The 115,671-nt window shown below is 42.2% G+C and overlaps 4 protein-coding genes across 10 annotated transcripts; 2 read left to right on the top strand and 2 right to left on the bottom strand.

Moving 5' to 3' along the window:
* Positions 1-2,489: 2,489 nt before the first annotated feature.
* On the bottom strand, positions 2,490-25,990 carry kcnj5 (potassium inwardly rectifying channel subfamily J member 5). The gene is made up of 4 exons (XM_044032901.1): positions 25,823-25,990; positions 17,454-17,536; positions 13,477-14,350; positions 2,490-3,911 (listed from the first exon to the last, which is right to left on the bottom strand). The coding sequence occupies exons 2-4, from the start codon at positions 17,514-17,516 to the stop codon at positions 3,523-3,525; spliced, it is 1,326 nt and encodes a 441-aa protein (XP_043888836.1). The 5' UTR covers positions 17,517-17,536; positions 25,823-25,990; the 3' UTR covers positions 2,490-3,522.
* Positions 25,991-35,439: 9,449 nt separating this feature from the next.
* kcnj1a.1 (potassium inwardly rectifying channel subfamily J member 1a, tandem duplicate 1) lies at positions 35,440-39,738 on the top strand. The gene is made up of 2 exons (XM_044031778.1): positions 35,440-35,596; positions 37,881-39,738. Exon 2 carries the CDS (start codon positions 37,899-37,901, stop codon positions 39,018-39,020), a length of 1,122 nt encoding a protein of 373 aa, XP_043887713.1. The 5' UTR covers positions 35,440-35,596; positions 37,881-37,898; the 3' UTR covers positions 39,021-39,738.
* Positions 39,739-40,623: 885 nt separating this feature from the next.
* fli1 (Fli-1 proto-oncogene, ETS transcription factor) lies at positions 40,624-71,202 on the bottom strand. 4 transcript variants are annotated; one of them, XM_044031774.1, is made up of 10 exons: positions 71,016-71,202; positions 69,329-69,433; positions 60,604-60,815; positions 60,221-60,375; positions 59,085-59,288; positions 51,740-51,808; positions 44,931-44,990; positions 44,580-44,639; positions 43,972-44,019; positions 40,624-43,864 (listed from the first exon to the last, which is right to left on the bottom strand). In XM_044031774.1, the coding sequence occupies exons 2-10, from the start codon at positions 69,392-69,394 to the stop codon at positions 43,335-43,337; spliced, it is 1,404 nt and encodes a 467-aa protein (XP_043887709.1). In that variant the 5' UTR covers positions 69,395-69,433; positions 71,016-71,202; the 3' UTR covers positions 40,624-43,334. The 4 variants fall into 4 exon arrangements, with proteins under 4 accessions (XP_043887709.1, XP_043887710.1, XP_043887711.1 ...); XM_044031775.1 differs by having other exon boundaries at positions 69,356-69,433; positions 71,016-71,201; XM_044031776.1 differs by lacking the exons at positions 69,329-69,433; positions 71,016-71,202 and adding an exon at positions 64,852-65,546.
* An 11,712-nt stretch (positions 71,203-82,914) lies between these two features.
* Positions 82,915-115,372, top strand: ets1 (v-ets avian erythroblastosis virus E26 oncogene homolog 1). 4 transcript variants are annotated; one of them, XM_044032081.1, is made up of 10 exons: positions 82,915-83,149; positions 84,572-84,673; positions 87,551-87,698; positions 106,899-107,018; positions 107,718-107,918; positions 108,164-108,241; positions 108,611-108,808; positions 110,040-110,300; positions 114,311-114,429; positions 114,722-115,372. In XM_044032081.1, the coding sequence occupies exons 2-10, from the start codon at positions 84,605-84,607 to the stop codon at positions 114,935-114,937; spliced, it is 1,410 nt and encodes a 469-aa protein (XP_043888016.1). In that variant the 5' UTR covers positions 82,915-83,149; positions 84,572-84,604; the 3' UTR covers positions 114,938-115,372. The 4 variants fall into 4 exon arrangements, with proteins under 4 accessions (XP_043888016.1, XP_043888015.1, XP_043888017.1 ...); XM_044032080.1 differs by having other exon boundaries at positions 83,027-83,149; positions 108,563-108,808; XM_044032082.1 differs by lacking the exons at positions 82,915-83,149; positions 84,572-84,673; positions 87,551-87,698 and adding an exon at positions 95,490-95,961 and having other exon boundaries at positions 108,563-108,808.
* Positions 115,373-115,671: the final 299 nt, after the last annotated feature.

Raw genomic sequence — 115,671 nt, 5'->3', positions numbered from 1 at the left:
CAAACATGCAAATCATTGTAAACCCTAGAGAGGGAGAAGCCACAAGAAAACAAACAAATCATACAAACACCAGCTTCTGTCACACAAGAATCCCCTTAACTTGTTTTCTCACACAAACATGTATCATAAGCTGAGTCAAGGATCATACCCTTAAGATAGAAATTGCTTCATTCCACTGCTCTTGATGGGTAAAAGAAAAGGAAAGAAAGCCATGCAATCTTGTGTTAAAACTCCAGTTGTTCACTTTTCCCTGCATGATTGTGTCACATTCATGTGGGAGTTGTAGCCTGGGTTCAGTCAGCTTGGTTGAGCAGAATCAAGCGAGTCAAAGATGGATGGAGCAAGATTATGGACTGTACCTCCAGACTCAAATTCATTTTCTTAGTCCGAATGTTTTATTCTGACTACACGGTTGTTAATGGCCTATGTGCTTCCTTTGTCATCATGAGCATGCATTATTTAAAGGAGAAAGGAAGAGTATTAGTAAGCTGTGGAGAGAGAGAGAAAGAACAAAAGCTAGTTAGTCTGTTGCTATGGAGCCATTCATTAGATTTAGCTATTTCATTTGTCTTTGTTCTCTTCCTTTCATACTTTTGTTTTCTATTGTATAAAGGGCACATCTACCTTGGCAAAAGCCTAAATAATGTTGTGTTTATGTTGTGTGTGTCATCGTTTGTACGTGTGCACCACTGGCTCAGGGTTGTGATGACGGATCGAGTTTCTACACCCCTTTCCTGTCTCTCATACACGCACATGCACCTGCCCTGGTACCTTTTTTTTTTTTCAATGCACCATTCAATGGATGCATGATATTCACCGTCGTACATTATTCAGATTTAAATCAGGGACTGTCAGCTTGCTGACGATCTACCTTCTGAATTTAATAGCTCGGACAAGAATAGCCTTGACAGCACAGCAGCACACCGCTGTGATTAAGTGTGTTTCTGTGACACGCTGGACACCAAATGTGACACTGCGTTTTGTTTTATGACTGGTTGTAGCTCGTCTCTAGCTGCTGCATAAATGTGATTACCTCAGTAACTTCTGCAGGGTCTTCACTGTCACTAGTTAATAGCTGTGGCCAACCTTCTTAATTAGTTTCCCAGCTGTTTTCAGCGATTGTGTCTTCCTGGGGTTGAATGTGGTGATTGCACACAAAGCTGACTCAGGGCTGGCGTTTAACTCCTGAAGACAATCATGTCACCCCGTGTGAAACCATCGGTTATTTTCCTTTTATAACAGGCTTGGAAAAATACTGTCAGAGTTTAGTGTTCAGCACAGTACGTGTTTGGCGAGCTGCTGAGATCAATCGAGATTTTGCTGCTGTGTAATTCAAAATTGGACACGGAGAGGGGGCGACAACGTTCTTGATGTTAGCCTTCATATAATATGTGTTTCTCTAGTAAGCATTAAGCAGTTTTTGCCCCAAGCTTCAGTGCAAAAAAACAAAAGAAATAGCCTGTGTGCAGATAATTACAGGTTGGTCAGGTCTTCTTTTCCTGAATTTCAGGTAGATGGTGTGTAAACAATGTATTTACCAAAAGCCAATAAACGATAAACCTGTCATTTTGTCACACCGCTGCTGATGGAGATCAGCATCACACATGCTGTATCAGGCGATTTCCAGTGCATAATGGCACTGTCTTGTACACTCCCGTATACATTCACTCGCGCATACACATGTTACCGAACAAGATCGTGTTGTTGTTTTGGCCATGTTATGTTTATTCCCATGAGAACACACAGAAAACAGATGACATTCCAGCAATGAAAGATGATCTCTACTGACAAACAAATTATTTAGCAAAGGGGATATAAGATGCTCTAATGTGACAGTGAAAAATAAATACACTGATAATAATAATAATAAGAAAACATAAATAAAATAAATAAAAACATAGCATTTGGGAGCAGGGTTTTTTGAAGTACGCAGAATATCCATTTTCTTTTCATAAATGGTAACTGGATATTAATACATTATCTGGTAATATATTGTAGAAATTTCATAATTTGCATGCCTAAAAAATACCCTGTATTTCTTAATGTATTAAACTTACTTGGTAATGGGGAGGGCACAAGGGGTGATTCATGCATGCAAGCTCCGACTCTGTGTGTCTGTTTCCCAAAAAAAAGTCCTACAACTGGCCTTCACAGGACAAGTGTCATCTTTCAAAACCGTAGTTTCAAGAGCCGTAAACTATGTTAGGCAAACGACCCGGGGAGGCTTGTGGAAAAAGTGGTCAAAGTGCAGATTGAACTGAGTGTGGGTGGAAAAGAAGATTTCAAGTCATTAGGTGAAGGTTACCGCAGGTGTTCGGGTCAGCCAGGTACATCATTCATGACAGAGATCCTGCTCCCATCATCGCTGCTGTTGTGCAGCCTCAAAAGCCTCATGTCTTTTTGAATATTTTAAATAAAAAAAAGAAAACAAACACAAAAGCATACATGGAGCATTTTGTTTTGCTTGTGTCTGAAATATTCATGTATGGTGTAAAAAAAAGTACATTTCAAATAGCAGAGCATAAATATTTCATATAAATATTTGCACCTACATTTGAACATCACTTGTAATTAGGGCTGACATGCATCAGCCAGTAGCAGGTGGGTGGTTGGGTCAGTGTGGGGGTAATCTCAAGGGAAATTGTGCTTTACCAGGAAAAAGAAAATTAATGTTTTAGTTCCCACAGCAGGGAGGGAAATTAAATAATTCACCAACCATGATGTTTTCATGTAGTTAGTCAGTAGCATAGTACTTACCAGCATGTAACTCTTTTGTGTTAATTTCAAACCCTGAAAATTGGTATAAAATGAGGTACTTGCTGGTTCCTTTTGGGTCAAGGCTCTCAGACACAGAATGACAGTTTTTACAATGGTACAACCATGGACACAGAAAAGGAAATTGGATTGCGGTTGCTTGTACAAGTTGCCTTTTATAGAACAGCTCCTTACATCTTCTCTTGCATATGTGAACTAGAGGCCTTAATGTTTCCTCCTATAGGCGAGTTGGGTTTCAGACTCAACACTGACAAAGAAAGGAAATCATGATCTCCCACAATTCTTTTGACATGATCAAAAACAAGATCCCATTAGCACGCAGAAGCTGCCGTCAGACACAGTAGTTAAGTTACGAGACCAATACTTTGTTTAAATGAAGGTGAATAAACACGCTCTAAATCCAGAATATTGGAGTATCCATAATAAGCCCATGGTACTCTGTCATGGCTACCAGTTTTAGCTCAGGTTTAAGTAATACAACTTGAGCTGTTACAGCAGTAAGTGGTCATTATGATTATAAAAAGACAACCTGAACCACTGTCCTTAAAGTGTAGATATAGATATTGTACGTGTGCGTCTGTATGTGTACATCACTACAAAACCAATCTATACTATAGATTGACCCTCTAGTATCAGAATATTGCATGATTCGGGGACTGGAGATGGATGTCTGCTGACCATTGACTAAATTAAGCATTACACTGTCCTGTCATCTTGTCCAGTCTTTCCTCTCACTGAAGTGGCCAATCAGCCGGACAATCCATCAGCAAGGGGTGGCTCATCCCGAGCTGCAGCTAAGCCATTGGTCTCTCCTCTGTCTGCCCCTGAATTTCTCTCCTCGTCCTTGTCCTCATCCTGGCTCAGTGGGTCCTGGTTGGACAGGCAGTCCAGAGGGTCAAAAGTATGAATTTTAGGCTCGGGGCTGAGGAGCGAAAGCTGAGGCAGCAATGGCTCCACCCGAAGCTTCGCAGCCAGCTCCTTAGCGCTGCAGGTGGGAGTGTTGGTCTCGTAGACATCGTGGAAGTTGTTGTAGTCTACCTCGTAGAAGCCCTTCTCCAATGAGAGAACCGGTGTGAAGCGGTAGCCCCAAAGCACCTCCGTGTCCAGGTAGGAACTCCGTGCCTGGCATGTCATTCCTGTCACATGCATGGATAGGCACAAAACAAAACAAGCAAAATCAATGCGTCACGCACATGCACAAGGAAAGAAAAGAGGCAAACAGAGTGGGCAAGTAAACACACACACACACACACAGATGGAAAGAGATGGAGGGAGAAAGAGAGACAGCACCAGTCAATTATTCATGGCTGTACAGGAACTACACACAGAAAGGCTAATAACTATTCCTGCTAAACCTTCATCATGCTTTTATAATCACGGTGATTGGTAACACCACTTATCGGAACAGAGATATCTTTAATATGTTTTTGCTAATTAGCAAGTTGAAGATAAAATAGCATTGATATTTGCAAAATGTGCTACAGATGTTAAAACACAGTTTTACGATACTCTACATTACACTATTTTCATTACTAGTCAGTGAAAACATGGAGGTGACTCTTATTAGTTATTGCAGGAAAATCGGCACAACTAATAACGTCGCTGGTAAATTGTCTCTGTACACACACACACACAAGATCAGACACACTTTAAAAAATGTTAGCTGTGCAAAAACACAATCAAGTCTCCACTGTAAAAACAAACACTATTAAGAAGTATAGTAGCGAATGGGAATTACAAAACACACAATTATTCTAAAAATGAGGTGGTTCATTGTTACTGAGCTGCATGCTACGAGTCTTGGGTTGAGTGGAAACAAGAGGTGCTTCTCATTAGTGGTTAAGCTACAGGCACCATTGTTCTCTCTTGGGGGACACAGCTTTAGCATAAGTAATATAAATAAATGTTACAGATGCTAGGTAATGCGAAAACAAATCCGTGCATGAATTGTGAGGCAAGTTGGCGAATAATCCTACACACAAAACAAGCATCTAATTTACTCTCACACCTCGCACTGGAAACTTGAAGAGATAAGCTTCTTAAGGAGATGTGTCACTATTACTTTCTCTCTCTCTCACTGCAGTCTGACTTCATTATAGAATCTGTGGAATTTATCCTCCCACTGAGCCGGTAACATATGACAGGCACCGATCAAGCCTACAGATGTGGAATTTAGTGAGGCCTACCCAACAACCTGCTCAGCCAGTTGCAGGGTTACACAAGGCACTGTATCTAAATAGACATAGATTTCTAATTTCATGTTGAGCCTCACGTCTTTCTTCAGCTTTCCCTCTGAATACGAGTGGCCTAGTTTCCACATTTAACTATGTTTATTTCTGTGACTGTATAAAAAAAAATCAAAGACAATGACCCTCGCAGTGACACATGTTTCTACACTGTTTTGACAAAGAGTTTGATGTGTTGGTTTTATTATATTCCAGCGAAATACTTTGCAGCCCGATTTGCTGTTTTATCACTTTTTGGTACATATCAAGTTGCTTTTGACTTGAAATGTCTGGATGTTTGTGTAGAAATGGGCAGTCTGTTATTGCATGGTAAATATACTTTTATACGATTTGATCGAAATGTGACAGAATCAATTCCCAAATATGAAAAGGATTTCACACTTATCAGAATTGGACATTGACTACTACACAACGCAAACTTAAAATGTACCCAGAAATACTCGTATGCTCTCATATTCAAATACTTGTCTTCCGCACACTACTGATATCTAGGCTATAATTACGTTTATCATGATACTTTCTAATTATCAATTAATATATGTAGGACAGGACTCCAGTATATGTAACTGCATGTGAAACAAAGGGACAATATGTGCGAGAGGGAGAATGTTATGTGCATAAGAGTAATATATGTGAACGTGTGGTACAGCCATATGGTCACATTAGCAATAGAATTACAATATCTGTCTTCATTTATTGTCAGACCTCAGGACGAGCACCTGCCACAGTCCCTCCTGTGTTCTGAAAGGCTGTGGAAATTGTACTCGCTAGGTATTTACTTGCCTGCAAAAGCTTTTGTTCTGTTTTTCAATACTTTACTAAACAGTATTGATATTGGCCCATAATTTGAAGTTTTCCGCTCTCGCTCGTCTTGCTTTAAAGAACAACTAGTTTTGTCAGCCATTCATTGCATTTGTGCTGCAGACTTCTTTGTTAAAGAAAAACAAGGACAAGCAATGTTGTATTTTTCTTTTCTTTCAAAGGTGGCCCACAATTTACACCCTGTGCAATTCTACAAGTTGCAAACTATTATTAATTTTTTTGTATATAAAACAGCTTATTTTAAGTAGTCAACGCAAGCGCTACAGTAACTGTCAGTCAGAAAGCATCATTAGTTCTCATTCACACACCACTAATTTATCATGCACATGGAAGAGTATAATCTTTTTTAATCACTGCTGGCTCCATGTGATTATGATGTTATTGCAAAGTATGAATGTGCATGTTTAAAGTTATAATGGCAACCTTGTTATTGTGTAAACCGAGCTCTCACGCGGTTTATTGTCATACCATATATAGTATAGCGTGTGCAGTGCGTGTGACATTATCATGTTACGTGTGAAACCAGAGAAATCTAATCTGCCATGGGGCTTTTCCTAAGTTTATGGTCAACAGTTTATCTCGTCTCATCTGCAGGTGTAATTAAAATGTTGAAATTGCAAATGTTCTTCTTAGGTGAGTCACTGTCAGGTTACGGGAAGTGTGCATGCTGCCTTACTAGCACAACAGAAGGAAATGTGTCATCACTGTTATTAGACACCTGCACATTAACAATTTTGACGAGCCAGAATATTCAAATGTCATTGCGGGCGTAACTACGGCAAATACATGCTGCTGCTGCTGCTTTCATGTTGTGCACCCTGAGAGCTTATGACCTTTAGCCCACATGCATCTGACTAATTCATGCAAAGGGAAATTTTTGTCGTCACTTACTAATCTCTTCTCTGCTGTTTGATATACAGTGTTGCAGATCATAGCAGGGTTAATGTCTGTGTTAATATCTGTGTTTGCAATAATGTGTAATTATAGGTCTACACAGCAACGATTACAACTAAAACTGAACGGTTCTCCAAAAGCACATACACACGCTAAAAATAGAAATTCAAACCTAAAGATCAATCTGCCACAAGCAGGCAAAGCAGAGGCAGAAGAGTCACAGCATGGAGCAATGTTCCCCCCCGTGAAGGCCTGCAAGAATCGTGGGGAGGCAGAAAACATGGGATTCTATGAAGACCTTTGTTTGATGCATGTAAGCTAGTATATGCTTGAAGTTTGACTGATCCTAAAGAAAGTCAAACATGGGCATACGTTAGACGGTGTGTGCTGTGATGTCGTGTCTCGAGAATAGAGATAAGACGTGTAAAATGTGTGCCACCTCTCTTACTGCCTGTCACTCAGGTGATACGGTGATGTATAGCTGCGGGGAAAAGTACCAATGTATGTCAACCTCCAGAAATAATGGGGGTTGAGCAGTGGAAATGCTGAGGAGAGAAGAAATGCCAAGATTTCAGATGACTACTTATTTGTTTGCTGCTGCCACTCCAGAGGCAAACTTGTGCCACTTGTGGAGCACAGACAGTGAGCTCCACAAGGTTGTGAGCCTGCCGTAAAACAATCTTAAAAAAAGCGTGAGATATCTGGCCTACAAGATGGATTTTGAGTCAGATGGAATACAGAGTGTAGTATAATGTGTTTCACTGAAACACCTGATATTCCATCGCTGACTTTAACACTGTCCAGGCCGACCGACAAGGATTGCAGCTGGAGTGGTAAGAGAAGCGGCAGTGGACTTGTCTCTACTTTCTGCGGAGGCTGTAGTCCTTTAACCTTTCCACAAAAATCCTCAGCATGTTTGATGAGTCTGAGATGGCCAGTACTATCCTGTTTGCTATTGCATGCTGGGGCAGCAGGCTGAGAGCACTGGATACCAACGGACTTAATAAACTGACCTGAAAGACGGGTGATATTGTAAGGGTATAGAACTGGCAACAGTGTCAGACAGGAAAATTCTTCCCACTCTCTCAATAGCTTGCTTGTCCGACACAGAAGCACAGACTCATTCCACCACGTTACACCACAGAGCGCCACAAGAAATCATTCCTGCCATTTGCCATCAAACTGTCGAAGTGTCTAACACTCTGAGCCAATGGACTGGAATTGGACTCATTTCTATGAGCCTGACACTCTTCATTAATTGCACATCAACAAAATACCTACAATAATCCATGCGATATATATATAATGTGCAATACCTCTCTGCTCTTATACTATGGACAATTATGCTCTTATGTAATAGCACCAGGGATGCAAGTATTCTAATTCTGACACAAGCCCCTAAATAATAAAATCTAATGTTTGTCTGTTTGTTATCTTTGAATCTTGTTTCACTGTATTGTGCATCGTGTGCACCGCTGATGGAAAGCCACATCGACTTGTGATACTCGGTGGCTTCTGTGTAATTTCACAATACAAATCCTTTTAAATCTACCACTTTTCCCTAAACAAAACACAAGCTGATTGATTGCAGTTGGAAAATGCCCATCACGGTCTGTGCATGAAACGGAGGTGATTTCTGACAGGTTGTACAAGGAGGTCAAGTATCGCTGCCAGAATGCCACCATGCTGATGTGCATCAGTGTTGGAATAACGCGAAAGGAGGCCAGCGTGTGTACTTCTCAAACTATTGTTGACTGGCAGACATTGGACTGGAAAACAACGATACAGTGTAAAAATAATATCTTTAGATAGAAACCAGGTTTTCTCCCACAGCAGCAATTTTGTGAGTCCCTCAAGGATGCTGCAAGTCAAAACAATGACAAACAGATGAAGCGATGTTGTCACAGGTTTTGCAAGCTGTACAATGATAGAGCTCCATAGCATTCTACAAAACTCCTTGGTAACACCTCTATCTTATCACCCAATCACATGGCAGCAACTCAGTCAATGCTGAAGTTAAAACAGAGAATCCAAATACGGAAGAATGGTGATTTTATGTGACTTAAAATGTGGCACAACCATCTCTACTGTTTACAGAGAGTGGTCTGAAAAAGCAGCAGCAAAAATCCATTGTTGATGCCAGAGGTCAGAGGAGAATGGCCAGACTGCTTCGAATCAAATAACCACACATTACAATCAAGGTATGCAGAAGACTTTGAACCTTGAACCTTGAACCTTGAACCTTGAAGCAGAAGCCCTCACTGGGTGCCCCTGACCCTTTTTTAGGGTGTCATACCTTATGAAGTGGTTATATAAATATAATAGATTATCCAATTTTCAAAGATATCCAGTGTTGATCCATGGGTGGTTATGTGATGTGTGTCCTGATTTGCAGAGAATATTTTGGGTTGTGTGTTTGGGGAGATGGAAAACAAAATATAACGCTAATAATTTACAGAATCATTGAGTTGGCACTCTTGACATCAGCATTCATAAAAAGCGAGGTGTTGCTCATGGACAGCTTTACAGATTTCTGCAGCTCTGAGTGCCCATTAAATGGACACACACTCATTTTATGTCCATTAATGGTTTCAGTGTTGAAACACAAGGGCTAATCTACTGCACTGTCCATGGTGCTGAATTTGTAAACGTTCACACTCCATGTTAACTTGTTTTCCTGTTTTTTTGCCATTTCATTAACTATCCTTCTCGTCATGCTTTTGGATTTCTCTCTGCCAATAAATGTGACGCAGGCATATGTTATAGCTTGTTCTCTGTATTATTAGTCATTATTCTCTCCTGACAGATTTGTTTTGGATCGATAACATTATATTAAGTGCACACGACAAATGCTTCATTCTATACTACAGTGTATACACTGAATTGCTGGCTTGTGTGGTAACATTATTTAAAAACCAACATATTAAGTGATAACGGGGAGAAAGTGAAGTCAAATTTAAATGGATACATGGATAATGTATAAATAAGCTATAGTTAAGTCATCATATTAGCAGTGTAGCAGGTTAAATTAGATGTGGGTTGTAGATAAAATCATACTCATTGTTGGTTCATAATATGGTGCGTGGGTCAAATCTTGGACCTGCACAATATCTGTTAGCATTTTAGAATACGCAATAGCTCACTTAATCTCTTGAATAGCTGTGAAGACTACGACAAGGCCCAGTAACCAGTGCCATAGCAACCATGGTTGTACCACTCTAGACTCTACACTCATAGAAAATATGATTGACCAAACTTTGGCAGAGTTCAGGGTCACGAGGAACACTTACTCTACTTATAGTAGAGAGGATAACACGGAATATTCAACTTTGACATATGTGAGATGATTTGGTGCTATCATTTTCTCACAGGTAGATGCTGTGATCCCATTAAGGAATAACCTCATTTGGACAAATAATAAGAGCACTTGTCAGTGCTGTATGTATTTATATGCTCTGCAACAAAGCCTGAAATTGGAACTACATTGTTTTACTTTGTTGTTTCACTTTGTTGTTTCTTCCTAGTGTGTCATCCCTTGAGTTACCTTTTGTCGATTGTAAATGTCTACCATGCCCTGACATGTTTCACCTGTGTTTGGTTATCCCCAGTGTGATAGGCTTAGTTCAGATTAAACTAAGCTCAGCTTAATACATGTCACATGATGTATCACCTTTTCCATAAATAAGGGGAAACTAGAGGCATAGCTCAATACAGCCAACACACGTGACTTTTCTCTAAATGCTTTCCTTGCTGATATGTAGAGGTTCCAAACACCTTGGCCAGATAGTGATAAGCCATACTTATAAATAAACAATTTACCTGGAAAGCATAAATAAAGGAATTCACCCCTGGTTAAACATCAACAATATTTAAGGAAAATGCTTTCAGGACTCTGAGAAATGGTATATTGCTTATTTTATAAATTAAAGATGAGAACTAACCCAGACTGCAGCTGGTATAAACCAGTGTTGTTTTTGGCAGCCATTCTAGATTTAGTTAGTTTTAGTCTTTTGGACTAAAACGCTTATAAGTTTTAGTCTATATGTGATAGTTTTAGTCACGTTTTAGTCATTTCTGTATGTGATAGTTTTAGTCACGTTTCAGTCATTTCTATATGTGCTTGTTTTAGTGACGTTTTAGTCATTTCTATATGTGATAGTTTTAGTCACGTTTTAGTAATTTCTATATGTGATAGTTTTAGTCACATATAGAGCCGACTCTAGATCGGCTCGGAAGGGCTTGGGGCGAAGGTGGTTTACAGCGAACCCCCACCCGGACCTCGCCGCTTCTCGGGGCCGTGGACATGTGCACTCGCTGAGTCATCGTTGACGAAAACAACACTGGTATAAACTTGTTATTTCCAGAGCTAGTACAAGAATGAAAACAAGGATCGTTGTTGGCAACACTAACATATATGACTGGGCTTGGCACCGGTAACCGTAAACAGTGTCGTAATCACTTTTTGTTTAGAGCTAAATATTGTGCTTAACTTTATGGTTTAGGGCCAAAAACGATCACTTCAGGTTTTGTGATTGTATATGTAGAATAAAAAGTATACAGGACACATCGACGGAGGCATATTTCATTATTTAGTACAATAGCTGTGATGGCAAAAAAAGTAAAAGTTTACTCGCTGTCCACAAATAAAATCTGTCCAGTAAATGCCTTAATCAATTTTGAAATGTTGGAAATGGGATTGTTACTAAGATACAAGTTATTATTGCTTTTTTGTAATGGCATTTGATCACTGGGAACAAAAGTACCCATGTGTAAAGTGATGCTTATTGTTTAGTTTCTCATTCCCAAAGCACTCATTAAATTATAAACCTGTGCTTGATATGAGACACCTGGACTTATGTTGTATTATTAGAATCATGACAAAAACAAAGGAGCAAATCTGCATGAGACCTAAGGAATGACCAGACTATCAATTGATGCCTAACCCCACTGACAGAGCAGATTCATCACTTAAAACACAGCACGTGGAGTTGCTTAGTCGGCTCTGAATGTCCTTACAGCCTCATTTATTTGTCATTTCATCAATTTGTAAATTTTTATAGCCAAACTGCACTGATTAGTCGAGGCATGCTGCGTTTAACAGCTCATGCATCGCCACGCACTTGACATTTTTATCCCTGCGATAATTCTGTTACTTGATTATAAACACTTAAATAACCACTCATTACAACCAAGGTGTGCAGAGAGTGTGAATGCACAACACACAGTCCTGACAAATTATTTGAACGCCAATTACCCATAAACTATATGAGCAAAGCTCACATCCTCCAGTCTGTTTGTGAAGTCACAATAGGGTTAACAGGGGACACACGGATACTGGGAGGGCTAGTTTTGATGATCGTATTGGTGCGTTGCCTAGCATTCAAGGACAGTGACGACATAAACCCTGCCTGATGCCATGGTCCCTGTCGGTGAAGCAAAATGTGATTTAATGTCAGAGTGAAGAAAGCAGCAGCATGAGCAGGAAGCATGATGACATGACCACTGGTGCTTTGGTGGGGAAAGAAACTAAAAAGAAATAGAGCAGAAATATTCAGATACTTGCAACACCATGCCTGGCTGCATTGAATAGCTTGGCAGTTGTGTGCCTTTTTTAAAAAAACAAAAAAAACAACAGTTATGTACTTCTACACGCTCATCATCAGCCAGTCTCACTCACTGATGCAGAGTACAATGATATTCAAAGTAACATGTATAATGCATTGTATTAGTATTAGTATTATAATTAGTCCTTGAACAGCTAATCCCTGAACAATAAACCGTGCATTCATTGTGCTTATAAACAATAAACGATTCAGCCAATGCCCCACAGAAAAACATGTGAGATCATCAAATTAACAGCTTGTCATGGGCCATGCCGTGAAGATGCCTGTATTCATCAAGGTAAAGGGGTGAATAATAAAGATAATTGCATGCTTATGACTTAGAGATGCAGATGCTACAAGTTTCCTTTTGCTGCCTTGACTGGCTGCAGGGAAATAAGAGCTTTGTGGAACTTTACTGTACCATGTCTGCCTCTTAAATGTAACCAGCCTGGAGCACTTTTAAGAACTGCTTGTCTTTTACCCAAAACACAGACCCGCACTGTGGGTGTTTACGCTTCATTCATTTTGAAATAAACACTATCAAGACATAACCATGAAGTAGTAACAGGGGAAATGCGGGGTCTTTTGAGCACAAGGAAACATTTATTATGATCGGCTTTCAATTGTTTGCCTTGCTTTAATTGTTGCTTAAAAACTAATTTGCAAATGACTTCATGCAGGTCAGAGACGACGGCAAAAAGAACGCTTTCCATCTTTCTTCAGAACGCAACGTCGAGTGAATTATCAAACTTATATAATCCTCATTAAATTCTCCACTAACTTTAATCCGAAATGCATTACTATTATTCATGTCTCACTTTAAGAGTCGATTATCTGTTAATGTTAGTCTCTCCGTCTTTCCATCCATTACTATATTATCTTTTACAACCTGAAGCTCGCGCAGACACTCACTTGTGCTCTTCCTCTTTTAAGCAGTGCAACTTTCCATGCGAGCCACTTCTGCCTTTCCATCCATTTAACCATCCTCCCATTCCACCCACTCAACTCACTTCCAGCAATCATCCATCTATCTCTGTCTCTTGCTATCTATCTGTCATCCGTGCATCTTTCCATTCAAACTGTCTTTGTGTTTATCCATCTCCATCTTCCACCCCTTACTACCCCCACTTCCATACCTGTGGCCTCCACCATTCCCTCAAGGATAACCACGATCTCAAACTCCTCCTTCTCCATTTGAGTGAATGACATCTCCCAGAAGGGGCTCTTCTCATTGATCTCGTGAGAGATGATTAGTGGCGACACCAGGAACAGCCGGTCGTCTCCCGTGTCAAAGCCGATGTTGATGTCAGTCTGGTTGAGTGGGATGAACTCCCCCTCCTTGGTCTGCTGTGACCGGATCAGCTTTGCTCGGATTGATGCCTCCACGATGTGAGAGTTCCTTAGGTCGCCCACCCGAAACATCAGGCACATCTTGTTGTCTCGCACTGCGATAACAGCCTTGTGTGAAAACATGAGGGTCTCTGCGCGATTCTTTGGCTGTGAAATTTTCACAAACATGCAGCCCACCATCATGGCATTCACAATAGAACCCAAGATAGCCTGCACCAAAAGCAGTATGATACCCTCAGGGCATTTTTCTGTGATCACACGGTAACCATACCCAATGGTGGTCTCAGTTTCAATGGAGAAGAGGAAGGCTGAGACAAAACTGTTAAGGTTCTCCACACATGGAGTCCAGCCCTTCTCGTCAGCATGCAACAAATCGCCACGGATGAGTGCTATCAGCCACCAAAGGAAGCCAAAGAAAAGCCAGTTGACAACATAGACCAAAGTGAAGATGAAGAAACTTAGACGCCAGCGTAGATCCACTAGCGTAGTAAACAAGTCACTGAAGTAACGGTAGGTCTCTTGTACATTTCCGTGGTGGACATTGCACTTGCCGTCCTTCTGCACATATCGCTGCCGTGGCTTCTTCGCCGGGTCAGAAATCAAGTGGGTTCTCTCTGTCGTGATTGGAGCATCCCGCAAGTGTTTAGGAAGCTTCTTCACCTAAATGGAACAGGAGAGATTCAGAAGGAAGGAAGCAAAGTGAGGAGAAGGATTATGGTCAATCAAAAACACAAAGCTGAGAAAACAGTGGCGGTTTTGAATGGTGGGTGTACTTTATATTGGCCTAATTGATTTGTGTGTGTATATAGATATAAATATATATATGTATCTATATACACGTGAAAACTGAAACTGAAGGACATGACACAGGGACACACAGGTCTTTGTCAATGCTGGCCCAGCTCCAGCTGGACAATCTGGCTCCACAGCTGTGCCCTGCCTCTCTCTGTCCCCTGTGCTCCCTTCCTCACACCCTATGGGACACTGACAGGCCTGGATTGGAACACATCTCCCATCTTTCCCCAATAAACCCTTTTGCCATCCTTATAAGGAATGCCATATGCCTGGGCACGTGAGCTAAAACACACGAAAACATGTAGGGACTTAATTGGCCATTTTCTTTGACCATCTTCTTGGACGTACTCAAACATCCATACATAACAAACAGATACAAACAGGAAAAAAGGTTAAGGACACTTTTAAAATTGACCATTGACACATGGACATTTTTCAAACTGAGACTACGTCCATCCAAGTGGTGTTTTCTAACACAATGATATTTCTCTGTCACATGTCTGTAGCCAAAATAAAACATCGTAAAATGTTTATCATCAGACTAATCATTTACACCGGACATACGTGTGCTGATGTAAACAGGAGGCTGTTGTTTGCACACTTCTGTCAGATCATTGTGGACCAAAGGTGTATACAGATTTGAATCCTTGCATTTTAAAACAAAGCAAAAAAAAAACAAAAAAAAACGAGCTGATAATTAAAATGCTTTGTCATGACAGAGAAAGGCCCTTGTTCCTCGCTTCTGTTTCTAATCAGACACCTGTGACCCAGCCCTCTGTAGAGTTGTGACAAACTGGGTGAGAGAAAGCCATTTGTCCCTCTCATTGTTAGCCACATTGCATATATAGTAACCATGCCTGTTGCAACACAGTGTCCCTTGTTGGTTCATGTATTGCGATACGATAAAACAGAGTTAGTGTTTAATCTGTAGTTTCGCGTTATTACAATTTCACTTTACACACTGGGGCAAAAGGAGGAAATGCCGGAATACTACTTCTAGTTATACCCTTGGTAACATCAGTGTGTACGATTTAGGTAAAAGTATTTAAATTACATGAAATAATGTTATAATAACGATGTTGGAGCGTCAACAAACTAAACACTTGGAAGGTCAGGGTATTTGCAACCTGCAATTTCACCAATAGATAATGCTAAATATGACATACTGTCCTGTTAACATGTGCATAAACATTCAGAATGGTAGGCTATGTAATGAGTGTTGGATCATATTCCAAGGGTGGTGTGGATATGAGGGACAATAATGTTGGCTTCTGCTAATGAAGAGGTTTATTTAAACAGTGGATTTTGACCGTCGTGTTAATTTGCTTTTGTTTTCTATGAGTTCGTGCACATGTTCTTGCACACGTAACATGAGACCACTTGTACAAATGTTATTGACCCAGAAACTTCCATCCTTTTGTGCTTACACCAAGTTCTCCTCTGTGCTATCACAAAGACAATCTGTGTCAGTTTAGCAATATCCTTGCTGTGCCTTCGTTTGGAGAGCCCGGGTAATAAAATCTGTCAGACAGATTTAGTAAGGGGTTTCACTCAGACGCTGGGTGCCCTTTCACTGCTGACCTGTGTACATACACATACACTTAAGGATATTGATTTGAAGGGGTCCCTGTTTAAGGCACATTATGACAGAGGAATTAAAAGACGGTGCATGTTGACCTGCATTGCAACACGTGGGCTTGATGACAATGCACTCACTAAATGTCACTGGGCTCCCTTATTACCAACTCTATTTGGGGTATTGGATCAAATATACAGACAAGATCATTTAATGTGAAGGTGGCTGTTTTAAAATGGTTCTTTATCAGGACGACACTGCTTGTAGACAGCCAAAATAGGCTCGTTCATTTCCACACTTCCAGCTGAGGTTAATTGAGTGATAGATGAAGCTGTCACAACCAGTGCCATCCAATCTTTGGCCTTTGTAGTCGATACAGTCCCTGGGGACGGTGGTCATAAACAAATTCATTAGATCTCTCTGCGTGGCAGTGGTAAGTGGTAGGTGTTGTCCCTTATTGAGCCTCTCTGTCCATGCTTGGTTTCACCGCAAATCCCAATCAGCAGGATTATCAGATGACTAGCGCAACTCCACCATTCATTATTGGGCAGGAGAAAGGCGCTTGTGCTTTGTCGGAAGCTTAATCTATAATCTGCACCACTGATTTCATCTGTGAAGAACTGTATATCTGCAGAATATCTCGGCCTTTTTAACATTCTTTAAAGCCATCCGTCTGGTTTTCCTTTATCACTAACATAAAGACACGTTGTCCTTATGATTCATTCCTATGTCGTGGTTTTATCCTTATCTTTCTCATGTTTTTAACCCCCACCCCCAGTCTATCATATCTCATGTCTCCCACCCACCACTTTTTTTCCCCCGCGTTTGTTCCGTTCAACAACTTGGGCATGTAGTGTAACTGACTGGACGCCTCGTGTGGGACAGATTTGCTCTGCACAGAAAGAGGCTGTCATACTCGACCTGTTCATTTATTCACTTAATAAATTATTTGTTTGCATGGTTTCATTTCGGACTGGTGCGATGTGAAGCCACTTAACTGGATGGGGTGGGGTGGGGTGGGGGAAGGGAGGTGAGCGAAAAACAAGCAGGTTGGACAAGACAACATGATTCGATGACGGTAACAACATCAGCGGTAATACCATACCAATAGACACCGATTACAACAGCAAGAACATTAACATTCACAACCACATGTGTGCATCTGCGTGTAGTTGGGAATTAGAGTGGGGGATTACGTGAATGTGTGGTTGGCTCTCAGCAGCAGGCCTGTCAGGACCCAGACGCACAGAGCGTCCAGCAGTCCCTCAAGCCAGGTGAGACCTGAGGCCACCAATCCCAGGGACAGTGCATGACACATGTTTCCCACCATTTTTTTTATATCCATTTTGGAAAAACAGGAGTTGGTGTCTAGGCATAGGCTGTGCAGGTTACCTGTGCGGGCGTGACTCCTATCTCCATGTTGTGGTCCATGAGGACTCGAGAATCTCCTGCCATTCTCAGCTGAAGCTCAACACCTACGGGAACAAAACAAATACATTAGTGTCTTACGTAACACATGCTTTATATGAATAATTATAAATATCTTGTTGCCATTTGCATTGTCAGAAAGAGCTTGAATTCGCTGATCAGCAACTTTCAATTCAACTAGTACATCAAAAGGTCAAAGGTCAAAGATCCAGTCCCCAGTGACTATTGCAAACAATCTACATCCATTAGGCCTTTCAACCTTTCAACCCTCAGCAATCCAAATTGCACATCCACTTTGTGAAGCACACACATTGTGTCAACGCTAACAATGTTTTGTTGATATGCAGTGCAGCCCCCTCCGGCGCAATATTTTCTACTTGTCATTTTAATTGTTACAATTTGTCAATATGTCAATATTTGCTGTAGTGTAATTAGAGCCTAAAGAAACACACAAAGGCAGTGTGAACTGAAAGGTCAGATGTTCAACACAGTGAGATGTTTGCACTTATACAGATATATACATATTGAAGGAGCTATTTATACGGCAACCTTTGTTTTTACTCGGAAATCTGTGTCCTGCTCTCTTACAATGATATTAGCAGATGTATCTTCACAGTGTGTAGCTCAGTATCACAACATGTATCATTCTGGTGATAACAACAGTGATCGCGATGATGTGGAATAACAACAAAAATTGTGTGCTTGCTCCAAACAGTAGCCACACAGTGGGATGATAAGGGTGCTGCATTGTCGCAGCTGGAATACTAAAGTTAGACATTTGCTGTTATCGTCACATGGCAGATGACCAAGTGTCCCGTACTGTTTTCTATTTTGCTTGTACAATGAGGAATTGGGCTCAGGTGCAGCAATTTGCACTGCATCATTTTTCTCAAAGAGGAGGCTTATTATTGGCATAATCTCCAGGTGCTCCAGCTATGTGTGACCTCAGGCAGACAATGCATGCTTGCACAGTTATTGTATTGACGCACAAATGTTTGCACACAAACATTGTGCGCTCTTACATCATGCAGGGGCATCTTGAAAAAAAAAAAGAATTCCGGCGTCAATCCAGTTGCCCCTTTTGATTTGAACTGAATCGAAGCGTAATAGAACACGCAGACGATGAAATAAAATGAAATGTCTTTGTGGTTGTTTTGGATGCACAGCTCTAGGTGATGCGCCACTAGTGCACAATGTATGATGTCATTTCTCTGCTCTGCTGAGATGGATTTTTCAAAACAGGTAAACTGTTGTGATGTGTCCAAAGAGACAGGAAAGGGAGAAAAAAAAAGAACTCCATCAAAGCCTCCTGAATGATGTGGGAATAACAGCCACTGCTGTAGTTATGAAGGGGAGTGGGGTATGGAGGCGAGTGTGTGGCAAACCTCTGATAAAGCCCTAATTTTAGCAGCAATCTTACGACACCTTTGGAGCTCCACAAGAGGCAATTGACTTACAGAGCCTCTGGGTTTTGTTTGACAATAACCTACTCTTAATTTAGTAAAAAAATATATATATAAATGAATACAAAGAAAAACCTTTGCTGTTGGTTTAGGGCCTTAACAACATCTGCAATTTCCTTGTCATCTGTCTTTGATGTTACTCTGTTTGATCGCTGACAAGCAAGAGGAGGGAGAGCAAAAGCAAGCGCAGGGAAGTGAGAAGAACACGTCACAAATCAGATCCACACAGGAATGCGGTGTTGACATTGATGGTCCAAAGCAAAGGGCACAGTGACGTGACAGGCATCTGAGCGGGGAAAAGACAGACAGACAGCAGAGATGTAGCACACACACACACACACACACACACACACACACACAGCACCAGCTTCTGGGAAAACCTCACAGAATACATTACAGGGGTTGCTTTTTGAATCATTTTAGGTTCTCTCATGAATTATACATGACTCCCCGGAGATCAGTGAACTTCAGACCTGTGTATATTTTCAGTGAGGCTGTGATTGCACCGTCAGTTTCCAGCAGCAGGCTCAACGAGCCCAAATGAGAGGTGTTTGAACATGGATAACAGCCGGGGTGATTTATCTTAGTGCTTTAAGAGGGTAACAAGCATTTATCTTGTTAATGGGAGAGTGACTGGCTCCTTTGGCTGGATTGTGTTTGTGTCCTGATAACAAGAGCACTCATATGATGTCCTTAAGGCCAAGACAAACATAGCAAATCCAGGGAACTTGCTTCCTAAGGGATACCTATAGTACGTATATTTCCCTTTGTCTTGACCGTGCACGCTTCAAAAAATAATCTGTACAACGCACAACAAAATTTGGCTTGTTCCTTTTAAACCTGTGGCAAAATCTATAATTTTCCAACAGGGCATGTAATGCATTGACTAGCGCTGCGATTTAATTTTGTACAATTATACGACCACAACTTCAGAAACGCGTGTGGTCAGTGGATAAAAGCCAAGAGTTGGATTCTATCAATTCTAATCAGTGCCCCAATAAGACCTCGCAACAGCCTGAATTATAATTCTCACTTGATCAACGTTAACTGTTTAATTATTTTTCTTTTTCTTTATTTCCCATTATACAGATGTAACCAATTTAGCCTCTGTTCAGAAACACTGTTTCCTGCTTGAAATTGCACAGAATTTGTAAAGTTTTATTAATACGACCAATGCTGCTCGCTACCCTCAAGTACAAACACTGTGGTTCCAATGATTAACTGTTGAAAAATATGACCCCACCACCAAAAAAAACAAAAACAAAAACAACATGTTGTGTTTTCTGTCTTCCTGAGTCTTCCTCTTCTCCTCTTCTCCGGGTTGTAACCCTGCTGCTGAGCATGACCGGCTTACAAATGGCAGTATGATGTTGCACACTCAGCACTGCATCTCGAGTTTACAGTACAGATTTGACTACTATTGGGCACCCGTCCATGGATTTTGAAGTCATAGCCTGTGATTTTCTGTTGGTTCATCAAATACAATGCTTACACTGAGTGCACAGGGGAAAATAGAAAAGAAAGAAGAAAAAAAGACGGAGGGATTGAAAAGAAAGAAGGACCACACTGCAGCGGTTTTGCACTTTTTAAAAGCAAAGAAACAGCAACTCTTTTCACTGAATCACTGCATCAGATTGGCATCTACACTGGAGTCAATCCAGCTTATCTGCTGTCTCTGACTGTGGGCCATGGTGGCACTGCAACTTTCTACTTCCTTTATCCTTTTCCCTCATTCACTCCACCCCTTGAGTGAAAGCAACGAGTCATGGTTGCAGGACCGGTCATAATTATGTCCGGGGCTAAGACTGGCCCGTGAAATAACATGGCCTCATCCCTATCTCTGCTCACTTATGACACTTTGAGGTTGGGTGGGTCAAATGACTTAAAATGGCCCCAGCTAGTTTGGCTCCAGGCAAAAGGAACACACTCTCACACACACACACCCGGGACCAATCAATTGCATACACACACACACACACACACACACACAAAGTTTCTACCATCCCCATTATGCCCGATAGTGAGCTGAGTGTATCCTGTTGTGTCCTTCTCATGGCTGACCTTCTCTGGAGTGACATTGCTGCATCGAGACGTTTGACTCACACGCGAGAAACAATTTCCTTAATGACACACACACACACACACAGCAGTCTCTCTGTCCTGGTTTCAATCTCCCTCTTACAGTAGCCTACACTTTTGTGGGGCACATGCTCTGCTACGAAAAAAATGTGACAACCAAGATTTCAAATGTTGAAGTGAGCGTGGATGGGATTCAAATCCCAACACCTATTGGAGCCAAATAACACCCTCTTCAACCCTGCTGGCCTGAAGAGTGATGAAGAGAGATGAGAGATGTCGGTGGGTGGACATGTTCCCCGACACTATTTTGTCCTTTTATCAGGTGTGGGTCTCTCATTGCTGTGATTTATGGCTTTAGATCTGATTCCTTATATGCCACTGCGATCTGTATTTGAAGCAAAAATAATAAACTGGAATAATGATGAGGAAAGAGTGATGTGAGAGAGAGTAATCTTCGTATTTGTTTATAAATCAAATCCATTGATTCGTACCGAACAATGCATGATGTTCTTTATTCATATGCCTCATCTCACTGTAAAGGACGGGGGGGGAACAGGGAGGATAGGAGGCCATTAGCGGGGTGGGGCTGGGCTGCAGAGCCCGGCAGCACATGCAGAATGCTGGAGGGGCCAAAGGTCAAACGATCTTGATTGAAATTCCTGCCATGCTTCACTGTGTCCCTGTACTTGTCCCTTTGAGGAGCCTCCTTCTCGATAGTCAGCACGTCCCCAGTCATGTAATGAGACGGTGACCCTGCAGTTGCGTGTGCAAAATCCTCAGATCCGCTTGTTTAAACCCACTGTGCTGACGGCACAGTGCACGGTGCAAATTAATCTGAGTTGTTTAAATGTGAAGCGCGTTGGTGCTGAACCCCCCACCCCCCCAGCAATTACTTAAAAAAAAAACCTAACAATTAAATAAAATATATAAGAAAAACATCCACGCTGTCACTCAGGCCTTATTAACACACAGTGTTAGTTGCTATGTGGGTTAATGAGCTGCACATATACAGGGACGTGCTTCCCCTGGGTGATGAATGCTGACGCTTCATAAATGGTTATGTAAAAGCCTCCAGATGTGGATTAGACCTGAATGTGTAATACAGGACAACTAGGGACTGTGATTACTAAGTCCTTGTCCTGTATATCATACACAGAATGAAACAATATCCAACTGTACGTGTATGAGGTGGGCTATTTACAAGAATTTACATGATAAGATTGCAGGAGCTGTGTAACACAATCGGCATGAACTCCTGTGTGATTTGGTTTAACTGGCCCGACCTGAATGCTGATGAGCTGGACACAAGACGGTGTAACACATCTCTGTCATTGTCTCTCAGGCTTAACAAAGGAGTTCTCATGAATGGAATGAGGCATCCGCCTTCATTAAACTAACCATATAAAGGCTGGTGTAGCCACAACGTCTGAGCCAGGAATGAGATACTGCAAACCTTTCGCTTTCTTCTACATAACCTGTTGGCGACAGATGAGCCAGGACTTGCCTGGGAATGTGCATTTTCACACGTGTAGGTATAATCTGTGACGGATCACACTCAGCAGTCTGGCATTTCTGTCATGTAAATGTTATTAATTCCAGAACTACCACTTGGTCAGTATAAAAACTATTAGAAATGAGCTCAGTGACAGATGTTAGGTAATACTTTTCACAGCTGCATGGCGTACATTTTGCGATTAGCCTATTTTTGTGCTGGTCCACTAGTAGGGCCTCAACTAAATATTTGATTTCTCTGTCAATCTCGATGAATGGTGGATTAAAATCTCAATTTCCTTTGAAATATGAAGGCAACGAAAACCTAATATACTGGAGCTGAAAAGTCTTTTTAATTATAAAAAAAAATACTCAAAAATGTTAATTGAGCATCAAAGTAGTCGACAGTTCAGTTATTAATGGATAAATAATAAGTGCTGCCTGTGTATGCTCCCTGTAACACAACACTTTTCAGTCAAGATGGTGGCACGCTCTTGTTCAGGTCGAAAGAGACGATGGTTACTGTGTAAACTTGCTTGAGATGACTGTGTGTGAGGAAGACAACTCCCTGAAATACTACAGGGGGAATATAAGAGATGAAGTATGCGTGCGTACAGTGCGAGAGTGACCTGGACTCTTATTTACAGTAACAGAACTACAGACATGTTTACTCATGCGGATATGTGAAGCGGCTCTCCACAAAACGCACAAAGAAAGACCTTTAGGGTTATATATATGTGTTGAGAATTTTACACACATGTCATGAACGTGTGCGCATGTGTGTGTGTGTGCTGATTTAATAGAATTAGGATTTGGCTCAGATTAAGAAAAGGTATTTGCGTGTGATCGTTACAGTGAGGCATAGGGCTGAGGGAGGGTAATCAATATGATACATCTCTACAATTATAGAGAGACATTATAGTGTATGTGAGTGTGTGTGTGTGTGTGTGTGTGTATGAAGGGACCATGTACAATAAAAAACCCATAAATTGTGCCATTTGATGCATTGCACCAGATATATCCTGGGGCTAATTTTCATCTGTGGTCCCCTGACAAGTCACAATTAAAACTAGGCAAATTGCACATGCACACGCGTCAAACAACAGACACACACTCAGTGGTGAGTAGGTTCACCTTTTTGTCCATTCATCATTCATGTTGACTTACTGTAGGTGACGCGGACGAAAAGGAGATCCATGCAACTCTCGAGCACGCAGAGGGGGGCAATTTATGTTTCATGTTGGCGCTGTAGGCTGCAGCAGCAGCTCAGCGTGCTGTATTAACTTTTATGAATTGTGGATAAATACATGCAGCAAGAAGTGTGTGGGCCACGTAGCATTAATCTGGCAATCGTTAGAGGCAGATTTATAGCGACGTTTTCTTTAGGGGTTGACAAGATTGTGTGTATGCATTCATTTTTCTAAAAGTAAAGTGTACAAACTAGAGCTCAAGAAGTATAAATACATGGTAACTAGTTCTGTTGCATAAATAAAGCATTTGCATAAAGGTCTGTGAACCGCCACATGACAAAACATTGCATTTTTATGCCGCTCTCTGACATGCACACATTTTCCTGGCTACTAAATATGAGGAGAAAAAAAAACACACACATCATGCCTGGCTAAGCTTTTGACACAAATGTGCCGCTGTGGTATTAGAGAATGTGGATCTGCTGAAGAGCAGAGCTTTCCCCACATCCCCTTGAGACACAAAGTCTTGACTAAATAAACAGATCCAATTAATTATTCACTGTGTGTCTTCTCTTTGGAGAGTCTTCTAAGATTCTGCTGCGCATTACATCAACCCTCTGCCCTCTTTTGTCCTCTCGTTAGGGAGATCAGGGCATGGATAATAACTGAGCAGGAGAGGCTCCAGGTACACACACAGCACTGAGTTGCAGCTACAATGACAGCAGTGATAATAAGGTCAAAAGGCCATCCATCAAAAACCATTACATCTCAGTAGCCCACACTCCCACATACACTCTTTAAATAGTCCATATTTCAACCAGCTGTGAGCCAGGTCACAGTACAGTGGAATAAAGTAGGCTGAAGTATGGCAAATAGGTAGGTTCTGTATAAAAGACATGCAATTACTAATTGTTAGAGTCAGAGTCCTTGTGCTACGAAGGATTTGGGCTGGTAATGTCATATTTTAGTGCTACATAGATGGCTTTATTTGTCCATGATGCGACAAACTAACGATGGAGTCCGCACACTATCTGGACACTTGACATTCCTCCGATGGTGAGGATACGAAGAAGGTCAGGGTAAAGTGTGCTCTGTCAATGCGGGCGCTTACGCCCCTGCATTGTCATCAAAGTTTTACAGTGACAACTCTGAACTGGTGCCATACAGCCGGGGAGAAAATAGAGGTGTACATCAGATGTTGGCTAATCTTCAGTCCAGAGAGTGTTTTCCAGGGAATCAATGTGAACGATTTTCTCTCAATGTCTTCCGTGTGGCTTACAATATTCATGGAAAACTGCCAAGAGCTATATCACTACCACACACTGCTTTATCTGCTGTTTTTATTGAACATTTAAAAACATGTAGGAGCTGAAACATGCAGCACTGCGTGCCACTGTGTGGTACTCCACCCCCCCCTCCACACACACACACACACACACACACTCTCTCTTGTATCAAACCACAGATAGATGCACATTCACTTGTTCCTGCTGCTCTTGTAAATCTCCTGCATTGCACTGAGAGAACTACAGCATCGTACACGAGAACAGGCAGAAGCAGCAGGACTGTTGACAGGCTTTTCACTGCTTGCGTCAGAGAAATCCATCGGCTTTTTGATTACCCAGCCCCCACTGTGAGGGCAAGGAGATGCATGGTGATGATCTATGTATCTCTGCAATGACACAAGATGAAGGAGTCAATGACAACAGATGAAGGGGCCATATGGCGAAGGAGGCAAGAGTTCCTGCTCGCCCGCTTTCCAAGTGTCTTCAATTGTCTCCCATCCCCTCTTGCTATCTGCCCTCATGCCTCTGATTCGATATATCTGACTCTTGCAGTTTTTGATCTCTCCTCAAGTAACGTGCACTTTTCTTTTTTTTTTCATACCAGGCAACCCACTCCAGATTGGATTTGTGGCAGTGCAATGAAACACATAATGCAATCACAGCATGCGATGCCGTCCAGAGACAAATTGAGCCGAGGCAGCTTGGATGTGGAGCCACAGTCGTATCATGCATCAGCGGCTTTTAAACCTTCCCTCTCCTCTTCTGCCTGCCTCTCTGAGCCTCTTCCTCTGCTCTTCTCCTCATCAGCCGCGCACAAGGCTTACCTTCAGGTCTCTGCAGGAGTGGCTGGCAGGCTCCCTTCCAGTCATTTCACAGCTGCTCTTCTCCCCAGGATTGTGCACTCCTTCCCTGGCTTTGTGCAATCAGCAGCAGCCCTCCTGCTTCACTCCTGCTACCCTGCTCCTTCTGCTCTCACTATCTACTCCTGTGTGAGAGGGGGCTCTGTCTGTGTATGTATGTATCCCTGTGTGTGTGTGTGAGGGAGAGAGAGCGAGAGAGCGAGAGAGAGAGAGAGAGGGAGGGAAGGAAAGGATGTAAATGTGTGCGCTGTCTCTCGAATTCTCCTCTGTTTTTACTTTCAAACAGAGATTGTTCCCTGTTTGTCCCTCGGGATTTGTCTTTTTTTTTTTAATTGTATATGTTAATATCTTTTTATACAGATCATCAGCATTTATTTGGTGTGTGTGTGTGTGTTCATATCTGCACAAACCACATGGTTCTCCTTCCAATGCTGCAAGGCAGAGAAATATATATCAGAAAAGTCAAGTACTGCAGGACAGTGAGAGGTAGGAAATGAGAATGTGTGAGTGTGTTGGGGGTGCAGACAGGGAGAGGGCGATGGTGGAGAGGGGTGTGGTATAATCAATTGCTCTAAAACTGCAGTTGAAAAGGAAGCCCTCAGGATTTAAAAGCGATATAAAGTGGAAGCAGAGAAAAGAGTCTTCGGAAAAGACAGAGGGAGCAACACCAGAAGCAAAAGAAGTAACTAAGTTGTGTGGAAGGAAGGAAGGAAGGAAGGAAGGAAGGAAGGAAGGAAGGAAGGAAGGAAGAACTAATTGGCAGAGATAAAAGGAGGCAAATAATTTCCAAGAATGAACCAAACCATAATATGGTGTATTTGATCCACTGATCCACTTCCACCTAATTGTGTTGTGCAGTTCTTAACCTTCTGTGCAAAATGTGTCTTAAATGATCTGAAATGAAAGTGGACTGGCCTCAGCGTGACCACATTACCATCCCATCAACCACGAGGATGAGCGCAGTGTTCCTATAGCAGCAATCAAATGTAAACTCTAATAGCTTAGCAGCAGAATGGAGTCTGCACGTGGGCTCATTTATTCTCCATATTTTAAACGTGTGTGGGATCCGTGATTGGGAGGTGTGTGCACACAAGGGGACATGCAGTGCATGGACAGAAGCAGATTGATGGATACTTGACATTGAGATGTTATTAGGTATAAAAAAAACATTGCGCGTGCAATCAATGTAACGGAGGAGGAGCTACGAGAGCGAGGGAAAGATAAAGAGATGATGACAAGCGGGGGAGGAGCAATAGAGGAAGCTTTCACCTCTTTATGTACTTCCTGCACTGAGTTTGGGAGATTTATGACTGCAAGTCCATGTAGTCCACCCCCAGCCCCCATCCCTCAAGTCTTAGGGAGGCAGTGAGTTGACTTAGAGCTCTCCCCAGCCCTGACCAGCTGAGGAGCAAAAAACAGCAGATTATTTAACACCAAGGAATGAGGCAGCTACAATAATGAGGAGCTTGGGATTTGGCTGTGGAATACAACCTCTGGGCCATGCTCACTCCTGGGGTACAGGTGCTAATCTCAGCAGCGATCGTGAAGTGTTGGTGATCTACACGGCCCCCAGTGGTTGAGATCCAGGGCACGTGTAATTATTTCTTCTTCTGGCTTTACACTTTTATTGATCAAAGCTGAGCCCTCCTTTCCATCTTATTGCCTCCACTGCTCATCCTTTGCAGAAATCCATTCACTCGACTGACCTCGGCTCACATTAATCACACATTAATAAAGCTTCTTGGCACATTCATCATTCATCAAGTGCTCAGCGAAGAACTTGTGTGTAATGCAGAATCATTAGCATAAATATAAAGGGGTGTGGGCAATACAAGAAAACAAGATTTTCATTGGAACCTTAATAGACACGCCATTAGAAATATCAAACTGTGGTTTATCCTGCTTCATTGAACTGCAGCGTGAAGATACAAATAGCAAAGACTCAGAACATATAGTATGCTCTGAGGCTGATTTAATATTCATCAGTGCAGGCATATACAGTATATGTGCTGCTCTTGGTGCTCCTCCTGCTGAATGGAAACCTTGCGTGCAGCATGAAAACCGTGGCTTCAATCTCTATAAAATAGTAGACATTTTAACAGTGGACTACATGATGTAAATAATTGATAAGACCATTCTTTTGAGATGGTATGAATGAAGAATGGGATGGGACCAGGGGTCAGTGTAGGCACTCGTGCAAAAAGATTGGCTGCTCTGCCTTGTCCAAAGGAGAAAGAGTGTCAGGCCATCGCCATCAGGTGAGGAAATGACCATTTCATTCGTCATAACTGAGGGGATAGAAATGAGTTCCACTCTGCGTGTAGTGAGGAGGAAGAGGAGGAGGAGGAGGAGAAGGGAGTGCCATTTTTCTTAATCCTCTCTCTGTACTACATTGGTTCTATAGCATTCTTTGTCCTCCAGAAATCCAGACTCTCTCTCCACCCCCATTCACTGGCCCTTTGGCGTCATCCCTCTTCACTTTCTCTCATCTCCTCCCAGGCTTCATTAGCTCTGATTGATCCTCTTGTCGCAGCTTATGGCACCACAATGAACTGCATTGTTATTAGTGGCTTGGAACAAAAAAAAAAGAAGCAGAAATGTATACCAGAGGACAATCACATTACAAACATAAACATAATACCGGAAGGAAATGAAGAAAGTTGTGTGTGACCATATGTGTGTGTGTGTGCTCTATTTGTGTTAGGATATTCAAAAATTGAATTGTATTGGAAGCTTCCTTTAAGTTGAACTGCTATACGTACCAACATTTAACATTTGGTGCTGAAGGTCGGAGTTTAATTGCATGAAAAACAGGTGAATGTGTGAATGTATGCCTGGTATGGAAAATGTGTCAATTATTAAACAACCGATCTGAGCGACCTGCCAAAGCGCCAACTGAAACAAAGTCCTCAGTGTCAATATATTGCAACGCGTCATTATACTGAACAAACGGGAGCATGTCAGCGCTTCCACGTATACCTTTATCGTTTCAAGTTTAGGAAATGAGTCGATCGTAGATAGTATTTAAATAATGAATTGTGTGAGTGTGACGATCTACAGAGCAATGTAACGCGGCGCAGTGTTGGTTATATGTGAATACATAATTTAGAGCAACTGTGGCGTGTTTTTCTTTCTTCTTGTGCACATAATGTTAAGTGTCCACAGAGGAAAGATTTTAAGCAGTGTATCTCCACACACTTCATAAACGATCGTACCCAACGAGCACTAAGCGCTTTGTGTTATATTGTACACAATTACACGTTGACAATGTGTGGGACGTCTTAAGTCATTTCCAAACCACTTTTCTTTGACCTTGATGGAAAATGTCACAAGAAAATTCAAAAGAACAAAAGGAGGAGAGGACTACTGCGGTGTAAAGAGAATTTGACGGCACACTGGACTACATAATTATGCAACAGTGGACATTAAAGATGTAGGTCCGCTGTGATGGAACTGCAATGTTCCGCTGCTGGACTACAAGAAATGCGTTGTACAAACTTTGCCCCACGCAGGTCACATGAATTTAACAAAGGAATTTGACAAACAACGTTAATTACAACTTTTTCCCCGCTTGACAGCAGTAAAGTTATGCGCACAGTTACAGGAATTTACTGGACATTTACTGGAGTCACAGAATAGGATGGGCAGTTATTTAACTTTACATATGTGGGGGAGTATTCTTTTGGATGAGCCAGTGTATCCTATGCTAGTAATAGTAAATAGTAAATATGAAAGGGAGTAATGAAGCTAATTTCCTTAGCGTTTAGATAATTCAAACTCTTATTATAGCTCTTACAGATACATCCTTATCCACTCTTGCTTTTGCAGCAAGAGCCAGGTTTGCCTCCCAGTTGGAACAAGGGCTTTCCTGCATGGAGTTTGCATGTTCTCCACATGTGTGTGTGGGTTTTCTCTGGGTTCTCCAGTGTGAGAGTGGATGATTGTTTGTCTCTATATGTGGCCCTGTGATGGACTGGCAAACTGTCCAGGGTGTACCCCGTCTATTGCCCCGTGTCAACTTTGATTGGAACAACACCCGCCCGCAACCCTCATGTGGAGGATAAAGTGGTAGAGGATGGATGGGGTTGGGCCTGACTGACTGTACCACATCCACCTACACTTGCAGCCATGCACATATGGGACAGTACAGGCTGTCCGTCACAGTGTCCATACATCAGTACATGATGTGCTTGTTGCTTAATTTGACTTCAAATGGCACCCTAATTTACAAGATGCTCTATCATTTTGGAACTAGGGATTGAGAGGAAAAGGTTTACAAATGTTACACACTTGCATGTAAATACACTTCTTTTTGCAGCCTGTGGATGCAACCCCTGCTGGTGGCTCAAGATAATACAAGTTACAGACACTTCCACATTGGCTTCAATGCATTCATTTGTTCATTTAAGTCTATGCTTGCATCCTGAGTTGAGTTACTGCAATTATATTGCTCAGAGAGGTCATTTTAATGTGGCAATATTTATATGCAGATATTATCAACATTTAAATTGGGTTGTTTCCCCACTAATGAATTCAGGGTAAACTCAAAGGAACAGACACAGTCCATCTGTGACAGCAGTCTGAAGCAAGGCACCTATGTTGTATGTACCTGACATTATTTGGTGGCTAGATTTTCATTCTGCATTTTTCACAGCACAATTCAAACCGGGCCATCAAGTAATGTTTTCCATATTTTCTTTCTTATTTTATTTGTCAGCTGCAAAGTTGTTTACAACTATTTTCCAGGCCATGTGGGGATAAATGGAACATTTCTATTTGAACTCTTTTCAAAATGTAATTTGGAGACACATTTAAAGACTTCCACATACACTGAATGCCAATGTATAACACAAATGTCCACTTGACATTTTCAGCCCCTTTGTTAAAGTCCTGAAAGTTCTCAATGTCAAAAAGGTTAGGCATCAATGTGTTACAGCAGCAAATACAGTCTTGTGGGAGCGGTTGCCATGTTGAGTTCTTAGGTGTTTTTGAGCGTCTCTGCACACAGACAAATTGTTATGATCTCTGGTACCTTAGAGCTCCCAGACATTCACTTGAGACACCTTCTCTCCTCACTGAAGCACTGTGAGGCTGTCATTATAACCACTGCAAAGTTGACATTAGTCTTTGTCACCAAGGGCTGCGTTTGTATTTTTTACTTTTCCTCATTTACAGTGAGTCAAAAAATAATAAAGTACATATAAAATGTGGGAAAAAATGACATTTTGGTATCAATAGTGGCTCTATGGTATCTGTGAAAGCACTCAAGGGGAACACTGACCGTGCCACAGAGGAGAGTGGGGGTGAGAAAACACAACACAAGACTGAGACATTTTTTTGCCGCACTTTCACTGATGAAGTGGCTGCTGAATCAGGGTGAGTGATATGTGACATGGACAGAGGTTCATAATGCAAATATTGAGGTGGAGGAAACTATTAGGTGATTCTTCCTGTGTCCTTGGGAAAAACTCTGGCTTATTCAGCAGGGGAAGAGAACCTCTCAAAAAACCCTTGATACCCCTCGTGACACACACACATACACACTCTACACAGGTCATTATGTCCATATAAAGTAATGCACATTACATCCAGTCGGCAAAATGTACAACAGGCTTTCTATGATATGCTGTAGTACAGCAAACATGCAGTGAGTGAGTCAAGTGATCAAGTGTGGTCATGTAGCATGGTAGAAAAATACACATATGAGTTCATCATCTTTGATGAAGTCCAATTGTTTGTGGTAAATCACTCGACATGGAAATGCTGTATAGTGGAAGGTCCATGGTCTGCCTTCTCCTCTGTATCTTCATTCAGTCTTGACAGCCAAAGCCCTTCATCTCCAGGCTCCTATTGATATGCACAGTGAACCCAAAGGCATGAATACGGGCTACATACTGCACACCCTGTATAATTACAACAGCTTACTTCTTTTTTAACGTCTCTGAATGTACGGGACAAAATGGTGTTTACACAAACATGCTGACAACCAGTCAGCAAAGTGCATACACGTCCTCTGAACACCTACAAAAAAAAAAAAAAAAGGCTTTGCAGCACGCTTGTGTTATCACAAGAAGCAAATGCTTTACAGGCAAAATTACACAGCTTGGGATTGCAATGCTTGGCATTTAGCACTTTGCCATTTTTTACTCGGAGAAAGATGGATAAGGAATATGAATGCTCACTGACATGATGACCCAGCAAAAAAGGCTGCCATCAGTGTACAGCCCATCCCCGCCCCCCACCACCACATGTTTTGATTCCATTGACGCACACACACACACAAACTATTCAGTGAAACCTAAGCAGATCTTGAAATATGAAGCTAAAGGATGAATAAAGCAGGAAACATGGCCTACAGTCCTTGCCCAACCAACATAAATTAAAATGTTTTCATTTCTTGTTATTGTGATTTCTGTAGTTCTCCACTGAGCTGACAAAAGAAGCTGAATGATCAATGGATTTCAAAGCTCATGCCTCAAAGATTCAGTTGACTAAGATGTATTTACATAAAGTGATTATATAATAATTTCAACATGCAGCCTCGCCACAAGATGTCACTAAAAAGCGACTATATATATATATACATATATATATATATATATATTAATGAAAATGTCCAGCTTTTTTAGTATAAAGTCGGTGTCATGTCTAATTGCCGGTCATTGTCCGGACAAGTCACAAAGAGTGAGCGGGCGTGCTCCACTCAGACGCAGAGTCTCACCTGAACCAAACGGAAAATTCCCACTCAGTGAGAATGTGCATCTCACAGAAAACCTCCAGTTGTACACAAGCATGTGTAAACGCCCAACTGTGCCATCCATACAGTGTTGATGTGAAAACAGGTCAATAAGTGGCCAGAGGGAGGCAAAGATGTGAAGCTTACAGGATATTGACAAATGGACTTTTGAATCTGCTGTGTTCTACACATTTCCTACATATACATTTTCTTTTCAGTCCACTTTTCAATGCGGGGATGAGAGTATTTCAAGTATGAGTTCATTTCTCAAGTTAACCGATTACACTTGTTTCGCCAGAGCTTTAAAACATCTTTTTCTTTTAGCATCTTAAATGTTTTTGGTTCAACTTCAGCAATCTCCCATTTGTTTTTAAGATGCCGCAGACAGGTGCCATCACGAAAAACCCAACAACAGTATTTTCTTACCCACTCAGCATACATAAATGCATAAAATTACCATTTAGCTGAGCCAGGTGTTTCTCCTAGGAGTTGGGACCCACAAGCATAGATAAATCTAAAATTGTCAAATGAATGTAAATTTACTCTGCAAATGCTGGGTGTGTTAATGTGTTAACTCCTGGTAAACCTACTTAGCATATATATATATATATATCTATATATCTATCTATCTATATATATATATATATATATATATATATATGTATATATATATATATATATATGTATATATATACAGTATGTCAAGTCATTCTAATCAGTCATACAAATACATAAACTAAGAGTCAGATTTCCATTTGACCCTTTTGTTATACTACTTATCACCTTAAAAACAGGTTAGCACCTAATAGCCTATACCAGGTGCTACTAGCCGTTTGGTCCAAAAGCTGATTGACAGAAACTGCGACAGAAACCAACATTATGCATTTAACTGCTCCAGTTGATGCGAGGAGAAACTGCCATTGTTTACCATCCCCACAACCTAATTGCTGTGATGCGTATTGCTATTTATTGTGGCCATGCGGTGACTGCATCGTGTTTGCATACTAATCGTCTTATCAAGAGTGCAAAGGTAAACATGCATACCATGTCTTTTTGCATATACCAAAGTGTCTCTATTAGAATATAGAATAGAACATAGAAGAAACTTTTGATTTATTGCATTATTACAAAATCTTTTGAAACATTTTTATACATACAGTGCTTGATGAATTTATTAAACCACCACCCAATGTAATGTTTATACTACAGCTGCCCTAAATTTAGCATTGGTAATTATGGAAAATGTTAATACACCTATATGTAGAAACTCTTTAACAAGAAATGATATTTTTAATGCTAAAATATAATCATTATTGCTTAATTTCTTAATACGCTTTCCAAAAGAAACCCCAGAAACAATAGTAAAGCACGTTATTATTTCTTGATTAAGATGTCAAATTATAGTTATTTACTTTTTATTTATGTGTTAATTAAAAAAAATAAGTATACAGTTTATTATTTTAATTACATTTTTGACAGACTTCTAAAATATTTATTTTTTTCAGATTTTGTTGGAAAAAATTGTAAATTTGTTAAGCAGTGTATGCCACACTTAGAAACCACACTGTTGACATTATTATGATCATTATTCTTTTTATTTATTTTATTAATAATCTTTTTTGTATGATCAGTTCTGGTCATTTTCTTCTCATTTCTCCAGCATCACTGAACACTGCGGCATGCAGTTTTGCTTTTGTCATTATTGATAAGTAGTCAATATAAATGTGATTACTTTCCTATCAATCAAAGAAGCCTTTACAACTTTTTAAGTTGCTGAACCAGTTCAACAATCTGTGCTTGTACTCTGGTTGCTATTCACCAGCCCTTTGTCTGGTGTTAAAGGGATAAAAATGAGGGTGTTGGTTAAACGAGGAGGCAAGTCACTCTTTGGAAGTTTAAAAAAAACAAAACAACAACACTTAAATATAAAAAGCTTGTCATCTTTTCTTACAATGGCACGGCTTAAACAAAAATATGTCAGGCCTAATCTTGTGTCAACGGTTGTGTGTTCGCGTCCACAGTCTACAGTGTGTAAGGTAATACTGCAGCCCTTTCTGTCACTTACACAGAGAACAATCGAGCTGAAAAATGACTCCCATCACAATTCACAACTTTTCAGAATATCTACCGTTGATAATAGCGTATCAACGGATTTGATTTCTGGCTAACCCTGAAGAGCCATCTCTTTTGGATCAAGAGCATCTCCTTTTTAATCACCACAGCCTTTGTTGTCTCACTCACTCACTCACTCACCTAAAATGGTTGTTGCTCCGAGCAAGGAGACTGTTGTGTTGAGCTGGTCATTGATAAATAGTGACAATTATTGTGCCTGAACTATGCTAAATAATCATGTTTTAGGTTCATCATTTTCAGGGAAGTAGCGGGACACACAAGTGGAATGATCCACGGTTTTCAGGAGTAGCACGATTCTTATATTGATATCAGGTGGGGAGGAAAATTGACTCGCCAAATTTTGGCATTAACTGGAAAATGGATTTTCCACGAACAGTGCGCGTGTGTCTACAGTAAACAATTCCGCAAAGGCTGTTCGTCACAGAGACACGGGGTAGCCGGACCATGGACGTACAATTAAAAACAAAAACTCACAACCTGGAAACAACTGCAAGAGTCTGAAGTGAAGTGGGAGAGGTCAGCTTGCCCCTTGGTGTCAGGCATCTGTGGAGTAAACACAAGGTAATAGAGCCGGGGGAAGGGTATGCGCATGTGTGTATGTGTGAGTTTGCATGAATGTCTGCGTGCGTGTGTGTGTGTGGAGGGGGCAGGGGTGTACTTGATGCATCTGTGGGCGTAAACATCACCTGGACATTTCCAGCACACCGAGATGGGGCGGTATAAAGGCACACAGGTGCTGGTGAACAGGTACAAGAGGAGGACACGACAGAACTGTGTCTATCAAACAGAGACCACAACAAGAGACAAGAGCGCGGCCTTTCGTGACCCTTTGGATGTGCATCAAAGAACCTTCCCTTTGCATCCCAGAGGTGAGTTGCTGGAGAGAAAGTTCAATATTTTAGATGTGAGGGTGAATCTCAGTGTAAGTAGTGGGAAATAGGATTTTTTTTATCTTTAATATTTTACCCCACAGCAGCAAACCTATATCCTAATCCCTTCTATGGAAAGGATGCATGGATCAGATGAATGGATGAAAAAACTGAGCACTTTAAAGTTCTAAATAATAAGTTTTTCATCTGAAAGGATTAGGAAATACATGGATCAGATGGATGGATGTTGAGCCTTATTAAAAAAATAAATAAAATGTTTGCTACAAATGAGGCACTGAGGTTCACATGAGATTTATTCCACTATTTTCTTTCCTTTAAATCAGAAGTACTGTTGAATCTCTGTTCCAGGTAGAATTATGTAAGCGGCATTGAGCACTTTAAAGTTCTAAATAAGTAAAGAAAGTTTTCTTTCCTGCTTATATTTGACTAAGCCTAAAATAGGAGTGGGTTTTAATGGGTATTAATGCAACAGACGCAACATTGTTATTAACTGCAACTAACTACGTCACAAATTGACTTTTTTTCCGCCGTAAGGGAAAAAAGATATATCACGATGTTCCACAGCTGGGCTGGAACAAAAAAATGCTGAAAATAAAAATCAGTCTGCCAAAAAAAAAAAAGAAAAAGATGGCAGTTAATTCGAAGCTGTAAATCTAATGCCAGTAAGGACGGTCTAAAACCTGAAGCACAATATTGGAATGACAGGAAATCACAGGAAAATGCTCCATATCATCAAGCAATGACTTGCAATAATGGTACATTCAGAGGGCCTGTGTAAAATGACACTGGAACATCAATCTAAACCTTAGGAAAAATCCCAGAAAAGGCAGAAAATTGAAGAAAAAAAATCCCAGAATCATAAAGCAGTGATTGCCAGTCACTGCTTGATGTATTACAGTGAAACTGTTTTAACCAAAGAGAAGGAATGTCTTGACTCAGAGCCACAAAAACGAAACACTCCTACACTCAAAGCACTGGATGCACTTGAGGAATTTCTGGTTTGGTCCAATTGTTAAAGTAGCTGTTTTCGAATGAAAAACAATAACTTGCAGTCGCTGTCGATAATTTACAGTCACATTTCTGACAATTAAAAGACACATATAACTCACAGCACCACATCTACTCTTAAAGTAAGAAAAACTTGCTGACCTATTAGACCTAATGATGAAGTGTGGGGCGACTGGGTTTTGTCTTCCAAAAAGGATCAAAGCGCGCCCAATGAGCTAATGACTGTGATTATCTTCTTTGTTTTGGCAAAAATGACGATATGCGAGCTCTGAGAGCCCAAGGAAAAAAACATGAGCTCACTGCACTGATCGTTTTGTCCTATTTCACACTCTCTAACAAGCACGCCATGATCCTAATGGGTAGTTTGCATGACTTGGCAAGAACAGAGGCCATGCTTATTTGGAAACCTTAGCGCAGCCAATACTGCCAGTTTAACCATCCATCAACTCCAGACTTATAATGAAGGCAAAGATTGCTATGTCTGTGAGTACAGCAGGCCTTTTTGGCCGAAGTTGCCGCACATTTTTTAATGCAACATTTGCATCTGCTCCTACACAGACCAATATATCCTGGATTATTACAGGGCTCAGAACATTTGATACAGTATACAAAACCACGTCACCATGGAGTAAAGAACACAAGACGGAAGACAAAGAACGTACATACAGAATTTGGACAGGTGCTCAGTATCGGACTGATTGTGAGGTTTTTCCTGTTTCATTCTTAAGTATGCCGCAGAATTTCACGGAGAAGGTTTCATCTTGATTTCAGAGTCATTTCATGGTTTCTCTGTGTCAAATATAAGTGCAGAGCTTTTATATCATAGTTGTCGTCTCAGACACAATGTGCACCCGCATATCATTCTTTTCTTCATCTCCATTTCAGCACCCGCCAAAGAAAATGTCATGTCATTGTGACATTTTACAATATGATTGTAATGAATTATAGTATTTGGTTATGATTGACAGTTTAAAAGGGCCTGGGTTTCAAAGTAGAGACTGTATTTCAATAGTATTCGATTCTTACATTTTTAAAACGTATTACACATATTCACGAAGATATTTTTTTCATGAAGACTTTGTGCAGATTGTTATTCATTTTCATAAATTATATGAAGAGATTTGCATTCACTTCCCTGTAGCCTTCACATTTTCTCATCCCCACACGTTTAGAAAAACGTGGTCAAAACAAATGCTTTGGGCTCACTTTCTACCATGTACTGACACTGTTTCTGTCTTGCCCTATTGTCTTCTAGGTTGTGTGCTTGTAGAAAATGATTGGATCCTTGAACAAACGTATGCAGGATATTCTGGCAGAGCGAAGAAGCCAGAGGACCAGACTGGTCACTAAAGATGGCCGCTGCAATATTGAATATGGAAACATCAAGTACAGTAATCACTTTGCCTTCCTGGCTGACTTTTGGAACACCTTTGTGGAAATCAGGTGGCGATTTGTTCTTTTTTTCTTCATTGCCTCATTTACACTCAGCTGGTTCATCTTTGGCCTGCTGTGGTACTGGATTGCTCGCACTAATGGAGACCTAACATGGCAAAACCCACCGGAGGACCACATGCCATGTGTCGACAATGTCGTCGGCCTCACCACTGCATTCCTTTACTCTCTCGAAACCCAGACGACCATCGGGTATGGTGGACGAGCACTCACCCCTCTCTGCCCGGGCGCTGTGGCCCTTCTCATCATCCAGTCCCTCGCTGGAGCCATTATCAACTGCTTCATGTGTGGAGTCATCCTGTCCAAAATCTCTTCGCCCAAAAAGCGGGCTAAGACCATCACATTCAGTGACATGGCTGTCATCAGCCCCAAAAAAGGTGCCCTTTGCCTGTCAATCAGAGTGGCCAACCTACGCAAGACCCTGATGATAGGAAGCCAACTCTACGGCAAACTGCTGAGAACGACCACCACACCAGATGGCGAGACAATCATCATGGACCAAGTCAACATTGAATTCATGGTGGACGCTGGGAAGGACAATCTCTTCTTTGTGTGTCCTCTCACAATCTACCACATCATTGACAAGGGCAGCCCTTTTTTCGAGATGGCAGTGGACACACTCCATAAGCACGAGTTCGAGCTGGTTGTCTTCCTCGACGGCATCGCCGAGTCCACCAGCTCCTCCTGCCAAGTGCGGACCTCCTTTATTCCACAGGAGATCATGTGGGGCTACAACTTCTTGCCCATCATTTCCAGGACCAAGGAGGGCAGGTACAGAGTGGATTTCTCCAACTTCTCCAAGGTGGTGCCTGTTGCCACTGCACACTGTCCCTATTGCTTCCACAATATCAAGGGTCATCATCACCACTCCATAAGTGGGCATGACAACCAAGGATTTGAGGTGATTGATATCAATGATCCCCCAAATGTCACCAAGTTGTGAAATGGTAAAGAATTAGGAAAACTGACTTTTAGAAGAAAGACTTACTTAGTCTTCAAGACTCTAAAGAACCTAATGGTAAACAATGCATTGTGTAGCATTTATACATGAAACAAAGACGATGTACTTTTTTAAAATGTTCATTTGATTGTGTTTAACAGAGATAAGAAATCTGTCTGTGGGTCAGGACAGTTATTGTTTAGAATTTGTATGTGAAACCACACCTTCCACTGTCCGCTGACCAAAAAACCTGTTTCCAAAACAGTGATCAGGTCATTCCAGATAGTGAAGACTTTCAGAGTACACTTGTGCTCTTGCTGTAAATGAAGATGAGCCGTCTTAATTTATCTTTAACCTTGGTAAAATGATTCACCAGGTGTGGACGGGCAGAGGGAGACAAGGCAAATGTATTTAAAGTCTTGTAATTACTTGAAAGACTATTGTTGGGTCCAGTAGTAATTCAGTTATTCACGCTACTGTAGGTCACGCACAAATAGACACTTGGAATTGAACCAAAAGGGTACTGTACGCTTTAACCTTAGCACTGAGGGACAAGGGACTGGTGTTTTCAAACACAAGGCTCTCAGGGAATACCTGTAAAATATTTCTGCGTACAACACTGACTGTATCTGAGTCAATGTTCTTTGTTTGTAAAGATGTTTTTTTGTATGTAATATCAGGGGGAAAGTACACAGACATAAAGGCTATTTTTGCATTCAAACATGTGTTCTGTGTTATTATCTGCAAATGTGATTGTGGCAAGAACTTTTTTATCTTGTCTTATTATTTATTAACAACTGATCAGAAAGGTCAAAGGAACCCAATGACAGGTGTCAGCCCGCATCATAGCTTTTAATCTATCAACAAAGCAAAGTTGTGGCAGCAAACAGGGATAAACACACAGTGGAGTGCTGGTGTCTCTGAGATAAAAGCTGTTGCTTGTGGGCCCTTATTTTGCCCTCTTATTCTGAACATGAAACCAGAATTCTCCATTTATGGTTAAATAGGAGCACAGACTGTATGCTACCCTGACGCCTCAACAGGTTTGTCATGACGGACCTCCCACAATAACCTTTGTAATGAACGGTACATCGTGGTTGATGTAACAAATGATAGCAGACAATCTCAGGATACAAGATAAAGGATATTGTGCAAAATTAGTAAGCAGCACAATGATGATGATGATACATGCTCGAGGGGCATATTTTAATATAATCAAATCAAAAAACAAGCCCACAACTGTCTTATGACGGCTACTCCCTGTACCTGTGATAAATATCTTTGTCCTCATGGTTGTAAATGTAAACTAAGACTATGGATGCCATTTGACACAGTTATGATATACTTTCCAGCTGTCATCAGAAATAAATACTGTATACTACATCTTTCAAGGATCATCTTGATGAGTTGCTTAATTATGAACTGTAAATAGGTCACTGTACAAAGAAGAAGAAGCCGGTATTAAGTGTAAAATAAAATGTCAATAAAATGCATATTACAGAATGACAAAATATTAAATGGATTATGTTTTTTTGGAATGAATGCAAGCTTTTAGTCTCGTGATTGCCGTGTTTGACACCCTGATGAAGTCACAGACAAACGGTCATAAAATGAGAGGTAAAAATTTATTTTGTCACATTTTCCTATACAAAAGCCCTTTTCCAAAAGGTATTCATACATTTCAGGAATGACAACAATAATAATAATAATAATATAATAATACATTGGTTAATTGTAAAATTACACACAGCCTCGCACACATTCACACATCCTCATGCCCTCACACATATAATATATATTTGATATCCAAAATACATTGCATATAAGAAGTAGCACAGATCCCTTTCATTAATAATGCTTGTGAAACATGGAAATTAAGGGTACATTACAATAAATTCTTGAAGCTACAAATGACATGTTCCCTTTTTTTTATTTGGTCTTTTAAGGCTAAAATATCCAGAAGATGCTGGTTGTGGATATTAATACTGTTGGTATTGTTTTGTATAAAAATACAAAATGTATAATACTTCATTGTACAGGACAAACTACCAATTTTTTTTTTTTTCGAAAAGAAATGATTCAAAATGGAAATAAACCATCTTAATTACATGTTGCATATAGAGTAAAGAAATCCCTGGCTATTTGGGTTATTATGATTCAAGCAGGCACTTATGGTCTTGGGAATACAAAAGAATATGTTGTGCACTTAAAGGTATTTAGGATGTTACAATCGAATTTTGAGAAACAATAACAATGACAAGAAAACAAAAATGTTAACATGTATTGCCCAAATGTACAGATATAAAAAACGCTTAAATGCTTACAAACTACTTAGCAGAAATTGACTTAAAAGGTTTTGCATTTTTGACCGAGGTCAACTCGTATTAATTATCTTGATTTTTTTTTTATACTGTGTCACATATGAAAATAACTCTGCATAATTTATACAGTAAGTTGCTTTAATGCCTAGTTGACTGATGCTTATAAAATAATACAAAATAGGTCTGACAAACGCACAGCGTTTGCGAATCTGAGGATTTCCTTGTTTCATCTCATCATATTTTATTGGGTTTGATCTCTGATAAACCACTTGGGCCCAAGTAATTTATTTTCAAGTGTCCACTTTCAGTTACTCTGACGGAAAATGTGTTTGCTACTAACAGCTTTGAACACCCGAAGATGGATATGTTTTGACATGAAACTATTACATGATGATGATGAAATCCTGACTCTGGGCTCTAGATCAGTGAGAAACTAACATTCAAAGACACATGCTGCTCTCAAACTAGGATCCAGCCCTGGTAAAAATACAACTTGACTATCGAGTAACATGACTTCCATACCTATATAGTCCTGACTGGCCTACGTAGGAAAGAAGAGGGAGACACCATGGCAGCCATTATAGTCAGAGTGCACTTCAAAATCAAAAATTGTCAGATTTCTGGTCAGACACAGACGTGTATGAATGTCACAATACTTTTAAGGATGTCATACTGTTCCATTTGTAATGACTAGAAAGTATATGGTATAAAACAGCAGTTAAGAGGGTTAGCATTTGGGTCTTATTATGGCACATAGTAAACCACCTCAGGGTGAAATTAAATACACAAATGGCACTTTGATATACAAACACACAAGAACATCCACTTATCAACACATAGCCGTGAGCTGTGCCCTAAAAAAAGGCACTCTTCTGAAGATTTAGACAGGTGCAGCAATCATGGTCTTAAGTAGGGTGGAATTTATTTTCTCCACTAAAAGTTTTTCCAAATGAAAACATCTGACAAATTTTGATTTTGCTGCAGGGTATCCCTTTTTATATGTTTCACAAACCAGAAGACATTCACATTAATACTGACATGGTTGAGCAACGAAACATCTGGAAATGGCATGGCTGCAAGGCAACAACATGGCAAACATTTAGTAGCCTAGTGTGTGGCCCCCTGAAAACATCTGACCTGGGTTGAATTATTGTTGCAAATTACTCCAATTACATCTCGACTCCGCTTCCCCAGCACAAACGAGTCAACTGTACACTTCGCCATTCTTGAACTTCACACACAACGCACAGAAAGCATTTTAAGTGACTGAGTTGACCCAGGTCAGCATAACATACAGCGCTTCCTTCTGTGTCATTTCACTCTTCTCTGGCCTTCCAGTTTGGAGGATAAATAAGATTGTGAATGGCATATTCCAGTTGCCAAATTTCATTCAGTGCCGAGAAAAGTCCATTTCTTTGAGAGCTCCTCCTAATCCAGCGAATTCCAGAAGACTCTCCACACGCACAGAAAAAGATGCAGATGGGCAGGTGAGCGGCTGGAGCCAGTGGAAACAGAAGGGTAGATGTGGTGGGAATAGGAAACCCCAGCAAGGCCGTAGATTGGCGGAAAAGGCAAATGCTTTGAAGCATAATGTACATAATGCACTGATGAGGATATAGATTGAGACCTGTTAATCATAGGCCCATGTCTGGTACTGTAGCAGGGTGAAGAGGCAGACACACTTGAGCTGTTTCTCCAAACCTCTTTGGTTTTTGGAAGGACATCTGTAGGTGCAGCCCTCAGGAGGAAGGGGAGACAGAAATGCACAGGAAACTCAGACGCACGTCCAAGAAACTTAAACAAACAGTTGCTAGTCTTGTAAAGGTAAGTAGTATTCCATTTTGGAGCATAGAATCCAGTTGTTTATAAATTCTTATAACACTCCTTCAATTTAATCATCCTTCATTTAGGAGCACAATTTTCTTCAGAGCACAAATCTCTCTATCAACTCAGTCTTCATTGGTTTCATTGGCATCACTGGGAGTGCAGGCATGTTTTAATAATAACTGCCCAGGTGAGAAGGCACATGGGTGTTAGGGTGGCGAGGGACATTTGGGTTGGGGTAAATGCCTGCAGTGGGTGAGCTCCAGTAGGGAGCAGTGGGTCCAAAGAAATTGGAGGAGGTGACAGGCATGGATGGAGGGTGTGGTGATACAAAGTTGACCTTCTGCTGGTGGGCGTGGTAGGAAGGCATATAGGCAAGGTCCGAGGGGTACTTGTACATGGAGGACTCGGTTGGGTGTGGCTGCAGCGCCTGAGCAATACCGTGGAAGTCAAACTTGTAGGCATAGCGCTTGCCGTGCACCTTGGTCATGATATTTTTGTCATAGTAGTAGCGTAGTGCACGGCTCAGCTTGTCATAGTTCATGTTGGGCTTGCTCTTACGCTCACCCCAGCGCCGCGCCACCTCATCAGGGTCTGTCATCTTGAACTCTCCGTTGGTGCCCTCCCAGGTGATACAGCCCGCATTGGCGCTGTCAGACAGGAGCTCCAGGAGGAACTGCCACAGTTGGATTTGACCTGAACCTGATTGAAGACACAAAACAAAAGCACAGGTCAGAAGGACATGCAGCCATGTGCAACACAAAAACACGACCAAAGAGAAATTCATTGCTAAAAGCTAGAACTCTTACCTGGATTGGCAAGGCGACTACTGGTGGGACCCAGGATCTGGTAGGGGTCTGTGAACAAAAGGAAAGCTTTGTTGGTCAACACACTGATCACGATTAGGATCACTGACCTGTACTGATTAGTATGGAAGACTGAAGACAAAATAAACATGGTCGGGAAACAACAGATGGTTTATTTATAATGATGATGGTTATAGAAAAAAAAACTATTTTACGTTATTCTTGCTTATAATTTCACAGTTCAGGTTGAGTGACAAAATGACAGTGTTTTTTTTCTGGCCAAATGTTGTTTTTGTGTGTTTGGATTATTGTGCTCTCTACATAATGAGACATGCAATTAGATTTGTGGCTGAGTGGTATGGTAGAAACACAAGTAAACACTTGAAGCTTGGTAGGAGACTACATTATTAAATTGCTGGTGAGTCACTTCAAAACAATAGTATTGCAGCACTTTTTCTGAGGCGGTGTTGATTTGCATATTGTTGATGTGGTCTTTAAAAACCATGCAGCAAATATAAGAATGGAACACTGTCGAAGGAATAAATACAAGTTTGACACAAGCACATTAACTTTAAGTCTGTGCTTCATGCAGACAATGGATCAACTGTTACCTGGCTGAGGTCTGGGCTGCTCAGTGGATTTGGTCACATTCTGAGTAACCACTGGTGAGCCTGTAATGAAAGAGAGAAAGAGAGAAAACTCATGAGCGGGGTGGCTACTGATCATTTTCAACACAAGGTAGTGGCAGTCCAAAGTAAATAAGATGGTATCTGCTGACAGTGAGTCCAGGTTGTGTAATTTTTAGCAGTCTGCCCCACATGTCTAGACTCTGTAGATGTTGGAACATCTGCTAGTCTGACGCAGACATGAGTTAAGTAGTATGTGCAAGTAACTTGGATGTTATGTCAGGTGAAACATAATCTCATGTGTTCTCTCAGTAGGATACTACCAGCCATAGTTACCTTTGCCACTGTGCATGTTGTTTGACCACCCTGTCCTCCGTACAGCATCATATGAAGGTTCTGAAGAAGAGACACAGGACAAGAGGATAAAATCAGTACGTTAAAAAAGTCCCCAGTGTGAGAAATACGAAACATTTACAGTTGCCTGTCTAAATCCCTATGTATTTAGTCCAATTACACACATTACATTCCCATTAACATACATTTTCACCCGTGTTTGTGTACATATCACATTATGCAAGGGACGAGCCACTGAGAATGCAACTGTCACAGACAAAGCAGGCACACTGGTGGCAAATACATATATCATACATCTATCAAAACATAGTTCCGCTCACTCTTCACAGGATATCTGGCTATGGTTATGTGGTTGTATTTGGCACGTTGTGGTGTTGAAAATGTAGATGGCACAATCTTTGACAGAGAGCAGTTGGTTGAGCAGCTTGCAACATGACCATGAAGGAAAGGTCTGATGTAAATTAACATAAAACAGACAAGTGCACACACAAACAGTGAGAGAGAGAGAGGGGGAGAGACAATACCTGCACATGATAGTGAGCCTCCCATCTCTGAACCCGAGCTAATTTTATAAAAGCATGGCAAGCAGCCCAGTGTGAGATTTTGTACCTGCTGTGCATCTGCAGTTAAAACGCACACTGCTGAGTGAGTGTGATGGTGATGGCTTCAGTCACTCAAACACAAAATAAACAGGTGATAAATAGTTTCCAGGAAAATACCTAACCCCAATGTATGGAGAGAACAGCTGACTAGTACTCTCTGGTACCCAGCATGCAGGGACATGAGCTGAATTATGTGGCCAACTTGTGTTTAAGTTTGAGTTGTTTTTTTTTAATGAGAAATAATATTTAAGCTTCCAATCACAGTAGTGGCGGTCTTAAAATCTTACACTTTGCATTTGAATTTGGGTTATTTGGTCACTGTGAAACGTTATTTGTGGCCAATCAGCTGCTCGCAGAGGAAACACATGGCTACTTAATATGCAGGTGCTCCTCCATACTGTTAACGCTACTTTTAGAAGCTGCGTGTGTTTTCACGTGGAATGAAGATGGACAAGGAAAAACACATTGCAGAAGAACTCAATCGTATCTGTTACAGCGTCTTCTTAACGAAGACAGAGGCTTTTGGTCATGCTGTGGCCGATCTCACTTCTGCTACGCTACGGAAATGCTACGGAAGAAGAAGCCGCAACGTGGAGCCGCAAACTTTCCGCAAACTTTCTCCAGAACAACAAACGCATGGATTCTTTAGCAGGACATGAGAATAATTGGACACATTAACAGACATACAGTAGCTACTTCTGAGATGACGACATGACGCTGCGATGAAAAGAAAACACCCCAAACCTCCTATCTTCTTATGGGTAAGTTTTCGTTAGCGTTAGCTTCGAGGTCACATACAGTGTTTTAAAAAAAGTGTTTTTTGTTTCCATGATAGACACTATCTTTTAATAATCCACCGTGCGTTTCAGAACTTTATGTGGCTAACTCAGCTAGCTCAGTTTTAAAATACAAATGCTACGCACATCTAAATTTCTGTTCGATCAGATGATCGTATTATAAGCTGTAAAGGGAGTATGTGAGCATCTGCTATGAATATGAATAACAAACCAACCAGGTGTTTCTTGAATAATGTGTGAATGACAGCTTTGGTTATGATGTATTGACTGTGATGCTAATCTCAACTAGCTGAGAGTTAGCACATCAGCAGCGTTCAGCAACAAGCTGATCTATCTACAATTCACCACACAGATACTTGAATGTATTTTATTGTATTTGCTATTAGAAATATGTATCCATCGTTCATCCTTCGAACTCTTAAGTATATTACCTTTTGTTGTTTTTCATTTTAAGAAATTTATATTCATATATTCATATTCATGCTATTAATAACCATTGTACAAACTACTACAATAGTTTCTGTCCTGTGTGCTAACCAGGAGAGGATTGGACTATGTAAATGTGATGTCATTGTCTCTTGGCTCCCAGAAGGTGTAAATCTTTAAAGCTTCAAATATGTTCAGATTTCCACGTGTAAGACATTGTTGGAAAGCTTAGAAACCACACTTTCGGGAATATGTAAATAACTCAAAATGCCCCCTCAGGAGACTGGTATCTGTTTTTTTTCCATGGCTAAGCACAAATGTGCACGTTTATCATGATCTAAGACCGTGATCATGACTTTTATCATGTAAATATCTACTTCAGCAGTGTTTCTCCCAGAGACAGTGTGTAAAGCTGATGACAGGTTGTTTCCGGGATCACCTGGGAGTCTACAGAGGGTTAGAGACAAGCCATTCAGCCAATCGAAGCCATTTGATTAACCCACCAGGCCAGGAAAGAGTAGAACTGGGGCTTCACTTCGCTGCTAATTCTGTCATCTGAATGTTTAGACTAAAGTACATCAGACATAACCGCGGTCCAAAAGGACAAGAGGAACATTGCACGAAAAACATTTACAAAAAGGCAAACATGAATAAATTAACCAATACAAAAAGTTAGTCTGGAGCCCTGAATCATCACAATATCATATGAGTTATACCATAATTCTTCTTATTTATCTAAATATCATAATGTGTATATGGAAGTGTCTTTTGATTCATTGTAAAACACAAACCTAAATGATTTCCTGTACTTTTCAATGTGTGTGAAACAAATGGAAATGGTTGCCCTGGTAACCATTGCACATTTGGTACATACAGTGTCTGTGTCAGCCACAACAGAAAAGCATCTATTAAAATCAAATACACTGTATCATCAGTATCCACTACATGGCTGGCCTTTTCTAAACACAGAACAATACTGCCCTCCTGTGGATCTCAGCTTTTTCACACCTTAAGTTCCCTGAACTAAAGTAATAATGAACTGAACTCCAAATTTCCCCTTTCAGCATAGCTGAACTTAAGATTCCAATCTCACTGCAAACAGGGAAACAGAATGTATCTGGTAACCTACCACACAAGTCTTTTATTGTTTCACAATTAATGTGTACAAAGAAAACATTTAACTCTGTTTTATTTTTCCTTTTCCTTTTTAATAACTGTCACAGTATCTTCAAATTTCATCTTTTAACCCCACGTCAGCCCCGAATCCCGACCTTAAATGGTTGAGGGAAAATACCAGTGATAGTGGAATAACGGGTGACATGAACTTGCAACAGAGCATAAAGAGCTGAATGAATGAATGAATGAATGAATACAGGATATGATCAAATGAATGAAAGAAAGGTGAGTGTAATAGATAGAAAGACAAAAAAAAGAAGGAGAGGAGGGACAAATAACAAGTGGGCTGCCGTGGCTCAGCGGGGCTGTCAGGTTCAATCTGGTGTGGGCCGGCAGGATAGCCAAGGAGCAGTGACTGGGGGAGAGTCCTCGGAGACTTGCGTTTCCTGCCTGCCTCGCCTGCAGACAACCTCTCTTTGTTTTACTGGCCCTTTTTTCCCCTCTACTCACCCCCCACCCCTACTGGCTCACCACCACACTGAAAAAAAAAAAGAAAACATACACAACGGGGCTACCTCCATGTATGTGTAGAAAGGGGGTTACAAACAGAAGAGGAGCTGGTGGAAGAGAAGGCAGAGGGAAAGAGAGGGAAAAGATCAAAGAGACAGCAGCAGACGAATGAGAATGGAGGTGGAATAAGTGTACAAAAACACGGGAATAAAGTACGAATATGAAATTCAAGGAAGGGAGAAGAATAATAATGAAAAAAAAATACAGTCAGACGAGGCAAAACTTTTGGAATTTGAAAAGAAAACAATGACAGCAAACTCAGCTACTGTCTGGTATGGGCTGAGTGGATGCCCAGTAATGTGGGCTTTTAGATGCCCCTGATGTAGCTTTTGGCACCAGATCACATTAACCTCCAAAACAATATTTTCCTTCACCAACACACATCGAGACATCATGGTGGCAAAAAAGACAGCATAATTCACGGTGTTCACTATAATTGGGCAGAGATAAAACTGAAGAAGCATCTGATGTAAAATGTACGAAGCCCAAATGGTTCACTATTCAAGCTGGACACCCCAACACAGACCCAAATGTTCACACACACACATAGAGCCGCCTCATCTCCAACCACTCAACTCCCCCCTCTCGCCTTCATTTTTCCAGGCCTCGCTCTGACTGCGACTTGAGCCAGTTTCCACTCTGGTCTGGGGTGTGGTGCACGCTCCTGGGAGACTTTGACTGCAGGACCAGTTAGTCAAAACAAGGCCCAAGCGCTAGACAGCGAGGGAAAGAGAGAGAGCACAGAGAGAGACGGAGAGTAAAAGGACAAAGACTGAGAGCTGAGACAGAGTGGGAGAGAAAGAGAGCGCAACTGCACACAGAGGGTGCGATAGACAGAGTAAGAGAGAAGAGATTTCAAGTCGTGGACTGTTTTTAACCCTGAGTCTGAGCCAAGGAGAGAGACCCAGACAGGATAAACTTTTTTAATACCCGTAATACAGGTGCTTTAAAAGCCATCTGTGTGAGGAAGGAGCCATGAGAGGAGGAGAATGATGGCAAAGTACAGGAGTTACACAGCTTGGGGAGACAGTGGGTGCACCAGAGCAAAAAAAAAAAAAGAGAAGAATAAGCATCAAATGAATAAACATAACAACATTGCTGCACACATAAACACACACACAAGTTATGTGCAAAATTGTTAGCTAACTCTTATCTATTTTTCTGTTCCCAAGGAAAAAATTGTTATTATTTTCTGTAAACAGCTTGTGTGCATAATGGCGCAGTTGCTGCTTTGACTTGAAAATGAATGCATTCAGAGAGGTGAATCATCATCCACCCACTCATATATAAGCGGCAAAGAATATGAATGTTGGACGACAGAACTATACAATTTGAAAATGACAACAACATGAGCAAAAATATTGAAAATTGTGTAAATATTATGCACAGGGGAGAAAATAAGCCAGAAATGTGGCAACAAACAAAACCGCCAATGTAAAAGCAAAGGTACAAAAGAGCATGTGAAAACATACACACTAAAAAATATACACAAAACACTTGCTGTACTAAGAGTTACAGGAACTCACCCACACACACACACATGTCTGTCCACTGAAAAATCCTAGGCACAGACTTCAGATACACACATAGAGCCACACACTCTCTTTCATAGCTGCTGCATTCCGTGTTTTATATGCTGTCTTTTATTCATAACATTGCATTTTACACCACAGAGTCTGGAGCAGATTAAGGGTTGTCTCCTGCTGTACGCTCATGCTTACTCTACCCCAAGAAGAGCCTGTATGCTATTTGACTGCTCTTAAATGGCAATATGAACTTGAACACATGGCAGCGCCGATCTGTGTTGAATATGTTAATATAGTCTTCTCCTGAAGCCGCACTCAGTTTTTAAAGTCACAAACTCCCTGTTGCAACTTTCATGTTTTGTCTCTTTCTTGTTTCCCTTGAACTTATTTCAAAATTAAGTTTTATGAAACGCCACTCGGTGGCAGGAGCTCGACTCCATTCACCGGTTGGGATCACAAAACGCAACTCGAAGCCTGCAAGTCACCTCTTGTGAAATGGAAAATGCTGCCAAAGGGAGTGACGTTCAATTCCTGCCAGACCAAATACCTGGCTCTGAGAACCAGGAAGACCAGGGTCAGAGGTGACCGAGCAGAATCTTATCTGGCCTGCCCATTGGTCTATTGGTATTGAAGCCGGGCGTGAACGAGTACATGGCCTGCTAACGTTCACCACTGGGGCAGACAGAGCGAGGCAGAGGGCATTCTTGGACACTTATCAGATAGTGTTTCCTCTCCTTCTGCCTTGATAGGGCCACTCATCCTGTGAGCGAGGCTATCATTGTTATTGCAGTCCTTTATCCCGTCTCTGGTGGTGACACCATATAGTCGACTTAAAGGACGCGTAGCTTTTTTTCACAGATAGGCGGTGCGATGTGTTGTGTCAGCACATAATACTGTTTGTAGAGTGAGAAGGTATCTAGAGGAAAGAGACAATCGTTCTGAGCTGCTGCAGCCATTGTTCTCAGCCGGGTCCTGCGTGGCTGTAACATTTCTATCTGTTTTTTTGCATCACAAATCAACGAAAACTTGTGTCTTTTTATCCTCGTGTTTTATTATATGATAATATATATAATATATGATAAAAAAACATCACACATGATGTGAATTAAAAGCTGTCATTCTTAGTTTTTTTTAAGCTATGTATCTTTTAAGACAGAACATACCAATGCCTCAATTAAAGACTGAACAGGAGGATGAATAAGATGTGTCATTTGTGGTTTTAGTATATTTGTTTTGTGGCTTGAGAATATCCTCAACTCATAACAGAGAGTTGTCCTTGTTATATTTGCAGGCCCATAATGAATCAATCTCATAAAAAAGTAACAAGGTGTGATAGATATTGAAGTGCTAAATAATTCAACTGCAAAGTGGCACTCATCTTGCCACCAGGCCTCCTCGTCGGACATGTTTATAATACACGTTCTTACTTCAGCACGTGTGTCTGTGAGATCTTTCCAAATAACAAGCTCACGCGTATCTTGTAACCTCTTCTTCCCCACAATCACTGCATCTGAGGCTTGAGCTAATAAGCATCAACAGTAGTGTCCCGATATAGATTAGAATACAACTGTCTGTTTTAGCAGCTTAGCTCATATTATTTCAACTGCACAAAGTAAACCTGCCCAAATTTGCATCCACAATCTGGCATATACAAGTTGTATGTGACTTCTCGATTAAAAAGATACACAATATTTGAATAAAAAAAAATCAGACCATGGTTAGAAAATAGCATAGAAAGTAAAATATGTTCCTACCCTCTTTTGCAGCCAGGCGTGGGGACGGGTCTGTGTGAGATGGTGTATTGTAGGATAATGATGAGCTACCTGTAGCAAAATAAAATGAATGACATCAGAGACAAGCTCAAAAACAACCTGCATCTGCATAGGAATGTGCTAAAATCTTAAGAGGTAATTAACAGTAGATTATACATGTATATGCTTTATCTTGCAGTATTTTTTTGTCCATTCATCAGGATGAATTTGCTGTCAGGGAGAGTGAAACAGAGAACAGTCTCAGTGCACACTGAGGCATGGCTGACAAAACACTCAAAAGCTATAATCATAGCCAGTAGGTGGCAGTAAAATGTTCAGCTCAATTACTGTCAAGCAGCACAAAATGAAAAGGGCCCTTTTCATTTCTTGAATTGTGTTCCTGTTTTGTCCCTTAAAAAATAATCTCTGAAGGAAAATAAGTCATGACACATAAATCCAGCCCCGAATAAAGCCAATCCAGCACACGGTCACCACAGTCACTCTTTTTAAATGTTGGAAAAAACCTGTTGCCTGTCAGCATTTTAACAGCAAACTCTACTCCTGAATAATAAAGTCAGGGAGGCAAGACTCTGCATATGGCTGCCTATTCATTTCACCTTATGGAGCAGAACTCTGCACTGCATTCCTCCACTTACACAGGCACCCTGGGCGGCACCAAAATGCTCCCTTAATTTTAGCTGCCCCCAGGCATAAATCAGCGAGTGGAAAAACAGACCCAAAAATGCACAGAGAAAACACAAAGGCAGCTACTGCACTGGGAGTGTTAAGATTTAGGTTGCTACAGAGCGCTGCTGCGTATAGCTTCCGTCAATGGCGCGATCTAAAGAGGAATAAAAACTGCACACCAACATTCAGTTTGTTTTGTGCTCTTCTTGTAATTTGGTGTAGGTTTCTTAACTAACTTGCTGTGTGGCTGACTGAGCTTGGGGGTGAAGAAGGTGGCAGACTAGGGGTCTATTTTTTTTAGGGGGGTGGCTGTGGGGGGAAAAAGTGTGGTGCTCCACAAATGTATTTCAACTTCCCAACACCCCACCCCTCGCTGTTCTACCTACTCCACAGCACCCCCAAGGCTCTGGGTCTAGTTTAGAAACCTGGGGGCCTCAGAACAGGGGAGCCATTGTGTGAGGCAGGGTCCCTGCTCGGCAATCAAATGCAGCTCCCTGTACAAAAATAATTCCACACGCAGAGCGTAAGCGCACGGGGCGAGCTATCCGACAAAAACGCCATCTTTGGAATGAGGGAGAAAGTGTAGGAGAAAAATGAACAGGGTGTCAGGGAAAAAAAAATTGAGGGAGAGAAGGGAGGAGGAAAGGGAGGAAGGGGGCTGTTAACCCTTTTCCTACTGTGTGCCACATATGTGGGCTGACCCAGACAGGCAAACAGGCAGCATTGCTGAGAAAACCTCAAACCATCCCACAGACAAATGCAGGACCGCTGTATGAGGGAGAGAGCGCAAGAGCGAAAGCTTTGGGGGAGACGTGAAGTAAGAGAGAGAGAGAGAGAGTGAGGGAGAGAGAGAAACGCCACAGCTGACAGTTTGGTGGAGGGAGTCTTGGCTGTGCGGCCTATTTATTTGGACGGACTCTTCCTCTCTTAGAAAACAAACATGTCCCGGTAATCTGACAGCGCAGTGGGAGGACTGGCCAGACCCTCTCTTCCCCTCTACAGTTACATCTGTGCAGTCTGTTAGATTACATAATATCCACAAACAGTTTTCTTTTCTGTCCTTCCTATGAGTGATGGCTCCTTCAAATAGCCCTGTCCTCCAGTTTGGTACGCCCGTGATATTGACAGAGATCTTTCAGATCCTCCTCAGTAATGTGATGGACCTCCATCGGGGCCCCTGCTGTTTACCCTGTGGAGCTATATGATACCATTGCCTCAAACATGTGGTCTGAGTTTTGTCAATAAACGGCAGGTCCCAGTCAGTCACCCAGTTTTGGGCATCTTTTGACTTGGAGGTGCACTCTCTAGCCACACTATTCATCTTTATGCCAGCTGTTCATAGTGCTTTCCAAAATGACTCGCATGCCTTTTTTTTTTGCCTTACAATTTAATTGATTAATTATGCATTACATGCTAATTATTGGTTTACAAATTCACTTTTTAGTAAAAGCACTGAATAAAACGTTTATTGTGACCATTCCTGCTTTTGTCAACAGCTCTGTCAAAAGTGACTTTAAACAAAAATGCTACTCACCCACGCGTCGCACATTCTGTCCTCAGCACACAGAAATAGAAAATGAGACATTGTGGTGTAACTTGCTGTCAGCCTATGCTTTAGAGGTATTCAACAGCGAGCTTAATGTTTGCCCTGAATGCACGTGGCAGTCCTCCACAAACCCATCATCACAGTAAAGCTGCGTTCACACACCCTCCGGCCCGACCACATTTCATACTGCACTGTTCTATACATTACTTTGTTGCAATTAAACTTTGTGCTGAATTGAAACCTCCTCAACTCTGACCAAGAACTATAGTCACTAACATGAAAAGGTGATAAGGGAGAGAATTTGTACAAATGTATATTGTCAAACCTGAGGTATATCAGACAGACTGGGAGACTTTTAGTGGTGTACCAAATATGTGCACACACACACACATTAATGCAGTCATTCCAAATTTGTAGTGGCCCACCAGAACCTTAAATGATGTATTATTATATATTATAATGTATTATTTATTTCGGTTAGAAAATGGCAAACAAACTTTGAATCAGGCCTCTGCGTATCCATATGGAAAACTGTGATAAGTTCATTTTAGATTTTTTTTTTATAAATGGACGTAGACTTCTGGTTTGAAAAGTGAAGTAAGCCAGTAGGAATGAAGTAAGCAGCTAGCCATCAGGGTGCACCTCTGCTTGTTGCAAAAAACACCCTAATTTGAGTGTAGGTCTAAGGGAAAATTAGCCTACTTCTCACTTGACTGATAATATCAGTGAACATTTTACAGAGGAGTTAACATTCTCACTAGTTTCAGGTCTTCTAGCACATGTCTGTTATTCATTTATTCATTCATTCATTCACGGTCTACTGCTTTATCCTCCATGTCAGAGCCAGTCCCAGCTGTCATATGGCAAAAGGCAAGGTACATACCCAGTACAGGTCACCAGTCCATCGTAGGGCAAACATATAGAGACATTCACTCACACAATAACATCTACAGTCAATTTAGAGCATCCAATTAGCATCTGCATATTTTTGGATGTGTGAGATGAGACCGGGGAACCTGGAGAAAACCCAAACAAAAAGGCAGCGGTCTTCTAGTACATATCGGTTTTGTAAATGATGTTCCCATATAGAGAAAAAAAGACAATAATGCATGGCACATATGAGTGGACACCATGTGATTGACAGCTGAAGGACTCCTACTCTCTAACACTTGGACTAGATTTATTGCAGGTGACATTTGTGAATATTCACCTTTTTATACACAGTCTATGGTTAACAATGACAAACAGTTTAAATCCTGTGTACTTCCACACCTACTCATAAGTCATTACTGCATGATGTGCGTGTGAAAATATTCTTATTGGGATTTGGATGCTGTTCAACCAATTTTGTTGGTGTATACTCCCACCAAACAAACCCTAACCATTTGTTTACTGTGGATTTAATGTTCCCCTAACTTGAATTCAACATTTACAATCCACTGGTACTGCAGAAAGAAGTATTTTTTTCAGTGTTCTCCATTTCTCGACAATAATACAGCTGCGCTCATCTCATGTTTACGTGAACAGCCGCGTGGTATTTACCTCCACTTATGCTAACGAGATATATATGTGCAAAAGTCTTCCTAAGAGTTTGAATCCCACCAGTCAAGTGAGCTGAGTGTAATGGTGGCTAACAGCAGACAGCTAACAGTAAAGGGCAAAGCGCCAAGTCGTTGAGCCCCTTTGCACCAGTGATAATCTGCCAATTGAAAGAACTAATGCAAGGGGAGCTCAATAAAAATGTTGAGAGAGGAGAAAGAGGGGAGAGTGTTAGGGAGAAAGTGAGAAAAAGGGAAAGAGAGAGCTCTCCAGACCTCCTTTTTCCCTACTCAGCCTTCGAGCCCAGATGTTTATGGTCTGTATAAACTATTGAGGGCTCGAGAATGTCCCCCACTCTGGAGCAAGCGGCAGTGCAGAAGCCTAGACTTATCACTCTCTTTCTCCCCCTTTTTTTTCACTCTCTCTGTCTGTCTGTCTTTGACTCCTTAACTGTAAATCCATCCAGGCACACAAGCAACGGCGACAGCTGGGAAACAGAACTGTTGCTATTCTCCAAAGGCACTCAATCATGACCACCTCGCACCATTTGCACACACTTCTGAAAAGAATAGTTCGCCCCCACTTTTTTTACTTTACTTTTTTGTCTCGCATGTTCTATAACACCACCCTTGTCCTCAAATAACTACTGTAAAAGCTATCTGTCAAGGATATCTTTTTCCATCCAAATTCTATCATTCTATCATTATATTCCTTTAGATTTATGTCAGGTTTGCTCTAAATTCTCTGCCTTGTACTTTCTCCCCTCATTTTCTCCTTTCACTCCTGCCATCTTCCCTCTCTTTCTCCCCCTCTCGTCTTGCATCTCTGCATGTTGGAGGTACAGCCTCTCGTTGTCTGAGGTTTTTTGCTCCACTCCGTTTCCAGCACATGTGGTCTCAAACCGACCTACATGGGTGCGATAAAGCAAACAGTCCGCGGTCCCTCCCTGACAGACTAATTTGAACAAATTCTCAAATTGCACTCAAAATTGAAAGCACATTGGGGTGTGGGCGGCCATCACTTAAAAAAATCTGGATAAGTGACCAACAATGAGGCCAAAATAATGCATGGGCAACTACCCTTATTACTGTAAGCAGCTGGGATTTTAGACAAACGTTCAGATTGTGCCACTTGCTCCAGTGTGAGTGTCTGAGCAATATGTCTGCACATGGCATGGCAGGCCTTTTTTGTTATTGCATGACTGCGTGGTGGGGAAGTGTGTCACTGCCCTGTGTACGTACATGGCTTAATGACGCTGAGGAATGTTAATCAGTGATTCAATAGCCAGAAACAAATGCATGCATGATGCCTGCAGATGTCTATGAAATGAGCCCCTTGGACCATCTTTTTTTGAGAAGGATGTTATAAGAAGGGTGACTGGGGTTGGATGAAAACATCACATGACCTGTGATTACTAATACTTCCAGGGCTCAGCGTTTCCCCGCCCTTTCTTTTTCTGTATTCTAGAAGCTCACCCCAGCTCCAGCTCTCGTGAGTGAAGCCAGAGGTCTATTTTCTGGACAGAGTTAGTCGCCATCTATGATTGTTTGTTTGTGCTGCAGGGGGAAAGGGGAGAATGACTTTAGTTTCCAAATGATCAGCCCTGCAGGGTCTACATAAACCCTCCTCTTCTTTTTCCTCCAACTCCATCTTCCTCAGAGGTTCATTTACTAACATGGTCCCTCTTGCCCTCGGGCTCCCAGTGTCAATGATACACATTGCTTGCCCCTGAAAGAGCTGCCTCAAAACAGTTCAGTCGGTCCAGGCACGGGATGGGAGCATTCATCTTTTTGATTGTCGGGAACAGATCCAAAGCAATTTCAGCTGGCAAGTGGAGAGGATTCCCAAGACATCTCTTCTGTCTCCAAAACATACAAAGTCTAAATCAAAAAAGGACAGCAATGGGCAGAGTCGTGGTGCAGCACGCCTAAGCCATGGCTAAGTCCCGCAGCCAGTGGCCATAATGAAAACTCCTCTGCGGAGTGTTCCCAGTGGCGGTCAGACAGATCCACCCGCTGCAGCGCTGCACAATGAGGCTGTTATACTCATGACAAGTATCTCTCTCTGCCCAGACGCTGTGCACAGAGAAAACTGTTGACACCCACAAAATGCAGTTCCCATTACATCACGCTGAGGCCCATCACAGTTTTTGGGGAGTTATGTTAAATATAGTTTAGCCATCATCACTCCACCCAGTGTGCTGTCATGATATTCAGCAGCAGCAGAGGCAAATGCAGAATGCAAAGAATTCAGAGACGAGACAAACTGTTCCCTCTAAGCATGTCACCCGTGACCTGCTTATTTTGTCTAGTAAACAGTGGGTAACGGTATTGTCTGAACTAGACAATAAGAATACACTATCATACTATGTATTCAAACCAATACCCACACCTGATGCTACATCTTGAGTTGAAATGCAAACGCATACTGCCTCAGAAAATTGGCTTGCTTTCCCCACCGAAACATATGAAGTAGGATTTCGCCTAGGAACTCTTCAAAGGTAAGAGGCTCAAATTTAGTTGCCTCCGTTGCAAATTGCAGATCAACTTTCTTTGCTTTGCTGAACACACAGGCCTAGCACGATTCCCGAGGCAATGCACCTGGGCTTCATCTTTCTGTGGACCATGTGGAATAAGGCGCTGCAAAGTGTAGTGGGGGATGCAGTTGATGGTTATCTGGGGAGTGGAAAGGAACCCTCTTGGCTCAGCCTAATACCGGGCAGATTGTATGGAGAAATATAGTTCCAACAATAGCTATTTCATCGTTTATTAATGGTAATATGAATACACTGTGGTGAAAAAGTAAAGTGTTGTTTACTTGGGTTGGGCATTTTACATTCCTGTGTAAATAAACCCCTAGACCACTTTTTTTTCAGGTGAAAACCAGTGTATATGAGTGTCTAGTAATGCAATTTGTTGATCATGGTGCAAATTTTCACAGTTTTGTGTAAAGTGTTGAAATTATACTTATTGCGATAACAATTGATGTACATGTTGCCTCTCTGGTCAAACACAAAAGTCTAATATTGGCTATTTTAGTATGTGCTTACATCACTGGTACACTCTTTCATACTCCTTCTTGTCTAATGAGTGCAAGACTCATTTTCTCAGACTCCTCCCCTTTTTTTTAAATGCATGAGCTGTTGCTCTGTCACATCTTATTGCACGGTATGAGCAGTACCTTGTTAGACTGCTGCAACTCTATGTCAGATTTCACTACCACTACTCACTACTTCCCTCCCTCCTACTCTCTCTCAGGTCTCAGCCCACTTTTTTGGCATTTTTTTAAATGAGGCAGTGGGTGAGGGTAGCTGCAGAAGAGGGGGTTACTTTAAACAAAGAGCAACGTACAGTACGTACAGTTTGTGTAGGCTTTCACTACTTTTTGGCAGAGATGTTATGGCACAAATACAAGAAACACCATAATTGTCCTTGTGGTTAAAAAAAAAAAATCCTCATTGCCCAATGATGTGCTGAAGTCCAACATTTGTTTCAGTAAGCCATTAACTGATTATCCTACACAGTTAATCTTGGTTAGCCGCTTTATTTATTCTTTCTCTTAATGAAGTGTACTTACTTTCCCTGAGGTAATTGAGATGAGAGAGAAGTACTTCAGCGTTGTACATGGTGGTGAGCCGGAGGAAGTCATCCTTGTTCATCTTGCAGAGCTCTTTGCCGTCTGTGTTCTGAAACATGGCAGTGTCAATCTCTAACAGGCCATACTCCTTGATGGCCCACTCTAGCCACTGGCGCACATGGTCCTGGGACCACAATGATGGGTCTGGGGGAAGACAGTAGACTTTATTGACTGCAAAATGATTGTGGTCATGGACAGACAGCACTGAAGACAGTACAAAGAATGTTTTATATCCCTTCAAGGTAATGGGAGGGGGAGAAAGGAGGACATTGGAAGCAGCAGACATTTATCAGTAGCAGACATTGTGCAGAAAGTTAAAGAAATATTCTTTAACTTTCTTTAACCATATAAATCTGATGTGTTGGAGTGGAGTGATTCATCTGCTATGACACATTTTTGTTGTGGGATTTGTGCCATTTTGAAGCAAAGTAAAAACCAAATAAGTGCAAATCGCCACTTTACCCAAGTCTGAAATGCTGCAGTCTTCTAGAAGACTAAACCCCAAACTTACGACTTGTGGTAAAGGAGTGGCCTCATTGTGGCGCTCCTGTTACATTAATAGATGAGTGGCATTTTGCATCAGTTTAGCACTAACACTTGTTTAGCCTTTGTAATGGAAAATTTACCAGAACTAACTGCATTTAATTTTATTGCAATTAATGTGTTTGCTTTTGGGGAAAATACAGTCATTCGCTCTGGTTTGCTGGATTATGTGTAACAACTTAATCAACTTCAGTATTGAAATAATTTTTCTACAGGCTTTCCCAAAACTGCACTTGTTATTTCACATACTGAACCACTGAAGGAATATATCGTTCTGGCAAACAAACTGACAGCTCTACCTGCACACATTCAGCTGTGCTCTCGTGGGTGTTGTAAAACACTGAAACAATGCCTTAAACCATGTATTGGATAAATAAAAACGGCACTCGTAAAGTTATTACAGCACTGGCAAAATAGCACCAATGGAGAGGAGTGGTTCAGTTTATGATCACAGCAGCGGTGTCAGAGAAACGCCTAGAACAAGTTATACACTTTTTTTTTTTTACATGGAGCAATCGTATTAGTATTCTTACCTGCAGGTACAATGACCCTGCGCTCATTGGTGGTCATGTTGGGGGGAGGGGCATTCTTCTCATCCATGTAGTTTCCATAGTTGATCTGAGAAGTGTCGTTACCCCCCACCAGCTTATTGCATTTACCCACGCTGCAGTCCACTGGAGACTCCTTGCTACATGAGCACACACGTAGTTGAAAAAAGTATTATCATCTGGTACATTGAGCATTGTTTCCAGTCACTGACTTTGTCATGCTATGTCATGCTGTTTAAGCCCAACACTTACCACGGTTGAATGTTTCGAGGCAAGGGTGAGGTTTGAAGGAATAGTGATTGAAAAAGAGTAATATCTCACTAAACCAAGAAGAATGAAAGACACAGAAAGCAGTTGTCATGTCATACCTGGATCCATTCATGTGCTCATATTCTCTCTTGACGTTGACTCGCACTGGCTGGTTGATCCACTCCTGCTGTGGGGGTAAGGGGTTGATTTTGTGGGTCTGGCCGTAGTCCTGTGTGCCAGATGCAGTCATGTCTGTCTTGGGGAGAGGGGCAGCAGCAGCGTATGGAGGCTCAAATAAGGACTGGTCTTCGCTCACCACTGATAGCGCCTCCTGGAGGTGGAAAGAGGAAATAATTGGTAGGTTACTTGAGCAAATTCCAATTCTTTTGGTAGTTATAGATCTTTGAATGTGTTTGTAAGCAGTTTATTTCAACTTGAGATAGTGCTAATCTAAATTAACTCCCTCCTGGCTATAGCGAGCTGGCTATAAGAGTTGGAGGATACAGTAATTCCGTAAGAATGATTGCGATACACTCCTCAAAATTGTGAGCAGATACACCACTAGTCTCTCATTTGACACTATACCCAGAAACTTGTGATGTGCTTTTTCAGTCTCTTGGGTATTGTTGTTTACAATAATTATGTGCAGTTATAGGTCATATCACAGTCTGGCATCCTAAGTAGTTTGTGTATACAGGCAATGTAGCAACTGTCGTTTCCTGTTGATGTTAGGATGACTTCAATCATGCCCACACTGGAGTAAGACGGAGTTGTAAAATGAAGGTGCATCAAACGTTCTCCTTCAGTGACAAGAACCAGAAAAGACCCACACACATAAAACAAAATACAAAAACATTTGGAATCTCCTTTTCATCAAAATGTTCAAACTAACATTATTAATCTATCATCATACATACATTTCCCAGATTCAAACATTTTCTTTTATCCTCTAAACATCATTGGACAAGAAAAAAAAAAAAATCCCTCATCAGGATATCAAGAGAGACACCTGATGTGTCTGGGCCTTGTGTTTTCATCCACAGCTGAAGACCTAAACAGAAGCAGGGGATCACAGCTCTACTGACCCCTCTGCTGTGGCTCAGCTGGAGCAATGGAAGTTTATTAAAGAAAACAAATGCAGAAACTAACAGCTGGCCAAGATATTACGTGGTTTCAGCATGCTCCTCGTGTCGAGTCTTGCGAGTAAAGCATGGCTAAAGAAGCGACTCGATCCAGACAAACAAATATCACGACTTGGCGCTTGACAGTGAACAGAGTCGCCATCTCACACCTGTGTGTACACACTGCTTAACCATGAACCGATTAGTTACAGTCCAAGAAACAAATGTGAGTCAAAAGAGCAAGAGAAATAGTGACGGTCACATAACTCTGCTGAAGATTAGGCTCTAGTCTGATGCACATCTGGATATGATAGTATCTAATGGTACAGCTTTGACTGAGACGTGTCTAATCCCAGAGGACTGAATTATTTCATTCCAGAATGCCACATATTTGCTCCAGGGGGAAAGTGCTATTTGATATTCACTGATCAATATTTCCAACATGTTGTTTGCATTCTTTAAAATGTTGCTTTTATGAAAGTGAAATCCCCCTGATCTCGCATAGCATCGGTGCCATCAGACATTTCATGCGAGTGTAAGTCTTTACTTATGCCTACTTAAATGATAAATATCTCTTTTTGGAGCCAACGGTTGAATTGCTGACATGGATATTGACTTGGTATATTCTGCCTTTCGTACACAAAATCACTGCAGTGACCGTAAATGGCGGAGATGCCATTTGAAAAAATACACCACACTAAAATAAAGACCTGGAGTCTCCTATGGCAAAATAAAGGTGCTAAAAAATAGTTTCTTTTTTCCTTGAACTTCCTTGATGTGCATACTTGCACATCCTAGAATTAAATGCAACCTAACTGTGGTTTAACAAGACGATGAAGTGAAATGCACTCCTTTTCAAACTGTAAGGGAAAGCATGTTTACTCTTTGATTGTTCTACAGTACATGTTCTTCACACTTTTCTAAACTCTGGGGATTTCACTACATACTGCCCTTTAGGTTAACGGTTGGATTAAAAAAAGCAGAACCTCTCCAATGTAACCAGCACAGGAGAATTAGATTTTCCAGTGATTTCATCAGAGGATCCATCATAGTCTGAACTCTGGCAGCAGGGCCCACTATCTGAGCAGACCACAGCAGCCAGTCTGTGGATGATAAAGTGTCAAGGAGTGAGAGAATGTCTCATTATTGCCAGATAAGTCCTCAGACGACTATTACGACTGTTGCACGTTACATTGCAGTGACATATCAGCCTGCACAATTGAAACCATGATTGGCAAGTGGTGGGTGCCAATCAAGATGGTAGAGGTTTTGGTCTTTTAAAAATAGAAGCACATCAAGCTCAAGAAAACTATGACAGAGCAGTGCCAGTTAGCTGTTTCCCAGTATCTGTGAGGAACACACACACACTGACAGTCAACCCACAGGCGGTTCACTCTGTTTTTGTCTGTTTCCCCAATGTCCACAGATAAATTCTTAAAATAGTTGCCACTTTTACAGATGAACTTCACCTGAAGTCTACACCCTAAACATCGCAGTCACAAAACAACAAGTGAAAACTGAAATTATATTTTTTATAAAAAAAGTTACTTTTGATATCTTTCCACAATGCAACCAAGTAAAAACAAATATCTAATAGATCGTAGCTCGGCTGTGAGGAAGCAAGCCTCATATTGTCTAAGTGTGACACCTGCTGGGAGCCACCTCTGCTCTGTTTACATCAGCCAAGTCTATCAGCCCGAGTGCGTCACGACGCGTCTGGAGTGGACTGCATGGAGCATATAGAGCAAGAGCTCCACATCCAGAGTACACGCGTGTCTGTTTGGCGTTCACAGGAGCCACCCTGGAGAGAGGGGGGAGGTTGATGGGGGGGTGACATTCCTGTCTTTTGTTTCAGGAGGAAGAGGAAACCTGTCAGGAAAAGATTGTGTAGAACGGGAAGCTCTCATGGTTAGAGAGCCCTTCCTTTCTTTTAGCGAGCATGAATGCAACAAGCAACGAAGCCATTAACACCCAAGGATTCAGTCGTGATTACATTAATTCACATAGCTTCTTGTTTTGTTACAGGCACCTATAGTTGATACACCATTGCCCCCCCCCCCTGCAGTGTGACCTGACATCCATCCCTATATGTAATGCACAACAATAACACACAGAGCGCAGCGAGCGGGGAGAATGACTGGGTTTTTAAGTGACTGTATGCAGCCTGACATTTTTGTCTGGCCAGCGTTTACACTCCTCCAAAACTCACACCACACCCAGCCGCCACAGAACCCGCTATTTTAAATGTCCAAACGAAAACAAGTCCCGTCAGTTTTCGGCGACGGTATAAGAATAAACGCAGATGCAGCATTCTTCCGCGAGCTTACACTTGTTTAACCCGAGGACACAGACTGGAGTGAACTGAACGCACTGCAGAGCGAACTATGGGGACATGCCATTCAACATCTGGTGGCTGCAGCCGCATACATCTGGAATTTGACTGTCGGGGGGCCAGTAGCCAATGTTAATGCAGACCAGCGACCAACGCACCATTTCAGAAATAGTTGAGTAACTACATGAGGAGGTATCGTTGTGAAGCCGTGTGGTTTGATGTGTCGCAAAGTAAACAGTTACAGCATGAAGTTACAAAACGACAACTTTCCTTACACTTTACACAAAACACAACAATCGATGACAAAGAGATGAATGTAACTTCTCTGAAAAGTAATAATAATCCAGACCAAGCTCTGGCAGTTTTTTGACCCATGACAGGGTTTTCGGACCGAGCCGGGCGATGTGCCACACCGCTGTTGCGCAGCTCGACACATCATATCCAGCGGTTCATCCACTCGTGGCTATTGCTCAATCCCCGCTTCCCAGACTAAACCGACTCGCTGAACTCATGGATATCTTATACCTACATGAAATTACAGTCTCCAGCGCGTTGTCTGAAACAAACAGAAACTCTTTTGTGCCTCTCCAGACGTGCGCAATTGTGCGCTCGGTCCCCCAAAAACCCAAAGCGTGACTCTGATTTAGCCTTAAATCCACACCGCGGAGTCCTCACAGCCAGAGAAGCTTATTGAAAAAAGCCTCAAATGGTACTTTGACAGACGGAAGAAAAATAAAGAAATGTGGTTACCGCTTTCAGATCGAGAGAAAAAAGCCGCTCATCGTCGTCAGATTGGAGGTCCCAACTCACAGACCGACACACAGGAGCATTTCAGCCCATTGCTTGAAAAAAGGAGGCGCAACTCTGAAAAAGCAGTCTCCCACAAACTCATACACCCCGTTCTCCACCCTTACCTTAATAGTTCCGTCCATTTTGAGCAATTTTCAACGGACCCCGACAATATCCCAAACATGACACGCTCCTGAATTAATTCCAGCCCCGGTATGTGGCGGAGAGAAAGAGACACTTTTACCGGATTGAGTTTTTTCTTTCCTCTAAATTTGGGAAGTGAAGTCACCGCTGTTGAGAAGGTTGAGAAGGAAGCTGTGTGTCACCGAAAGCCCTGCCTTCAAAAAAGCAGGATACTGTCCCAGAGAGATAAGCAGGGAAAACAATTGAGTGTTCGCTCCGCTGTTATGTTTTTCTGCTCGGAAATATTTACAGGATGACTGCCTGCGTTGTACACAGCCATTGCTGTGTAGCGTGCTCTAGACTGGTGTTGTGTGTTTTCTTTTTCTTTTCTTTTTTTTCTTTGCTTTCCCAGTGAAGTCACAGATGCTGTGGAGTGGAAGTGGAGTGGAGTGGAGTGGACGGGTTTACTATTTTGTCCGTCTCGTGAATTATATCTGCACACATTTAACTGAGTTTTTTTTTTCACCGTCACAGGAACGCTCTGACTTATATGATGCTGCGTTTTTTAAGCGCCTGTATAGTTCACGCCTACACTTTCATACATGCATCTGGCCATGCCTCCATCCCTCTGTAAATCATTCCCTTCTCTCTTTTACTCTATATTTCACAAGGAAAACGATACATTGAATAGAATTTAGCTTTGAATGTGGACACATGTTTCTCCGGGACGTTCTGCTGATGGAGCTCTAAATCAAAGCAGGAGAGAAACCTGTGGCGGGAGCTGTATGCTCCAAACTTGTCTCTCTCTTTTTTTGCTATACAGCTCAGTGTGGAGTTTTCCTGAGACACCATTAATAAAAATCCAAGTATTCAGCTCTTAACCGCACTATAGTCTGAGGGTCTGTTCTACACGTGTGCGTCTGCTGCGCAGCGCACGGCTGGATGGAGACAATGCAACAATACATCAACCAAAGAGACCGGATTCATTGCTTTTATTATAATTATTATCATTAACACATCATTGTTTTATGGCACTGCAATGACTTTACCTTTGTTGTCCGTTGGTTTTCTTTTTGTTTCTTTTCTGAACCAAAAAAAGAGAAAAGAAATCCAGTAACCCCCACCCCCACATAGTTTTTTTTCCCTCCCCTACTCCATGAAATTGGCCTCATCAATTCAAGCATAATTTTAGTGCAGATGTTAGACGTGGAGGCAACTCTGAATATGAGGCAGACAGACGGAGAGAGAGACGTCCATTTGTCACTTTACTACCTCATTCCTATGATGTCCTTTCTTTATTTACAGAGCACAAGTGAAACAAATATAAATAGTTAGATTTCGATATTTATGAAACATAATCTTATTAATAGTATTGTAAATGTTTCTGGGATTTTTAAAAAACAACCTGATAATTCCACCATCTATTAAGAATTTGGACAAAAGTGACTGAAACTCAGTACAGTGCTTTTCTTTTTTACATATAATAATAATAATAATAATTATTATTATTATTATGTTTATCAATGCAGTATGACTGAGCTGAGATGATGGCGATAATATTCATTGCAGTGTTGGGTTCTGCTGGCCAAACACAGACTGTGCTGCTGCGACAACTTGACAGCAGGGCCGGCCTGTCTGCTTTTGACTTGGGGGTCTGGTGGGGTCTGTGGGCCCCCACCCTCGGGACCACCACATCTGGATCCTGCTAAGGGTCAAGGCTTCTCCTGCCTGAGGCCACTTCAGACTCGTGTAATTAAGGGAGACACCTTGTTTAACTCTTCAGTGGCTGGTTTGGTTTCCTTTTTCTTATGTGCATTCCTGAGTTTGCGGTTTTTCGAATAAATAGTCCTCTTATGAGTCGGTTGATATAGTCAGAAAATTGAAGCAACTGTGACCTTGTGTTGGTGACTTATGATCAATATAGTTTCAACTGCCGATGCAGTGCTGATGCTGTGTTGTGTTTCTTTGGATTTATGTCACCAGTGTCCATTAAAGGTTATGTTTGACCTCCAGTAGATTAGGCTGTGTAACTAGTTAAAATGCTAATGAGCATAGTGTTTTTCCAGTGACCCTAAACCATCGCGCATTATTGCTCCTCCTCTGTTTCTAAATACCTGCCATCACGTCTACAAAGCTGATCAGGAAGATTGGGGGTCCAGGACCTACCAAGACCATAATGAATACAGTGGTAACAAACATTTTGGAAGGCCAATAAACAGATGCAAGTTGGTTTACATAGTGAACCACAGAACATCTGGCTTGACGCTGGAACTAGACAGCCAGACATTTCTTCCTTACACCACGAGCCAGTAGCTCCTCTGTCTCTCCACTGGGGCAACAAGCCAGAGGTGGGCGGACACTATGTGGGTTTTATGTTCAGCAGCCTTTCAATTGTTAGGCCCATCCTTTCCTCTTCAGCTTATGTGGAGATCTACTAAGATCGAGAGTATGGAGTTAATGGAGTTTCTCTTAAATGAGGGGAAATAGTTTAGAAGCACAAACTGGGAGATATACAAGAAGAAGAAAAATGTTGACAGGATGGGCTCTGCTTCATGCCAAAATACTGGCATAGGTTTCTTTAAAAAAATTCACGTCAATTTATTAATAATAATAATAATAATAATAATAATAATGTATCAAACTGACATTGCACATAGATCCAACAAATCATCAAAATATACCCTTTAAATTCCATTCTTTTTTCACACTTTGTATTTTTCCTTTCTCTGCAATGTTTTGTATGAACACATTAATTCGTTTGGCTCATTCCTGATAAGCAAAATAGTGTACTTATGAGAGTTGTGAGAAACTTTAAGGCGGACTGTTCTTCCCGAGATGAAAAAGTCCTAGTCCATGTGAGCTGGAGCTGAAGTCGCTGTTTATTAGACTGCAGTCCTGTATTCAGACCATTCCTTCTCTGGGGCTAAAAAGACAGGCCGACTGAAAATACTGAGGGCAAAAAGTGAGTCTGCAGCATATATAAGCACGAACTGTCTGGCCCCTCGCTCTAGGCCATAATTAATTTGAGATTTATTTTTATTGGAGAGTTCCAGTCTCGCCTGGCCTTAACCAAACAAAACCAAATGTTGGGCCGTCGATTCGCTTGAACGAGGGATATTTCTTTTAAATTTTGTAGCGAGGCGTGCCACATTTGGACCAATATCTGTCTGAATGTGTGTGAGAAGGTGAATGCAGCACTTGCACGCACCAAAAAAGAAAGAAAAAGAAAAATACTGAATCATTCGGATGGAATAATAATTATAAGCAGAAGGAGGGGGAGAATAACATTATTGGAATCAAAGCAAACAGAAAAAAAAATAGAATCAGTATAAGCAAAATATAAGATGCGAGCACTGCAAAATCCAAAGTTCCTCGGGTTCCATATAATATCTCTTTTTCCTCTTTCCTTTACTGGCCTCCTGTCTTTTCGAGGGGGCAGAAAAACTCATTTAAAAGCATATTTTCTCCTAAAACATTCCTCGCAATTCAACTCCCTCACAACAAATCAGGAATTGTTCTGAGGCCCATAACGCAGAGTCTCTCTGCTGTGGCACAAACGCTGCGCCTGGATGAAAAGAGCCCTTCATCCAAAGGGGGAATAAGTCTTCAAAACATTAACAAGTCGCCTTTGGAAAAATACCTTGATTATGGAGATATTACTCGCCACTGCATAATGGCTCATTATAATGCGGTACAATTCGAGCAGTCAAGTCTAAGGTGCACTATTATGATGAATGTGCGCAAACGCCACGCAGCCGCCTGGATTCAGGGACGCGAATGTGAGTAGAGTGCACGTTAAAACTTGGCATCAGTCTAGTTCTATATCGGTTTAATATCAGAAATAAATATTAAATGGCTGCAGTGGCTCGGATATGGCTCTGTGGCAGTTGCATGTATTCACGCTGCGCCATATGTGGCGCAATGCAGCGTTTCACGTGAAAACCAGATGTGCACTGTTTGCTTTATTTACATTGTCAGGACACAGTGTGTGTGTGTGTGTGTGTTTGTGTGTGTGTGTGTGTTTGGGGGGAAGGGGTGACGAGACATCTGATAATGATCCATAACAGTAGCAGTTTTTTTTAATCGAAGACAAAGCAACAAACGAGAAATTATAGCGCTTCTCAGGCAAACCACAACAGCGCCACATTTAACAGTCCACTCTATCATCACAGAGCCAACAGGTGCCAGTCAAAAGCCAAGGAGTCTGGCATGTGTGCATCTCCATTTAGCTGCAAGTGCAAAGATTTGAATGTCGCATTGGAATAAGTATTCTTATTATAAGACGTGAATTTATGTCCAGGGTAAACACATAATCTATCTTTTTTTTCCTCGTGCAAACAAATTAAGATCATCCCTGATCTCTTGACTTGAAACAAACTCCTTGGGCACATTTATTTTTTTAATTTTAGACTTGAACTAAACCCTGTTTTCATACTAAGTGGTAAGAAATACAAAAAACGTTGTTCCCTCCAACATTACCTGATCGAAGAGACGGTGGTGTCTTACCTTGACGTAAGACGACGTGTCGGGGACAGTTTGAAACATGTCTACTTGACAGACAGGCCCTGGGTTGATCAGTGGACCCTGAAACACAGGAAAACCACACCAGTCTTAACTTAAAAACATTGCACTATTATTATTAGCTGCTCCTGGGTTTTGTCACTTCAGGGTAAAGACGTGGATTTCTTAATGAACCCCCCTGCATAGATTCCTGCATGGGCACGTTTTTTTTTTTTCTTTTCTTTTCTTTTATTGGTGCTCGTACAGATTTTAATTACACTTGCCCTTACATCAACAACACATCTAACCTACAGTGGTCACATGAATGAACAACTCCAAGTCGCCCAATAGCAGCTGGGCAGCATGGAGATGAAGAGGGCCCCATCCCAACCCCCATCACGTTTTCCCCCTAAAGCTTACCACATATTGAAACACTTTTCGCTTTAATAAGTGCAGCTTACAAAGTCTAGGGTGAAAGGGCACTTAGAGGACGGTGTCTTTAGCCCTTCCCTCCCTGTGCACGTGCAATTATAAGGACGGCAGTGGCAGCATGTATATAAATACTAGCACAAATGGATGTTATATAGACTGTGTGATAAAGCAAATTAACGTATATGGACCAGTGTAATGGCAGCCGGGACGCACCATTAAAACCCCAACATGTGCTTTTCTTGTTCAGTAGCATGAATGATCTGACCTGTCACGGCTATTAATATGTAATCATCGACCTCTTTTTCCCCCGACTGTGCATTGTTGCATTATTATTATTGGAGGATACAGATCACAGGGCCTATGTGACAGTGGAATTAAAAAAGAAAACGAATTAAATAATATATAAATATATATATGTTGTTTTAAAAAAAACAAACAAAAAAAAACAGTATACCTCCATGTGCGACATCAGAGGTTATTAATTGCGCAATTATACCTTTCTGTTTATTTATTTTTTTACGTGTCTATGGTTGCACTGGATTCCTGTCCCATGATAAATGAACGTGGCACGGTTTAAATGCTTGTAGTGGACCCTTTTTCTCTCTTTCTGTCGTCTCTGCTGCTGCAGGCAAAAAGCAGGACTCGCCTCATAAAGTTTCCCCCAAATGCATCCAATTTCTACGCGGTAGAAAGCGCACAGGATCCCGCATCTGCAGCCAATTAGGCAGAGGAGGACTGTTGAATAACGGCGTGAACCTTCCTCCGAGACAGCCCCGTGGGCCGGGACCCCTCTAGTGTTACATTTTAAGCATCTTACCTCGCTGTTATCCATCATAAACGAGAGAGCCAACTGATTTTCACTTAATACGCATTCCAATATATTTTCTTCTCCTTACACATACACTGATGCTGCGTTCAAGTGAGCAAAGAAAACACATTTTCGATCGCAAAAAAGAAATAAAAAACAATTTAACACACAAAATAAAATACAACTTTAACAACACATGCACACGCGTTTTGCATGGAGTTTCACTTCTCTGGTGTGCGCTGTCATTCCGACTACTTTTTGATCGATTGGTGCGCACGGACTCTCCACGTTCCGCAGCGCGACCAAAGCATCAATAATAACAATAAACCACGCGTGTGGGTGATTTACTGTCCTCGTGCACATTCTGCCGGACCTTAAACGCAAAGCAGGTTTTGTTGTTGTTGTTGTTGTTTTCCCGTCACTCACCTGTCGTTACAGTGTCGTTTGGTCGCTGTCGGTCGGTGCAATCACTCCTCTTCCTATTTAGAATAATTATAGTCCTGTTCGGGCAAAGCCGTTTCCCCCAAATGATTATGACAGTGAGTTATTTTGAAAGAGGCTGAAAAGGAGCGCCGGGTGTATGAATGGCAATGTTACTGAGATGGGAAAGTCGCGACCAATGAGCAGCGAGAGAAAAACCTCCCCTTGTCTGCAGTGTGAGGCCACTGAACCGTGAAATAAGGGGAAAGCAGGGAGAGACGGAGCGTCGTAAATCTGCGTTACAAAGTCTTCTGCTGGGGAGGAAAGTGGCCATAAAAAGATGTCAAATGTGTATTGTTAACATTTTCTGTGGCTTATTTGATTTGTCATTGGTTTTCATCTCGCACTGCATCCTCGGAGCGGTGGCGCGTGAGGGCCAGCTGCTGTGTGATCAGCAGGAGGTGTTGAAACGCACCACAGACGTCAATGCAAACTAGTTTTATTATAAGAAGCGGTGACTGTGCTGTGCGCTGACTGAGGCGCGTGCGACTCTGTGAGCTCTCGTTATGCAAAACGAAGAAGTGTGTTTTAAGACGAATAATAATAATCGAAAATGTGTTTGATCATCGAATATTTCTAGGGAAATATACAGAGTTCTAGATTGCAATGCAAAGCAGCTTTCCACATGTTGTTAGTCTGTAATTTAATTTTAATAATCAGTCATCAGCAGCAGCAGTGTTCCTGTCTGTCCTCACGCTGACAGTTCCCGCAGGAATACAACAGCAACACCAGTTCCTCTGCTGCGGGTTTGTCCTTTCCTGCTCAGCTGACCCCGCTCACTTCACTAACTTCATTTCCTTCACTTTGCTGCCCTCATCTTCGACCAACAGTCCCACCAAAAAAGGATGTGGGGGGGAATTCACGGTGAGGAAAGTCGCCCAACCGTGGCGTTTTATAGCCCTGTCAAGGTCGGTTTTTTTCCACGCAGAACAACTTCAGGGATGTAGCTTGGTAACTTTTTTTTCATTAGACATTTAAGACTCATCATGAACATGTAGTTTGGGCATCATATATCATTACATAACATACAACTCTGACTTGGTTGATTTTTTTTTTTATCCAATAGCAACCGTCCACTATGTTAAAAAGGCAACTCAATCCTAAAGTGCAATATTTACTGACTAACTAAACTGTCTCCCCCCCCTCACATGTTAGGGTCATCTGGTAAAATGGTCACCTGTCATCACAGGGTAGACCTTCTGTTTGTTGCACAATCTCCTAATGCAAAGATTAAATGCAACAACATTGATAATAGTGTTCCCAGCACCAAACAATGGGCGGAAATCCCAACATCCGTTTCACTGAAAAATGGCATTCATGTGCCTGCTGTGTTGCCTTCCTCAGGATAGAGTAGACGTTCTCTAACACATTTGAACAGCGACTGTTTAATCTTCAAAAAGGCGAAGGAAGACGTTTTGTGCTATAGAAATATTGATTAAGACCGGAGAGCATGTGTCAGTGAGGCACAGTGTCCCAAAGATAGATCATCATTTTAATCACATGTTAAACTAAATCTTAATCTAGATGATGGGAAATGATTAATCTATTAGCCGTGAGCATTTCAACGTAACTATTTTCAAATAATAATACCGCACCAAGTTAATATTTGTATAATATTTATAATTGCCCGTGGTGTTTGTTTGACCTTGGACCGCAGCGAGCATAATGCCAATTCAAACAGCACCATGTGACATATCAGAGGTTGCCAGTGTAAAAACCCTCTGACACTGATTGTTTGGTCTCATATAAGGCAACACCCTCTCTTTTGTTTTTTCAGCAGGGGGAAAAACAGAATATATTTGCAAAGCCTTCAAGTCCCTCGTCTGGTTATTTCATCAAGTCTTGCAGCATTTAGGACTTCTTGTTTTTGTGCTTTTCCACGGTAATGAGCTGCGAGGTGATTGTTCCTCTCGCAGAGACATAGTCTTGACTGTTATTTAGTATGAGCCCATGTTCTTTAATAACGTTGCCTTGTGCTTTAATAAAAAAGACTTAATCCCACTCTGTAGTAAGGCCAAACAATTTGCTATCAACAGCTTCCCATTTGCAGTCCACTACCAGTCTTTACTCACTGGTATGTTAACATTTATTTCAGCACTCCTTCTCTTGGGAGTTTCCCCAAAAGCACTTGTATTTGAGATGATATGGTGCAACCTACAGACATTGGTGATTACATCAGCCAGAGTAAATTAAGCGCCTTACTCTGAACTGTAATGAGTTATTTATTTAGTAGAAGGGGCTACCAAGAGATGATCTGGAGATGGAGATCGCTCTCATTCCAAGCCTTTTTTGTTCCTCCGGGACAGAGAAAATGGCATTGTGGCACCAGGGAAGGCAGGGCAAAATATCCAATCTTTCCACGCAAGCTTCTCGGCCGTCAGCGGCCAAGGCTGGGGGCAGAGAAACATGCATGAAAGGTCAGGTGATACTTTCAAGCGAGTGAACTTCTTTTCTGTACGCATAAAAAAAATAATTCTATCCAGTGAATTGCTGTTAAAACAATTTAGGAGAAGCCAGAAGTTTTGTTTCATGGTGTTGGGTCTTGCAAAGGCAAAACGACCTCACCTTGAGTTGACGAAAGAAAAGAAGTTGTGCTATAAGACGAAACCCCAGAAACTCATTAAATGTACGTTCAACTGACGCGGCGCAGACAGCAGCATAACTTGTGTGTACGGTGATAATTGGAAAGGGGAAGTATTAAATTAAAGCAGGGCAGTCATTTTATGAGGCAAGTGTTTATGAAGGTAATAGCATCCCTATAAATTAACGACCTCCCAGTGCCTCCTGATGTGTTGCCACTTATCAGGTCCACAACAATCCGCTGATACATCCACTATATGACCTTATCTGTTCAGTCTTGGTATTCTCACCCCCGGGGGGGGAGGTTTGGGCAACACTGAGACGAGAGCCGGGGAGATTGGATGTTTGGGAGAAGACATATGGTGTCGAGACAAAAAATGTATGTTGCCGTTACGTACAATATGCTCTGGTATGCAGTTAATCACATGAAAAGACACTGTATATGGGTCAATGTCTGTCTGTGTGTGTGTGTGTTTGTGACTATGCTTTATGGACCAACATTGTGTCTCCATATAATTACTCTTCACATCACCGCAAAACACAGTGAATTTCTCTTCTCTGTGGGTATGTACAAGGATTTCCCAGACCACTTATCTTGTGTCAGTTCAGCTGTAAATGTGGACACACCCTGCCACCAGACCAGACCAGACCAGACCAGGCCAGGCCAGGCCGGGCATGGGAAACCAAGGTGCTCACTTTACATTTTTAATCGATCTGGGTTTCCAAGGGGCGGCGGGTGGGATGCGGGTAGTCATCTCTACATGAACAACATGAGAGTGAAATGAAGCCCCTGGAAAGGATTGTGCTTGTGGAAAAAAAAAAAGAAGCAGTGCCCTTTCGAAGGCCTACATCATCCCCCTGAACTATAAATCCACTGACCACTCATCATTCAGCAGCATTTTAAAAAAGCCTTTAAAGAAAAACACTGAGTGAAATGAATATGCTGTCACCTCTCATTTGGGTCTGGCCCACTGGCTCAATAAGAAAAGTGTTGTTCCCTGGAAGGCTGCGAGACCGGGCTGAGCTCTCAGGTTTAGGGTTTACCCTGTCCCGCATTCTCAAGCCTTTTACTTTGAGGCCCGTGTCTCTCTTTCCTCCCCCACGTCCCCCCAGACGAGTCTGACAGCCTGAACTCAATGTGGGCTGCTCACCAGACTACAAAAATCATTCATCTGTGCCTTCAGACGGTCAAATCTGGATCTAATAAAGGGAGCTTGCCTATTGATCCTATTCAGAGAGAGAAGAATTGCCAACTCTTGCCACTGGAGGGCTCTCTGGCTCAAGCTAGAGGTGGCTCACAGAGGACTCACTTACCCTTTTGTTCACACTGGGAGACATTATGAAAAAGCAGTGATGACATTTTGATGTGGAGTTGCACGCGTCCGTGATTATTAACATTGAAAGTCAGCATCTATAATTTTCTAGTAATCTAGTGGCACATTACTTTCCAGTACAGCAACAACATGGGAATCGCAATAGGGAGGTAGTATTACTGTAATACCATCTTATTTCTAATGCCATTTCCATCTGGGTTATGATAGTGTGGTTATGAGAAGATAATGTTACTTTAACCATACTATTTCCCAAGTAGCAATCTCGAACACTTTCACACAAAAATGTTTGTGAATCAAAATTAAATCATTTTCACAGGTGCAATTTATTCCCCCTTATGTCCCACACATATTTTCCATTGTTATTGCCAAGAAATAAAATTGGAGTTACCATAATATTACTTTAAAAAGGTATACTTTCACCATATTGTTACTGTGAGGAAAATTGTTAACGGTGCGTTTTAATGTTTGTGTTAAAAAACAAACAAACCATGAGTACAAATATTACCTCACAGTTTATACATCTATGAGATAAGATGTTTGTTTAGTGCAGCCTGAATGTTGAAAAAAAAAAACAAAGAAAGGCCTGCAAGGTTATCGAGTTCAAAGACCACGACATCCTCCCTTTTCACCTGTGACACAAACAAACGTGTTAAATAGGAAACACAGCACTGTGCACTGAGCACGGTGCCAGCCAGATGATGGGAAGGGAACTTGTTTATTCTTTGACAACACTGGAGTAAAATACTTGCCTCTGAACAATTCAAGAAACAGTGGAATGCATCGGAGAGTGAAAGATGACAGAGGCAGTGAGATGGAGAGTGACTCATAGTCACTTTTAGGGTTGTATTTATGTGTGGATGAGGGCACTACCCCAAACGCCCAGGCAAAACCACAACATTCCACGCCGGGTCTTAAAGAGACAGAGCGACGCTGTCATCGTGGATATTTGGGGAGTAAAGTGTTAACATATGGCGAGGGCTATTTGAGATGGCTGGTGAGACGCACAGAAGCCAGTAGGTGGCCGTGCCAGCTTTCTGCCTGCATTCTAGCACAGGAGGGTACAATTCAAACACATATAATGTCAGATGTTTTCATTTGTGAGAGAAATCGATAAAATGTAAAAAAACATGACATGATAATTGGGGGGGAATCAACGAAGACTGTTATTTTTGCTTTGTGTCATGCCACTGCTATAGTGCCGTATCTGCTTATCACAAAACTGGTGATAGAGGGCAGAGTTGAGCCATGAAACAAGTGTGTTAGCAGCAGCAGCAGCAGCAGCAGTGTGTCAGGTCAAGATTGTGCCTGCAAGTGTACCGTTGCTAAAATAAACAAATGAAGAAGAAAGAAATCTGCATATAGTCAAGCCCGTTTGTGCTTTAACGAATCAAACTTTTCATGTTGAACAAAAACATCTGTTTATTCATTGACACTGAATACATGTACGTACAGTCGAGTGGGTGAACCGTCCAGAATGATGAGACCCAGCCCAGAATGTATGAGGGGGGTTGAAGTGTGAAAAAAAAGAAGCTTTCTGATAGGAAAAGATGAGAAAATGAGAGTATTCTGTGTAGGTGTGAGGGAGGTGAGAGCATGTATTGACATTGGGCGAGCACGAGAGAGGGTGAACCTGGGATATGTTAGAAAGGGAAAGTGTGTTATAGAGAAGGGCCCTGTGCAAAGGAAGGAGAGGATGCAGAAACGGAAATGAAATGGAAGTGTGGGGGGGGCACAAGAGAAACAGCCTGTTTCCTCGCTGAAAATCCGTGGCACAAATGCGGACTTAAAATAACTCTAAAAATAACTCAATTTCTGCACAGTAAGAGGTGGGAGTTGGAGTAAGGGTGAGTGAGGTGTGGGTGGGTGAGTGGGGTCAACTGGGAGTGAAAAGCTGGACGGAAACAAAAGAAACGCCGCCCTGCGAGAGAGTGGTGATGAGCAACGGGCTTGGACTGTGTGTGCATAAGTGGAGAGTGAGAGAGTGAGACAAAGATGGAGAGAATGTGGGAGTCTGAGAGTGAAAGTGGAAGAGAGAGAACCTCAATCAAGCCCTCACGGTTTCACTCATCACAGTGCCTCTTCTTGGTAAACACGGGTCGTTTTAGAAAACAGTTATCTCTCGCCGTAAAGGCATTAGCAGAGAACATGAAAGTGGTTTGTAGGAACTTCCAAGCATCTGCTTATACGTCGGTGCATTTCTTCATCATTTTTCTCTTACGTCAATTCATCAAAGATCCCATGTGATGGGTTTAGGGAGAAAACAATGTTAATAATTATCACTTCATTGGTATATACCTATGTTTACCTCTGAATGAGCCCTTGATTTCTACAGTTATTTGTCCATTCTGGGTTACTGTTGAAATAGCTAAATTATTGTGTTATATTTCTCATGAAGTGTAATTATGTTTAACATAATTACACTTTTACACAAAGAATGAATGAATGAATGAGGAATGAACTGCTCAGGTTTTTCAGATGCAGGACGCAGTCATTTGTTGTGAAGTGAGAGCGCACTCGCACAAACTACTGCTATTGGGCAGAATTATACAAACCATTCTACATATGCTAAGGATTAGAAATAGTTCTTAGGTAAAAAGCATTCCTGTGGATAAGTTAATAAAAAAATAATGGTCACATGAGGGAATTCTTTAGAAAGAATCTGCCCAGAAAATTAAATTCCTGCGACAAGTAAAAGAATCTCGTAGCATTTGCATATCTGGTTTTATTTAAAATATTTTTCTACCCATTTAGCACCTATCTGGGTTAGCTAACAGAATATGAAAGAGAGGCAGGAGAGACATAAGAGACAACGACAGCTTCTTAGGACACAACACAGACATCAGTGAAAACAGCCACTGACAAGCGGCTCCTTCTTTCCTCTCATCACCCTGATAAGCCTTCTTCTGCCGCCTGAACCACACCTCGTCACAGACTGGAGGACTGAATGAAGCTGACTGGACACTAATGTTGTTATCAGTGTGAACACAACGGGAGCGAGTGATACTTCTTCCTCGCAAGTGCTGAGACTGGCACTCGCAGAGACTCATCAAGGTCCTTCGGTACCTCCAGAGTATAGCAGACTCGTACAAACCGCGACTTAATGATGTAATCATCATTTATCTCGTGTTCTAAGGGAAATAAAGGTGGACTTCATCTGTAACTACTCCTGAGAGGAGGTAGACACTCAACACTATTTACTGAGTGAAGTCTGCCTCCACCACACTAGGTGGCAGTATGTTCCCTTTCAGCCTGTTAGTACCAGGCAATTTCCTGTTGACCAACTATGCCGCAGAGCTACAACTTGAGCTGGTGGCGAGTTTGTTTCCATATTTAGTGTGTGTTTTTTATCTTCTATCCATTTTAAGGTGACATACATTTGGTCTCCTTGTCAGTCCAAAAATGAATTGGACTGGATTTCTTCATGCTTCTCATGCTGCTTTCTTCTTCGTCTGTGTACCAGAGTCAAACCCCTTGGGTCAAAGCCATTGTCGAGGATGCTCAGAGTGCCCAGACCAGTTTGGGTCCGATTGAACATAAACACGCAGAAGTCATTTGATTCAAAGCCACAATATCTGAGTGTGTTGGTCCAACTTTGTGAAATTAGATTTAGTCGAATGTCAGTCAGACTAACATGTTAACGTGTATTTTTAAAGTCTGCTTTTAGTCAGACTGAAACAATAACTCTTTTTTGAACATCAAGGAAGCGTACTGAACGAGGAGACAAAACCTCAAACTTTAGCAGACGCAGATGTCTTGACTTATTAAAGTCAGTGATGAGTATCTTCTTTTTTTTTTATATGTGTTCTTTTGACTCACATATTCTTAAATGTAATTCTGACAACCGCAAAGAAACTGAATTTATGTTTATTAATGAGGATACCGGTTGGCTGAGGTAAGTTGTAAATGTCAGTCATGTACTTATACTTGTCACAAATGTCTCCCCTCATTTTGTAAGTTTCTGTTTCTCTTGTTGTGCTCAACACTAACCCCCCACCCCCCCCGGTGTGTTCCCCGCGTCCCTCTGTCTTTCTCTCTCCCACTCTGTCTCACTGATTGCTCGCCCTCATTTGCACCTCCCAGGGCCTGCGTCTCCACCTCTCCTCCCTTGCTCCATTCTCTCACTTCTCTAATGAGAATGTGTTTCACGCAGGCATTCAGAGAACCTCCTCAGCAAATTACATGACAAGCATCTCGTTGTGGGACGCTAATGAAGAGGAATAGCGAGCAGGAGACGCCACTGTAGTAGTGGTGTGTGCGTGTTTGTTGGGGGGGCGGGGTCAAACTATCGCCACTGGGTGGGGTTTGTGCGTACGGGTGCACTGGGGGAGTATCTTGGCACCAGGCCAACAGCTTATCAACTGGGGCATGTTGGACTCAACATCTCATTTTCCCTCCCCGCTGTTTTCCTTTCATCTCACTGCATTCACATTTATTTCAAACCAAAGATCACCGAAAGGGCGTCATTTCTCCAAACAACATTAACGTTATATTCGATTAAATCTGGTATAGTCTTTGAAAAGGGTACTTGTTCTCCGATCCTTTTTGAAGAAGATGCATGCAAACCCACTGAGTTCGCGGCGCTGTCGCTTTGATGGCAGAATCGGTTGGTCGTGAGGACAGCGCGCACGGAACACTGACTGACAGACAACACACAGTGAACCAGCAGGATGAACCCCGCGCACAAAAGAGACTCTACACAAAAATGTAGAGAGAGAGAGAGAGAGAGAGAGAGAGAGTGTGACCTAGGCAGAAATCCAACGACTCAGCATGTGATTTGGAGCAACTTGCTCTGTCAAGGGGCACACTGAAACAGAAGATTGCTGTCCCGTACCATCCCCTCTGAAATGCTTGAGAAACACAAGACATCTGGAGGCTTCAGTGCACACTCTCGACCCATCGAATATTGAGGATGTTTGTCTGATTTACAGAGCCTGTTTAGGAGTGTTTGGACAACTCGGTTGAGGGACTGGTTCTTTAATTAAAGATAATATCAAGAGCTAGTATTGCCCCCCAAGACCAACACAGTCACAGTTCTTAGGTTGAGGGTAAGAGTCTTAACCACAAACACTCCTAAATTAATCTATTCAGGCCTGAGACAAAAGCTTCTCCATACTCTTTGAAGTGACTGCCCACATTTAATACTCCACTTTCACTCTACTGATGCCAATAGCTACGCAGGCCTTTTCAGACCCAAGTCCACCACAGCGATGGCATATTGATACTGTCATAAAATATTACATCCTCACGTTATTCATTAGAAGTCGGCTTTAATCTAAAAATATCACGGGCAGGGAATAAAACAGAGTTTTCCACGGCAGAAAGATTAGTCCTGTCCTCCTCTCACTGTGAGCCACAGCTCGGAAACACAGAGGCCCAAAATAGATGTTCTTCTCATAAAGGGCTCCTTCTTTGTAGTCTGCATACAGCAACAACATCTGCAGGGCAGTTTCTATGGGGGAAACAGATTCGGGCAGGCTATCAAAGAGAGAAGCGATCTCCTGTGAGAAGTGGTGGGCGGAGGACTTCCATATTCTTTCTCTGTCTTTCTTTCTTTCTTTCTTTCTTTCTTTCTTTCCGTCTCTCTTTGCTCCTTCTCCCCCGTCTCTTGCTTCCAAAAAGCTGGAGCAATCAGTGCGATGCTAATAAAGGGCCATTAATATCACCTGTCAGCGCTATCTTTGGAAGATCCAAAAATGAGAAAATGAAACAAAAGTGTTCGGAGTCTGGAGGTGCTCACAGAGACATGCCGGTGGAGGACATAGACAGCAGAGTGCTTTGTTCGCCCTAATTCACAAAAACAAAGAAAAGCTTTGGGATGACAGATATCTATCGGTGTCCTAGCATATAGACGCTAACGGTCCCATATTTTAAAAATGATGTTTCATCCTCAGGACATTTGGTTTTCTTAGCTGAAACATAAGCTTTGTGGAATTTATGTTTCAAAACGTGGTTTGCTCGTTTTGGTTCGGACGTAGTTATTTATCGCTTTTAGCGTCTGTTCAGACATGTTCCAGTGAAATGATCGACTGGGGTTCGAATCCAGCAGGTTGAGGTGGGACTGTCACATCGGAGCAGATGGTAAAGATACGAGTATGACCCGCGTGTGACTGCAGGTCTACTGTATCCTTCAGTGCAGATAATGGACTTTATTTCAGGATTTAGATACACCGCCATGTGGTGTTCGATGTTGAATGTGGCGTTAAACGCTGTAAATTCTCGACACGAATGAAGCGTGGATCATTCTTTATTGAACCATTCATTTAAAAAAGATTGTCAGGAGCCGATTCACATCATTCTGATTCAGAGCTGATGCAGATGCATGCACACTGTGAGACTTTACGAGGAGAGTGATGGGGAAGGCCATAAACCTCTGCAGCTCTTTTTGACTGATGGCTTTTACTGGTGGTGAAGGCGAGGCATTCACGATCTGTTTAATGTAAAACATGAGCGCAGCCTGCACATATAGAATAAAGAAAGGACGCTCTGAGCGGAAAAAGGTGGCACCGTAATCGGGAGGTGAAAGGCAAGCGGGCAGTGTGATGATAGTGGCTTCATGCGGAGCAGGAGTGAATCACGGGCCTCGCCTTTGAACTGGTGAGCCAGCTAATTGAAACAGCATTGCCGGGGCAGTGGCTCAAGATCTGGATCACATTCATGCTCGCTTTTATTCAATTTGGTCTCATCACAGAGGCGCGTCCTGAGCTTTTCTCTCCACATGGCAATAAGTCATACCGCTGCCTTTTGCCCTCGACGTGTTGCCCATCTGTGTCCCCTTGGGGGCCCGGGGTGCTGAGGCCCACAAAATGCGCAGGGATTCAGGCAAGGTCTTGAGAATATGCAGGCTGCCTGCTACTGAGCCCCTTATGGTACTTGTTCATGCCTCTCACCTTGGACTTGACCCCCCCCACCCCTCACACACACACACACACACACACACACACACACAGCTCTTTACTTACACACACACCTCCTTACCCAGAGACTTTTAGGATTTACTGTGAAGAGCGGTGGCTGTCAGGAGGTTTGAACCGTGCACTTTCTAATGCAAACAAATGCTCCACCGGGGTCACGGAATTATCACGGAGCCACAAGGTGTTTCAGATGACTCGCAAGTGTTGAGTGTTTAGCTGACGGAGAGCGAGCGCGGCTGAGGGGTTGCTCTGTACTCGATGTAGCTGAAAGCAAGCAGAAATAAATAATCTAATAAAGCGATAAATAAGCAAAGAGATAAAAAAAAAAAACAACCCTGACACTTATCACTAACCACTATCAGAGCAGGTGGATGTAGATCTTATGTTGCACTCAGGGATCTTCTCATTTCACAGAAGAGTGCTCAACGTTGCTGTCCTACCTTTAAGCAGTGCCCCATGCTTTAGCTGTCAGTTGGGGTCATTGATGTACGGCAAATAAATCCGCAAGAAGCTCACACTTCTGAGACAAAATGGTTTGACAGCTACAGCTCCTAAAAAGGTTTTTTTTAAATCTGAATTGTGTAAGATTTAAACAAATCTAAAATGGTGTGTATATGAATATTTCTGCCTGGTGTTGCATATACAGATGTTTTTGCCTTTCTGTTCAGGTGACACCATCAGAGGAAATTCAGCTATTGTCATTGTCATCACGTGCACCTCTGTGTGATGTTTTCCTCCCTCTGTCCTGCTATTTAAGGCTGGGACAAGAAGAAAACAAACAACAACAACCTGATGAATAAACAATCTTAATTCAAAATAGGCTTAAGAAAAAAACAATGCAAAGTATTTAAGTATAATGACACAATAACATTTACTTTACTATTAGTTTATTGTTAATGGTAAAAAAAACAAACAATTGATTTGATAATAGAAACATATCATGATGGAAGGGAGTAAGACAGAAGAACAAAGGTCCGACAACTGCTGACCACGAAATGCTCTGCGCGAGTTTACACCTGTGTGCTGCGGTTGAACCCACATCTGCGCGCTGAGTCCAAAGACTACATGCCAAGGAAACACAGGATTTGGAGAGGATCACCGTGCGATTGAGGGAGGGACTAAAAGTGTGCATATTATTCCTTCCTCTGTGGGACTTGCTGTGAGCAGGTACAGCATCTCTGCAGTCCGACGCTCAGCTGTCACACTCAGCTGCCCAGCGCTTCCACTTTGCAGGAAACTTCTCGCACCGCAGTCGGTAAGTGCAAAGTTGTTGTTGTTGTTGTTGTTTAACGAGCTATAAAGAACCACTAATCAGACATCGATTTAAAGAACGAGGGCTGTCATCAGTGCTGGTTGCTTCTTTGATGCAGAGAAGGGAAAGTGTTGTCTTTAAAGTTTCGGCGTTGTTTTTTTTTTTTTTCCAATTGGGAATGATGAAGCGCGCGCGAGTCTCGTTATAAATAGATGCGCTGCGATGGAACGGTTTCATCTCTGCTCATCTTTTTGAGACCATACAGACGCAAACAAGCTTTATCTGTGTCCAGAATCAACTTTACATCAAGATATTAGGAATATAAGAATTCCCTTCACTTTGTGTTCTTCAGTGTTCCCTTTAGATAAAGCTTTTGGAATATAAAGTAGCTATATATACATATATATATATATATATATATATATATATATATATATATATATATATGTATATATGTATATGTGTATATGTATATATATATATATAAATAAATATAAATTATGTTAGTTACACATCATATATATATATATAATATGTGTAACTAACGTCATTTATATTTCAAAATGCATAATTAGTGCCATTTCAATGCTTTTTATTTTAAAACCTTTGTCTTGTATTACTCTCGTCAAACCAATGACATGCAAGAAAAAGCATAAAGGTAGGCTATGAATTTCAATGACAGAACTGATTTGAATTATATTCACTGCATGTGTGGGTATGTTCTCTGAAACAAGAGCATGTGACTCTCTTTGAGCCGGTGAACATCTGCAAGCATTGAGCTCTTGTGCCTCTTCCCTCAGTCTGTCAGCAGCTGCCAGAAACTAAATATTCCAAATTGCTTAACATATGAATGTGAGGAAGATGGGAGCCGCCACTGCCCAAATACGCCATTCCCCCCCACTAGTGTAATCCTTGAGCTCCGTTTCCAGTCTCTTTTGTTGATGCTGTCTCGAGTAAACAATGTTAAGTGATAAGCAGAGTGTGTAGGAGGGAAAGAACGAGAGGAAGAAGAGGAGTAGGAGGAAGACGTGAGGCAGTGGAGAGGAGGAGGCAGTTTTGCATGAGGAGAAAAGGGAGTCAATGAGGGAAGCGTGATGGAAATCTTGGGTTGAAATAATTGGTCACTTCAAAGAAAGAAAAAAAAAACCCAGAAAACTTGGACTGGGAGCCACCTCTTTCTGAACGGTGCAGCCACAAGTCTTAGAAGCTCAAGTTTCTCACTCTCCCCCAATCTCTTCATTCACTTTTCTAACCTCGTCCCTCTCCCTCCATCGTTTTCTCCCCTCTCTCTCGTGCACACACACACACTCAAAGACTCACCCCACATACACATGCACAGTATATACCACACACTTGAGTGTAAACAGTGTGTGACAGCTGGATCGCTCCACCCTGACTTGTGTGTTTGTGTGTTGATCCCTTCAGCAGGCCCTGCTTCTCCTGTCCACAGTGTCCGTGATGAGTTACTACATGGATCCAGTTTCTTCCTACCCGGCCCTTCACCCCTGTGACCGTCTGGGCGCAATGGTAAGACCTCGCTCGTAAATTTCCTCTGTCTTAAGGCTGCCTCGGCTACCTACCACACAGCTGGGCAGCAGTGTGAGGAAACGAGTTTATGTGTGTGAGTGTGTAGCAGCTCAGGCACATGACAGTGCAGGAATGTGTGCAGAAGCATACGAGAAGTGTGCTTGAGCGTGCCTGTGTGTTTGCAGCTCTGGGTTCCTTCGACCTCTCAATGCGATTCCCGCTGCGCTGAAGCGTCTCTATCTGTATGTGCGCGGCGCTCCTTGTGATTTCGTCCAACGTTGGCGAAACAGAGCTGTGAAATCGCCCTCATGAACTCTTCTGTGACTGTTGCACAAGCAGCCGTGGCCAAAATGCACTTCCTTTTTGCATGCACTATTGTAAATATTGAGACCTCAGGGCCTGAATCGCTTCCACAAACCAGTCCGATCGGAGTCAGGCCATCGCTTCTGAATTAACATTTTTCTCAGCTGAGCCACTCGCGCGGTGCTTTTCCCGCAGTCTGTTTGCAAGAACACCAAGGCTCTAAGTGGTTTCCAAATGAGAGAGCAGAACACAGAGTCAGAGACAGTGGTAGCTGGGAACATTGGGATTCCTGTCAGGAGAGCGTTTGAAGGGTGAAGGCCAAGGAGCGGCAAAATAAATGCTTCCATTTGTATGCAGAACGCTGGCGCATTAGGATAAGAGACTGGGGTTATATGCAAATGGTAACCCACCCTGGCCTGATAGACAACATAGAAGAATACAGCTCCCCTGGTCCTAATTGGCTCAGGTGGTGGGGCTTGCCTTTGAAATTGAGACTACTGTATACCAGGACAGACTTGGTCAAAAGGTAATCCTGGGTCACCTCGGTAGATCTATTCTCTTGAATTTACATGATTTATCAGCAAAAGGGCAACGGGCCCTGTGAGTTTAATGCGTCATGTTTACAATTCAGTTGCCGTCTCGATGTTTTTACTCACGCTGGACTCCGAGAAGTTGAACAAAAACACATTAATTCACCTCACTGCGCAAGTGATCGTTATGCCCGAAGAGACGTCCAGAGAAATGATAGTGTGAGGCAACAGAGCAGCTTACATGCAGCTAAAGTTTGGACTGACGTGCAGCCAGGCTCCTGAATCACTGCCAGTTTGTGTCATTACTGGCAGGTAAAGAAGCCCCTGAGAGTCACTTTTGCGCAGATTAAAAGGAATGCATCAGGGCAGCGATAGCAGAAAATGAGATACGACTTTTTTTGTGCAAATATTTATTTATCTTTTCAAGAGTAGTTTGAAATCTGGCACGCATTCACCCAGGTCCATGCAGGCTTGTTGCCTCTTAGAACCACCGGGGGCAGGCCGACTGACCACCTGGGAAGATGAGTAAGAGAAAACATTGGTACATGTGTGGGGAAAATCACAAGACAATCTATAAGAAAGATGAGTCACTGTTATCAAATTACACTAGCCCCTTTGTTGCCAGTGGTATAGGTGTGACTTTCCCATATTGCAATATACTGCAATTTCAAAAAGAAGTTCCTTTTTGCACACATCGTACTTACTCTGTCGGTTAACCTGACAAGTGCCAATAATAGTAGTGTATATATAATGAATATGATCACGTTCAAATGTTATTATAATCTATTTTATGCAAAAGGCAATGTCCCAAATTATTTATAGTATACATTAGAGCTGCTGTAAATGCTTCCAGTTAAACCTCACACGTTTTTCTTTGTCCAATAAAAAGTACACGACTGTACTATATTAAAGAAAGGGTTTATCACAATTTATTAATTGTGTTACTCGATCCATCACAAACAAATGGTACAAATCCTGTCATGTGACATGAACAAAGACATACAGCGTGCACACATACACCCAGTTTCTATCTGCATTGAAGAATGTTCTATATTGAAACGGATCAAAGAGTATATTATCTCCACTTTTATCTATGCCACTCTCATCCATAAATCATCCATGTGGCTCCCTCCGTGCCTATCTAACTTTCCCGCCTGATACAAGGTAGCAGCGTCTCATGTGAAGAGCCCCATAAACTCACCTCCCCGGTCCTGAACTAGAGTCACAGCAACCATCCACAAAGCTGGCTGGGCACTGATAAATGCTGCTGTGCTAAAGCGGCGGTCGTCTATATCAGATCACCAGTCACTCTATCGGCCGTTTTGTGTCAGTGACACGTGTGACATACATACAGTACATGGCTAATGTACCGGCAAACGCCAAGGTGGCATTGCTTTACAAATGTGAGCAGTGGGAAACTGACGTCTCAGACAGCAAATCACGGTGTAGCGTGAATGTGGCGATTACAAAAGGAACTTGTTACAGGATCAAATTCTGTCAACCTTATTTACATTGCCATGTTATTTCTGCGTAGGCACTTACTTGTGAGAAAGACTTCACTTCCCCGTTCACATCAGTTTCCAACCCAAATGTCAAACAATATCTATTGAGGCTTTTGTTTGTTGTCAAATGAAGGTTTTGATATGTGCTATAAATGGCCAGAGTGGCTATCTTCTCCTCTGCTATCTCTTGTATCCACATGGCATTTCATATCTCCTCTGGCTCCCCTGTCAAGTGCTGTCTTCAGAATTCCCCCCTCAGCGTGACCTCTAACGTGAACAGTTGTGAGATAAGCAGGATTAAACAACTCAGCAAAGATAAACTGAACGAGTCAAATTTAGACCCAAGGGTTACATGCGAGGACAAACAATGAAAATGTTCCAAATCTGAGGTTGCACTGCCGGCCCGGTTTGGTCAGCTGTTTCTGTGATTGTGTGTGTGATTTTATTATTAAAATTGAAGTCTTGAATTTCTGTTTACCATACACTATAGGTTTTGTATCTGCTCCATGATGCTCAGTTCATTTTGAATTGTTTGTCTGCAGAGGCAGAGCGGTGGGGTGGCAGTCGGCCCTCAGAACCAGCTACCAGGCGTGGTTCACCTGCAGCAGCAGTACTACCCGTCGCAGCCCCTCTACCCTCAAGACATTCCCCTGCAGGAAGTGCCCAATGGACACGACGTGTGCCCCACAGGTAAGAAATGGACATAGAAAAATCTCACGTCACACACGACGGTAATAAAACAAGAGGGAAAACCCCACAGTTTAATTACAAAGTAATAGTTTTCTCATCTTTCTTCTGTAAAACTCAACTTCTGTCGAAAAGCAGTCACTGTTTATAAAGCTTATAACAAGCAAAAGACTTTGGAATGGGCGGTCAGTCACTCTCATGTGACATTCATGTTTGCAATCTTGACACACACATTTAAACTCCCTAATTTAGTTTTGTAGAACAGACGCGCACACACAGTCTCAACTTGGCCTGTTGTTCTATGTCTGCTGCATGAGGGATGTTGGTGATGCTGACCCTGAGGGCAATGCCTTTTCCAGATACCCCCCCCACCCGCCCGCTTCTTTATTTTTCTCCGTCTCCTCTCTACATCTGGGGACAAACAAGTGTCCTGCATAGTTCTGCTTCCAATCCTATTTTTTTCTTTTTTCTTTTTTTTTTTTCCCGGTGATTATTTAATGAATTTTATTTTAAACTGGAACATTCTTTCCAGTGCATTTGCCTGTGCTTGACTCTGGCCTCTTCGTGTCCTCAAAAGTGATTGATGCTAGTGGACTGGGACTCACACCACGGGAGTGTAGGGGTGCTGAGGGGCACAGCCTTCCTTCCGTCACCTCCCCAAGCTGGATGCAGGGGCAGGCGGGGCAAGGGGGGCCATCTTTTCCCAAGCCTCTGGTTTGGTCTCTGGAGAGGTGGAGGGGAGTGTGTGTGTGTGTGTGAGAGAGAGTCAGGATTTGATGGGATTTGTTGATGTTTGTTGCCAGAGACACTCCTTCAGAGCCCTCTCTTCATTGCTCCCAATGCTAAACTGTTGACATAAACATTGCTTAGTGGAAAAAAATAACCGAGCGCTGACCCTTTTTTCTTCTTCTCATCCTTCTCCTGAATCCTACACTAGGCCACAGGTCTAGGAGCTTTTCAACCACCTGGAGGTATTGTAATAGTCATTTAGCTCTTGTATAGGAGTTTTCGTGCCAGCGGCACATGGTGTTATGAGTCTTTGTTAACCTCAACTGCAGCTCAGGAACCTTTGACACAGTCTCCACACCCTGCGGCCGTTGCTTTGACTCATTTCACTCAAACTGAAAACACGGTCTCCCCGTTAAATAATCGCTTTTATGTTTGGCTCATTATTAGTGAGTGCAAGCAAGTTTTATTTAATCCACCAGTAACTGGAATATAATGACAGTTTTTGGTTGTAGTCACTGACTTTTGTACGTAATATATCAGCGCGATGAACAGCTTACAAGGCGAGGACTAAACAATGAAGTAAATCAGGATGGTTTTTTTTTTTTTCAAGCACTGCAGGTCATTCATAAGTCGACAACATTCCTAACAATCTCGGAAACTAAGTCCACTGCTGTGTGTGCTATACGTGGCGATATATATTATTTCACTTAAAGGTAGTTACATTACATCAGCTTTTACAGCTGAAGTCCTCTTTTTTTCTTTGGTTTGAGGATGGATCGGTTGTTGTTAAAATGAAATGTGCTCGTGTGAGAAAGATGGAGCACAGAGCAGATGTGAGGCGGGGATGTGGGATGTTAAAGGACCATTGCATGTTTGGCCTAGAGCCCAATGTCACACACACTGCTTCCTGACAACAGCCATGCCATGGTGATGTTTACACAAACCCAGTCCCACTCTTCACTTTCCAACACTCACAGCACAGTCACTGTTGTAAACTCCCATAGTGGAAATGGTAAAAAAAACAAAAAACTCTGAGTGTGTGTGTGTGTGTGTGTGTGTGTGTGAAGGAGGGAGTGTGCATTTCTGTGCATTCTCACTGAAATCCAGGCCCAGATATCAAACCCATTCGCACACTCTTCTAACATCATGCAGTGATGCACACTCCACATATTCATTCATTAAATTCACACCCTGCACTCTGGTGTTTAATGGTAGCGTGTATTGTATTACAGCATCCTCCCATTCAGCAATGCATGCACACACACACACACACATGCACTCTCAGGCACCCGTGGGTTCACTGTACATTTAAACATGCACTCCCATTCAGTGTGCGCAGACACAGCTGTGATCTGGCACTCTGGGACCATTGGCCTGTGTTTTATTTGATGTGATTTGACAGCTGGACAGTTGGAAGAGGAGGGGAAAGGGTGGAAAGGAAAGGAGAGTGGGCGGAATACAGTTTACGGAGAGTGGACTGATAGGGAGAGGGATAAGTCACAGGACTCGGACTGGCGTTGATGAGAGGAGAGAAGACGAGGGGGAGGAGGAGCTGAGATTTGTAGTCTCTGGGTGGGGTGGTAGTGGTGGTGGTGGGGGGGACTTTGTCTCTGATGAGGGGCACGTCCTCACGGGCGCAGGCCCATTTTTTATTTCTTAAAGTAAACAGGCAGCCTGCGGGGGTCCGGGGGTTATGGGAAAGGAGGAAACAGTGATGCTAATCAGGCCAGCACACACTTCCCCCTCCAACAATAAAACAAAACAAGAGTGGAAACACGGAAAAGCAACAGACAACTGTGGAGGGATGGACAACACTTATGCCGTGGTCCTACATTTGAACTGCACGGTGCGACGGTGATAATAACAATAGCGAGAGGAAAGCGCTGGTGTGCCGCTGCTACTACTACATATTAGTTGGTTTTGAAGTCATTTTAGAAACCTTTGAAGAAACACAGGAGAATTTGAGGGCGTTTGAAAAAGTGGCTCCATTATGCCTTATAATCAGTTTACAGTGAGTCCCCATCTGTCCCTTAAGTACAATTTTACCAATATCGCCAGCCATTTTCCTAATGTGACGACATGAATGCATTTGTGACCCATTTTTATGATCACTTTTACGATCACAGTATTCTTCCATTTTTATTTCTAGGAAGTGGGTATGTAGTAAGTTCCTCTTGATAGCACAGTGACTAAATGCCAACCCCATCAGACAGAACATGCAGTTCTCAGGCAATTGCAATCACTGACGGGAGATGATGCAACAGACGACAGCTCATGTACATTTTTTTTTTTTTTGCAGGAAAGTTGGCGCTTTAATGAATCCTAAGAGAGGCCTCCCATTGTTTTAATGCTCACACAGGGGCTTAGCAATATTAACAGAATGTTAACTGCGGTGAGTGTACACAGTGGTAACGGTGGGCGCGACTGTGTCTCATATTTTGCACGGTATGAGTTCCATTGTCACCTAACTCAGTTCTTTGCACACTCTTTAGATACTGAAAACCGCCAGAGTGATGTATTTTACATCGTATATGTTCACAGTGAGGACGAGCAGAGCTTTATCTGAAACCACAGTGGTAACAGAGAGGAGGGAGGGCAAGACAAGGAGAGGGAGGGTTTGGAGGCAGAGAGACTTGAAGGGGGGTGGGGATAATTGAATTATCTGCACAATGGAGTGATGGGGGGGGGGGCACGTGGTGCCGCTAATGGAGGAAGAGATGTCCTTTTTACCGTAGCTAATTGTTCAGAAAAGAGCTGAGCCTTTGTTCACGGAGGCCCGGCTACTTAGTAGCGCGTGCACACACACATAAGCACGCACACACACACACACACACACACTCACTCAGAAGAGAGGAATTTGAGGCACAAGAGAGCAATGTACATAAACAGAGTGCATGAGCACAGACACACACACACACACACACATGCACATCGGGGGTACACCGCTCATGTCCCAGTTAGTCCTCTGATCTCAGCAGGAGTGCATCCAGCCTTTGGCACCTTCAGACAGCATCCACACAGACAGAGCTCTCACCTGAGGCCACAAGGAACCCACTGTTTTACTGCCTCGTCTCTTTCTCTCTCTCACTCTGTCTGTCTGTCTATCTGTCTGTCTGTCTAAATCAAAATTGTTGGTCTTTATTGGCATAGTAATGTGCATCTTACATTGCCAAAGCATATATCTATCAACATTGTTCATACACTCATACACACTATATACAATATGTACAATATCTGTATAAACGCACATATTCATTACGTCTAAAAGACTTGATAGGAGTATGGGTAGGATCAGAGTCTGTCTGTCTGACTGACTGTCTGTCTGCCTGTCTGTATCACCCATCACCCATCTGTATAAGTCTACTTGAGTGCCTGTAAATGAGCGACTGATCGAGTAAGTGCTGATTGCTGTCCATTCACACACCATACCAACCCTATCGGGTCACAGCACATTGTGTAAATGTTTTAGTCTTTGATATCTTCAGTTATTTTTTTACGTCAACTGTTTTGATATGTACATGATGCAACCCTCCGAGCTCTTTTGAGGGTTTTTTTTTTTTTTGCGGTGGCACAGGAACCAGAGACGAGTATCTTTTGACAGTGGAATGGATCGCTCTGAATTGAATAACCTTTCAGTTAACGCTGTGAAAAGTAGCAGGTGCAGTGGTTACATCTAAGGATTATAGACAGGCGCACAGCACAGATGTGCCAGCGAGAGACACTCGGCAAGCAGGAGAGGGAGAGAGGGAGAGAGGGAGACTGCTGTAGGGGTTGGTAGACTACAAGGCAAACGAGTGAAGCTGACTTATCTTCAAGACCATGGCAACAGCATTTGCCAGGTGAAGAGAAGACTGACACTGGAACCAGAACTTGTGCCCTCAAGCGTACTGGTACCATGCTGGTTGGCTGTTTCATGAGAGTGTGACAATTAACAATCCTCCTCTCTCAGACGGGAAGGATTTGTTTCAACAACAGTTCTCTTTTGGCTTTGAAAACCTTTGACACCAGTTGCTGATAGAGAGATCTCTATGAAGATAAATTTAATGGGAACTGTTTTCCTCATGTCAGTAGAAAATGTGTTTGTCTTCAGGGTCAGTGTACAAAAGGCTGTCTGTGGACAAATACTCGTCATTGCAAACTCGTCATCGCTATGAGGAAAAAGAAATATCTTGCATACTGTGCTATACTAGGAAAGAGAGATGCATAGATGTTGTGTGGCAACAGGAATTTGAAGCAACAATGCTTCTTGCAGTCATTTCAGCATTTTTCGAACTAAAATTAGCAAGTAGACCAAGGACTTATAAACACTGAGTCTGAGTAATGAGTCTGCCCTGTGGTATTTGTTGACCCGGTGTCACAAGCATGTTCACCCGTGTGAAAACTGTGACATTGCAGTCACACCAGAAACAAAACGAGAAAAAAACTAAACAATTACAACTCCATTGCTCTCAGTAATCGGAATAAAAATATGTCACATAAACATGCCAATCTGAAAACTCTGATCCAATACAGCTCGTTTGGAAACAAATTTAATTCCCAACCAGAGGGCTGCTATATATGCTGTTCATGTGATTCGGTGATTCTGTGTTCATGTGTTCCTGGTTTGGTGCTATCACATGTCACGTATTTCCGTGTAGTTACTGCCGTTTTCCCATCCCAAGTAGAATAATAGAAAGTCACAGACGTGGAAGACAAAATGAGACAGGTAGTGGAGTGCAGCATTCGTTAAATATGGAGACGGAAGTGAAGCCTTTTCTGCTTCATAAAAGTCTATTCTGACTGAACGCTTGATGCATTTGTACACAAACCACAATCGGATCATTTAGTTTGGCGCCCATCTAACGAATGAAATTTTAAATTCCAATTGGAACAAATGTTTTTGGAAGGAAGACATTTTGCGCATGTAAACATCTCTGTAAATTGGTCAATTCGATAATCTGAGTCCGAACAGATTGAACGCGGTTTTGGACCAGTAGATGGAGTATTTGTTGCTGATTTATTTATGTTACCGTTTTAAAAGTTCAGCTTTTATCACACTCCTTTTACCACACATTCTTAAAAAGAATGAAGAAATACAATCGGAATGATTTTTATAGTGTTAAAAAAACAAAAACAAAGTCAAGATGGAAAGAATAAAATGGTTTACAGTGACGCCAGTCCAGATATTAGTCAGCAACACCATTAAAGCTCTAATGGCTGCCCTCAGGCACAGAGGGACCCGGGCTGTCCTTTTAAGAACAGATACGAGGGAGTTCATTAAGAGAAGACAAAGAGGTCCAGTCAGAGAGAGTGAGAGACTGACTAAGAAGAAGTGAGATGTACTGTCCTCCTCCCTCCAATTCTCCCCCCCACTTACCCCCACCACTTTGCCCCCAGTGAGGCAGCTCCTCTCACCGCAGAACCCACGAGTCCTCTTCCCAGACGAGGCTTCTATCAGGCCAGTGAAACCTGATCCAAGGCTGCTAATGGAGCCAGCGAAGTACCACCGGTTTAAAAATCCATGTGTGATCAATATCCCTGGCTCCCCAGCCTCCACCCAGATCATCCCATTTAGAAATACATGAGCACAGTACAGTATCATATTATTCATGTTCATTATAGGATGCTCCATATGACCCACTCTAACAAGGTTGCTCGCGATGATGCCAGATTCATGGAAAATGAACTGAAGAAGAAACACATTCATGTTGATGCAGACCTCCACTTCTTGTGGAAGCTTAAACACTAAACACGCAACAGTAAGTTCCATTTAAGTTAGTGTGAGAATTATTATTATTATAATCTATTATCTCTGCTTCTGCTCCCATGGGAGGTGTGACCCGTTGGCAGTGAGTCCTTACTGTGGCTAAAATGCCCAATCATTGTCTCATCGTTTTTTTCCAGTCGCAGAACAAATTATTGATTCCTTTTCCAGGAGAACGTATGGTGATTATTTTAGATAATAGAGGACAACAATGAGAAAACAGAACAGGCAGATTGTTTTTCTTTTTTAATTTTGTGATCTTTTGGAGACCTACTTTGATTTATTTGAATGTCTGTGCAACCACACTTTAAATATTGCATCTTTAATGACCTGATTAACTTTGAATAACTTTCAAATCAATACTATACAATAACATACCCTGCTCTACTGATGCCAGATGAGGTGTTTAAAGAGAGAAAAACAGTCATGGTTGTCTTTTAATTGATCGGTACAAGGTGAACAGGAAATACTCTGAGGTGTTTACAAGGGAGGGTAACGAGTTACGAGGAAACGTGGACATGTAGAAAATGGGACACAGACAGTTCAGCATCACCTTCCAGCTCACACACACACACACACACAACCACGCACGACATCTAAACGGTTTAAGCAGGGCTATTTTAAGATCTAAAACCGTCTCCAAACAAAGATTGGAATGTTTGTAGTGTATAATGTGCCCATACGGGATCAGTTTGTTCAACCATACAGTGTCTGCGATCCATTCCCTATAGTAAGTCTGACTGAAAGAGTCCAGTCCCTTCAGTGAGCACGGTATAGGGTGTAACGTGAGACAGTGTGAGGCGTATTATTTCTTGTTATGAAAATTGCTATGATGCCTTTTATGAATGAACACTGTGCTCTTAGTTTTTTAAGCACAACTGATTGATGGAAACTCACCCGTGTACCATAAAGTGGTCACGGCTAAAGGACCCGTGTGTGAAATAATTAGTGACGTCTAAACATAGGTCTCCTCTTCTCGGCCCTTCCTTTACCAAGGGCGCTAGGAAACTGCGGCGGCCTTCGCTCACCAGCGAGGATGTCACTCTTTGTTTACGTACTTGTTAGTTTGGTACGCCGGAGAAATATGGCGGCACAAGATGGCCGCCTCTGTAAATAAAGTCCCTTTGGCTACAGTTCGTACAAAAGACGAAAAACAACCTTTTCATGATTGACAGTGATTGTGCACTTATACAAGTGGTATATTCACTTTCTTCTAATAAACCCTTCTCAGTGGACGTTTACGGTTAAGAACAAGGTTTGTGTGTGGAAGGTTGGGGGTGCTTGTAATTGAATTGTGAATCAACCGGTAAGTCAACCTCCTCCACACACACACACACACACAAACACCGCCCACTTCAGCTGTCGTCGGCGCTCCGTCTCCGTGTAATGCAACGCCCATGTCCACAGATAGAGAGGAAGGAGTGAGTGAGCGTGTGAGTGAGTTAGAAAGAACGAGGAAAAGAGGGAGTGTGTGTGCACGCACCGGAGAGAGAGAAAGAGAGAGAGAGAGAAAGGAGAGAGAGAGAGAGAGATAAGTTTTGAAAGACATTGAGTCGGATTTTAAGTGTGAGGGTAGAAAGCCAAGAAAAGAAAGACAACCATCGCTTTGTAGATTACACCGGAGCGCTAAGATAAGATTTTTCTCTCATATACAAATCTATATAGTGTGTGTTTGGAATTTTTAGAATAAAAAGAGGGACGCGGCGTTATTAAGTCACGCTGATCTGATGATCATGACGGCAGCTGTCGATATGAAACCGACGTTAACGATTATAAAGGCTGAAAAAATGGACGGTGAGTAAAGATACATTTTTATTTTTTATTAAGTCTTCTGTTGGAGCTTGACACTTAACGCGAGTCCTCTGCGTGGTTATCCTGTTACACACACACACACACACACCAGACTCTCGGTACACACAGGGACATCACGTCCTGATATGTCAGCGTGAAGACGCTGTCGGTTGCTCAATATTGGACAACACTTGAGGAGAATTACACGCCAGAGGCTCTACTGTCATGCAATAGGCTTTCCCTTTGTGTGTGTGTGTGTGCGCGTGTTATTATTGAATGAATCAGGCTCCAGTCCGTCTGCTTTTGCAATTCACAAAATTGTGCTGTGTGTGTGGAACAAAAAGTTGTCACACTCCAGATTTGATATGTGATCATTTTGACTTTCATATTGTGTCATCATGTAACGGACATACTGTATATGTTTTAAAGCCACCGTGTTCTGTTTAACACTGATGACATTTTCAGATGTGGCCTATGTTTTGAACATGTGTGTGTCACACTGACAGACTTATGGGCTCTAGGTTTACTGTACTGTACACACACACACACACACACATAAATATTTTCTCTCTCTCTTTTCATCTCATCTCACTGGGACCTATCACCCTCTCTCTCTCTCTCTCTCCCACCTTAGCACCCATCACTGACCCATATATTCAGTAGCCATACTGGGTAAAGATGGGGCATTCTCCCTAGCCAGCATGGGACACAAGCAGTGCTGCTTGCTGTCTTCCCTCCTTTCTTCTCTATCTGCCCTTCTCCTCAGTGGTTGAGAGTGACTTTCCAGAGGAGAGGAGAGACAGACTGAGGTGATGAATCTGCAGTGCTGAGGCTGCTTGCCTCTCTGACCCTGCAGCCTGCAAGACTTGGCTTGCTCCAGGGGTTGTCCAGGGCACAGACAGTGAAGCCCACAACTGTAAGCTGTGTTTGTGTTGGGCTTTAAAACTTTGTGTGGTTTCACTTCTCACTTCTACAAACACACATGTTACACATGGTGGCACGTTTGGATGATTTGCATTAAGCAGCTTTTTTAAAAAAAAAAAAAAAAACTAATCCCCTGTGCTTTTGAAGCTCAAGTGGCACTGGATCTGTTGGTAAAGCAGCAAACGGTGCTGATGCATCATGGAAATTGGATACTAATTGCGAGTGTTTGACCCACTAAGGGCCTGTGACTCAACACAGTAACCACCTCTTGCTCACTGTCAGTACCTGCAGAGCAGAGATACTCATATACGCATCGCACAAAATCACATAAAAGGCGCTGACAGCTGCAGTAAAGTTGCCAAAGCGTAGCGCTATCTTGCAAAACCATTTCGCAATGCTTGCTCCTGCTTACACTCACATGGGTGCATTCGGGTCAAGCTGAGGCTGCCAAGGAGCAGTTCACAACTTTACACTGGCACATCTTTCCTCACATACAAGCACACTTAAATGTCCACTTTATGTTACCATACCATGTTAATGACACTCTTAATAACTCTTTCTCTAAACTAGCTTTTTCGAAGTTACAATAAGATACCCTTTTCTTTTTATTTGCCCCAAACACCCGCATACTTTACATGCTGCATTATCTACCAACAGGCACAAGTGGTGTCCAGCCCACCTTACTCTTACTATAGTGTTTGTTTTCCTTTTGTGCTGAAGGTGTAACCAGTGTCATCTTATACCTGAAGCCTGTCCTCCCTCTCACCAGTGAAGGTTGTTTCTTTTGAGTGCTCACACACTGCCAGGGTCAGGGGTGCCTCCAAAACAAGGCTTCTAACGTTCCAGCAGGCTTTCATTCCTCTGTTCAGAGTTGTAGCAGTCAGTCCCTGAGGCAGCACACTTGCTTCAGTGCAACCCAGATCGTGGTAGAATATTATCGTATGCATCATGTAGCCATAACAAAACTGCCAGCTTCACAGAGACATTTTTTGAAGATGGGGGACAGCATTACTTACCCATTACAGAGCATGTGTGTGTGTGTGAAGTGTGACATTAGAGGCATGAAGTAGGTTTGTGTTACTGAAGGTCTTATTGAATGTTACAGCTTATTAAAGTGTCATTGCTGTGTGGTTTAGATTTAATGCTCAAGAGGCCCGTCAATCATTTACTATACTTTTCCAGATTGACTGAGTCGTCCGTCTTTATGTTCCTTCTGTGCTCCTCAGGTCAGGGTTCAGTGGCAGACAGGAATTTTTTTCCGAGGGCATGCCCTGCTGGGTGGCATGCATGGAGGCATAGAAGCAGCTTAAGGGAGAGGCTCCCTTTTTTTTTTTTTATCTGATCAAAATGCTGTCGTTTGTTATAAATGGCATGATTGATGCTTCTGCCAAGAGCTCTTATCAGGGATCTTGCTCCACACCCACCTCATATACTACGCGAGCAGGCACACACAGGCCACCATACCATACCAAAGATTCCCAGAGAGGCTTCCCATGGCACTTCTCATGTTGGTACAGTGTGGAGAGGCTTGTACCATAACAGAGGGCGTTACATAAGCGTCAGTTCTTTCTCTTCCCTGTGTTTGTGTCAGCACTCCTTCAGTAGAGCAGGGAATATATATCTGTCTTTGAGTGTGCATCGCTTGCTGGCAGCTGTGCAAACACTGTTTGGGTGATCCAGCCTCTTCTTGATGTGGTCTGTCGATGAATTGCGCCAAACAGCACAAACAGGGACAGCTTTTCATCTGAGGTGTGCCATGTCAAACTGAGGGCAACGATTTGCCAAATCAAAACGTGATTAGTCAGTGGACTGTTCAGTGGATCACGCATACGTTACTAGTTCGTGTTTGACCACGCCATGTCCGTGAGAGAGGAACAGATACCAGCTTGCTCAATGGGCCTCCCTGTGATGGTCAGACTTGTCAACAGACTGGGTGGATACTCGTGAATTGGATATCTGTGAGCTTCCACAATGATCCTCTCATTCTTTCCTCTTTCTTCCTTGCACTGCTCAGTTATGCTACTGCGTTACATCAAACAGATTATCCCTCAGTTCAGCCTGTGTGTCATTCATACCTCCTTTCAGTTATCCGCTTTGTTGCCCATATAAACATAAAATTGCGTGGGTCCTCCCTCATGAAAACACGCCTTAATCGTTTCTTATAAAGCTTAGTCATACACTGAGGTGTGTTAGCACTAAATACTGCAGCCTGCTAAATAGCAAATAGCATATGGCCAGATGGAGAGACTAGAGTCAATGTGATGGTAGTAAGATCAAGCAATTGGTCAACTCCAGCTTCTTATTATACTTGCATTCCATAAAAAGCCAATAACCAAAACAAAGGAAAATATGTTCCTTTGCCAGTAAAATAAAGTATTATGAGCTTTTTTTGTAACAGACAACTCAATCATTCACCCACATAGCTCCTCCTCCAGTGCTCCTCCCCTTCTTTCCCTCTCCTTCTCTGATTTCATGTTTTTCTGCTGGCCACATGAGTTTCTCTCAGGACACCTTGATGTGGTGTAGAGTGAGTTCCTGGGTAGTGCACTTTGTCTCATCCCCATTCATTTCTTGCTTGTAATCCCTGAGTCATGGCACTAGACGCCTGCTTCACCACACGCCACTACTGGCTGTCCGACTGCACGTCTGCTTGGCTCGCTTACTGGTTTTGTCTACCACAGGCCTCTCCCCTCCCTTACACTACCAGTCTGACTGTGAACCCTAAGTGGCCTGACTCTGCCCCAAAATGGGCCCTCAACCGCCCACACATCTCGGCTGAGTGTTTTATAACTGTTTATTGTGCTCTTGCTCTGTTGCTGTTTCTGTTTTAAGGGGTCTACATTTAGGAGCTGTGTGTCCTATAGTTGAGACCGAACCTCTTCTAGTTCGGGTCGCTTTGAGAATCAGTCCGCTGTCCTGAAAGGTGATGAATTTGTTTCACTATGGGTGTTCAGCTGTCCACATGGAGCCCATGTCACTCATTTTTGTGCAGTTTATGTTCCAGATTTTCTCCCCTTGTTTTTCCCCTTTGTCTGCATTTGCTGCACACCACCTGTTTTTGGAGTCAGTATTGCGTGCTGTTTTTGTAATCAGGACAACAAATGCGACACAGCCACAGATTTCATGTGTATCAGACCTGAAGCAGCACCAAATATGTACACATTGTTTAGTCTATTGAAAGAAGGAATGATAAAGAAGTGTGGGGGTTTTTTTTGTGGGCGGTGGGCTTTGTTGTGTAGGTGTGACCCTGTGGGGCTCATGATGAGTTGGGCCTTGGTGATGCAGTCAAATGAGAGGCACATGTTCTGGCATAGGAAAGTTGTTAAGCTGCTCGCTGGTGACGATGTGGTGAAAACAGCTGGATTCTTTATCTTTGTCTGTCTAGTCTGACCTCCCTTGTATCAGCATTTTCAAAATAATAAAAAAAAGTTGCCTTACTGTAGGCCCACGTGTCCTAAAAAGGACGAGGACTCGTCTTTGGCAGTGTTCTTATACAGAAATATGAATGTTATCTGTGGAATATTATCATTTTGCTTCACATAAGCCTTCGTTAGAGACGGTCTGTTTGTTTTCTTGAATGTGGGCTTGTTGCCTGCACAGTCAAAAGGTAACTGAGTCACAGAGTAGGTTTTTTTTTTTACAACATACGGTCATTGCTTTCATCATGACCAGTCACACTGAATTGGCAAGATATCTCCTGAAGTCCAGTCATTCTTCGAGTGGACTGAGTCACTGCCTGTCTGTGCTTGTGTTTCTGTGTGACAAACTGTGTGTGTGTGTGTGTGTGTGTGTGCGAGGGAGGGAGGGAGAGAGAGCAAGCGGGGGGAGGGAGGGTGAAGGGTTGACATGCACACGTGTTGGAAAGTATTTTTTTTTTTTTACTGTGAAACACTTGAGTTGTAACTTTCCATATCAAATTGTGGTTTAAAATCTTTTCATCAAAACAGTCAGCCGAAGCAAGGTGTTTTCACACCATCATGAAAAATAGCATTTCTTCAATAAGATAAAGGATGAGCGACGCAGCCAGATGTTTGATGTTTTACGTCTCTATAAGCAATACAGCCTGCACTGAGCCTAAAATAGAAGGGCAATTCAACCTCTTAATCTGAGACCATTTTGCCACTTACACCACTAAGTCATTTTTGGTCACATTAGAGGAAAACAAGAAAGCTGTGAGAAGCACATTAGCGATTGTAAAACAGAGGTGGAATGCAAGGCACGCAACATGAAAACATTGTGGTTGGGGGGTGGGAGGGTTTTATTTGTCAAGTTTCCATCTGTTGCCCATAGCTTGCCTTCAAACCAGTAATAAGCTCTTATATACTGTATAATGCATAATGAGATCCATAACAAGACTTAAGGACATACATGTTGCATGCAAAGAATGTCTGTGAGAGAGACCGTGCCATCCATGTGTGTTAGTTTTTGATTGTATGATATCCCATGCAATTCAGATTTACAGAGCCTGGTTGTGGAATGTATCAGTTTGGACTAAAATAGGGCAGGCACCATGTTTTGTGGAAAAAATGCAACTCAGAGAGTAAACTGTTTGTCAGATATGTCGTGTGTTTGGTTTAATGCCTAAACAGTCCCCCCAGAGCATCCCCTGTCTGTTTACAGCAGGGATGGAGCCTGGGAGGGCAGCTAGCCTGGACACAGCTAGGCTAGCACCTGCGCTCACACAAGTACAGTAGAATAAGTGGACGAAAAACACAGTAAGTAGTGCTTTTGCTATAAATATTTAACATATACGGAGGTCGTGGAAAACAGTTGTGTGAGATCTGTCAGACTTTTCCCTCAGTCTTGTCTCTCTGCCTTAATAAGTAATGGAGAACTTGATGGTTGTGCAATGTGGGGTTGTGAAAAATACAATACTGTTGCTCAACATTTAATACTTAAGGCATAACTAAGATCTGTTTCGCACAGTTTAAGATCACAGAGTAACAAAATGTGTACATGTGGGTAGTTAAATCAGCAACAGGACGCCAAATCATGCCTCGTCTCTGTTCCCCTCGTTGCTCTGGAGATTTCCATCTAGCTTTTAATAAAAATGTGTTGAGCTACTGTCAGCAATGGCCCAGGATCTTTTCAAACTCAGACATAATAGAGAGAATAGAGAATAGAGAATAGAGAATGCCTTTATTGTCATTATACAAGTTGTACAACGAGATTTACTTGACTTCACCTTGAAAGTGCATACAGCTAACAACGAACATAACAACGAACTTGAATAATGTTATATCAAGCACCGAGACATTGGCATAAACAGTAGGGTTAATGCACTTTCACGTCATAAGCTAATATGATTTCAGCGATGGAGGTGGGGGAAGAAAAAAGACGACGAGGCATCAGTGGGGTATTAGTCTCACTTAATGTCTGCTTCAGTAGCGGGTGTGTCTGTGGCAGTGAGCCCCCTGGACAACTCTGGTTTCATGGCCAAAGACAGTGTCAGCAGTTGTACAGCTGTTTTACACCACCAGAAGCCTAAAGAATAAAGGGTTTTCATAGCCCTGGTTTTGAGTGGCATCTCTTTAGTTTAACACTGTCCTAAATGAAGCAGACTTGGGTCTATGTCTGGACCGGCCTTGTCACACTGGCTTGACCCATGCCTACACATCTATTCCTGGCCCTTGGCACTGAGACTGGAAGCTAAACAGTGGGGCAGCTGGTCGAACAAGCAGCCCTCTCAAAAACAGACTGCCACCCTGTCCTCCTCCTCTTGCTCCACGGCAACCCTTAGCCACCACTTTATCACCCCGTTGCATTGAATGGGCCTCCTTCTTGTTGGTTGGGTTTATGACCCCGAGTTCTCAGACCAGAGATCAAGATACAGATCTCCATCAAAGGCTCTCTCAGAGACCACTGTCACCTCTGGACCGGCCTGACTTGAAGAGCTGATTATAAACCTCTGACAAGTAGCCAAGATCATTTCCCCTGCACCTTGCCATAATGGTGCTGATATGTACCTGTGAGCATCTTGAGAAGGGTATGAGACCTCAGGGGTCTAACAAGTGTTTAACCTCCCCCTGAACCCACAACTCACCTCACATTACACAGGAAGTGGCAACTCAGTAGCAGGAAATTGTTCTTTTTCTTATTCACGTTGAAAACAAAAAACAAGAAAACAATCTATATACTCGACTTCAGATTAACACACGTGGAAAGCTCAGCTTTGAATAGTCTCTTGGATGATATCTTCTTTTTTCACCAACAAACATCCACTCATTAGATATACTCTGTATGGCTATTTATAGCTGAGCTGCATGATAGAAGGTATATTGTCCCTTATTGGACGGGTCTGGTTGCCTGCTGTGTTTGTATCATTGCATCATTTTGAGTGGAGGCAGCAGTCCAGGGTTTATGAATGAATCGAGTCTCCGCCAAAGGCTGGGAGATGGCACTGATCCCACTGTGATGTCACTCCAGAGACAAGGAGAAGAGCGGGAGCTTTATGAGACCTCCCATTCATTCATCTGTCTCTCTCTCTTTTTTCTCTCTCTCTCTCTCTCTCTCCCTCTGTGCCCACCCCCGGTTCTCTTGTCCTGTGATGGGCTCATATTACAGAGCGGTGACTCACTCAAATACCCAGCCACCCACCCATCCCTCCTTCCGTGTGTTCATTGTCACCCCTCACCCACCCATGATGCTCCCTTTCTGTCGTCCCCTGGTCCTGCCCTGCCCATCCATGCCTTTTCTATCTCCATAAACCACAAAAATCCCAATTTCACACCCACGCTCTGGCGCACAGGCAAAGGAAACTACTAATTTAGTTCATGTGTGTGTATGTGTGGGTTGGTTTAACAGCCCAAGGTGCCAAAGAGAACCTCAGTCTACGGTTGGAGTTGGGGCTTGGTGATAAGGGCTGGGCAGTTATGGTGCGCGCAGTCTGTCGGAGAGAATCCCTGGGAGAAATATCACCATTGCACTCAGCAGACCATCGATTAATCATGGCAGGGGCGGAGTGGCTAATCAATACCCTTACTGTACATTTACATCCAGACTAAACATCAGTCTCCCTCTCTCGGAATACATGGACATATTTGCTTGGCGTCATTAGAAGAAGTTGGTTGTATTTCAGACTCTGCCCTGCACAAGCTCGTTTTACTCTCTCTTGTTCGTGAAATGTGAATGCCATAATGTTGCCTGTGATTTACACCCACTCCCACATTTTGGGAGCTAAGTGGATGGGACTCATTTTGCGGACAGACCCACACTGTCTAATGTGGAAAGTGATGACTTGTGGATGCTCTAACTCTCAGTATGTACTGACCATTCTGTATCTAATGGGACTCATTGGCATTGAAATCCTATCAGGACTTCATCATTTACTAGAGATCGTCTCGATTCAAGCTGGCCTCTCTTACTAATGGATGCGCACTGTGCATTAGCTCTGCCGCAGACAACTTTCATATGGGTCATTCACCACAGAGACTGCTCTGCTATCACTGCACTCTTAAGTCTCATGTGTGCCGCCAGTGTCGATGTATCCGCAGCTTTGCATTTTGTTTAAAAAGAATTACAGCAATGCAGTGTACATGCATGTCCTATAAAAAGTTTGGTTAAAAGTGCAATTGTACTGACACCTAACAGTCTGAGTGTAGGAGACATGTGTTATGCTTTGAATTGCTGTAAGGCAGTCAACAAACGTCCCACTTCAAACTCAGTTTTTTAACGTTTTAAACAAGTAATTCAAAATGAAAACAAAAGAAATCACCCAAATTGCAGTTCCCGCTTTATTTTGCTCTATAATCATGGTTCACATATTTCTCTCTTTCGCATGCCTAATGGTAGTTGTCATGCGAGATGGTGTTGAGTGTCTTTGATGGAGGATTTAGTGCTAAAGTGGGTTCAAGTCTGTGTGGGCAAGTACAGACTGGGGCTGCGTTGATAAAAGCAATGGGGAGGCAGAGAGGCGTAAATGGTTCGAAAGTGCAGACAACCTCCACTCGATCCAGCTTAAATAAACTGCCACATTTTGCCTTTTTTTCACATCAAAGTGCAGACTGTCTCAACCCCGGTTCCATCTCAGTTTGCAGCCGTTTGCAACACACTCGTTTTTGCACTACCAAGACTACTTGAAAGAAAAATGAGCTCAGTGGAGGCCCAGACAGTTCTGCTGTCAGGAGCACATTCTGCCTAACAACAACTCGCTCAGGTCTTATTTTAATGTGAAGGTGCACGGTTAATTTTGATGTGCCGGCTGCAACTGACAGTAGTTTAACTGGGGTCTTTTGTGAGACCGTAAAACAGTGTTTATTCTCAGCTCCTCTGCTTTGCTTGTGACTAGAATGGATATCTTTCTGCTTGTTCACCAGTCGAACAGATACAAATATATTATTACAGCCCTAATTGAATCACATGTCGAGGCAAAGAGCTCGCCTGTTCTGTGTCTCGCATGACTTGCAAGGCTTCTTTCTTTAGAGCCAAAGACAGAAACAAGAAAGTTGGAGACCTAATTTTAAGAGTGGCCAGACAGACATTGGTTACATGGGCAAAGAAGCGACAGCTGCTGTGCATTCCAGATGAGGTCAAGGCGTCAGCAAGTGGTGAAAACAAGCATGAACTGTTTGTTGCTCTGGTGTACTGCAGGCAGATAAAACCACCAGCCAGTGGAGATGCCAGAACATCTGGGTTTGGCAAATGGTGTTTCTGTGAGGGGAGTGACACAAGTTTTCTTCAAGTCAAATTTCTTTTTCTTTTTTTCGTTTTCTCGTTTGTAACTATTTCAACCGATGTGCAAATGAGATGGAAACAATTACTTCATCAATAGAAGCATGATTCAACCTCTGATGTGCAATTAAACCTGTTGAAGCACCAATATGTTCTTTAGTGTTCTGTTGAAAACCCCCTCCCCCCCAGAGTTGATCAGATTAAATAGTGCTATTACATCATACTGCAGTTTCAAACAGATCATGATGTTCTATATGTGGGCCTTTGTTTTGGAAAAAAAGTGTGGGTGCTTTATAGATCAAATGAATGAACTACATGAAGTTAATTGGATCTGTATAGACCCCTTTATGTCTTTTACAAGTGATTTGAGCTGAGTCTTGGCCCAGTTAGTTTTTAGCAGTCTATTCTAGTGTTAGTGTCCCGGGGGTCTTTCCCCTTTTTCCTTCCATCATGTCTATGGTTTTTTGCCCCCTTTAGCCCACACTTCTGCAGTCTGGTCTATCTAATTGGATGAGTGCGAGTCATCAGGCGCTGTTTAAAGCCATCAAAGGGAGCTCTGTTCCCCACTGGGTGCCCACTGGCTGTAAGGAGAGAACACTAAGCCCAGTGTGTGGCTGAGACCCTCGAGACAGCCCACCCGCCAGTTCTCCTAACCACCCGCCAGCAGCTACAGTGACATCATCACCTCATCCCTCGACCCTTGACCTTTCAGAATGTTTGACCCCATGCTTGGTGCGATGACAGTGGGCCTACTGTGTGGGGGCAACATGGGTGGAGGGCCAGCAGGGGTCATGGTGTCCCTGATAGGCAACTTGAGATGCTCTGTCACCCAGGATTTGCAGCTAAGAGATTAGTGTTTGTTGTATTTTATTTATTTAGTTTTTTTATCTAGCAATTTCACTATTGATTTGTGGGCTAAAATAGCTAATTACACTGTGCTGATTTGCAAATGGCATTGTATTGAGTGACAGCTCTTGTTTAAATAGGGTGGGTGTGATATGGTGACAGTGTCTGTGTTTGGAGAAGAGGCAGTTGTCGACTTGGGTTGTTAATTATGGTCAAATGTGACCATGTTGACTGTATATATGTGTGGGTGTGTGTGTGTGTCTATAAAGAGGTGACTGACCACATTCACAAGTCTCTCTTTCTCACCGTCTTTCTCTCTCCTGTCAGTTTTTAGTAAGCTTTATTGGCATGCAACATAACACAGTGTGCTTTGTTGTAGCTTGGGTAGGCAATCATAATTGACTCATAGCATACTATGTTAATATTTGCATTTGTCAATAAAATAGACACTGATACTGCTCAAAATCATAACATACATGCATTTGCTTCATGATTTGTAGATCCAGAGTGCGGCGATGTCCCGCTACTAACACCGGGAAGTAAAGAGATGATGTCCCAGGCTCTGAAGGCCACCTTCAGTGGTTTCACTAAGGAACAGCAGCGGCTGGGTATTCCCAAAGGTAAGGCGGTGAGCTGCTTGTAATTGTCATAAGTGCGTTCACATTTGCATTGTGGAAATTGATTAAATGATCAAATGTTAATGGTGAAAGCATGAACCTTCAAACGCACCTCAATGTGTCACATGTATTAGAGGCTTTTATGTCATTATCTGCTCCAGATCATCCAGTTAAGGTGTCCTTTAGAGGGATTCACTGAAAACCATCAGTCCACATGTTTCAAAGAATAAAGACAGAGAAAAACGGTATTAGTTACTTAGGTCTCGGCTGAGTACAGAGTCTCTTCATGCTGTTTAGAGGCAGCAGGGGTTTCAGTGTCCTTCTGTGTAATTGCACTATATCTGCAGACTATGGTTCTGCTTTGTCATTATCACTGCTATTTACATCCACTGCTGCCTCCCTGTTTGCTGTTGGTAGATATATTTGCCACAAAGGTAAAACCAAACATTGGAGTTTTTGTCACAGTGAAAACAGAACTTAACGCAGTGCGTAAGTTGCACTTCAGCGCACCAGAATAGAAAAGTGAAAGCTACTGTAAATCTGCATAGACATTCACACGTCAGTCACACATGAAGGTGAATGTTTGAATACATTTGCAAGTATATTCATCTCTTCTCGTCGTATGCTCATGCGCCCACTTGAAGTCAATAACAACCAAATCTACAAATAATAATCATATATGTTTGTTTGAATCCTTTTTAGATCCCAGACAGTGGACAGAAAACCATGTGGCTGAGTGGCTTACGTGGACTGTGAACGAGTTCAGTCTGAAGAACGTTGACTTTGACAAATTCTGCATTAACGGAGCCACCTTGTGTGCGATGGGGAAGGAGCGCTTCCTCGACTTAGCGCCTGACTTTGTGGGTGACATCCTTTGGGAACATTTAGAAATGCTTCAAAAAGGTAAAGTCAGACTGTCGTCCCCGGTAGACAAGTTCATTTACTGAGTGTTTACTTTATTTGTGGTATGTCTGTGGGACTCATTCACCAAATGCAGTGATGTAACTGTTGGTATTTGCTATACGGGAGCCAAACAGGAAGAAACAGTTTAGCTCAGGTCATTAATTTTTGATAATGCTGGATGCAGTTACATGATACATCAAATCAATGGCGAGGTCACTGACGCTCTCTATCTATTTTTCATGAAGAGGATACAAAGCATTATCCCATCAATGGATTGACCTCCAACTTCCAGGAATCCCGTTATACCTCAGACTACTTTGGCAGTAAGTACTGTACTCACTCACACACTCATTGTTAATCATTCTGTAAAAGCACAAGATGCTACATGACTAAAATATGAATGTTAATATTAAAATCATACATTAATAGTGGGGGGAAAAAAAAAAGCAGAGTTAAGTTTAGTTTCGTCTAAGAATTTCCAAAATCCCTGTGACTCACTCAAGGTCCTGTTTAATGGACCATTCACACACTCGGCATTTGGGCAGCAGTTCAGCACAGGAGGGATAACAAGTGCTCTATTCTGAGTTTGATCTTTTCCTCCTCTGTTCCGCTCCTTGCTTTCTATCTGCATTTCATGTCTTCAGGCTACGGTGTTGAGCATGCTCAGTGTGTCCCTCCTTCTGAATACTCAGAGCCCGGCTTCATCACAGAGTCCTACCAGACACTTCATCCCATCAGCTCCGAGGAATTGCTGACGCTCAAGTATGAGAGTGAATACCCTGCTGTCATCCTACGGGACACACCCCTCAATCCGCTGCAGGTGGACTACTTTTCTGTCAAGCAGGAGGTGGTATCCCCTGACAACATGTGTGTGGGACGCCTCAGCAGAGGTGAGCAATCATGGACTAGATAAGAAGAGCGTATTTATGAGTTGATAGGATGATGCAGGATTAGTCTGGAAGGAATCGCTGCATGCATGTTTCACTCATCAGTGTGAGCGTTGGGTGACATCTGTTCACATTATGTGCTACGTGTTTTCGCGAGAGCATGTAGGTACGAAGCGCTGCTGTGGGTGTGTATGTGCGTGTTACTGAGCCGGCGCTACCAGAATCGTGTCATGCCACATCGGTGCGTATTTATTAGATGAGAAGAAAAGCAGGCCCTCTGGTTGGTTTGTGGTTCAAGCAAACCCGCCTCATGCACTCTTGTCTGGGTCTGGAAAAAAAGAAAAGAGTATTGTTTTTGTCAGAGTGATGCATGAACCAAAGCCACAACGTGTTCCTTTATGTAAAACAGCTTAAGTGGTGTAACCTTCAAGATTTTTTTTTTTTTCGTTGGCCTCTTTTTCTTGACTCAACTTTAAGGTTCTCGGTAAGACGATGGAGGTGTCATCCTCAGTGAGCAAGTGTGGACTTTTCTCATGAAACTTTCTGAATGCACAGGCTTGTCTTCTCATCCGCTGATAGTATACAAAGGAATTAGGATCATGGTGTACATTTATAGTCACAAAGCTAGGGTTTTCTTTCCACAAATCCCCCAGCTGTATAAATGAATAGCATGTGCCAAGTGCATTATACAAGCCCCCATATGGTGCTTTAAGCATTTGCCTGCAAGGTATGAGGTCCAGTCCTCATGCATCACACATACCAAGTGTTGGCGTTACGCTCTTCCAACGTGGGAAAGTATTTTGTAGCACAATTGATATCCACATGTGGCTTCGATTGCAGCGCTGCTTTATCTGTCATTTGTTAATGACTCACCATTGAAAGACTCCTCGTATCTTTCCCCAGGCCAAAAATAGCAAGGCAATTTGTGTGACTGTCTTACATTTAAAATCAAACTCTAATAGTGGCTGTACGAGTCAAATGAGGTGTGAAATGGAGCGATGTGGCACTGCAGAGGAGAAGAAAAATAAGGCCGACTGAGAAAGAATGTAAATTGAATATATGAACTCCTGAAATCTTGTTTATGTCACGTCCATACATAACAATTTTACATACTTATGCACTTAATTGTTTTTTTTTTTTTTGAGAAAGATATTTTAACGTGTGGTATGTTTCAAAAATCAATTTTAAGTTGACTTTCTTGTAACACCATTTCCGCTCATCCTTCTCTCTTCAGGTAAACTCGGTGGCCAGGACTCGTTCGAGAGCATCGAGAGCTTTGAGAGCTGTGACCGACTGACCCAGTCGTGGAGCAGCCAGTCCTCGTTCAGCAGCCTGCAGCGGGTGCCTTCCTATGACAGCTTCGACTCGGAAGACTACCCCGCTGCCTTGCACGGCCACAAGCCCAAGGGCACCTTCAAAGACTATGTGAGGGAGCGCTCAGACCTCAGCAAGGATAAACCCGTCATCCCAGCAGCGGCACTGGCAGGATACACAGGTAAGACGCCTCAATGTCACCGTTGGCACGGTATCATTTTGTGTAGCGTCCTACCTCGATAAGTGCCGCAGCATTATATGTATCTTCTTCACAGCGGAGGGTGTTTTTAAAAGTCAGAGCAGGAAAAGTGCGGGGTAAATAATGACATCACTCATCATAGCTCTGGTCCATTTAGATGGAACCTATGCATCAGCCAGCATGCACCTTAACACTGTAATACTTTACAGGAAATGTTGTCTTTTACAAATCTTACTAGTCACACAATGCAACAAAAAATGAAAAGCATTACTTTTTGGGGTGGACATACGTATTCTCACATGTAGATTTCCTTCCACATTCCCATATGACATACAATTGAATGCAGCAGTAACACACTTGTTGTAAGGAAGCCCCAATGCACTGCTGTTTTTATGTATTGTGTATATATATATATCTATATATATAAATATGTACAAAAACATGTCATGCACATTACAGGAAACCTAGCTGGTTTCATTTACACATTCATCTTTTTCTTGCCACTACTTTTGTTCTGTTTTCACTTATTGTGTATTTCCTTGTAATCTGTGGCACACATCTCAGCCTAGCTTTTCTAGGTCACCCTAGCCATGCTGGTAAAACACACGAGTTATGATTGCCCCTGCACACAAGTGCAGAGGGAGAATTATCTCTGCATCTCATGAAGCATCTTCATACTCATACATGCTGGCTGGTGTGTGGTCTCCCAAGTGCCACGCGATGTGCAGATACCTACATGCTTCTCTGGTGCACTATTTTAGCGTCTGTCGTTGCTAGTGCTTGTTTCTAGTAATAGTTTACTAAGATTAGTACATATGTGGGGAAAATTTGCCTGATAACAATTGCTTACAAATACTGCGGTTCAAAATATGCATTTGGGCAAAGATAGCAGTGTCAGTGGCGCTATAGACACTGATCACCTCTCTGTGTTTCAGAAACGGGTAAAAGGTCACAATAGACTGAATGTTCATTTTAGTTTGTACAGAAAAAAAAATGAATCATTCATTAGTAATGGTTCTGGAAATATGTCATAATGTGTGTATGTGTGTAATCAAATAATGACGCGTCAGATGCAGTCCTAAAAACCTTTTTAGTGACCATTAGAGGGTGTGTTGATCCCTGCAGCCAAATTCATTAATAGAAGAGTGTACTGTACCAATGCAGCTAATGTGAACGCTTAAAAATAAACATGACGCAGGAGTTGAGTTACTCTAAATGGGACTCACGGACGAGTGTTGTGGATTTGTGAGAGACATTCTTGCATCTTCATGCACGACGTCACCAGATCTGCCTCTGTGCCCTCAGTGCAAGGATATATGACTCCTATTATTCTACCTTTGTACTATGTGTGCATCACCAAACTCGGACTCCATTTACTGTATCGGTTTTTAAGAAAGCGTGGATGAAAGCCTCATGAATGTCCTCAGGCTCATTTAGTGTATTTTCACTGGGGAGAATGGGCTTCCTCTGAGCATTTATATCCTGGAAAATGGTAATGCTAAAACAAGCCATCGCCTGAAAGAGGAAAATGTGTAGCATTGGATCCCAGCTGTTGTTATGCAGTGTAATTAGAGCATAATTCTTAAAACATAGAAGCCTTTTTTATATGTCAATGTGTGTCCATGTACATATGTGGGGATGCTTATGGAAGCAAAAGACTGTGAGTGAGAGACCTTCCCCTCAAAATGATTATTATCATAATAATAATAATAATAAAAATGTATACATGCATTTATAAAATTGATGTTTATGACAGCTTGACAGCTAACTCAGCTCGGCTTCCTGTCTCAGTCACGGTGTGACAGGTGCCACTTGGCAGCCCGATAAGGCTGCTGAGAGATAAGTGGAGCTCCTCTTGTCATCCCTGTGGTTTCCTGTGACAATTCGCGATTTGCACCTCTGTCTCGAGTATTATCAAGTTAAACTGTCTGTATCGTGATGCTTTGCTGTCTCACTCCTTTTTTTCGGTCTGTCTCGCAAATACAAATATGCAAATAGTTGGCCTCGAATGTAACATTGGCGTCAACGCCGATGATACGTTTCTCTGTATTCATTAAAAGTAGTTAAAAGTTTGTTCCACCAATCTAAATGCGGGGCCCGTCTCAACCCATCTTGTTTTTGACGACATATGCCCAACACTCATTTAGTGCACCATGGGTCAAACACTTAACACTGCTGTGAATGTGAAACCCAGACTACTCAGCCCCTTTTTGCCACACTCGATGCCTTTTCAATGAGCCCCATTGTGCATAGAGCATTGAAACATATTTTTGGAAACTTCTTTTTTCCCTGTTCTTTTTTGTCAAAGGGTCGCCTACATTCTGGCATGAGAGCACAGGGGGCTGGTAAACGGGCACTGTATTACCTTTATGTGGGCTTGCTGTTACAGTAGCAGACTTTTGGAATGCAAGTTAAAACTCGGCCTGAATGAGACCCAGTGTTGCAGAGCCACTTATTTTCCAAGGTTGGAGTGGCTGTTGTCATGTACCTTCCCCGGTCCTCGCAGGAGCTAAGAGGCCTCTGAAATGCCATTTCAAGTGTGTTATGCCCACGTGTCTGTTTCCCTGAAACGGAGACACAGAAGAGAGAGCTAACTTTTGCGTAGCTTCAATTTTGCTGCAAAGGCAGGTGTGATTTCAACATGCGAGCCTCAAAAGTGGGTGGGTTCGTGTATATGCAGAAAAACCACAAGATCAAAGTGCAGTTCTGTGAATCTAGTACAGACACACAAAAAAACCCGACCTGTTGCGTTCGGTTGTTTTTGTTCTGCTTTCCTCTTTTTCCATTCTATGTAATACGCCGTTGTTAAAACAAAAGCTGAAGCTGTGTTTTGCCAGATTTTTATGTTTCTCTGTATTCATGAAAAAAGAAATCCTTCCAGTCTAACATTACAGATGACTTAGCAACTTTTTTCTCTTTCTCACACACTGTTCTGTGTTCAAGTCCGGGAGATATGTTGCTGTAGGCAGCCTTATTTTAAACTAGTGATTTCACCGGTGTGGAACTCTGGCTCTTGATTCACATACTGCAACTGGCGGACAAGGGAATAGATGATGAATGGGACTGTTGTATGAAAGAGGACTTTTGGTTGCATTGGTCTACTTCAGTCTGACCCAGATCAGAAGGTTTACTTTTCCTCTCTTTGACATCAGTGAATAAAACATGAATATTTAACCCTTTAACACTGAGCTTATCACAGATGACACTTTTGCACAAACGCACTTTGCATTACCGTAAATATGCAGCGGCTTGTGCTATCGGAGCGGTTTCTGAAAGCGGATTAAGTTGCATGTCAAAGCCACGTATGGTTATTACGGTAATTTCACTCGCGCTGTTGCAGGAAACCGACGATTCAGCGTCTTTGTCACCAGAGAGGAGAGAAAACGCCTGTACATAAGTTTCCATTTTTTTGGCCTGTTTTTGGACATTGACAATACCATCGAACAAATGTTATTTTTAATATTTTTATGCTGTTCAAATTTCAAATTTAATATGCAAAATCTGGTGTTTGTGTACAACTACAGTGTTTTGTTTTTTTTCAATAAATCTTTTAGTTTTTCTTCACTTTAAACTGTTAATACACCATTTTTAACATGCAGTCAGTTATCATTAGCTGCTAGATATGGAAAGTTATTCTAAAAGCACTTACTCATGGGACATTTTCTGGCCCTTTTATGATTAAAATAAGCAAAAAATAAATGAATCCACATGGACACTTAGAGGCTTAGTTGTTAAAGGTTAATACTTTTATAGATAGCAGAAGAATGGATTAGTCCTTTTTCACCTAATTGCATTTGATTATAGTTTTGTTTTTCTGTATGTAGATTTTACACAAATAATTGCACCTTATCTAAGTATGTGTTTTACTATCGTTGTTGCAGTAGATGCAAAGTAGTTGCTCTATGTCAAACACTGTGTCCTGAGCCTGGTGTTTGATATCTTTGTTCTGTGATCACACTTTGCTAATTAATCCCCCCCCATCTGTTCTGCAGGCAGTGGCCCCATCCAGCTGTGGCAGTTTCTTCTGGAGCTGCTGACCGACAAGTCTTGCCAGTCCTTCATCAGCTGGACAGGCGACGGCTGGGAGTTCAAGCTCTCTGACCCTGATGAGGTGAGGGGTCGTGACACTGCTGGCCTCTGGCACACGTGCTGGGAGGTCCTGAGCAGAGAACCAGATGAACAAGACGTCTTCTTTCTTTTCGTTTGGCTCTATTGGCGATGACTGTGTTATCAGTAGTGAATCACTTCAAAGTGACTCGATAACACAAAAACAAAAAAACCCCAATAGGTCTGCTTTTGAATGTGAATGTAATTACACCAAATTGAAACTGCATCAAATGACTGCACGTCTGTCCAACTGTCTGTGTCACATCTTGACCAGCTCGTCTCTTGTATTGTTTTAGGTTGCCCGGAGGTGGGGCAAGAGGAAAAACAAGCCCAAAATGAACTATGAGAAGCTGAGCCGTGGCCTGCGCTACTACTACGACAAGAACATCATCCACAAGACATCGGGGAAACGATACGTTTACCGCTTTGTCTGTGACTTAAAAAGCCTGCTGGGGTACACACCTGAGGAGCTGCATGCAATGTTGGACGTAAAGCCTGATACGGACGAGTGAAGGTGAAGGTTGGAAAAGCAAGTGAAGACAGACATTGAGGAGCCACACGGACTGAGGCTCATAAAGTGGTCTTAACTGTTTTATAGCTTTGGTAAACCATTTTTTTTTTGGGACCAAAATGTTTTTAATGACTTAACTATGGTCTCTGTCAACTTCGAGCTCTTGTCTCTTAGACCGTGTTTCAAAAAGGAAGGCACAGCCCAAAAAGCCTGTGTTCATACTCTGTTGCATTCAAAATGTGTGTGTATGTGTGTGAGCGTGGGTATGTGTGGTGTGTGTGTGTGTGGTGTGTGTGTGTGTGTATATATACCGGTATTATTTAGCAGCTCAAGGCAAATGGAGTGCTGTCGGGTAAAGTTGAGGTTCCATTCTGCTTAAGTAGCACAGTGAAGAGACAAGAGGACCAAAACGGACCGTCTTGGTTCTGATAGAACACGGGGCACATTTTATCATTTGGTTAAAAACAAAGAGCAAGTGCAAAGTTACAACTAGAAGGTAGTTGCCAAAAAAAAAAGAAAGAGTCATATTTAGAATGATGGTATTGTTCACTGTTCTCTTTAGTAAGGAGAGTTTTCAGCTTGGACCAAAAAAGTATTGTTTAAAGTTTGTTTTGTTTTTGTCAAAGGAGCTCATGCTTGTGCCAGTATTATATGACAGAATTTTGAGAACGGCCAATGTAGACCTACACGCCAGGCGTACGTTTGGAAAGATCCTTCTCATGTGGTCAGCGGGGG

The sequence above is a fragment of the Solea senegalensis genome, linkage group LG8 (assembly GCF_019176455.1).
Source record: "Solea senegalensis isolate Sse05_10M linkage group LG8, IFAPA_SoseM_1, whole genome shotgun sequence".
Classification (NCBI taxonomy): domain Eukaryota; kingdom Metazoa; phylum Chordata; class Actinopteri; order Pleuronectiformes; family Soleidae; genus Solea; species Solea senegalensis.
Note: the sequence above shows the minus strand (reverse complement) of the source record. Positions and strands in the feature narration are given on the sequence as shown.

Excerpts from the sequence above, each read along its gene's own strand:
- kcnj5 (XM_044032901.1), bottom strand. The coding sequence starts at position 17,516 with ATGGCAGGAGATTCTCGAGTCCTCATGGACCACAACATGGAGATAGGA. Across the intron at positions 14,351-17,453 it reads TAGGAGTCACGCCCGCACAG|GTGAAGAAGCTTCCTAAACA; the intron begins GTAACCTGCACA and ends TGTTCCATTTAG. Across the intron at positions 3,912-13,476 it reads GGGAATGGTGGAGGCCACAG|GAATGACATGCCAGGCACGG; the intron begins GTATGGAAGTGG and ends TGCATGTGACAG.
- kcnj1a.1 (XM_044031778.1), top strand. The coding sequence starts at position 37,899 with ATGATTGGATCCTTGAACAAACGTATGCAGGATATTCTGGCAGAGCGA.
- fli1 (XM_044031774.1), bottom strand. The coding sequence starts at position 69,394 with ATGTTTCAAACTGTCCCCGACACGTCGTCTTACGTCAAGGTAAGACAC. Across the intron at positions 60,376-60,603 it reads GAGCACATGAATGGATCCAG|CAAGGAGTCTCCAGTGGACT; the intron begins GTATGACATGAC and ends GTGCTCATGTAG. Across the intron at positions 44,991-51,739 it reads ACGCCTGGCTGCAAAAGAGG|AACCTTCATATGATGCTGTA; the intron begins GTAGGAACATAT and ends TCTCTTCTTCAG.
- ets1 (XM_044032080.1), top strand. The coding sequence starts at position 84,605 with ATGAGTTACTACATGGATCCAGTTTCTTCCTACCCGGCCCTTCACCCC. Across the intron at positions 107,019-107,717 it reads GCGGCTGGGTATTCCCAAAG|ATCCCAGACAGTGGACAGAA; the intron begins GTAAGGCGGTGA and ends AATCCTTTTTAG. Across the intron at positions 108,809-110,039 it reads TGTGGGACGCCTCAGCAGAG|GTAAACTCGGTGGCCAGGAC; the intron begins GTGAGCAATCAT and ends TTCTCTCTTCAG.